The sequence below is a fragment of the Vidua chalybeata genome, chromosome 1 (genome assembly GCF_026979565.1).
Source record: "Vidua chalybeata isolate OUT-0048 chromosome 1, bVidCha1 merged haplotype, whole genome shotgun sequence".
Lineage (NCBI taxonomy): Eukaryota > Metazoa > Chordata > Aves > Passeriformes > Viduidae > Vidua > Vidua chalybeata.
The window spans coordinates 64,634,261-64,756,156 of NC_071530.1; the positions used below are offsets into that span (position 1 = coordinate 64,634,261).

The following is a 121,896-nucleotide window of genomic DNA, read 5'->3' on the forward strand; positions in this document are numbered from 1 at the left end:
AACACTTGACATGACCTGCATACCTGTCAACAAGTGATAATCACATTTCCTTGCCATACTAAAGTTGGGCAGAAGGCATTTATTTAAAAAAAAAAAAAACAATCCAACCTATCTGGTTTCCATATAATATTGAATTTCTGAGACACAATGAGAGTTTTTCTTTTATGCAAAGGAATCTAAAAAGAGCACAAGCAGTTAAAGGGATGTCTGCTGAAGCTGGGACAAGGGTACAAATCTTTGAAACAGCTTACATGCAGCATTACTGAAACTTAAAGAGCAGAGGTGGAATTGTTTCTCTGCTTTTTCTGTTTATTGATTATGTAAATACAGTTTCCCTTGTATAAATACTTAGCTTCTCCATTTCTCTCTGAAAATCAAACAGCAGCACGGCTAAAAAAGCAGGGAATTCAATTGTAAAACTGGCATTATGGTGTATTTGTGAAAGTTGAGAGCACAAATAGTAGTGCATTTTTAAGGAAAGTAAAACCCAAACTGACACTGTGCCTTACAATATTATTGGGAAAAAATGACATAGTGCCAAAAGGAAACTTCCTACAGAGAAGTTGGGGTTGTTTTTTGTTTGTTTGTTTGTTTTTGTTTGTTTTGTTTTGTTTTGTTTTGTTTTGTTTTATCTGGTGATAACATGGCAATGTTTACCAGAAAAAGACAAAGTTGTAAGGAAAGAGAAATTATTCCATCTCTTTTCTACATAAACTTCCTCTGGAAGTGTTTGCCAGAAACAAAAAGCACACCCCAGGAATACAAACAAATAGGCCTGTACATTACATGGTTAAAATGATCAATGTCTCACTAACTTGTGATCCAGACTAAGCAGGGCATTAAAAAATCCAAAAGAGCACAGCTTCTTCTATTCCTGAAGAGACTGAAAGGGTACGCTGACATAACAGTTTCCAACAGCTGTGATAACAGCCTGTGCAGGGTCATGCTGGAGCTGATGGACAACAGCCCCTTGCACGCAGAGCACTGGAGCCGTGCGTCGCGGGGCTGCCTGTTGCCAGGCTCAGCTCTGCTTACCTTGTACAGTATATCACAGATTAATCCTTCTGTACTTGTCTGAGTCCTCCTCTGAGGGTTCTCCCTCATCTCCTTTTCTGGTTTTGCCAAGGCAGAGGAATGCCTGTCCCTGCCTCCTTTACTGGATTTTGCCTGTTTCAGCTTCTGATGCAAAATGGCCCTTCCTTGCCCAGAGGTGTTGTGAGACGTGTAGAAGAGGGCTTTTCCTTTCCACACTAATTGTGTGGGTTTGGGATGTAGAAGTTCCAAACCTCTACTAAATACAGCATCAGAACAAAATCAGCTCTTTGTCATGACATCACTGCTCTAAGACAGGAACTTACTGGGTTAAAATCTAAGACACTTCTTATTTATTTGAACAATCTCCCACTAAGTTCAATGCAACTGTACTGAGAGGAAACTACAATGGGGACTGCTGAACAGAAAACCTCACAATTATCAACTAATTATCCCAGGAAACCTACTGCTGTGGGAGACACTGTTGACCTTGATCCCATGAGACAGGAGGACCAGGACTCAGCAAGCTTTGGCACTCTTTGCTAGACTTAACCCCAGCTCTGGGATGACTGCTGTTCCTCCCTGAAAAGCCACTCCATGGAAGAGGATCACAGTAACACATCCCAGAATACTTCAGCAGGGTAAAATGGAGGGCAAGCTGCCCACAAACACACATGGTATGTAAGGAAAGTAAGATACCAGGCCTCCTTAGCTGATGAATATTCCAAAATAAACGTCACAGGAAGAGACCTTTCTCCTGTCCAGCAGCACAGCTTCAAGAGGGACATTTGCAGATCAGGTGTTGCCATGGGATGCCTTCAGATACAGTCTCAGGATGTCTTGACTATTTCCTGTGGATTCACAGAGCAGGTGAAAGAGTGAATTCTGAAGATATTGTCCTCTCTTTATATGTAGTCTGAGGGACCTGGAGTCTGATTCTTCACAAGTCTAAAAGAATTGCAAATATAATGTCATTTCTGGCAGGAGGAAGTGTGACTGGCACCCCAGGGAGACTGAGGAGCATTAAAAACTAAAACCCAAACCTGACTTTTTTTGCAAAGATGCCACCTGGATTCTGACAAAAACAGATTTGCAATGCAAATTTGCATATTTTAGGAAAGTCTGAGAGCAGAAGGCTAGAAAAGTGTCAAATGTCTGATACAAACTATGTTCTGAAAATACGTGAAAGTAGAATGGATAAAGATGGTGTCAGAGGCATTAACCAGTTTTCTGATTATTTGTCTTTGCAGATGTCAATTTGTGTCAGTGTAATTTTTAAGCTGCTTCTGGAATTCTCCACTTCTGTTCCTCCAGGTTCAGCTGTCCCCTGCAATCTTTTTGCTCTGGACTACATTGTAATGACCTCTGTTGTGCCACATGGGGAGAGAACCAGTTTGGTTTTTATCCCCTTCTGTAAAGCATGCCATGCTTTACAGGAAGGGATAAAACCTATGAAAAGCAGCAGGAATTGTACATTTTTAACCTTTTCCTCTTTCTCACACAAACTGACCGTGATTGCACTTAAAAGGCAGAATTAACAAGTGAGAATACAGAGTCAAATGATGTGTAATTCATATTCTAAGCAAACAATGAAGAGTAGCTGCAAGACTTTTGGCACCTGAGCATGATGAAGCTTTCAAGAGTGTTTCCTCTTGAAGGGACCTGAACTATTGGAGATTACACATACTGCATAACCAACCTGCACACTTACAGAAAATTTCCCTTTTAGGCAATTGTAAAATGCACGTGTTTCAACCACTTCCCTGGCACTAATATAAACAAAAATAAAGAGAAGAGGGCTGCAGAGGACGAGTCACAGAGGCTGAGGATTAGTGGAAGGAACATGAAACCATGAAAGGTGTATATGCCCATATTTTTTCTAATGCTTGCAGCAACTACTGAGTAGGCAAATGGCCACTCCTAGTATGACTAATGGTGTAACTACTTAAGGACTAATTTCTACTGAAGTTTATGAAAGTTAAATCAAAACAAACCACACAGTTTGAAATAGAAATGTTCACTATTTGCTGCAGCAGACTATTCCAGCCCATGTGTGATTTTAAGCACATGCGTAGTTCTTTGGAAAGAGATGCGGTGCTTAAACCAATGTGCTCACTTTGACTGCGTTGTTTAAGTGGGGTCTCCATCTGACCATACTGAGCTGCACATCCAAAGTCTCTGCAACTTTATTTTGTAGCCATTAGTTTTGGCCCCACGGCAAGCTATTTATAAATATCTGAAATAATTAAATCAGATCTGTACAGCAGAAAAAGGAATCAATGAAATATGGTCACTATGGCAACAAATATTTTTTGGATGTAATTTTGCTTCTAATCAGCAATGGCGTCCCCATGTTCCTTACAATGGCAAAAGTTGTCAGGCTTTTCTTGTTTGCCTGTTTGTATTAAATGTGTTCTTACAGAGTAAAACAATAGTTGCAACATTCAAGTATTTTAGACAAAGGTCCTTTTCAGAAGTATTTTACACTAGTTAAAAAAAAAAAAAATAGGAACTTGAGAAAGGAATCTGTTGTTTTCCCATCTTCTTATTGCTCTCCTGCCTCCCTGGCACAGAGCGAGCCTCTGCGACACTAAGAAATTTCATAGGCTCCAACTCTGCATTCAGATATAAAAGTGATCTCTTCACCACCAACAACAGCTGAAAGCAAGGGCAGAAAAAAAGATACCACAAACCAAACTGCAGTTTTCAACAGGCAGTGCTGGCTGATTCTTTTGTCAATATTAAACAAAAACAGAAAATAAAAGGTGCTCACACTACACCAGATCCCATCTACAAAATATTCTTCTGGCCATGTCAATCACAAAAGTTAGTCCCCATGCACTACATGCTGGAAATGTCCAGGTCATGTCCTCGTCATATACATAGTCTCTGAACTCACTAACATGGCCACAGCCTCCTTGGAGTTTTGCAAATTTCATGCTTTGTGGATTGAGTCTTTGATAGGTTGTACATTTCTCAGAGGGCTTTGTGAATTCTGGGCTTGTTTCCTTAAGTATATAAAACAACATTTCAAAAATAGTTTCAAACACAAATCTTGTCCATTCCCAAATGAGAGGGCATTTCCAGGACAGGTCTGTATTTCCTCTCTGGTTTTACATTCCTGGTTTTTTTATAATCAGTGGCCTCAAAGGTATGCAGTCAATCCACCTACTTTTTCCTTCACTTAAAAGCTATCAATCCATTGGCAGTGTCAACCAAATGCAGCAAATGAGCTCAGTCCTCAGAGATTGTTAGGATTGTACGAGTTTCATGAAAACAGTTCTTTGGTAGAGAGATGTGATCTTTTCCATGCCATAACTGCCAGAAAAGTTTGTTCACTGTCTTGTCAGCTGTGCAAGAATCTGTGTTAGCACTGGGGCATGAGGCAAAAAAGTACCTATGCTTCTGATTGCCCCACTCAAGGGAAAAAGTTCAGTGGGAGCTGACATCTTTTTTAGACACCGATATAAATCATGGCTCTTCATGAAATTAGCCTTTGTAACTCCCAGTGTACCTGACCTTGCCAATCTTAGACAGACGATTACATTGTTAATATTGATCTTTAAGTGTCTCTTCACAGTTACCTGTGCCAACTCAGATGGGAGGTTTTAAATTGAGGTCACTCACCAGCATAGGTTTATTCATTTATTTATTTATTTATGACAATTATCATTCCTCTCTGTGTAGGACACCTTCTACACAACCAAAACACCAGCAAAGCCAAACAGAGATGCCAGAGTAAAGGATATGCTCAGCAAGCCTCTGACTTGCAAAATGTGGGGGTTGTTTTTCTTCTCTTTCATCAGTGCAGGAAATTCACACTAGCAAAGGAGCTATAGCTGAAATAAGGTATTTAGAAAATCAGCAACAAAATACTTGAAGATGACATGATCTCTAGCCTCCAAGCCCCTCCTGACACAACTCACCTTCTGGATACAGCAAAGAGAGAAAAGGAAACTGATGACCTCTCACCCACATCAGTACCCACGGCAGCAGTACGAGCGCATTAGGCCAGGTTGCTCTGGGAATATACAGCTGGATTTTTGGCATGATATTCATCTTCTTTACTCATACAGTGTCTTAAAGTAAATATTCCTAGTAAAATTAAATGCTACTAGACTTATCTTATATTAAAGAATGTTTTCATGTCCCTCTGTTCATGGGTGAGGAATTCATAAAATCTGAGGTCCTTTATGTTTGCATCGAGAGGGTACCCCCACCCTCAACGTGGCTCTTTGCCAGTGCGGTGACAACTGCAATGCAGGGTTATCTGACATTTGTTTTCTAATGCACATGCTGTTTCAAAAAGAATAATGTAAATAAATGTGAAGGAATCCTGAGGACAAAAAAATATTTACAAATAAAACACTTAATGACAAGCTCACACATTGCTCTGTATTGTTTCAGTGACCATATATGTGTGTGTGTGTGTGTGTGTGTGTGTGTGTGTTAATTCTTCTAAAGCCTCATTTGCCTAACAGCATGGAAACTGCCAGCATTTTAAGAGCTGCTATCAGATAACTTGAAATGACATTAGACAGACCATACAAACAGCACACAGACTCTAGTGACTGTTTCCTTGGATCTGATCTGAGGTACAGCATGGTTTTGCTACATGTAGACTTTAAGGTTGGTGGACACCACCTGAGTCCCTAAGCTTCTGTGGTAAGAGAAGTTACAAAATATATTGCAAGGCCAGGGCTCTGAGAAATGTCACGTGTTGGGGACTGATCTGAAATTTTTATTTATACCCTTGCCAGTCCAGGGAGTTTCTTTTTCCCTGCTTCTATCTTCTCACACTTTGCTGTCAATTCTTAATCAGTGAGATGAGAAAACTTTTACATAATTCCTGAATTTCACTTTTAGGACTGTTTTCATGATGCATCCAGGGTCACAGCAGTACAGAAAATCCCCAAGCCAGAACTCCCTGAGCTACACGCTTCTAATCTGGTTGCATTTAGGGTCTCTATTTTTTTCAAGCCAGCTGCCTTCCCTCCACCCCTCCATTTTAATAAAACCTGTTAACACACTTGAGAGTCAAATATGAACAAAAATCTCCCATTCCGTCCAAAGTGTGGCATTCATGAAGATGTCATGAATAAATAAACATTCTCTAGTGTTCTGTTTCTTTTGTCTAGCTTATTGGTGTTGAGAAACCCTGTTCTTCATTTATTTATGTTGGTATTTTATTTCCTTATTGAGTTTCAAAGATGAAAAGAGAAAAATAAGTACCAAGGAAATAGCTGATAGACTGAAATGACCAAGAATTTTCCCAGGGAGGTTAAAAAAAAAATGCTTTAATATGAAGATGTTGGTGTCTCATTATTTCATTTCATATACCTGCTTTTAATATGGAATGCATGACATTCTGTGTATGAGAGTAAACAGCAAGCTAGTATAATAAAAACAATGTGCAGGAATGCAGTTTCTTTTAATTCTGATTTAATGATGTTGCATTCTAGGCCCCTAAATGACTGTTGTGCTTTGAAGTTAGGCAATCCTGCCTAGTTCAGCCTTATTCAAATGGTAGAATATGTACAGATCAGACAGCAAGTCAGTTTTGCACAGATCCAGTGAGGTCCCACACCCTTGCCTGCAGCAGATGCAATATCCTTACCTTTTCCCAAATTCCCTAGGGACACAGTGAATGGTAACATACTTGCAGCTCCCAGTGAAAAGACAATGTGCAGGATCAAGTCAGCAAGTGGGCTGATCTCTTTATGACACCTCGTACTTCATAACAGATCTTGGTAAATTGAGCAAATCTCAGAAAAATTATTGCTCAGACTCTAATTTTAAAACTAATTGATAAACCTCAGTGAAAATTAACAGACTTACAAATGCTAATTGGGTGAGCAAGATGCTTATCTTACGTCTCAAAATACAGTCTACCTTTCGTGTCTTAAAAAATCCAAGCACTATAACTGATTCTTATATGCAATTAATATGAAATTTTAATTGTTTCATATTGCCTGGGTACATTGTTCAAAGCCACAATAATTCTTTGGTAGAATTAAATCCAATTTGATCTGTGTACATGGCTTACCAAAGGACCGTGTAGTATCTTTTCTATAGCACTGTTAACACACTCACAATTGTATTTTCTCAGCAAAAGTCCTTTCTAGAGGTGAAAATGGAGGCATTAGAGCACAGCATGCTTTCTGTGTCCCACTTCATAACCTCACACCTTATATGAACTGTGAAACTTAAGACTAAGGGACAAACATGACAAACCAGCCAAACAGTACTATTTTTATTCTCATGACAAAGCCTGAGTTTGGTTGGTTGGGTTTTTTTACTTCTTTTTAAAGCCAAAAGTCACGCCTTTTCCAACTGAGGACAATAAAGGCTGTAAGAATACTTAGAAACCTCACATTACCTTACTGGGTTGCAGCAATAAGTATGTAGATGCTACACTGACGAAACTCCCGCTACTCGAGCGGTAACATGCTCAAACTTCCACTATCCTGCAAAACAAAACAATAAAAAAACCAACCTGCTGCATAGTTTTGAAGCTGTAGCCCTTGGGGCTAGAATCTTACAGGTTAAACTTACAGGTAAATTTTTGACAGAATTTGACTTTCAAATTTGTGGGGTAAATATAGAAAGCAATGGTGAGTCAGTGCAGGCAGAGCTCCTCCCTTCTGAGTCATTTCTGCTTGGATATCACAGGAAGACGGGAGCAGTGCTGTATGCCTGCAGGTGTCACCTTACCAAGAGATCGTACTACAGAGATCCTGACCTTTTGGCAGGGTGTGAAGAAAGCCTCCAGGATCTTTTGCAGACAGAGGGTTATTCCACTTTAGTGTTTGGGCCAAATTCTAACTTACCTCGTTTCTACATAGCAAAAAAAGAAAACAGGAAAAAAAAAATCTCTGAACCAGCAAAGATAATGTGGTCTGACAGTCCTTGAAGAAGAGGAATGCTGTGTTTCAGAGGAGCGCTGGCTGTACCACAGCAGCAGGTGGTGAGACTCAGCACAGGGTAGTAAATCTCTCCAAGGTCCTTCTGGAATGAAGGCACTGAGCGACCATCACATGCTGCTATTTATTTTAAACAAATCACATCTAATCCAACAAGTGGAACCACCTAAAAGCTATTGTTATATTGCAGCTATTTTTAGTTGAAGAAACCAAGACTACAAAGTAAACTCGATAGTAAGAAGCTCAGACTAAAAATACTTGTCAGCAACATTATATCTTTGGATCAGAAAACATGGTTGAGGTAGTAAACAAGCTACGTTCTCCTACAACACAACTCATGAGCACAGCTTGGGTAAGACTGGCAATACACTGTCTATCCAGAGAGAGGACAGCACATAAATGGGATGACCTCCAGCTAAAATCCATCTTCCCTCCTAAATCCTCTCTTCAGCCCTCACAAAGAAAGTCTCAAGCTCTAGTCTGATTGTCCAAGTCACAACATGAAGAACTCCTCCACATCCCTAGCAAAAGATGCTGTGAGAAGAAGATGGAGCACAAATCTAATTTATCTGCATCTCTTCTACATGTCTTTGTGCTCCAGATACCTCCAAAGGAAAGGAGAGGACAGTTTTCTGGAGCAGTTCTCTCTCTTCTTCGCTCATGGTATGATTAGCAGACATGCCTGGGTGAGTGCTGAGGAACACTGAAACCTCTCTTTTCCTCTTAATGAAAAGGTAGTCAAGGGAACATTTTGGACTGTACTTTAATTGCTTCAGCAGTGAGGTGAAAGCAAATTTTCTTGCAAAATCAGTTTCCCCAGTACAAGCAATACAAGAAGAACTAAGTCCTTAAAAAAAAAAGGGTTGAGTTGAACTTGACAAATGAGGATGTGGTATTTTCTGGCCATAAATTAGAACCTTCCAGCTCTCTGATAGGAAAGCACAAGCCACTCCTCTGGAGGGCTGAGAGTGCACGAGGCCACCGACATGGCTATTCCTGAATCAGAGTTGTGGTACTACGGCATTCATGTCTTCAGTTTCTCACTAAGGACCAAGGGGCTGAAGCATGTTTGAATGAGCTCTTCTCTGCATTTCTATCCCTGTATCCACATTTCATTTCTACTAACCTACTTCTGCTAAGAGATGTGCAGTGTTCTATGAGGCTGATGTCTGGCATACAGCTTGTCGACTGCCAGTTTAATCCCTTGTAATAATAACTGGCGAGGGTTTAGTGGCTGTCTTTCACCAGCATCCCCATATTAGTTTCTTTTTTTTTTTCCTGCTTATTTGACAGCAGGTCAGATGCAACCTGATGAAATTTCGTTTAATTTCTTTGCTTTTAGCAGTGCTCCACCAGTTTAGACTGATTGAGAATTTTTTCTTGACAGTAGTCTTTGTACCAGACTTCTTGTTTTGCATACAAAATACAAGCAAGAAATGAGTTACGTGTTTTATATGTCCAGGCTACATGTATGTGGCTCTGCAGACAGTTCCAAGCACTGGTTTTCCCATTGGGTACTATGTTGGGGTGAGTGTACAACTTTTTAAAGATACACAGGAGTGTGCTTAGGAGGCAGTCATTCAGCTATCACACCACAGAGAACACGAATGGAATTTTGCAGATTTGTTAAATGTCTGTCTCTTAGTTGCCTGTGATAGGACAGGTAAGCATGAGACTCAGGTGTTTCACACTCCAATTTCTAAGTTTTAGCTAGTCTGCAAATCCCAGTTTATTGCTTCCCTGACACAACTGCCTTGCTTGTTGTCAACATTAAGAATCAGTGTTCTAACCCTGAGTGTGTCATATGATGAGTGTGAGAGCTTTGTGATTTTTCAGGTTCAGCCTCTGGCATCCGTGCTCCCTCCATTACAGCATCATAGGACAACTTCAGTTCATGCCAGGCACCAGCCTCATTCTACTTTCTGACCTATTCTAGCACTGGCCAGCACTGTTCAGTATAGCACTCATGACGTGGTATTCATAAACCCTTTCCCTTGGGTTTTTTTCCTAACATACTTTTTCCTCATGTTCCCCTACCGACATGACATGCATTGTAACTTTTATGGACACATTCAATCTCTGGCTTCACTCACCATTCAACCCTGCTTCCTCTAACATTTTCCTACAGATAGGCAATGTGTCTTTAATCTACAGTTTCACAAGCTTTGAATTTTGTTTGCTGGATCGCTGAAATTCTGTGTCACCTCTTCCACTGCCCTTTAAAGGGAAAAATATTCTCATCAGAAACTATACCTGGCAGTTGACATTTGGTGATTTAATTGGGAATAAGGACATTTTCATAGTTGAAGTTCATGTGGCTTAGAGCTCAGATACTGTAATAAAAGGGACTTTGGAATACGGCAATATTATTAATAGGTTTTGGGGAAAAAAAGAATCCTATGATGAAATCTGTTATAATGGGTACACTATCAGGAGAGAGGTGGTGGAAGCTTCCCCAGTTAGGAAACTTTTAGCAGAAATTCACAGTTCAAGAACTTATCCTAGATAAAGACTGTAGATCAGCAAGAAGAGTGAGAAGATGATGAGGCTTCCAAGTTTCTCTCACTGTGATCTGCTGGAACATGAGTGTACTACCTATTTTATGCTTCCCTAGACAAAGTCAAACTATCACCCATGTAGCACACACTGAGCAGACCAGAGGTTAGACATTCTGCTCTTCTCTGTAATGGCACGTGGTTGGTGGAAGTGCATAGATTAGCAGACAAAGCTGTGCCTAATGTTATTAGCTGAATGCTTTCACGGAGCTATGGCATTATGAAACTTCAGCAGAAATGTCTCACTGACCAAACTGATGGTCTTACTAGGTTAACAGAGAAAGGGTTGCTTTTATTTTCAGCCCTGCATAACAAATCATGGTGGTTTAGGCCCCAGGCATTCTAATAATAGTGTTAGCAAATAAACTGTGCATGTAAGTATATATATATATGTATATGATGTATATGTATATAGAGATTCCAGACGCATTTAATTGATGGTGCAGTGAATGTTCTGAAGACCACTATTATTTACTGAAATAAAGCACTAACAAGAATGACTGGTGTGCAATATAATCACGGGTCTTTGTTGTTTCCAGAAACCTAATGAATGAACACACAACATCCATTGGTTTCCAACATGACAGGCATATGGTGTTCATAAATAAATAAAAGGCATGATGTTACAGTTACGCTGATACCACTGAGTGGCAACATTTGGTAAACTGGAAAGCTGTCTATTCTATCCTACCGCGACAGCAAAATCACAAAATCTCTGACTAAAGCCAATTAATTGTGACTGATAGCTTTTGGGGTTTCCTCCCATTAAGCCATGTTACTAGGTTCCAAATGAAACCCTAGATCACTTTCTCATTTATAGCTTCAGATATATATTTTAAAACCATTAAAATTACATAGAAAGTAATTGGCAGCTACAATACCCTTCAGTAACAATACCTCCATACCTAGGAGAGATTTGCAGCAATATAAAAGACTGCAGCAGGACCTGGGTGCCTATGTTCTACTCTGATTTAAAACTGAGATCCTTAAAAGGCCAAAATAGCTGCCTACAGGAACAATCCTGCTCTTTTACAGTGATCTACTGTTTGTGGTACTTACCAAAACATGGGTAACCCTGGTTCAGTTTCCAAATTTCCATGAGTTTAGGAACCTTAGTTTCACATCTCTCCCAGGAATGCTCTACCTAGACAGTCCTCTTCCACATGTTCTCACTTCTTGCCCAAACTGCCACACTTCACCAGTGGCATCATTCCTGCAAAATTTGCAGCATACAGGAATACATTTCTTTCTGCTACACTTGCATTCTGAAGCCACAACCAGATCCCTAGCAATAAGTATCAGCTGATCCATCTCAAAACACCAAAATACACCAAAACACATATTATTTCAAGTGACTGGGAAAATTACACTGGTGAAGTTGTCCACAGTTGTCCTTCAGCACAATAAATGCTATACAGTCAATGCCTTTAAATCTTAAAATCCATTAGTCTGACTGCAAACTTAGCCAGACATCCAGCATGCCCAGGTAAACACTATCCCATCAACTCAAGCTAACTCAGGATAATCCTCATCTGAATTCATCCAGATTCATCAGTTTTTTGATGGTACCTACAGGTTCTGCAGATAAGCATTGCTCTTCAAGCTTTGCAGAAACCTAGCCCTAGCACATAGACACAAGCCCCAGTCAGTCCAGAACATTTTCACAATGGGTGAATCAGAAAGAACTCCCTTCCTAGGCTGTACATGGCAACCTCCTTTGGGTTAAGACTAGCCCAAAATGTGGGGTTAACATATGGTATAGGAGAGAAGCATACAATATATTCCTGATCACTAAAGTGTTCAAATGGTCTTTAATTAATTTCCATTTGATAGAGGTTACCTTTCTCTTTGGGTAAACCTTAAGTGATGATTAAGACTGAGATATGGTTGGAAAATAATATTTTTATTTCTGAGAGCTGCTGAAGGAGTAGATAGCCTGGTGCTAGTAGAATCATATCAGCCACAGTTAGGTCATAAGATCATGCATCCAGGAACTGGAGGCCTGTGTTTGTTTTTCACAGGTTATGCCATGCAAAAATAAAGGCTTGTGTTGACAGTGAATGGACTAGAGGAAGTTGCAAATTATGAGGTATCACTTCTTTGGGATTGAGGTAAGGATTTCTATGAATCCTAAGGCTAGAAAATCATACCCTAGATTCTGTCAGGACCACCAAAGCAGAAAAAAAGTCTGATGCTAGAAGGGATGTAAGGTAAAACTGAATTTTGAGGAATTATCCTTCAATAGTAGGGGTTGTTTTGCTGTGATGGTGTTAGTGATACAGTTCAGTTATAGGAATGAATGGGCTAGAGAACTGTATTTATTCCTGAATTTTACTGGGATTGCCATCTTAAATTGAGGGTGTTAGTACAGTAGTAGGACTGTTGTAGCATAGCTTACAGGATATATTTTGATCTGTTAATGGCCACCTTCACTTCTGGTTTTACAGAAGAGGATGTGTTAGCCTGTCAGAGTAGGCTGAAAATTGTACTGCAGATATTTTGAATTAGCAGTACGAACAAGGGCTGCATGATGAGCCCTATCTAATTGCAAGAAGTTTGTAGTTTGTTGAGACATAGGTGTGGAAAGTTAGGGGTTTTTTTGGGGAAAAAAAAAAAAAAAAAAAAAAAACAAAAACCCACAGGATTTTTTCTGAATCCTGGAAGACCTGCTGTTGCTGCTAGACCAAAAAGATAGATTTTGGGTTTGGGTCTGTCAATGTCACCAGTCTTGCACTTGAGCTGAAAAAGGTGAACTCCTAAATACATCTGCAAGTATTTCTGGGACAGCCAAATGTTGCTGTTCTGGCCTTAATACAGGAGTTTGTGTAATGACTGGAAAGCCAGGCTAATTCACCCTTCGTGCAGACACCACAAGAAATTCAGGAGTGCTGGGCACAGCAAGGGAAAGGAAACATGGTGGGGTATACTACATTGGATTCAGATGAACTTTTTGAAGTTCATCTTCCAGGTCCACAGGGGTCTGAGAAGTTAAATTCACTACTAAGTGGGCTGTGTGCTGCAGAGCTCCATTGAGCACTGACACCCTTAGCTGGGCTACTATTTAACTTCAGGTCACTGGGCTAGAGTTTAAAGTTACGATTAGCCCTTGGAGTGTCAGGTTTAACACAATGTTCCAGACCAACAGGAGAGTCAAGCTGGAAGACATTTGGGAACAGAGTTAGCTGACCTAACTGAATTCAGGTGAACGTTAAGGGCTTGTCATAATTTCATTTGAAAAGCAACATTTATGTCTCATCCTGTGGGTGCTGCTAGATTTCACTTGAGTTAGTCTTAACATGTTAAACCAAATTTAATCTGGAGAGTCTGAAGGGTCAAGCAGGGTTTAAGTGACAGCGTGGATTAGGATTGGTATAGGTATAGGCCATTAGAACTAGGGTAACTACTGATGAAAAAATCAAATGGAGCTAAGGTTAGATATCAGCAAACAGGGCCTGAGTTTAGGGCTAAGTACTCTCATTATAGTTAATGTTTGGTACCAGAAGAGCTGAAGAACTTTGTGAAGGTCTGTCCCGCAAGTGATGATGCAAGTGCTCTTTTTTCTAAGTGAGAGAGTCTTCATAGGGAAAAGCCTAGCAGACAGAAGGTGAAAGAGGAAAAAGAGACACACAGTACTTATCAAGACTTTGGGACTGCAAGAGAATGGTTTAGAAGTCTATACACATATGCACATCTGTTTTCCCCAATCTTTAACCTTCCTCCCATCCTTCCGGTCTCCCTGTGAGTCTCCCTTCCCCCCAACTCCCACAGTCCTCTGTCTCTTCATGTCACACAGACATTCCTTTCTTTATGTTTCTCTTCATCCTTCCCAGTCCCAACATTGGGCACAGGCAGCAAGAGAAGAGGAAAAACAAGGCTAACAGCTTTACCCTTTTTTTTCATCTTGTGACCAAACAAACAGCAAGAACCACAACCACCAGCACCACCACAATAAGAATTGATGTGTTGCAGCACCGTAGTTTTGCCAGCCTGGAGAGAGCAGTAAGTGAAGGTTGCAGAGTTTGACCACAAGCCTTCGGGGAGGGATCGAAGTATTTGAGGACCGCCAGCAGCCAGTGAGCCGGCTGTGCCCGCAGGCTCTCTGGCCGGTCGGGCACCGCTGACCCCACCGACCCTGTCTCCTGGCACTTGCTGTTTGCAGCAAACCTGCCTCGAAGGGCACCGGCCGTCCGCCGAGGGGCACCTTTGAGGCCGCCCCTTTGCCTGGCGGCCCCGAGGCCCGGCTGTCGCCGCACGGGGGGCATCCAGCTGTTGCCAGCAGCTGTGTGTCAGCCCCGGCCGCGCCGCGGCCGAGCATGGGGTCCGCCCCGCCGCCGTCCCCGCCCCTGCGAGGAGGAGGAGGAGGAGGAACCGAGAGTGACCGACCCGGTGGCTTTTAGGGGGGAGGCCACTCAGTTGTTAGAGCCCAGGCCCTGCACTCCTCTTCCAGCTGCTGTTTCTGCTCGTTTCCAGCACTACGGCCGCCAGGCTGGCTGCTGCCCGGCCTCCCCTCCTCCTTTTGCCGGTACCTACCTCAAAACCGCCCGAGGCTGCGAGGCTCCGCTCTTGAAGGAGGAGGAAGCTGGGTCTGAAAAGGCAGAAGGGAATTGCATTGTAGCTGGGTGGCGGGGGGAAAACGGGGGGCGGGGGAAGAGAGGAGAGAGAAAAAAAAAAAAAGGAAAAAAAAGAGCGGGGCTGAGTCTGGAAGCGGGTCTCGCCGCCCAGGACCCGAACGCCCCGGCGGCCACGCGTGGGTGCAGATCTCGGCGCGGCGCGCAGGGCCGGGCTGAAGATGCACACGACGCAGAAGGACACCACTTACACCAAGATCTTCGTCGGGGGCTTGCCCTACCACACCACCGACTCCAGCCTGCGCAAGTACTTCGAGGTCTTCGGGGACATCGAGGAGGCGGTGGTCATCACCGACCGGCAGACGGGCAAGTCCCGGGGATACGGCTTTGTAAGTGCCGGGCGCGGAGCAGGGCGGTGGGCGGCTGCGGGGAAACTTCCGCGGGGGCCGCTGTGAGAGCTCGGGGGCCGGGAGGGGCTGCCGAGCGTCCGGCTTTTTGCTTTTCTCCCTTCTTTTTTTTTTTTTTTTTTTTTTTTTTTTCCCTCTTTAATTTTCTCTCTCCCTGCTGGGGAGTTTGGATAGAGGCGGGGGGGGGGGGGGGGTGGGGGATTACTGAATAAGGAGATTGACGGGGGGAATTGCCCAATTCCTCGCACGCTGCCGGCGCGCCTGTTGCTCGCTGATACGGCCGCTGCGGGGTTTATCTGCCGGCGGCCGAGCCCGGCCCGCGCCCTCCGCCCTGCGCCCGCCGCGGCTCCCGGCGCTGCGCTCCGCTCGGCGGGCGGGCCCGGGCCGGGGTCCGGCCAGGGGCCCCTCGGCGCCGCCCGCGGGTACGGCCGGGTCGCTGCTATGGGCGGGAGGCTTCTCCTTCCCCGCGGAAAGGGATCTAATGCGCGGCATCGCCCGTTAAGGTCACCATGGCTGACAGAGCTGCTGCTGAAAGGGCTTGTAAGGACCCCAACCCCATCATCGATGGCAGGAAAGCCAACGTGAACCTGGCGTACCTGGGTGCCAAGCCGCGGATAATGCAGCCAGGTGAGGAAGCAGCCCCAAATGGCTTTTCTCTCCGTACCTCAGGTTTGTGAAGAGAGTAAAACTTCAAAAAAAGGTAGTGCTGCCTTCCACCTTCCTGAAGTACGCACACAGTTGGGCGTGCTTTGGTTTTCATTTTTAAATGCAGCATGTGGTAATTTTCTGGCTATTTTGCTCATGTGCCTTATTTAAAAACCAAAAGCAATCAGAGATAAAATATCTGGAGTTCCCCAGGAAGACTTCCACAGCTCAAACACTTCATTGGTTATTCCTGCTGCTGGGAATGTAGTGGCGCTGACCATTTACAGTATCATTGCAGGGTAAGATTGGCCTAGGAGTGAATCGCTTCCAATGTGTGCGGTCTTATTAACACAAACATCAAATATCTTAATACAAACTTCTCAAGCAGATGGGAGCTATTATGCAGATTTTAAAATGAAATGGCTTTTCTTAAGACCACTTCTGAGACAATCTGATGTCCTAGCCACTTCCCAGACTGTTGGGACTCTTTGCAGCAAGACTGAAAGGAGCGTGGAGTGTGTGCACATTTGTACTCTAAAAGAGGTCATTCTGAATTCTCTCATGTTTAGCCTGATGAACACTTGTGTGAGTAATTAAGTGTCCGCCAAGAAAAGACAGGGTTTATGCTAGGATGTCTGGAGAGCAGAAATAAAGTTGGGATTTGACCCCCATGCTGAGTCCTGATGAGTAGGGGTGACTTAAATTTTAAGTCTGTGGAAGTTGCACAAATACACTGATGAATGGAAAGTACCATCCAGTCATTCAGATGCTAAAGTTAGGGATCCAAATGGAGCACTAGATAAAATGTGAACGAAAACTCGGTACTTGTTTAGAAAAAGTCATTTTCCTAAACATCTCTAGGAAAGCGTGTGCTTTACTGGTTTGCGTTCTCTGTGCGTGTATGGACTGATACATTTTGCTTTCTAATTTTTGGTTCTACAGCCTTTCAGCTGTTGCTACTGCAGGCTGTTAGTAAAGGCTCTTACTCTGCATTTTTTGTGTGTGTGTATATATATATACAGCTTAAATAAGTGGCCAAAAAAACACTCATACAGAGAATGTGATGTGTTTTTGTTGGTAGGTTTTGCCTTTGGTGTCCAGCAGCTTCATCCAGCTCTCATACAGAGGCCTTTCGGGTAAGTCTCAATGGGACCTCAAACAGGGGAGGAAATAAATCTTTAAAAAAAAAAAAAAAAGGAAAGAAAAGTATGATCATTGAAGGCCTCTTGCAGTAGCATCCTTAAAGCTGGCCAGCAATCCTGAAGCTGTCAGATTTATAAATGTATACTCATAAATGCGCTCACCTTGTCGGTCATGTTCTAAATGCCGCAGCTGAGTCAAGTTGTGTGGGACGTGGCCCTTCCGACTAAGCAGTCCAGTCCCACATGACCCTATGATAAAACAAGGAGGTATGACTTGATGCAAGATTGCTGTGCCCCGTTTCTCTTTTTTCAGCTTGACTCAATGTTATTTATCTCTTTCTAATCTGACAGGGATCGTTTACAGTTAAGATAACTGATCAGAAGGATATGATGATAAGAGGTGGAATAGTTCTGTTTGGAATTAAACTCTGTAACCAGTAGACTCAAACACAAACAAGCTAAAATGGTGATTAACGATGCATGTATGTTTTTTCATATAGTCAATAGACCTCCGTGTGCTTTTTTTTTATTTATTACAGTAATGAAGTGGTGTTGATAGCTAAACTGTGTGCTTTTATTTAATTGAAAGAGCTGTAGTGAAAGTTTTTTGGGGGGGATCTTTTTTAATTTTGGTTTTGTTGTTGAGAAGTGACTTTGCCATGGGGAGCAAAGGGCCTTTTTTTTCCTTGCTTTCAAGCTGTAGCCTGTGACTTTTTTAACCATATTTTGTAGTGAGTGCTAAATTGTGTGATTTCTTGATTTTTAAGTAAATCAACATATTGCTTGCATGTTCATAATTTTTGGGAAGTTTGTTCTTGGGAAGGGTGTGGAGCTCCTTATTAACGATGTGCGTCCATTTGGGCTTTCTAATTTGAGGGGATTTTTCCTTCAATCTGTCTTTAATATGTAGTGCATTTCTCCTAAATTTGAGTATAAACTATTCCTCAGTGGATCTAACTCTTGCTTTTTATAGGCATATCATTAGGAGGTGAAGTCTGCTTTAAGCTTTCCATAGTGTCATTTCACTAATGCCCAGTGACTGAGAAACTCATTGCGAAATAGTGCATTTTGCTAATTAATGCATAAGCTAACAATAAAGTAGGGAAAATGTGTCACAAATGTATTTTGTTTATTTGCTTAGAACGCCTTTAGAATACCATATTTGTCTGTTATTAAGCAACAACAGCTTCTCAGTAATTTAATTTCTCAGAATGGAACGAAACAGTTCCTATGCTGAAAACGACAGGAAAAAGTTTTTCCTAGAAACTTCATGTAATTTTAAAAGAGTGTGTTGATTATTCTGAGAGTGGGGAGGCCGTAAAAACATTTTTTCTGGGTCTTTCTTTTCCTACCTTGTTATGATCATCCTCTACTGTATTTTGCTTGCTTCTTTGAAGTGTGAGATGACAATGTGTATGCAGTGATCAGTTTATGATACCTGCACTAAGGCAGGCAGGAGGCAGAACACTTCTTCTCCAGAGCTGTTAAAACACTTGTTGAAAAGGGAACTACTGAATTGTGCAGGGATCAGCTGTGGAGAGACTGAGTCTTTGCTGAGCACAACAGAAAAGGAGTAGCTGTGGCAGTCCTTTGCTTAAAGGACTCTGCAAATGTAGGAGTCTTTCTTGCTTTCCTTACCCAAAACCAACAACAGATGACATAAACCATGTTTAAGTCAGGGAAATCCTTCCAGCAAGCTGAATGAGGTTGGATTTCTAATGCATTGCACATAAATCTGAAAGAATGTTGGTCGCAGAGTCATGTATATATGAAATTGGTAATTTTTCATCCTTGGCTGTTGCATTTCTTTCACAATGTGTACACAACAGAGATTACCAACCCTTCTTCCTCCTCAAAATTTCCAGTTACCTGTGCCTTTATCTAAAGTATGTGACTCAGATTAAGGAGAACAACATTCACTAGGATGAATGAACATCTTCATTCACTTCATTGACAGTAAGAGAGGATGTTTCGGTGCTTATTTGAATCTCCTCCTGTTGAAGAGTTCACTTTTGCTGTGTGGTTTGCGCTGAAAAACATGGTCACCCTAAAGCCTTTGTTCTTCCTGTGCAGTTGCACTTTGGAAGTACACTTCTCTAATACGCTGTGTGAAACAGGCTGTAGTGGTGATTCACTGGCAATACTCAGCTAATCCATGCCCAAAAGCTTCAAATGTTTTGTGGTTGAGTTTTGGGTTTTTTTCCTAACAATGCTAATTAGTGAGGTGCTGCCATATTTTGGTACAGTCAGCTGTTCTAGAATCACAGAATCATAGAATGGCCTGGGTTGGAAGGGACCTTAAAGATCATGTTGTTCCAACCCTTGCCATGGACAACGACACCTTTCCCTAGGTCATGTCGCTCAGAGCTCCATTCAGCCTGGCCTTGAACACTTTCAGTGGTGGGGCATCCACAACATAATGTTTCACATCTATCAAATAATAAACTTAAAATAATTTGATTACATCACATTACATTTAATGAGAAGATGCAGAAGTTCAATATTCTGACTTAAGTACAACACTGTTGTGGTAGAGGGAGACAGAAACTAGATTAGCTTCAATGCATGATGCATTTAAAATGCAGGGAATTTCTTTTTATTCAGTGCTGCAGAATAACATTTCTTCCTGCTTTTTACATTCAGCATCTATCTTACTGTTAGTGTGCTTCATAGAAAGCTGTTTGATCACAGGACTGGTTATTTATACAGCTTTGTTTTCAGGATTGTTTATTAAAATACTATCTCTGAATTCAACAGGAATTTATGGAGGGGGAAGACGACTTTGCTTCCCAAGATAGCTTTCTTGTTTTGCTAATGTAATTTTTACTTTAATATTGGTGGGAAAATTCAGGGTTATTCAGAGGTATTGCTAAAGGATGTAACTGGTGTGGAGATTTTTTTATTTTCTGTGTAAAACCTGTACTTATATCAAAATTAAAACTTAACCACTGTTTTCAGTAAGAGCAGAGTTAAATCCAAAGTTATTAAGCCCATTATCAAATGGTTAGCTGATACGACATGCTTGATATCTTCCAAGAGTTAGGCAAATCTGCCTTTCTTAAGAGAGAAGGAAAAGCCCCCTCTTGAGTTTGTGATCAAAAGACCTGTATAATACTAGACTACAGATAGTCTGAAAAGAGGGAATGAAGCTGGAACAGTCAGAAGTTAGCCTGCTGTTATGTCCCCTTAGTGGCTATCAGATAAAAGGAAATGTAGTAAGGGTTGTATGTTTAATGTTTATGAAACCTATTTCTGTTAAAAGGAGAGCTGTTCATTGGTGGAAATCTACTCTTTAATTATGCTTACAAAAGCAAACAATGCCATGAAAGGGCCAAAGCAAAACATTTTGTTTAAAGTTAAATACCTAGTTTTGTGAGAATGTAATGCTGAGAGTTAAAGACGCACTACTCCTGCTGAATTTCTATATGCCACAGCTCTCTGCATTAGTCTCAAAAGTCTTCTTTCCTTTGAAATTATTGTTCACTTTATTGTTGCCTGTAGGATTATTTTTGAGGTCTTCAGTTAGACATAAATCTTCTGTTATAACAACAAAGAAAGTCTTAAGGCACATGGCAGGGATGTAGGTCATTTAATTTTGAGTATCTCAAAGCTACAGTTATTCCTAAAGTTAAATACGGCTTCTATTCTCCTTTATTGCAAAAGCATAAAAGAGTAAATACACATTCCAAAATAAAAACTACTGCCAGGAAAGAGAGCTTAAATCCTGTCAATTTCTCACACTATCACTCCGAAAAGTAAACCAGCAGCTTTTATTTAAAATTAAGGATACTAAGGATTTCTAGTGTAACTGGGAATTGCTTTTTCAGCTTTTGACCTGGCAGAGCATGAAAAGCAGTTGGGTTCTGAATGGCTGAGCTCTTCGTGTCCTGGCCTCTGCAGTAGGTAGAAATTTACTTTGGCCATATAAAGCCATTTTACTTGACTGAAAACAGTTGTAGCATGACAGATGATCAAAAATAGCCCCACTGCAGCTTATGCTGTCAATCATCATGTGTTAAATGGCATGGTGGAGAAGAGCCTGCACAGGGTTTATGTTTATTGTAGGGTAAGATGTGGCAAACAGATGATGTTTCATAACTTCACCACCTGTTACTTTCTTGGCTTAAATAAACCAAGTCACAAGAGCTTAAGTGGAAGCACATGTATCTTTTTGTCTTGTTCAAGGATATGGCTGAGTGTCCAAGTATCTTCAGAAAATCTTAGAAACATCAGTTCAAGGCAACACAAGCAGCCTGATAAGCTTGCTTACTGTCTCTTCTGTTAGAATTACTCTCTTTCACAAGTGCTGAATGTAAAGATTCCTTTGATGTGATGTTAAATGGACTCTTTGTGATGCAGAAGAGGCTCTCTGTGACTTCAGATTTGTTTTTATACTTTTTCCCCTAAATGCTTAGGAAATATGGTATTATGTTTACTGGAATTGTACTTGGTTGGTGACCAATAAAAAATGCTTGCTTATGCTCATCTATATGGAGAGCTCAGGTAATGATGTGTATTTGAATGCACAGAGCCAGCTTAAGTATGCTTCAAATGCACTTCTGGCTAATCACTTCATAAATTAGGTGAGTGTTAAAAACCCAACTTATGGTTTCGTTTTATGTTTTCTTTCCCTTCCCAATCCCTCCCTATTTGTTACTCTTTTTTTTTTTTTTCCTTCCCACAATAGGAAATGAATTTCATTTACATGTTGGGTTTTTACGATTGTGGTGTTCATGTCTTAAACATGGCAACTGAACATTTCTCTCTGCTAATACTCCTATTCAAGCAACTGAGCTCTTTTTTTCTGATAAAGAAAACTAAGCTGTTTTAAAGTCTATCACTTATTTTAAACTATGTTTTGCTATGATTCCAGTTGACAGTGTCCCCTCTGATTGCAAATGCTTCTTTGTTGACCACTTAAGTACGTCTTAAAGCTATTTTAAAAGTTAAATAAAAAATCCCCCAACAAACCCTTTCCATGAAATCTTGAATTTGGAGAATAGAGGACACTTTTTACTACTGCAGTTTTCATCTGTGCTTAAAAGTGTGTTCAAAGGTTGGTGCAGTCTTTAGAGGTGTCTGTAAAGGTAAAGAAATTTCAGTATGAAATAGCAGTGAATCTGTACAAGAAGTTTTTCATGCATTTGTAGAGATTCACTGGCTGGGAAGGAGTTGCATATATGAAGGACTTCTCTTTGGAAATCCAGATGCAAGACAGGGTTATGAATGTAAAATGAGAATTATACAGAGTATTTTTTAAAAATCATATTACATGATAAAATCCAGCCATGACATTAACATGTATGTATACTTGTGTGCTAAGACAAGGACATGACCAGTTTTTAAAACTAAAGGGCTAAGTAAACAAGCCAAGAAAGCAAATTATGTGACTTGGACAAGATGGGAAAGTGTTTACTCATCTATTCAGAATGGTTCTTTCTTAAACTGTAAATTTGTGGGTTTTTTTGCTTTTATTAAGCACCAGATCTATTTAGACTCAATCTTATGCCCACCTCCCAAAAAACTCTATGCTGTATGTCTTGCATAGAAATAAACAAGCTGGCACAAAACAGGACATCAGTGACCTGATAATCAAACAGGTTTGACTCTTGTGTCCTTACGAACTTTTATAAAAGTGTGATGCACATGTACTTAGGAGTCACTGTTATGGATTTTAATAGCATCTATGTAGCTTCCCCTCAATGGCCTCTTGTGACGGAGTGAGCTGCACTATCGTTCGTTTGGAAAGTGTGATTCTTGCTGTGTTTACCACACTTGTGAACTCTATTTAAACTCCTTTGTCGCCTGTGTTGGTTTTTTTCTTATTTTTAATAAGGGTGACTGAGGTTGCAGAGAAATTAATGTGTGCTGAGTCTGCATAGCAACTTAAGTAGGGTTGCCACAATACGCTCTTAACACGCCTCCCTGGGAAGACTTGACATAAAGTCAGAGTTCAACCATTTTTTTGCCTTATTGGCTGTTGTCAAACTCATTATAGTGATGCTGTCAAACTGCTCAGTTACTAATAATAAAAGTATTGCAGGAAGTAATTTTACTAAGAGTCGAATAGTTAAGAGAGAAGAGGGGTAATAAAAATGACTTACAGGTGATTTGAAAAACAAGTACTGCAATTTTCCAGATGCAGTAATCAAGCTTAGTCCTTCAGAGTTGTCTTACAACAGACATCAATAATGCTGGTCCTTCTAAAGATTAGAATGGCATTAAAGAAATTATCCTCAAGGAACACTGAACACCCTGACTTAGCTATAACACTGTGCTTTGGAGCGATGCATCGCTTCGGGCCGGTGAACTGATAGTTGGTCCAGTGAGTCAAGTTATTGTGGCAACCCTATGCACATAACAACAACTAAATTGAGTTTGTTTTAGTTCGGAGTACGGATATGACACTTAGGCGCTGACTCGCCTACCGACTCTAACTCCCTCTCCCATCTTTCAACAGGATACCCGCTCACTATGTCTATCCACAGGCTTTTGTGCAGCCCGGAGTGGTAATTCCCCACGTGCAGCCCGCAGCAGCCGCTGCTTCCACCACGCCCTACATCGACTACACCGGAGCGGCGTACGCGCAGTACTCGGCGGCGGCGGCTGCCTATGAGCAGTACCCGTACGCCGCCTCACCGGCTGCTGCCGCCGGCTACGTGGCAGCCGGGGGCTACGGCTATGCCGTGCAGCAGCCCCTCACCGCAGCAGCGCCCGGCACGGCTGCGGCAGCCGCGGCGGCTTTCAGCCAGTACCAGCCGCAACAACTGCAGACAGACCGCATGCAATAGCAGGTGGACTCCTGAAGGAAGCTTGCGCGCTCTCTTCCTCTTCTCGGCCTTCCAGCATAAGTAGTTAAAAGAGACAATTTGTAGTGACTAAAGAGCTTTAAGGAAAGCGATGCTGTTGCAAAAGTAAAGATTTTTATTCCACTGTCTTCAAACAGTATGCATCCAAATCTTGTTGTTAGAGGGGAAGGGTAGTGCGGCGTGTCTAGTTTCAAGTATCAAGCCAGAAGAAAATGGGGGGAAAAATACTGTACTGTCACGAAGGAGTGGCAGGAGTAACAATGGGACTTCATATTTTCAAACGAACAAAAAAGAACCAAAAAAAAGCAAATATGTACTTTCTACAGTATCAGGGAAGCAAAACTGCCTTTTATAAGTAAGAAAATGGTATCTGAAAAGTTTGAACCAGGGAAAAAACTTGAGTCAGCAATATGTAACCTTTATTCATTTAAGAGGAAATGAGCTTAAAGCACTGATTGTCCTTTCTAGCTTTCAGAAGTTGTCTTTGTGAGACAGGACCTTGTCACTGTCTCACTGATGGGCACCGAACAACCCAAGGAAGATGGCCGGCTAGTAAGATGGTGGACAGGCACCAAAGTTATTTTCTTCTCTGTCCTCTGGATGAGTGGAACTATGGAGCAAGTGATGTGGAAGTAAGCGGTGCAACAGCTGTAGAGACAATCAATAACACAGACAGTTCTGGACAGAACACATCACTCGTGCTCATGTGATGAGCTTGTCACATCCTAATCCCTCGCCCCATCCCGTTTCACTTTTGGGAAACTTTAACTGCTGGTGTCAGCTATTCTGATTCTAAAATAGGATCAGCCCTTTACTACAACAGCCTTCTCTTTCTATTTATTGCATCTATTCGTAACTTGTGAATAAAGGCAAGAAGAAGCCTAATGAATTAAAACCTTTTAAGAACTGTTTTAAGGGAATTTTCTTTTCTGAAACCATTTGTACAATTTTAATATCTATTTCAGGATTATATTTAAAGTATTTATTAGCAAACATACAGTACACAAGGCAACTTTTTGTTACCAAGACTGCAGTTCCTGAAGGGTTAATGGTATGTGATTTATACTGTGCCTTAATTGTTATGCTATTTAAAAAAGAAATATTTATTTTGAAAGTTTTACTATGCTGCGCTCTAAAGAAAGCGACTTTAGATGTGACACTGTAAAATTATGTATTCATCTCATGGTATAAATTATTTAGTAGGCTTAGATGTAGCATATTAAATATTAACCTAATTAACTAAGGATGTTGACTTGGATTTATTTAAATTCAGTATGTGCACTGTATGAGGGTACTCTTAAATTAACACTTTTTTAGGTTTTTACATAAAATATTGCTAGTTCATTCTTTTTCCCTCTACTAGTTATTCATATAGACCTCTCAAATACATTAGTGCAGTTTTCTCACTCATCTGTATGTAGACTGACTATTTTTCCCTTTGCTAGAAAATGCTGCTTTACATTGTCCTGTGAAACTACAATACTTGCAATTTTTATTCTTGACCGAAATGGAATTTAATATTTTACACTGTATTGGATTTTTTTTTATACTTGAATAATTTCATACAAGGGAAGACAGGATAGCATTTTTATGGACTTTATCCAATGTCACTGGATTTATTTGAAGTATTCTGAATACTAGCCAGTGTTACAATGTAGACATGACTCTCCTGTGCATATTATTTATTCAGTATGTATATTGCTTTACAACATTTCAGATCTCTTAATCTATTCACTCGTATTAAAACAATAAAAAATGTTGTCTTATCCTGTCTAGTGGTGTTCTTGCCAAATTGTCTTAGATCTTGTTTAGTTAAAACTAGAGGGGCAGTCTTTTAATATAAATGCTCTGGGTCTGTGGGGTGAATAGCAGCATGCACACTGACTTGAAATACACAGATTGATGAGAACTGTATTACATGGAGGAAATTCTGTTAAGGAGATGGAGAAGATCTATTCTGAGGCTTGTCATAAAATAATTCAGAATGGAAGGGACTTTGGAAGGTTGGAAGTCCCTTATGTCTGTCCAGTCAGGTCTTAAAAAATCCCCATGTGGAGACTGAACAACATTGAGTAATCTATTCCACTACCTGATTATTCCCGTTGTGTTATTTTTTTTCTCCCTTCTATCTAACCAGCACCTCCTTTGCTCATTACAGCCATAGTCTCTCTTAGTTTGGCAGAAAGCCCAGCCCTATCTTCTTGATAATCTTCTCTTAGGAACTGGAAAATTGCTGCTCTCTTCCATAGGCTGAACAAACCCCAGTGCTTCACCCTCTCCTCACAATTCTCATGCTTCAACCTCCAGCCATCCTGCTGACCCTTCAGTGGAGTCGTTCAAGTCTGCCAAGAGCTTGTACTGGGAGCCTCTAGACTGGACCCACTATGCCAGCTGTGGTCTAATGAGTGCTGACTAAAACAGAATAATCAATCTCCTTGACCTGCCATCTGTGCTCCTGTTGATACAGTCTGATGCACTTTCCCTGCTGCCAGAGTTTACCACTGACTCCTGTTCAGCCTGCCCCAAGCCTCCCACGTCCTTTTCAGCAAAGCAGCTAACCAAACCGTGGCGGCTAGTTCACCTGAGATAAAAGAGTGCTCTATTTGTCCTGACTGAACTCCATGATATTCCTGTTGGCCTAGTCCTCTGGCAAGTATAAATCCCCCTGAATGGCAGGCCTGATCTCTAGCATGTCAAGTACACCCTCCATTAAGTATAATCAGTCCACAGACCTCACGATACTGCATCCCATCTCTTCCTCCAAGTCATTCATAAAAGTATCAGACCAGCCAGATGCCGAAGAAACAGTGTGTAACCAGTGGAGACAGAGCATAAGCCCTTTTGATCAATGATTCAGTTAGGTTTTTGCCTAACTATCAATTTGAACTTGGATACAAGGATTCTGTGGGAGACTACATGGAAAGCCTTGCTAAACTCAAGGTAGACAACACTGTCTGCTTTCCCCTCTTTGACAGATGAAGTCACCTCATCACAAGAGACAATTAAGTTGGTCTGGTGTGATTTATCCTTGTAAATTCATGCTGGCTGTTCCAAATCACCACATTCTCCTTCACGCACCTGGAAACTTCTGCCAAGATGGCTTGTTCCATGATTGTTCAGTATTTCCCTAGATTGTCCTGCATGCCCTTTTTCTGAAGATGGGTGCATCATCTGCTTTTCTGCAGTCACAGACCTCCCCAGTCTCCATGACCTTTCAGTGACGACAGTAAGCAACCTCAGAATGGCAACACCCTTGGGTGCATCCTGTCAGGTCTAATGGGTTTATGTAGACTGAGCTTCCTCAAGAGGTCCCTGAATCAATCTCCTTCCACACCTGGCAGTTTTTTGGTTCTTGAGCCCTTCCTACAAGCAGAGTGATGTTACTAAAAACCTAAAGGGCAGGACACCTTTTTGCATATAGTAATTTAACTGGGAAGCAGTGAAGTAGCTGCTCAGATGCAGCGGACAATGAATTTGTAATTTTTCTTAACGTTTCAGTGTCAGTCCAAGCCACTAATGACCAAAAGGAGTTGCCACCTGATGTAGAAAGAAGGTTGTGTGAAATGCAGCGTTAGCCAGTTATTTGAGGAATGGGGGATGTTCATACAATATTCATACTGGAATTCATCACTACAGCTGTCACTCTTACTGTGACTTCAGCAGAAGCACAAGCTTGACTGCAGAATTTGAGCTGCTCTTTCATTCACAAAAAGGGTCTTTTTCATCTGCAAAAGAAGGGAACAGTGAAATTGAAGTGATATAAAAGATTTTTCCTGGTCTTGGGGTCAGACTTCATTTCACCATGGACGATTATGAAACTCCAGAACTGGAACATTCACTAACACCCTGGCCTGATGCTGTTATGGTTCTTAACAAGTGCTTCAAGCCTGGCTGCTGAGAAGCGTTGCTGAACTGCCCTTTGCAATCTGACCTTAAGATCTTCAACCTTGCAGGGCACACTGTAGTGCTCTTTCTGCTAAGAAGCATGTAAATACCCAGCAGGGAGGTGAGTAGGAAACAATAAATGCCATTTTCTACTCTGTTCTTCTATTTCCTTACCCTGGTCTTGCTCCAAGGGGCTTGTCTAGAAGACAAGTATCAAGTAAGAATCAAAATCAGAAGTCCCTCTGAGAGAAAGGCAGAGCACACCGATGGCACACTAACCTTCTCTTTGATACAGGATGAAGACACCATTCTTTCCCTACTGATGCATGTCCCTGATAATGTCCTTGGGTCTTCCCCTGCCTCTGCCTGGAGGTGACAGACACAGGGAGGGGTGTGTCTGTCCCCCCCAGGGAAGGGTGTGAAGGAGAATGCTTGCTGCCCTGGAGGGGTCTACCTTGTGGTAAGCCACAACAGAATAAAAGTTTATGACTCAGCTTATAAAGGTCAATAGCATGCTGGCTCTAACTTGACAGAATAAATAACGTCAGCAAAAATGTAAATGTGGGAGCTCCACTAGCGAACTTAGCTTTGGGCACACAGCATGAACACTAATGCTTGCTTTTGATAAATGAGTAGCTGAACAGACCTTTGTACATAAAATAAACCTCAGTAACACCTCACATATATGAAATGCCAACAGTTCACATTACCAGGATCAAAATAAAATAACTGAGAAATAGCAGCACATAATTATGAAATACGTATACACTCAGAAAAAATATTAGCATTTTACTTGAGAGATGGCATATATGCAAAAAATTGCTCACAATAAAATTTCCAGTTGAGTTTCCAAAACCTTTGAAAGAGTTTCTATACCGAAAAGTGACCAGTAATGAGTTTCTTGCAGAAGGATGAAGAAGCTGAACTAGGAAACATTGCTAAGGAATGTGTAGATTAAATAATGTGCAATACCTTGAAAGGTTACATGGATGACCTGGCTGCTAAAATTGCAGTTTTTCTTAGTATAGTTGTTTTCCTATTAACTAGTGAACATAACTTGGCATTGCTAGACTTCATTGATTCTACTTATTCCTGGGTTTTTCAAACACATAGAAGGACTATATTAGGATGAAAATAATGATGCAACTACTCAAAGCACCTCTTAGTCTTGTTCATCAGATGCTTACCCATTTTAAACTGAGCAATTCCATAGCTATGCTCAAACCCTTGTGAGAAAAATCATTCTATTTTGAACCTATGTTTCAGTTCTAAAGAGTCTGCATATATTTAAATATAACATGGTTGTGTGTGAATTTACAAAATGCTTACTATGACTGATGATTGGTCTTCGGGGGCTTATTTACAGATACATTTATCCCTCCAAAATGCAGTGTAAAATTATGAGGAAAAAAGTAAGATTGACATAGTGTCAAAGAATAAGGAGAAAACTACAACCATGACTGGATTCAGATGTGCATATAGAACAATTATCAGCTTTTCTCAACCTAAAGAAAATAAGCTCTGAAATGTTTCCCAGTTCCATGTGCCAATTTTGCTGAGATAAGCCATGAATTTGGGCTAACTTACACTATCATAATTTTTGACCTAAAGAGTCTGGGAATAGGGGAGAATCCACCAAAGTCTGTTTCATCACCAAGCATCTGAAAGTCAAAAGATGCTATCCAAATTAATTGGTGAGAGGTTTCTGACATACATATAATCCTTAGCTCAGTATCCTCATGTTAATCTTTGGACCAGACTTCACTGTGCCTCCTGCTTCTTCTCTGTTCTCTACATGTGGCTGTTGTGGGTGATTTGTTCCCCACTCCTTTATAGGGCAAGGGCTTTTGCAGCTGCCCAGTCACTTCCTTCTTAAGACTTAAACTAGGTAAAATAAGAAAACCCCATTGTCTTTCACCTCAAAATTTACAAAATCTGGAAAAGTCTTTACAAAATAGCTCTTTTTATCTGCAGCTCATCTTCTTCTGAATTTGACGACTCCTTTTGAACCTGAGGAAAAGATGCCAAAATACCAAAACCGACAGAGCTAGGTCATAAGCAAAGCTCAGTGAATCCATCACCTGTCATTAGGCTGCTAAAAGAGTTTTTTCATTGCACTTGCAAGGACATGAATCAATCTTTACAACACACTTGAAGAACAGAACACATTTTAATCCAGCATTGCAGGTAAGGGATTTTGCCACCCTGTGAAAAACTTGGACTTTTGTTGTTGTTCTTGTTCTTGTTGTTGACGATGCTTTTTGGATTTGTAGTGATGACAAAAATAATCTAAAGTTTAAAAGCCTTCAGTAAACAAAATTGTCTCCCAGAATAATAAAACTGGATAATTTTAAAAACATTTTATATTAAACTCCCTTTTTTTTTAAAAATAATAAATTGCTTAAAAGCAAAATATCCCTGCACTTAGAAGTAGAAATAAGAAAAGTAGATTGTTTTTGTTTTTTCCTGACAAGAACCAGTAGAATTGAAAGGCTTTCAACAAACACACCACTGCATATTCCAACTGCTACAAAGGGAAGGCTGATTATTTGCTCAAGGCTGTGGATACTATGATGTTGCCAAAAATTGGGATTCCCTGGCTACTTATTCAAACTGCTGGAATTCATCTCCTAATTTGATCACTAGTAATATTTCTCAATGAAGATAGAAATAATGGAAATCTAGAGGAAAAGCTTGTTTTCACTGAGGGTAGGTGGACAATTTAGGAATCACAGAATCATTTCGGTTAGGTAAAGAATTTTAATATAATCAAGTATAACCATACTGTTTTATGCAGACAAGTAAACACAGGGAACAACGACCCAAGCATAACAAAGCTGAAACACAAGCTTTTTTTCATATAATGGCCAAAGTTTTTTTAAGTGCTGGACTCAATTAAAATATAATTTCTTCATCACAATAGCAATGAAGGACCTTAAAAGTGGGCTGCTCTCTTTGTCCAGTATGCTCTCCTCCTAGCCTTGTAAGATGGTAAGTAGCACATTAGTGGAATAAGGAATGTTCACAATTTCTTTTTCAATATATGGTTATGGAGTAGTATGCATTCCTTTATATGAATTTATGTTATGAGCACTATTTAAGGAAAATCTGTTCTTCATTAACCAAGGCTTAGGCATCACAGTATGTAAGTTCATGCATCACTCTTTCTTGATTTTCATCAGTATTAGCTTTTTCTCCATTAGAGAACTGCTTTATTGACTAAAATCTTTTCTCCTTTTCTGTAAGGTGAATCCTTTCACTAACCTAAGTGCCATCATCATTTATATTGGTTTTCTTGTTAAGAGAGAGTGAAGAGATCTCCAGGCTTTATTCTTCTGTAAATGTCACCAGTTCCATGTACACTACTGTGTCTTGAAACTGGTTTTCCTCTGACCTTATCAAGAAGGACTGTCTACTCTAACAACACCTGGGATCTTGCCAAAAGAAATCAGAATCTGAAACAGAGTTCTAAGAGCAGCAGCTGAGTGTGAAAACAGAAGCATGCCCACCAGCCTTCAGAGGGCTGGTGTCAGCGGGGAGCTGCCCCTGATGTGGCTGCAGTAGGTCAGCTGAGCGAGCGCCTGAGAAGGGCACACCACAGCTGAAAGGCTTTCTTTGCGTGGATGCATCAGTTTAGCTTAGAAAAGGCCAGTCAAAGGGCAAAGAAAGCAGCACTGTAGTGTCTTTGTGGGGAAGAAGGTCTTGGTGTCCACTAGAACTTCAAGAATGAAGCTGACTTCAAAGACCTTGTGTCTTGTCTTCAATATAATGCAAAAAAAACCATACGGAGCGCCTTAGCCAGATCCCAACAACAGCAGTGGTGCTTGCCAGCAGTTCTCTAAGAATACAGGTTGGCAGAGATAGAAACACTGTGTGGAGGAGCCTCAAGGAATCTGGCTTTCCTAAATGCAGGGAATGGCAGTATTAGGCAGAAGCAGGCACTGTCTCTATTGTATTTAAAATACAGTTTATTTGAAATGTGGCTGCACTGTATTAATGACCCCTTGTTTCAGCAGGACAGCTGGGATGCTGACTGCCACAGCCATTGCTGCAGAGAAGATAGAATAGCAAGCTTTAGGCACAATCACATGAGCTTAATATCTAAGCCAGGGCCCAGACTGAAAACAGAATACATGAATATGCCCTGAGAGAACTGCAGGAGACCAGAACGTTTTGCTCAAAAGGGGTAAAAACTAGTCTGCTTGGTGGTGGTGAAAGTGCAAGTAATTGCAAACATTAAACTATTTTAATGGATTCTCAACATTTATTGTGGTGTTTAATGCGATTATCAAGATAGTATGTTTGTCTGGAGATCAAAAACTGGATGAGAACAAGGGCAGTTATTGCCCATTTCCTGACCTCTGAGGACAAAACCATAAATATGCCATGAAAATAAATTGTTTCTTGGTGGGATGTTCTTCAGTCTAAGCAGGCATACCTACAAAGTCTCAGGTTCTGCCAGGATCTCAGGTAAAAGATCTAATGACACTGACTTTTAATTCCTAATTCAGCAATTGTCTCAAGAAAAGAACTATTTAACTGCACTGCTCACTTATCCTGGTATTCAGAAGATTATTGGTGTTTGCAAGTCTGTCTGGCTACCCCAGAGAACAACTCATGAGGGACTTGTTGTGAGCAGAGCAAGGAGCATGCAAACCCTTCAAGCAGCTTTGTGTTCTACCGGGCAATGATCAGCTCTCAAATTTATAGAATGGGAACAACTCTTAACACCTGTGTGGGTTTAGTGGAAGAACAATTGTGCTGTTCAGCTTGATATGCTAGAAAGAAGAAAAGGGCAGGAACATGTTCATGTTTCTGATGAAGAGTCCTCTTCAGATAATGACTTGGTGTAGATGAGAGGAGGGGGAAAAGAAATATTTAAGCGATGCTCAGTTTATTTCCCAAAGTTTGAAGCAAATCATCAGTGGTAAAATTTCACATGTTGTTCTCATTTTTGAGGAACGGTAGAAAGCACCTCGTCCTGGGATTGGTTGAGAAATGATGCTTTGAGTAAGATCACTCACTCAAAGAGCACAATGTGTGGAAGCCATGTCAACTACGAAATGGATGTATCATGACCCGTTCAAATGGAGCTGCCTAAGCACATCTGTAGTTTGTAGATCTCACAGCAGCTTGTCTGGATATACAGGTTAATGTTCTTGCTGCAGGAGATCCAGCAAATTCAGTCTCTCCACCACTGCCCCATTTTAATTAAAAATATAACTGACCAAACAGTTTTTCCTTCTGCGACTGGAATCTTCCTTTCTCAAATTCTACAGCTACATGACCCTGGGCAGCTTTTTTGGGGGGAAATTGTCCTAAGTCAGAAGGTGGTGTAAGCTACTGACAAAGACCTTCTTAAGCTACAGGCTGGAAAACAGGATGTACAGGAGGGTGATTTCAACTACCAAAAGCAATGCATTGAAAAAGCTAGCTGGACAGTGCCTCCCCCATTATTTCTCAAATCCACTATCTCACTTCTTTTCAGATACCTGCATCTGCACTCATTTCTCAATTTACTTTTTTTTTTTTTTTTAAGCAGAAACCATGTATATTTACACCAGAATGTAGAATAATGAATTGCCTAGTCTGCTGCTAATCATGGAGAAAATAAAAAAGGGAAGATGAAATTTCTTATTCCAAGAGAATAATTTACATAAGAAAAAAACATGCAACCCTGTATCTTATATGCAGAATTTCTTGCAAGTTTATGCTTTTGTTTAATTGTTCCTGTTAGAGGTACATAATGTCAAAGGCTTCAGAAAAATAGATCTTATTTTAAAAGACACAATCAAAGGTTTTCAGGTGACTAAAAATTTAATTTAAATGCTTTCTTTGAAAACAATTAATTTGCACTGTGAACATGTTTTTTTACTAACTCCAAATATTTTTCTCTTTGCCAGACAAGCATAATTTTCCACTACTGGAAAAGGGAAAGTGCTTCCTGTGCTTTCTGTGTCATTTAATATTTTATCATATTGGATTGTAATCCTTTGGCCTGGCATTATTTTTTTCTTTAATTAAAATTTTTAGTATAAGCCGCATAATGAATTATATTTCAGCAATAATTCAGATGCCTTTAAAAAAGGCTCATTCTAGTATATTTTAATATGGAGTTTTATACTCTCTCCCCCTTTCAATTTGGTCTATTATTTTATTACTCCACAAGTCTATTTTCATGCCCTTCAAAACTGCTGTTGCTCTTCCTGGACACAACAGTGTGCTTCAGGCAGCATGAAAGATATCAAGAATTTGATGCCTGATTATGGTTTTGTTGTTGTAAAATAATTATTAACTATCTCCATCCTCTTTAACTTGCTTTGCATCCTTCTCGCAGTCTGCTATTTTTTCTTCTCTCAGGCTTCAAGCTGAGACTATGCTCTCTAACATTTTCTAGTTCATTGGAGGTCATTAGCAAACAGCTTCAGAGAAGCTAGACAGCATGTTTGCTCTTTTCATGTTGCTGTATTTCAGTTTTTGATGGGACAGAATCTATTAAGATCTTCTCCTGTATTCTTTTTCTCACATAAGCTCTTTGTTCCTTATGATTTATGGGGAAAAAGTACATGCATACTCTTGCTTGCTTTCACAGCTGAAAAACAGCAGACAAAGGTAAAGAACATACTACTGTATTAGATATTGGCATATGTCTTTCCATCATTGATGCACACACCTCAACTAGATTCAAATATGTGATCACATAAAAGTAAATTAAAATTCTATGTATGGTAAAACACATACAAAAATACACTTGCAAGTGTAAACCATAAAACCTTGAAAATCTGTGCAATTTTAAAGCTTGCTTTCCAAAGTCACCATGTTCTTGCTACAAACTTGGTTTAGACCCTGCCACATTCTAGAGGCAGCTCACCAGGCCTGCCAAGCCTGCCAACTCCTCCAGCTAGACCTCTGTAATACAAAGCCATCTAAATCTTACAGGTCCTTCCCAGAATGACACTTGGAGCTACTAAAATCTACGACTACCTGTGCATTTCCTTCAAAGAAAATGATGTTCCACCAAGAGGTTGTCATGTTCAGAATAACAGGCAGGGAAAGTCTTACAAGGAGGAGGAAACAGAAAAAGAAGCAGTTAAAATATTGGCCTAAGAGACTATAAACAAATGAACAGTATTGTTCAGAAATAATGATTTTCTGTGGAGGAAACAAAAGGTCAAGAGGAAGAAGAGGCAGCAGAAAAAGACACTTGCAGATTCTGGAGAAAGATCTGTGAAAACAAGAGGAACTTAGGAGAGCATAGAAGGGGGAAAAAAACCCAACAAGTAATTAATTTACTGATTCAATAGTCAGCAGAATTTGCATATCCATCCCTGTTTCAAAGGCTTTGAAATTTTGTTTTTCTCCAGCTGTTCTTCTTATCATTTTGGCATGTTTTTTCATCACATGCAGCCGTTGAGCTCTCAGATGCTCTTGCTAACACTGCTGGCACCTTTCAGCTGCTCCCAGGCCTTCTTTTTTAAATCTCCCAGCTGCCTCTCTTACCCCTCATAACATGACTGGCCTACCCAATTAAAAAAAAAAATTGTTTCCAGCTGCCACATTTGTTGCTCTAGATATTTTCCATTCTCTCCCCCAGAATATGGTATTTTGGAGTGTTTCTGTGGGCTGATGGGATGACAGCAGATTTCCAAAGCCTATTTCTACACTAATAGGAGTATCATTTGAGTAGTTTTTATATTTTCATGCACCAAACTGAAATTTTTTTTTTTTTTTGCTGTTAGTGAATGCTGGGAAGCTGAGAGGAGGAGGAGAGCATGATGCTAAATTACCAAATTGGTAAAAATACAATGATCTATGACTAGATAATCAAATCTCAACTCTTGCTGTTCCACAGATCTCATGTATCTTGGTTCTCTCTTCTCATAGAACCTGTCAAATCTCCCACACTGTATGCAACACCTCTGAAATTTAGAAGAAATTTCAGGTCATTTCAGCTTACAATTTGGAATCACTAGCCCAACAGCATCCCAAATCCTTACATTACTCCTGCAGACTGCAGCCTGGAACTGACATGGAAAAGGCTCTATGTATATTTAAGAAACATAGTTTGGTACATGTGAATCCTTTGACTTTCATGGTGAAGAAGAAAACTTTATACACAGGTTCCTCTTAAATGCATAAGAGACCATTTAGACACACCTGGTGGTGATTCTCATACATTCTTTTGCACTTTAGAAAGCAGGTAATGCTTTCATGTAGAATGGTTTGTGAAATTTTGCCCCAAACTTATATGGTTATAGGAAATTCTAATTGCCATCTAGTTAAATGTTCTCAAAATTAAATTTCAAAGCTATTTGTCTTCCTTTTTTCCACATTTGGGCAAAAGTAAAATGAAATCTGGTCATATGAGGCCTTTAGAAATTATGAAATCCTAACTGGATTTTAACAATGCTATTTGAATAAACATGGTTGAATGCTCAGAAAATAACCATAATTTTAAAAAACCCCAAAGATCTTATCTGCATATCATTTAAGTTTCTATGTGATTCCCTCAGGGCTGCTCCTTTTTATTCAAGACCTTTTCTTACCCAGACAGAAGCTCAGATTCAGCCATGGGAGAGGCCTGGGTGAAGAATCTTTGTGCAACAGGTGCCTGCTGTACCCAGATGAGCCAGGACAAAATCTGTTGGCTTCCGGCACTTGTTTTAAATAGGTCATGAACTCAGAAAATCCATTAATAAACATTGCACCAGGCTGTAGAACAAGGCACATGTTTGCTGGTGTCCAAGAAAGGAACCCTCCTCTACTTTCCTCTACTACTCCTCACGGTGGAGGAAGGATCCTCTGCTCATCTTCTTCCATTGTCCTCCCCTCATAGCACAGTTCTGCAGTTTAATGCTAACTGGAGATTAACTGGCCAAAACCAGGACACACAGGGAGAGGAAAAGGAATTCTGGATCTGTGTGCTCATTCGAAAACTCTTAGAGGGAGAAAGGAACCGTATTACGAGGCCTTAAAAAACACTAAGGGGGGCTTGCAGCTTGATCTTAAGAACCAGTTAGGTCACTACAATGGTCAGTAAAGAAGCAACCATAGAATTGGCAGGTTCAAGCAGAGGAGAGGTCAGAAGAGAGGTTTTTAACTGAATCACAGACATTTTTATACTGTCTGAAAACAGTTTCCCTCTGAAAGGGTCTAGTCGTGCTCTCCACAGCACATTGAAATTATGGAGAGCTCTCCAGATTCCTTCAGAGAACTTTGTGTTGTGTCTTGTGGTTTTGTCTTCAGATTAGATGGTTTTAATAAACTGCATTAACAGACGTTTTTAGAAACACCTCAAAAGTCATAAGAGCTGTGAGATCTTTGCAAGACAAGATTGTTACCAGACCTGAGAACAAAAATCCCACATTCCTTCCCAGTTTGGTTTTTAATGCTTGCAAAATGCTTCTCTACTAGAAAGGGAACAAATTTGCAAGTCAGCCCATGAAATAAAGGAGAACCAAATTCCACAATTAACTAGGCGACCTGGTTTAGTACCATCACCTAGCACACATAGTTTTCCACTCCTACCAAGTACTATCAATACTCTAAAAAGAACCCTATTAATAAGAAATGTTGTTATTTGGAATAGACAAAGTTGGGGTTGCCTAGTTCCAAAGAAACCAAATATGCTGACCATGACACAGCACTCTGAACTTTCCACATGAGATCACTAGATATCTTTGACAGTGAGAAATGAGAATGGGATTACATATTCAGTATACAAAACACAGAATAATTTCCTGTATCTAGGCTGCATCAAGTTAAATGGCAAGACTGGGTTTAAGTACTTTCCTTCTTTAAAAAAAAAAAAAATCAAATAGTATATACATCCTCCTGCTCCCGTAATTAATTAGACAAGCATTAGCAGATAATGCTAAATCCTATGATTCTCTAACTTACATTTTATCAGCACTGAATACTGTAGTCTGATGCAAAGCAGAAAAATAGAAACAAATTGAGAATCATCCCTGAAGGCTTAACTTTACTCGAGAAAAAATCCCCCTAGTCCTGCTCTGCAGTCAAGAGACAGACATAAATCCTCTGAATTACTGTCAGAAGGATCCTCTTTCTCCTGCTCGTGAATGGATGCAAAGGGGACTAGCTCACCTAATGTAAAGTTTACTTCTGTAGTGTTATTTTCTCAATGTAAAAGATTTTCTGCTGATTTTTTTGTTTTGTTTTTCAAATAGAAACAGAAGACAGTGATTGCCTAGCTTTGCCTCTCTGACTAATACTGAATTAAATCCTAAAGACAGTTCCTAGAGACAATCACAAAAGCAATATAAAAACAATAAATTATGAATGTATTGTATCAACAGCAACTCTACTGCTAACTCACTACCAGGTTGATAGATATGATATCAAAAAGTGGTGTCTCCAGTACACAGTTCTTAAAAAAAAAGTCAAAGAGAAATAAAAAATGGAAGGAACATATAGCACTACACTTTTCATCATTTGAAATTTTGTAAGTACATAATCCAATTAAATGTTCTTTTATGAGGGCAGATGGAAGTGCACAGTGATCTCCAAGTGCTTGGTGAAAACTGTATTTTCGATTTGGTTATTTTCAAATCTAGTAGTAAATCTAGTGTCAGCATCTAGTTAACAGAGCTGACACAGTGGAGATGCTGCACAGCATTTACATTACATGTGATATGTATTCCCACGTAGCTTCTGCAAATGAACACTTGCAATTCTCTACAGGCCACAGACTGTAAGTTAAGAACAGATGCCACAGACTTGAATCCCTATCATCAAATACTCAGGTATGAAAGAATTAACCAAATATAGTAAAAAAAAATCACATAATTGCATATTGAATGTATCTCACGTATGCTGTGCAATACCAGTATGTAACACATTCACTTTATGCATACAACATAATGTATGCATAAAGTGAATGTGTTTTTTAGATATTGGTTATTTTCTTTTGATCAACAAGTCGTTTTACTGCTGACACAAAGTTGCCTGTTTTCACTTACACACATACAGCCAAATATAGTTGGGTAAAAGTCAAAGGTCTTTTCTATGTAGCCTCTTCCTGAACATTTCTGCTTTGTTTTGTTGCTCAGTGTGTCAGCTGTGTTTAGTCACTTCTGCTCCCTGCGGTGTGAACACACACACATGCATGCATGTGTGTGGACTGAGAGCCAGACAACATGCGGAACACCTATGGTGTGCTTGCCAGGTAACTAGCACAGGTGGAATGGTACAAAACTGCAAACACAAAAGCCTCAGATGACTGTGTGCGTGAATTTCAAATAAACTCAGTGTCCATGGGCCAGGTTTTGTCCTTACATAGATTAACCAAGTTTATCTTGTGACATATTGTTGTGGCTGTTGTTCAAAAAAAAAAAATCAAACAAAAACCCTGCTAGAAAAACACAGCCTTTTTATTTTTTTAACATTAAAAAGAGAAGGGCGGATTATACAAGTTATTTCGAAATATTTGAGCTGGAATTATTGTGATCTTAATGGCCATTTACCTAGCCAAGATAGTCAATCAATAAGTGTATCTATTTGTTAAATGACTTCTCTTCAAACAAAAGAAAGTATCAGGCATTTAATGAATAACTAGTCATAGCAAACCCATAATTTTTAAAAGATGGGCTAAGAAGTTGTGAAAAAGTGTAAAAAGTTGTGGCATATAAGCAAAATTATGATAGAAAGTTTCATTTCTTCACAAAGCTGTGTCAGAATTTCAGAACTGATCAGGGACATGTAATAAAGTCCAACATTCCCTCAATTACTGAAACAGTGATTGTATTAATTTGCGCATTATCTTATACATTACTACTACTATCCCTCCTCTTTTTTGGACAGCATCACAAGTGTAGTGTCAGTAGTTAGAACTTGTAGAGCCAACCAAATATTTGCTGTTACAACACATTCATGGAGCTGGTAATGGCCAATCCCACCTTATCCTGTACAACACCAGCCAAAATAGTCAATGGTGCTGCCAGACTCAAACTATGTCACTATGTCTTCCTGATAATACAAAAGGACTGAGTCCCACAAATTCAGATCTGTCATCCTTCTGAAACAGATGGAACCTGATTGGAAAATTATTATAAAAGTTGATTTGAGTCAATTGAGCCCACTGAATCATAAGAAACCTAAACACCCAAGTGATGTATATTCCCTTGCCTTTTGCCATAGACAGGAACAATCTATCTTTATTCACTGCAAATACAGTTACTGCTATGCAGGTTTGATGACAAGCTATTCCTTAGGGCACCTAACAAATTCCAGGTGAGTGTGTTTGTGCTGAGCTGCAACACTGCAGAGCTATCTGAACCCAGACCCTGCAGCAGCAACAGGTATCACTGGAACTCCCAAGTGTAAGTTATTCTTATAAAGCAAAGTTTAGCCACTGAGCTTTTGATCCACAGGATCTGGCCTGTGACTCACACAGGAATTTGACATATTCATACTTTCCTATAAGTACCTAGATTGAGGCTTCTGAAGTTAATAAAAAATTAAGAGGTAACATATTTGACTGATATCAGTCCACAATTCACCAATTCCTGTCAACACCTCAAAATTCCCACTTCCCAGTGTCATATCTGTGTCCAGCATCTGAATTCTAGATCTATTAGGAAGTCTGTGTGGGCATGACTGGACAATGACCTAAAAATACTCAATATAGAAGCCACTTTTGATTGGCATGTAGCTTTGCCACACCAGTCACATAAATGAAGTTTTAAATCCTTAGCAGCATACACATTCCTGGTTTCAGATTATATTTCAGTGAAATAACTGTATGGATTGGGTCAGATGTGCAGTGGCTATAAACCAGCAGATCTCTGAGCTTCCTGTAAGGTCTGGAGACCTAGAAGATCTGAGCATCTAACCTAAAGTGTACTAGGTAGAAATAGAGTCCCCTTCTAAAATATTAATGGAAAAATTTACTAAATTTGTCTCCAAAGATATACTGGCTGATTAATACTACCTGAACACACAGTTCTTGCCTTAAACAGGTACCCTAATCTAAGATGCAAATGAACACAGATAAAGGAAAATAGGAAAAATATTATACTGGAGCGATTCAATACAGTAAAATCTTCAGCTTTCACAGCCTTTTCAGTATTAAGGCCCATTTCTCACCAAAACAGAAGTTTGAAGAAAGAGGGGAAAATATCACCTATTTGTCATGGTCCAAATTTAATCTTCATTCAAAATTAAAAAGCCCCACAACACTGTCAAAGCAAAACTGCCACCCCAAGTCACCTCCAACTGTCAAAATATTTCTATGACTCCATTTAAAATAACTGGCAATGGCCTCTCCAGATCTCGTATTCCTAAAATGATCCCCTAAAATAAAGGAATTAAACCCCTGTGTTTAAAAGGTCATTGGCATAGGAAACAATGAATTAACAATAATGAGGTATCAATAGCAGTAATGAGGTAATTTTTTGATCCCAAGCTATCCAAATAGTTGGAAGATAATTCCTTAATGTGCCAATTAAGTTCCATCCCTCTCAACTTTGAGAGGACAAAGCATAAAAATAGGACTGAGGTTTGTACAAAAACACATCCTATGAATGAGTCTAGGAAATCATTAAAACAGTAATAAATTGGAAATAACACATATGGAGCCACAGGATGGATTTTAAGCTCTTTCAACACAAAGTTTACTTCCATTTACTGAAATCGCTCTCTTCGTATGGGACTTCATTCGACACACATATTGTGCCTCAGACAACAAAAAGCAGTAGCTTGGCCAAGTTTCCTAACAGATCTGTGGATAAGACCACAAAGCTTTAGTCTACAGGGAAGACCAGTTGACTTGGCAAGTCTGCCTGTGGCTTGCTGACCTTTGTTTCACAAAAGGTCACTGCAGAGTCACGTTCCTGAACTTCCCAGGGATTCTGCAGCTCTAAAGCTAGGGATCTTTTAGACTACAGCATCATGATAGCCTAAAGAAACATGAATTAATAAACCCTTTTTTTGAATTCCCACAAAACCTTTTCAGAAATCCAGGAACAATCAGGCGTGATACCAGTCCAGTTCTCGGTCATCAGCAACCAAGACATTGCTGAAAAACGCTGTAAGAACACACAAAACCAGCTGCACATAGGTGAAAGGCTGAAGGTTTCTGTGTCTGTATGAGGAGCTCTGATTGTCTTTTGGCACAATTATGAGAGTTTAGCTTACAGTGCTATCAAGCTGGCTCTTCTTGTTACATTCAATGCAATTAAAAAAAAAAAAAAGGCAGCGAATTTTTTTTTCTCCAATTATTTTCAGTGGAAGAATAGAACCTTGTGCACTTTTGGCTGCAGGAATTAAGTTAAAAGCCATGGCAGATTATAATTGATTTGCTAAAGGAGCAAATAGAAACCCACAGCATTTTCAGCAAGAGAATGACAGACTATAACAGGTTTAACACTGATGCTAGGTTAAATCTTAAATCAGGCATGTGCAAAGCCTTTCAGTTTTTCAGGGTGTGGCTCAGACATGGAATGAACAAATCAGTTTTTAAAGAGGTGACACATCCACAATTAGAATGATTATTTTAAAGAATCATAGAATAACTCAGATATGGAATTATAGATGCTATTAAAAAATCATCCTGTTATTATTAGTTCCAAAGGAGCAGTAGCTGCTGACACTGCTGAACTTTGTGATCATTCTTCTACATTAAATTACTAATTTTCTAAAAAGTGAGTTTCTTTTCTCTACTTTATGTACTCTATATCCTTATCTTGAGTTTCCTTTCTAAAAGATGCATCAAACAAATTGTTTAAGTAAGACAGAAGAAGCTGTATGAAACCACTCTTGTTGAAATGAAAAAGTTGCTTTCTTTGGAAAAAAAATATAATTTAGGGGCCAGTGGATTAGATGACCTCAAGAGGTCCCTTCCAACATAAAAAATTCTGGGATTCTCTGATAGATATTTTTATGTATTATATTTTCTATACTTCATAAATTGAATAAACTTTCTATTTTATTCTGCTTATAAATATTAGTTAATATTAAATATATTTTCATTACATGTTATTCAATTTTATGCATTGTATTTTACATATTCTATCATGCAAATAAAACAAAATAAAATTAAACAAGAGCTAATGTGGCCATTTTTCTTTAAATAAAGTTACAAACTAAAGAAGTACTGGCAAAAAAAATAGAGAGAAAAACAGATATTTCTGTATTCTTGATGGAGTATTTTAACAGCACAGTCTCCAGTTCAGTGTGTATAGTGACAACAAAGGAGCAGTCACTATGACTATTAGTACTGCAATTCCTTATACAAACAGATGTTCTATGTGTCTACATATATACACACACACACACAACAAACCAGTCACAATAGAACACTGGTTCATCTCTATTTATAATTCTGCAAGCAGTCACACCTTTCCTTCCACCTATCCTGAAGGTCATTAATTTGCATTTTGTGGGGGGATGGATGTGTATTTCCAGCACCCAAAATTTTGAAAGAGGGAGAGTGCAACAGCTTTCCAGCCAAGTATTAATGCCAGGCTGCATCCACTGCTGCTGGATAGAAACTGAGTAGTCACGGCCTTTGCAGGTGGAGCGTGGGAGGTGAAATCCACTGTCAGTGAATGAGGTTGCCGGGCAAGACACACACTCACACTCCCACACAACAGCTGCTACTGCTGTTCCGGTCAATAGCCCCACCATCTGAAGGAGAGAGACTTTTTCAAAGGTGAGCTGATTCAACTGCACAAGGGTTTAAGGTCATTTTTACTAATTATTTCCTGAATTAGAACTATCTTCTATTAAATAATGGTAACTACTCAAGCAGACTTCGGCTGCAACAGGAGTGGACCCCTAAGAACTGCCACCCGCTCTCTCAAATCAATGACTAAACTTGTGATGACTTCAATCACCCTGGAACAAACAGACCTTTAAACCTGAGGCTCTCTCTCAAACAAAAATGGACTAAAGTCAGCAGGTGTTCTGCTCAGAAAGGCGCCAGTATGGACTTCCAATTACTAAAAACAGCCCCTGGATACATACAGATGCACTGCCCATCATCCATCAAGTCTCTCTACTGAAATGTATTTTTGTAGAAGACCTGAACACCTCTGAGGAGCTGAGCTTTTGCTCATCATTCTCCTCCTGGAGAGTATCAGGAAACATGAATTAATAAGTGCATTTTCACCTATACTAAGGGGGTCCAATGCTTGTTATTTGTTGTCACTGAGCCAAGAGTCAGAAATATGACACTGTAACTTTTGAGTTTTGGTTGTACTCTTGAAAATTAGTATTTGCATTTCAGAAAATGAAAATATTAAAATGGTTGAGATTGATGTTATATAACACATCCAAAATGCCAACAGGAAAGTGGAAAATGTAGTAACGAATATCAAAATAACTAGTAATACCAAAACAACAATTGTCCCTTCTATTCAGCTTTTATTCATTGACCAGTAAATTACCACAGAAGATATACATACAACCTTTAGGCTGGGGATCTGTATCACACAATAATCAGTATAATCAATCTCCAGGAACTCCCATATATGCAGCACATCAGGTTCTCTATCGAATTTGTTCAATAACACTAAAATTAATATTTTAAGGAAGTTATGTTATGAATACCACAGGGATTCCTGGAAAAGCCGCACTTCAGGAAAGATTTAAACTTCTTAAATTTTATAACATTAGTGCTGATTAATCATTATAAATACTGATGAATTACTCTGGAAAGGAATTATATTATATTATATTATATTATATTATATTATATTATAATTATATTATAGTGTTGTTCAGCACAGTTGATGATGTAGATGAGCCTGTGGTTCCAAGAATGTTAAGGGGACCATCTTATCTTTTGTTTTCCCACAAGATTTCACTCCAGTGTTCCTATGACACATTTTATTTTCTTTTTATTAAGTGCTTTGCAGAAGAGCTCTGCAATTCACTCCCTGCTGCTGCTGACCCCGAGGCCCGCAGTATAGCCCCTAACTTTGCTGACCTCTAAGGTACATGCACAAGAGGTGACAGAAAACACAGACAAACCACTGAACCACGCTGAGGCAGCCAAGCACAGGTAAGCAGAACAGGTTTAGTTGATTATTACAGGCTGAATGAAGCTGGTGGCTGGAAGAGGCTGACATTTCAGGATTGGTTTGCTCAGATACATGAACAACCTTTTGTAAGCCAAGGCACAGATGAGTGCCTACTGGTTTGACTTTGTAAATACATTCCTCATGGCAATACCCAAGTATTTACATTAAAACCATTTAACCTTTTATAAATACCACAACATACAGTTTTGATGCTTCAAACACACTTTACTCAATCTGCAGTGCCCGAGTCTATCTTACAGTGGGAAAATGAGTTGGAGATGTCCCAGTTCAGCAGCTGGGCAGTAGAGGTAGATGACCTCCTACAGATCAGAGGGACAAGATAGACCTGTACTTCACAGGGAAAGGTTGCTTGCTAATCTGATGTGCACATCAAATGAACAATAGTAATCTAATAACAAGCACCTGTAGACCACAGATTGTCTATGAAAGTGCTTCTAGATTTTTTCCTTTGCATCTAAACTATTTATATTTCAACCTAATGGGATATATAGGAACTTGGATTAAAAGTTCTTTTATCAACTATTTGTTTCACAAATATTATAAATTACATACTATTCACAGTTTCATTTATATTGTACTCCAAGTATTTTTTCCCTTCAAAACCTACATATATGGTTAGCCTTATCATCTCAAGGTTAAGTATCAAATCTTCATCATATTTATTGTTTATGCTTTTTTTCATACTCTATAAGTCAGTTAGAAGTCAGTTAGAATAGTGGAAATCTGTATATAATCAATAGTATTGTTCCAGAAGTACTGATACAACTGAATTAGAATCAAAACTGAAGTCCTTATATATACCAAGGTTTTATATATTTTTACTGTTCGTGGTCTAATTCATAAATCATCCTTAGAGTGTTGTTTGCCTTTCTTTTCCTTTATGAAGATACAAGAACAGCACATCTGATGAGGGATTAAAAGAGAACTCCAAGATAAATTATTCATGAGAGCAAACAATATTCTTTTCTAAAGAAAATGATAGCTTTTAGAAACACAGTGCAATATATGCAGAGCCTTTGTAAATACAGGGAAGTAAGAAAATAAGAATGAAATAAATGGCTGGTTTTGAAACAAAAATATTATTTCTGATGCCTACATGATTGGCCTACATTTATTCAAGGAAAACATTCATTCAGACATGTAGGGTGAAATGCTGACCCTGTCAGCCAGCAACAAAACACTTACTAACTTGAAGAGAAACAGGATTTCATCCTATCAGTGTGAAATATTTATAGTTCCTCAAATCCATTTTAGATATTAAAATTAAGTATATTGTTACTTTTCTTTCTGTTTTGTTACTTTACTTTGCTCCTCCTCCCTTACTGAGAAAAAAAAAAGAAAAAGGTAATGTGGCTATTTGGACTAGATGATCATTTGTAGGTCCTTTCCAACAGAAATATTCTATTCTATTCTATTATTCTATTCTATTCTATTCTATTCTATTCTATTCTATTCTATTCTATTCCATAGCTTGATTCATCCTAAAACCTTTTTTGGCTTTATATTTCCAAAGTAACACCTTCTTTATTTGACAGAGGAAATCCTTCTGCCATAGATGTATGGGGAAATAATGTATTGAGAAAGATTTCAGAAGAGGGGCCTAGTCTTAAAAAGCTTCCAAAATATTATAAAATAAAAATATGCCACTCCATTTGCTATGAAAAATATAAAAGCTGGAGTAAATGACTGTGCTAGGCTCTGTGCTGCTGTGCCTGATCAGCTCTGCATCCCTAATCTAGGTAGTCATAAATTGCAAAATAATAATTTAGGCTGACAAAACTGCATAATATTATAAGTAATGTACTGTACCTAGGGATCCTTGCCAGCAGTTTCATTTTGCAAGAAGATATAAAACTGAGATATCCTGACTCTTCAAGTTCTTGGTTGAGGGAGAGGTTCAAAGAGCAGAAGAAAACTCACATTGCTGGTGTGCCTGGCATTCTGCATGGGGAAAAGCATAAAGCACCTCAGATTCTTTCAAGAACTAGGTAAAATGTTTCAAAGACTCACATTCAAAACTCATGGGTTTGCCCCCTCTATATTAGGGTAGTAAGTGTATTTACAGAAGATACCTGTCAATACCTAAATGGTTTCTTACAGGAGAAGACCAAGCATAGTGACTATGTAGAGGTAAAGGTCTTTATTTACTGCCTGAGTGAACTGATCTAACAGGGACTGAGTGCTTTTCTTGCTTTCCCCTCACCCACACAATGCAAAGGAGCTTGGAGATGGACAAAACCAACTAGGTACACTGTTGGGAGAAGGGGGTAGCAAATGCCACCTGGCAGCTTATTAACTATTGAGGAAGAACAGAGGAATTCTGTCTCTAAGGGGCTTTTTCTTTTATTTACATGGCCTCTAATGACCACAACTGGGGTTACACTACTTAGGAACCACTGTTTAAATAAGGGCATAGTCTATTTAAATGCTTGGAACAACACTAAATTTATATCTTTCAAAATACACATTGGTTATCTGCCCACATTGCTATTTGATTATATCCTACGAAGTGTTCTCTCTGTAAAGAAATCTTATTAAATTATCAATTAATGTGATTTTATCACAAATATTTCACACTTAGGTGTTTTCTTTGAAGCACCATTCCCTAGAATCAGGTAATTCTGTATTTTGAACAAACAAAAAAAGTTTCAAGCCCAGTGGTTTGCACAGTAAACTTTGAATTCATTAACAAAAAGAATCTCAAATATCCCCAGCTCTTCAGGAAAAAAGTCTTATTTTCTGTGCATCTGGATTTTTCGGTACCTCTGCTGCACCAGCTGTCAGGGCTTTCCTATGCAACAAGAATATTGATCTCGGGTAATCATTTTTAAATTTTCCCAGAAAAAAGTTTAGACCTGACTCTATGCTTTCTACCTCTAACAGATGGAAAAATAAAACAAACTACAACCTGGATTTACTGGGAAAGAAAATGATGTCATGTCAGAACCTCCCCAGCAACAAGCAAAAATGACTTTGACTGATCACTAAATGAGGGATTTTAACTACCAGTAGAACATGGAGAAGACTGATGCATTTTACTGATGATGTAGATACAGCAAGTCTTGACAAGCTCTGATCACGACAGTGATGCCATCATACACATGGTGATAAAAGAAACACAGCAGCAAACAACAAGGAAAAAAATGTCACCTCCTAATAAAAAAATGCAGCTGCAAGAATACACAAATTAAAACACCAGACTTCCATGCCTGACCCATTTGCACATTCTGAAAGTGACTGGAGCTTCAGAGATAGTGGGACACATGAGTCAAAGAACCTGTGGCATGAAGATGACCATGAAACACTTTATTTGGTTTTGACTTCCAGCCGTGTTTGGGTACACTTGAATTTTCCTCTGTTGCAGATGGATTACATGCACTGGCAAAGACTAGGTTGAGAGCATGGACATTTAACTAGCTGCAATTATCCTACAAAGTGCTTCACAGCTCACATCTGGGTCTGGAACAGTGAGCCAGCATCATGGTAAAGTTGTCCTGAAATTCTACCAAAGCAGAACTGTGCATTCAAGTACTAAGCTGGAAGCAGTAGCTTGCTTTGTTTAGTTGTGTTGGGGCACTAGAGAATACTGCCAGTCTCTCTTAAAGAATCTTCTGCATCCCAAGATTGAAAGGAAGGTGAAAACAGAACCAGGAAGCTTAAACAGAAATGCTAAGATTCTAAAATGGGAAAACTAACACTGATCAATGAGTAAGACTTTGTTTTTCCTTTTGAATACTGCTTCCATAGGTTTGATACATAGCAACAGAGTTCAAGGCAGCACAATAACACTACACTCACATACTTAGATTTGCTCATCAAAGTTTGACTGAGCAAATTTGAAGTTCCTTGCAAATTTCTGCCTGTAATTAAATGAAAACCACAAAACATCACTTGAAACCCATATCAAAATGCAGCAGTGTATAAAACAGGTTGTTTAGCAAAACCACAACACGATCCTGTACCCCATGATCATCAACAGACAGGGCAATGTAAATACTTAGCAGAGCTGAGGCCCAAGCCTACCATATCCACTGAGGAACTTTTCCCAAAACCTCTACAGAACTGAATTAAACGACACAACTACCACTAGTAAAAGTAGTCACAAATACTAGTATTTTTGAGATCAGAACAGTTTCCCCTTGGAATCAGCAAAGCTCTTAAACATATACTGAATTATAAAGAAGTGAGTAATTCCATCCCTATGTGACAAGCTGCTTAAATACAATGGGAATGCTTAAGTGCTCTGCTACTAATGGGGATTCCATTACTCATACACTTTAATGATAAGCGCATGCTTATTACTTAACTTTTTATGTTGCCATGTCTAAAAAGAAGCATGCAACTAATTAATGTACAATTATGAGAGCCCACACTCCCAGAGCTTACTGCATAAAAAAGAATACAGAGAAGAGATAAAAAAGCAGTAGAGTGACAGCTATAAAATGAAATGTAATTTGAATCTGCCTGTATATTTTACAGGTGAACAGTTTGAATGATGACAGATTTCACCCCAGTTTGAAAGAGGAAAAGTCGTCCACTTCTTTGGCAGAATCTTCTCTTTATTTTTTCTCGTGTGTTTTGACACTTGATTTGTACAAGATAACCACAAGATAAAGGGCTCTTCAGGGATACATTTTGTTAATTAGCTATATGCTGTTTTTCAAATTCTGTAAACTAAAATGCAGATTTGGTAAGCAAAAGCCATCTTGACATGTCCTGAATGCACTCCAATATTATTTAAGCACATCTACCAAGATTTTCACATGATATTCCAATTTCTTTTCACAACAGTAAGTGCTTCTGCAATTTTAATCCATATTTTCTGCATTTCCCCAGGAAAGATAGACTGCATGAAATTAAGGCAATGAGCAACAATATTTGTGCTTTTCTCCAGACTTGTCTATGAATCATTTAGGTGCAACTTTCACCAATAGAGAAATTTTACAATCATATACATTTCAACACAGTCCATTTTCAACACAGACTAGGAAAGTAACAATTAACATTTTTAAGTCTTCTTCTGTGGAAAAACCATGTATGCAAATAAAAGATGCACCAGAGTATTTTCTTCTAAGTAGGTTGCAATGCTGTCATTCTACAGAGATTTTGATAGCCTGTATCTACGGCTTCTGATGTGTACTTTGGGATCCCTGCACAACTTTAGAAATACACTCTTCTATAAAAGGGAATAAAACATGTCAGCCTTGGCACAGATTGTCTGCAGCAGCAAAGTTAGTAAGTAAAATGAAAAAAGAATCATAAAGTTATATCAAATCCAATCTACTATACTCCATGAGCACCTACATTTTAACTGGGTAACTTCCTGCAAGAGGGTTATTACTGCCCCTCTTGCTTAGGAAGAGCTCCTCAAAATTTCAAGAGGACTATGGCCTAAGTTAGAATTTTAAGGCTTTTTTGGAATGTTTTGATCTGGAAGTTGGTGACTCTGTCCTCACTAAAAAAGTACATAGATAAAAATCTTTAACTGTCAATGTTTCAATTACAGGCATCAATGTATTTTCTGTACATCTGAATGTATTGTTAGACTGAAGGCAAAATGGCCAGCCCCAAGGCCTGATGTTCCAGTCATTCCTTGCTCAGTGTTTCACTTGATGCCAATTCCAATACCACTTTCAAAACTTATTCTTTAATGCTGTCAAAGCCCTTTTCCTGATGGGAGAGAATAAATGCATGTCATCTGGTCAATTTTTTTTGCACAAACAATATTTTGAAAAATCCAAAATTTGCACATCTCTCATTTTCTTCTCTTTAGGGGGATGTTGCTCAGCCTGAATTGAAAATTCTGAAGTTCTTTAGTAGAACTGCCCTTTCATATTATCTTTATTTATTACAGAAACCACAAGGCTTTCTTCTCTAGCATTTTCAGGCACTACATCGTATATTTTTGTTTGCCATGGGGTTTCCTGCCTTTTATGAGGTCACTTTACAGTTACTGAATCTCCTTTTTTTTCTTCTTACTAAATTTATTACTTCTTGTAGTTCCTTTTACTTCATACTAAGCCTTTTAGGTTTGCCACAATTCTCCTTGGGATAAGAAGAAATAACTTGACTGTTTTGTAAAGAAAGCACTAGAAGACAGGAGCGAAGATGGATTGCAGACATGTTTTAGACATGTAGGGCATATGGTCGTTTGGTAGCTTCATAAAACTTTCCATAGAAGAGAAATGCCTCATAGTTTCTCCTTCTTTTCTGTATGCCCATTGTTTAAAAGGATGATGTGAAGTGCTCAACTGAGCTCTTACAATAAGAGCTTATAAAAGTTTTCATCACTTAACTAGAACACATTTTCCCAAATTAAATTGACATTCTACAGAAACTCTATTGCATTTATTATCCTAAACTTTCAACTTATCATGCTGACACTACACAAGTCTTGAGATTTTTTTCCCCTCTGAGTTGTAAGAAATACAGACCTGGAGCTTTACTCTAAGTGTAGTAGTTTCACTGTTTCTTAATCCTTCTGGGTTTTCTTTCCAGAAGGAGATCTTCTGGGCTTGTATCTAATTTCTCTTGAGTAGTTTCTGTGTTCTGTGCATTTTTTCAATCAGGTTTTCAATTCCATACTACCTTTACCCTTTTGGAAGGTTTGGCAAGACCCTCTGGTTTAAAACATGTGCTGTTCTGTTGATTTCATCTGGCTGCTTGTATATGCCAAGGAGAACTAGTTCTTTTCACTTCATACGGAGAAACTGTGCCAGTGATTTTTTGCAATTTCCAATGCCAATTACATTGTCTGCATTACTGAGTTTGGATCCCAGACAGATCCTTGCAGTCTGCTTGCTTTTGATTAACACCGACTTTAGGCATGTGAGGTCTGTGAGCTGCTATTAACCATGGCATTCTTGTTAAAATATGACTTTCCTCAGCCCACATTTAACTGCTGCACAATTAAAACAAATCCTTATGTTCTATGTTTTATAGTACTGTTGTCAGACCATCAGAAATGAAACATAAATTCTTCTAAAATAAGCTGCATATATGACAGAAAAATGTGCTACCGTTTTTCGCATGACCACATGGTTGACTTGAAAAATATATTGACTTGAAAAAATATACGTGTTCCTTTTTATTATAACCATTTAATGATTTTTTTTTTTCCATTCAAGAGCAGACTGTTTCTCTAGAGGCTGTGGTCTTCTCCCAAGATTTCTGTGCAGAAAGCCAACTCATTTGCTACCAACACGTGAAGCAGATTTCAGGTGAATGTCCCTTGGGACCACGTGGCGACAAGCACCGCACAACTGCAGAACACTCACGCTTCCATTCGGCACGGGGTATGGACTGGTGCAAAGCCTGGCGAGCCTGACAAATGAGGCCTAAGCACGAGGGTTTGCCCACTGGAAGTCCTGATTTCATGGCCACACTGAATGAAGGCAGCAGCCCTACCATGGGCCCAGCTACAGCTGTGGTCAGGCTGACACAGTTTAGTCCAGCCCAGAGCAGGCAATGAAGTACCAAGGTGTACATGAGGCTGCCCTCGACCTTCCCTGCCATGTGAGGTGAGGCATCTGATGCTTTCCACGTGGACCTCACTCTTCTTTCCCACTGTGGACCAGACCAGTGTCTTGTGGGGTGCTCACTTCCAACCCTCTCAAGCTGTGCCTGACGGGCAAAAGCAGGGCCACCATATATCAGTGGCCATGGGTGCCCTCCACCCTGGGTTGCCTGCAGTCACCCCTGCTCCTCCGTGATGCTCCACCACTGCCATTTCCCCGCAGATTCCCAACCGCTGCCGTGAGACACCTCTCCCTCTCCCTCTCTCTCCATTTTCACACTCCACCCACTTTTTGCTTTCTTTCTCCATCTCTGCCACCGTCTCTCTCCCTTTCTGGACTTGTCTTTATTTGGCACTCCCGGAAGCTGCTGGGCATTGCTCTCCCTGCCTGCCCGGGCAGCTGATGTGACTGACTGACACCGGCTCCCGCTGAGGAGGAGGAGGAGAAGGAGGAGGAAGAGGAGGAGGAGGAAGGAGAGCAGCGGCGAGGCGAGGGAGGGGGGGGGAGCGAGTGACCGACCGCGGATTTTCATTGCAGAGAGGAGGGGGGGAAAAAAAGGCTACGCGACTCATCAAAACAGGTAACTCAAGAGCAGGCGGCGGCAGGAGGGGCGGGATGCCGGGAGCGGGCCGACCCCTTTGGCCCCGGGCAGCGCGGCCGGGGCCGCGGGTGCGCTCCCGCCGGTGGCGGCGGCAGGAGCAGCCGCAGCGGACATCTTGGGGATGAGGGAAAGTGATGTGGGGACGACTCCGGGCTCGGCCGGGGGCGGCAGGGCGGCAGAGTTAGTCCTTGGGCGGGTAGTGCGGCGGAGGTATCTGGGTCAGGGACCCGCGCTGCCCCGGACTTCCCTCCTGTCACCTGCGCCGGGCTGCGCACGGAAAACCTCCCCCTCTCTGCCTTCCTCCCTTCCCCCGGGTGCTAAGTGGGAAGGGAGTGATCTGGGCTGGGAGAGGGGAGACCCGAACGAAATACCGCGGCACGGGAGGGATTCTCTTTGGGGTCGAAGCCGGATCTCCTCCGCCAAGCCCCCCGTCAGCGACTCCGGGGGTGCTTTCGGCTGTGCCCCAGCCCCCGCTCCGGGTCCCGGCAGCCGACGGGTTATTAAAATGCCCTCGGCTTGTTTGTGCAGACCTGGCTGTCAAATGGTGCCGGTCTTGAACTCTCTTAATCAGCGTAAGATGATCTAATTCTGAGGCAGGCGGCTCTAGTGCCCGTGGGTGTTGGGGCGCCGAGCCCTTGGATCCCCCCGCCCTTGGAGCCGGAGGTGTGCTTGTGGTAGAGGTGGCAGAAGAGCCTACAGGTTTAGCGCAGAAGAAAGGGTTAAATAGCATCTATGGGTGAGCGACCTAAAGGCATAACACATACCTTTACATAACATGTAAAGGATACTTCAAATACAAGGTGGCTTTCAGAGGGGGCAAGAGAAAGGCAGAAATGAAGACACGTGAAGCCGAGGTCCTGCATTTTTCAGTAACTTGACATCAGGAGCGCTCCCCCAGAGACGCAGCCAGCACAAAGCCGAGAACTTCTTGTGACCGCACCTGAAAATGTGCAATCTGTCCTTTGCTTTGAGGATTGCTGTAGTATCTTGGCATTACAGCATTAACAGTGAGGATTTTTATTAAGTAGAATTTAGATTTTGTAATGTGTAGGGGCAGTCTTAAAAAACAAAGACCATTTGGGGAAGAAAGCTTTCTTTATATACCTTACCTAATGTGTTTGTTTCTGAGCAATGGAAAATAACCCCCTTCACAGAGGCCAGTCCATTAGGAAACAGTTGGAAGGGATCTGTTTATCAGGGGATCTGAGTGGGATAAACCTGCAGATTTTATAAATTTATTTCTAAGCCAGGCAAAAGTGGCAGTGGTTTATGGACTACCATGTTTCATTGTTTTGTGAAATTGTAATCAGCAAACTTATCCTACTTCAGAAATGAACTTGAAAAATTATTTAGAATAGTAAAGTGGTAGATGGAATGAGTTGGAACTCAATACAGTACTCTCAAATCTAGCCTTTTAAGACATTACTGTGAGTCAGATACTCTAATTTTTGTGCAACTTTTATCCTAGCATTTCCTTTTAATTACTTATGCAGATGATAGTCAACTTTTTTCTGCTTTGATGCATTTTCAGTACCAGGATTTCATAACTATTTTGAGCAAGGTTGCACAAGAACAAAGGCAATCTACCTTCTGTAACAAAGCCAGGCAAACAACATGGTCTTTTTGGTCTTGGGCTTAAGAAAAATGCAAGTCTTCTGACTATGCCTATGATTCCTTTGTGTCTTTCCCCTTGAATGCTGCTCAGATGTGGAAGGTGGACAGGCACAACTCCAAACTTAATGAATAAAATATGTTTTCTCAATTAAATAAAAATGAAGAGGATGTGCATTATTTACTACTACGGTAGAACCAACCTCTGACATATTTTCATTATTCTTTGTCAGCTGTGGCTCTCACTTAAGTGGAGAAAAGTGCTTCTTAGTATACCATAAGGAGCAAGAGTACAAAGATTACATATATTAAATTCTCTCCCATGATTAGATATTCTGATCCCACTGTATAATTTTTATTAACCATGCAAAATACAATGGGCACCCTAAGCTTAAAAAAAAAAAAAAAAAGAATAATTAAAATTCACTCAGGTCCAAAATTCATGGTAATCTGAATTAGCAGGTACTGGGAGAATAGAGTGAATAGGGAGGGCTGGAAACCAAACAACTTATATTCAACTCAGCCTCGATGTTGATTTGCAACATCGCCTGATCAAAAATCACATAATCTAGGCTTTAACCTGTGGCCTGTCAGTGGCAGTAAAGTTGCAATTGGTTTGAGCTCTAGGGAGAGAAATTATGAACTGCCAAATACCTTAAAGAATATTCTTAGTGGTTCTGCACGAGTTCTAACGTCACGTGCAACAGCAGCAAAATCAATAGCTGCAGTTGCTGCCTACTGGAACATCTGACTACATGAAAGAGAACATTCTGTGCTTATTGGGGCAAAAACAAAGAAACACCTATGATAGATAAGGCATACATTTTTGTAGTTATTCTTCTGCTTTATTATGAACTGGTTAAAGGATTTTGCCTGATGAAGTACCCCTGATATACATAAATAATTTTAATTCCTTTTTCTAAAATTTCAAGTGCATCTTTTGCAGTAGAGGGGACAAATGGGAACTTGTCATTTTCATGTGGTACAGAGTCCACTCCAGTTGCTTACATAATACAAAATATTTCAAACTCTAAAGATTCGGCTCTTCTTCAGAATGTCACTGCTAACGACTATACCAGAATAGCAACACCTTTACTAAGCACTGTATGCTGAAGTGACAAAAGCATGAATGAGCACAGCTGCATCTGTGGCAATGATTATGCTGATTCAGATGCTTCATCAAGAGTAGGGAGTTTGGGGCTTCTTAAATTTGTGTGACCTCTGTCACCGTTTAGCAAGACTTTGTGGCATGGACACCACTACAGTCTACACACACACTGCCTACTGCTGTCTTAATTTCACCTGTGTTCTTAAGGTATTCTGACTGTCAGTTTCAGGGACTTTTTGTTATTTAAAAGGTCCCATTGAGACTACTTTCCTGAATATACGCTAATGGGAATTGCTTTGTCTGACCCACAATTTTTCAGGGAACAGCAAGCCAAAGAGGTCGCTTGTAGAATTCCAGATACCAGTAGTAGTATGCTGGGAATTAAAGCCTTAATGCTTTTGTGGGCTATATAAGAAAATGAAACAGGGAAATGCTCAATTACATAATTAAATAGTGGCACATTTTTCCAAGAAGATCTGCTCAGATCCAAGCTTTAGGCTATGTTTTGTATTCGTTTAAATATTTTATTCATTGCTCTTTGGAAGGAATGCAAAGAATCATTTACATTTCTGTGTGTAAACTGTCATTGTCTAGAAACAGCAGACTAATTCACCTAGCTGCTCTGGATCCTCTAAAGCAACAGCCATTCTCAGAAGGGCTGACTTTTACAAGCCTCTAGGGTAGGTCCAGTTTGATTTCTCTGGGTTTTGCAAGACCTTGCACTGAAATAGAGGAGGGATAAATCGTTAAATGTCTTGAGATCTTGTATGTGAGCAGGTTGCATGGATTATCATTAAAGCTTAGGACCTCTTAAGTAGTACCTTAAATAGAAAGGTCTTTTTTAGTAGCAGCTGGCCCATTTCATCCTGAATCAGAAGCAAAGGCACAAATTGCAATGCCAGCAGTATTGCAGAATCAGTGGGATGAGTTTTAGAATGGGAGATACATGAAGACCTTAAGTTTTTGTGACCAATAAAGATCCCAGTTGAGCTGCAGAGCAGAGGAAGGACTCATATGGCAAAAAGTTTGCTTAAGCCCTGCTGGCTGCTGCTGTGCTGGAGGAAGAGCCACTGGCTACAGGCTGAGTGGAGCAGCCATGATGAGCCTGAGACCATCAGACACAGATTGCAACAGGATGTTCTGGTAAAAACAGGAACACTTGCAAACTTGACTGAAATCAAGCCCAACTATTCAGGCTTCAACATAATATGGATATGCATGAGAAGTGGGGTATGGAAGCTTTGTAAAAGGCCACCAGCACAGCAATCGAAACTGTTACAAACCTTGGTACTGAATAAATCTAGTCTTGTCTTTTCTTCAGAAGTAATTTCACAGTTTCTGTTTTTAGAGCTTGCAATACCTTTCACTTAGTTTTAACTTCTTCCTTTGTTTTTTTTCACTTCACATCCCAGAAGTATTGAAATATTTGTACTTTGTGGAATTTACCCTTTCAGAGAGTTCAAATTCAATTTGTTTGGAGCCATGGCATAAAGGATCTTACTGTTCAGTTATTCTGAGCTGAACTGAAGCACTTGAATAAAATCAATGCCTACATACAGTATTTTCTCGGTTCAGCAAGGCAGTCTGCTTATATACAGTAATTGGACTTGTGACAGGTAATTAAATGGCTTGTAAGGCCTTTAGGATGCTTGATTACATGAAGAGCCTGACACTAATATATAGTAAATGAGGTGGCTAAGACCACTGCATTTCTGATGATTGGACAGATACTAAAAATCATACACTTCATTGGAGGGAGAGAAGAAAATAAAACCAAGACAAAAGACTATGAGCAGTGGTGACATGAAAAGTGAGCATAAAAGGAATAGGAGAATGTACTTAGAAACTGGGTTGCCTTGGTTATTTTAAGTCAATCATGCTTACACAAACTGTCAGGCAGTCTTGACTGCTTCAGTGTATCATTAAATAATGAACTCGCTCTTTGTGATCACAAAATTCATGACAGTCAGAATTATTCAGCAAGGGATAGAAGCTCTTCACAGAACTTCCCAATAATTAGAAAGTGAACTGATACTCGAGGAGATATTAAGCACATACATGAACACATGCCATACTTTAAAGAATTCATATTAAATTATCAGAGGCCTAACTGCAGTCCATGTTATTATTACATTGACTTGTAGACATACAGCTCGATGTGTGCAGTTACTCACCTATATTATAGGACTAAACTGGGGTGTGATAAGAAATCTAAAATGCATCAACAGTCTTAGAGGTATTTGTCAAAACAGTGATTGTTTTACAATGCAAGTTTTACAATTTTTCTGAACAATGGGATGAAAAAAGGGGTCTGTTCTTTTTCAACATGTTTTTGTAGACAGCAGCCAAACAGAAAATTATGCTTTGTGGTACCAACAGCATAAGGCCAAAGGAAAACACTTGGGTTAAATGGGAAAGGTTCAACATGAACCTGCTTTTACTTCTTCTATGCAAATGTTTTTTTGCTTATAAAAAGCAGTCCTTTAAAAACACATAGGTTATGCCAAAGAAAGAAGTCCACACACAAGATAATTGATGTATCACACTCTTATGCACAGCCATAAGGGACTCATTCATAGCATAGCAGTGGGTTTAACACACACAGTGAGATACAGAGAGAAATTTTTTATGATGAGTATACTAGAGTCAGCCAAGACTTCAGATCAACTTAATACTCAAAATGGTACATCCATCCACAAAAAGCAGAAGTCATGCAGACATTTTTGTCTTTTTGCTATTTCAGGTACAACTGTCCATCTTAACAAAAAAAGAAAAAGTCACAATTCTAATACTGTTTGATATACAAAACTAACTATTTTAACCAGGTTTAAAAATTAAATAATTCTCTATACTTAAGAATGAATTGCTCCCAGATGAGCTTGTAGTAGATCTAGGGGCAAAACATTAAAAATGGCTCTGATTTGAAACTCAAATCATTCTTCTCACACAGGGCCTTACTGAGAGGTCTTCTGGTTTAATCCAAATTGACATCAGTTTGAGAAGACTCTGTTTACATTCCTCCCCTACAGCTAATGGAAAACAAAACACAAACCATACAAGGTAATGTTCCTATTGGTCTACCAACACATACTTTCTTCTCACCACTGTTCCCTCTGCATTCTCTGTGCAGAATCTTTTTACGATAGCAACCCAAAAAACTGCAAGTGCTCCTCCTTACCACTCAGCCAGTACTGAGTTGCTTCCAAGCTCTGTCTGGGAATGAGCAACTCCTGAGACCCCAATCCAGTGGGTTATTATTGTCTGAACAAGAATGGGGTGCAGCAGGAATTTGGGTCCCTTGCCAAAGGTGGCAAAGAGACTGCCTGCTCCAAACAGCTTGGATTTGTAGGTGTATGAATGATGATATAGGTAAAAGAGCCATTTCAGACCCAGGCTGTCTGTTTTTGTCAGAAATGAAGTGCTGTAAGATGCTTTTGTAGTTTGAGGGGATATTCAGGAATGCATTTCTCCTCCCTTGATGTTTGTTGACATAAATTGTACAGAGGAACTCTCAGAGGACACAGTGCTTTGGATCTATAAAATGTTCCTGACTGGCTCTCTGATGGTACCAGCTGGCAATCTGGAGGGTTGTGTATTTTATTTCATATCTTAGTAGCAATTTATTAAAAGATTAAGAGAGAAAGGACACGTGCAAGGTGCTGTACTTGCAAAGACAGTGTGATTTTCCACTTCCAAGGCAGTGCAACAATGGTAAATACAATTAAAATGCCACTTTACTGCCTATATTCTGGTTTAAGCATCTGCCCTTTTTTGGCATAGTGGGGAAATCCAAATCTGACATGTAGGATATCAGATGATGTGCATGAGTGAGACCTGGCATCAATTTTCAGATGCTAGATGAATTTGGAAGAACTGGTACTGAGTGGGGGCAGGGAAGGAAAGCAAATAAATTAACAGGTAATTTCTTTTATAGAGTGCTAGGAAGTAAAACAAACTGTGGAACTTTGTACTCTATTTCTTGCTGGTGTTTGTGAGAATCATTTCATACTTTACAAGGTAGCACCATTTTTTTGTTCAAAACCCCATTTTTACATGCTAGATATGTCATCATATGTTTTTTCCCCCTTATGCTACTGTACTGCTTTTCCCTGTGCATTCATTACAACTTGTTTCTTCTTGAGGATGGAGCAATATTGTCCTCTGTTGTAAGTCACGTACAATAGTAACTGGAATATACGTGTGTGTTTTGACTTAGAGTTTGCTGTTTGGGATCAGTATATCAGGAAATTCTAGTCTACAGCCAAGTTTTTTCCCCTTGATAATAGATAAATGGTGCTTTGAGACAGTTGGGGAGGAAAGCAGTGATCTCCCAAGGCCTGCCTATAAGAAGAAATCCACTCTTTGAGTTTCAGCATACTTTGTTCTACCTAGTTTTGGCTTTACTTCTTTTGTGGAAGAAATGACAGATGGTAGTACTACTACATGCCAAAAAAGATACCACTAACAGTAAACAGGGCAGAGCTGTGGATCATCTGTCTTGATTTTGTGCCCAAGAGATGGTTACCAATGTTAGTGTTTAAATGATTTGTCAGTAGATGTGTGTTTACACCTTTCCTGACTCCTAGGTGACCTTATTTTCAGTGAAGGACAGTGTTCTTCTTCACCAGGAGAGCAGCTGGATAAGGATTACATGAGAGTTGAAGCATTGTTATTTTTAACTCTTTATAGGTGGTCAGCATCAACTCTGGGAAAAGATACATGGTTAACCCTGATAATCACTTCAAGATCAAATCTTTAATTAAAATCTTGACAAGTGAGATAGTCTGTCTTGATGTAAAAACATGCTTTATGAGAGTGGAAGCATGCCATAGACATATTTACATCCTCTTTTCTTTAATGTGCAGAGATTTAATTTGACACTGTAAGTAGACCAGTCTTATTTATTTATAATATAAGCTCTGGTGCTATGTCATGGAAGAAAGTACCTTCACAGAGTCAAGCTGTGTCATTTGTGTTCTGATTCCTTTTGAGCTGTGGCTTTGTGGTATCTCTTTGACCATGCAGAGTGCAGTGTGGAATAAAGTAATCAGACAAACAGCTGAATATAGGCCAAGAAAATGCTGAAGTGTCATAACATGAGACAAATGTGTAAATCCCAATATATAGGCAAAGATGTCAGTGTTTAGATTGAGAATGGATGAAGAGAGTTTTCATGCTATTGTTCAGTGGATGTTTAGAACAGTAACTTCTAATTCCTGTGTTGTTTGTAAGGTAGATAACACTGTGTCTTTTAATGATAAAGCAAGGTGTAAGATTAGTATATGTACAACTGATTGCTCTTTTAGTGTTATGGACAGTGATCACAAAAGTATTTTTGCACTTTATTCATACATGACAGGCATAACTGTGTGTATTCTTATGTGCATGATGTGCATGTACATATATGTATATAAATAGATGCAAATATGGTGTACTCAGGGTTATATAAATGTGCAGATAAAGAGTAGATAGACATAGTGTAAACATGATGATTATCAAGTGTAATAGTCTATATAAAAAGAATAGAAACCTGACATCCCTAATATTAGGGTAAAAGTGGTTTCTACTTCTGTTTAAAGACTCTAACAATATAGTATTCTATGATTGCTGGTGATGCCTGCTTTTGGAAGAACAACATTGTAGTTCTCCAGTTAATGGGACTAGAATAAAACAGTGTAGAATACAGTGAGTAAAAGACTATGTTGTAGTAGGAAAGTATTGCATAAAAAGACCCTTCAGGTATTTGAGCTGTGTTCCCCTGAACTTCTGACACTGTAATGTGTATTCTTAGTGTTTTAGAGAAGGTCATTTATTGGGTAGTACATTATAAGTCTGCTCATTTGTGAGACTCCTCAGACCTCCTGGTGTGTGCACTCAAATTACTGAGTTTGTAGTCAAACAATTGGATTCTTTCATACACAAAATCAGGCAGAAGAGGCCAAAAAGTAACAGGTCTTCCATAGAAGTTTGTGCACAATTTTTGTGACATTTGATGACATCATCAAGGAAAATTTTAAGGCAAATGGAAAAAACCCCAACCAACCAGATTGTATCTTCACATAAAGAAAAATAGATACTATACTAAAAATATATTTTAAAATACTGATGAAATTAGTTGACTGTATGCTGTGTTATGTATTAGTATGGTTTGTTACACCATCCAGACTTAAGAGTGGTTGAAAACAGAACTTCTAAAATAGACACCATTTTAGGCTTTTATGTAAAATGTGAAAAGAATGTACTCGTAATATTTTTTAGGATTAACAGTGCTTTATTTTAAGAAAAGTTTTAATATTCTCATAAAAGTTTGAATTTTTCAGAAGCTGCCCTGATACATTAATCTCATTCCTGCCAAGATATTTGTAACCTTACAAAAAATTTAAGGTGTGGTTTTTTTAAGTGAATTGATTTTTCAAACAGAATAATGTGCATTTTGCAGTATAAAGAAAGTACATTGCCAGTGGGTCAAGAGAGGTGATCCCACCCCTCTGCTCAGCCCTGGTAAGGTCACACCTGGAGTGCCATGTCCAGTTTTGGGTTCCTCAGCAAAGGGAGACATGGAGCACCTGGAGCAGGTCCAGTGGAGGAATGCAAAGCTGACCAAGCAACTGAAGCATCTCTTTCATGAGGAAAGGCTGAGGGAGCTGGGCCTGTTCGGTCTCAAGAAGAGGCAACTGAGGGGGGACCTCATCAATATCTATCAGCATCTGAAGGGAGGGTGCCAAGAGGACAGATCCAGGCTCTTCTCAGTGGCGCCCAGCAAGAGCCCAAGAGGCAATAGGCAGCAGCCGATGCCCAGAAGTTCCACCTGAATATGAGGAAGAACTTCTTTACTGGGCAGGTGACCGAGCACTGGAACTGGGTGCCCAAAGGGGTTGTGGAATCTCTTTCACTGGTGATATTCAGGAACCATCTGGATGCAATCCTGTGCCATGTGCTCTGGGATGACTGCTTGAGCAGGAAGGTTGGACCAGATGACCCCTGTGAGGTCCCTTCCAACCTGACCCATTCTGTGATAAGACAAGAGAGCCCCTCTGAATTTTTACACTGTTCATATGCATAATGTCATCCTCTGCTGGGGGTTTGATTTTTTATTTAATATCAATAGGAAAACCCCATAAATTCCAGACAAAACTTTCTCACAAGAATGGTTCTCTCAAGGGTTTCATGCTGTAAAATCTCCTGCTTCACTTTTAGGTCAAACACAAACGTCATTACAATTATAAAATCTGAAGGTCCCACCCTGTTTGAAAGGCAGCATGACTCAGAGCATAAGAGCTTTGCATGTGTTTCCACAGTCCTAGTAGCTAATTTCCTCTCGTGCTTAAATTTTTAGAAGAAAAATATTATTATATTTTATTAATAAGGATTAGTAGTACTTGTTTGTAAATGAAAACATTTATTTCCATGGTACTTTACTTATTAATTATAATATTTAGGCTTTCTACACTGGCTTTGGAGACACTGAAGCAGCAATGTTTGATTTGGTTGCTGAGTGTTGCATAGTGGTGCAGTTTATTGGAATCTGCTATTACTCTTTAATATCTCTGCAGTACTAGTAATAATACAGGAATCATCCTGTGGAAGAACACCACAGGATGATGGCCCTAGAGAGCTTCTGAATCGCTGCTTGCCCCAGCTGTGGATGTGCATTCCCCTGTTGCTCCTGCTTTTGCACATCCTGGTGCTGGGCAGGGGATGCAGCCTAGTGTGGGGGCTGGGCTGGGACTGGCCACAGGGATCATGTTAATCAAGAGCCATCATCATCACATACACCCCTTGCTGAATGTCACTTATCAGGATCAAACACTCACAACCTTAAGTGGGGAACATGTACATTAAACTGGCTCTGTTAAATGATAGGGGATTTAAACATAGCTTTGCCTTTGCTTATATAACTCTTTCTCACTCTGCATGGTATATAGCACTTTTTTCCCAAGAGATTGGCCAATATTCAAAAATGTCAATGCCTACACTGCCTCACATGTAAGAGAGCAGATAATCACATTGTGAGGAAAGAAGGCAATGTGTGAGTTGTTAAAAATGTAACCTAATTTCTATTTAATCTTAAATCAAAAGTACTGCAGCAGTAGTGCACAGGCAGGCCTCTGGATTTTTTTTTTCCTATCCAAATGTTAATTAGCATTTGATTTTAAAAACTTGGGAAACACTGGTTCATGTTGGGTACTTCTGTAAGAAAAAAAGTGATGGTGAATCATATAAGAAAAATAATCAGAAGACCTTCTTCAATTTTTGTGTAATCTTCAGTCAAATGACTGGGTCCTACTACAAAGTATAAAAGACACAGGCAAATTTCAGAATGAACCTTTTCAAAAATCAGAGAGTATTAATTGTGTCTGTATTTAGTTTCTTTAAATGCTGACTCAAATAATTGTAGGCATAAGATTTTACCAATTACTTCTATGACTATTCCAGTCATCTCAGTATCTGGTTGGGAGCATACAGACGCATTTTGTCATGAGTTGTTCATGTGCAGGCTGTTAAAAGCTACACTAGCAGTGGTTGGAACCTGGTACTTAGAAGGAAGAATCAGAGATGAGTACTGATCTGATTCCCTGCTGGCAAAGAAGCAAGCTACCCTTTGTCAGCTGCTTCACTGCAACTGATTATATGCCAGAAAGACAGAGCTTAAAAAATGAGAGTTTAACCAAAGAAGAAAAAGCCACAAGATGAACAGAACTGCAACATGAAGCAAGGACTTTACTGAGAGGGGTACTGTTTCTATCCATAATGATTTTTTTCAGAATGGCAGAGACTCATGGCTTGATGGAGAGATTGGAGAAAGCGGTGACTCGACTTGAATCATTGTTTTCAGATTCACACAGATCTGGTGGAATGGAGTGTGATGGCATCAATGGAGTCAATGGAAGTAAGTATGTTATTTTGAAGTACCATCTCTCTGTTATTAAAAAATTGCAAATATTGTATATGTTTGTCTTCTAAGAGGGAATGTGATCCCACCTCATACAAATTCTGTATCAAAATAAAGTAATATTTTAAAAAATTTATTTAGAAGTGCCGTGTGACAAGCTTAGTAGCATGTACAATTCTAAACTAATATGACCTAGAAAATTCACGATTTTACTGTTTCTTAACTATACTGTCCATGTCTCAAGCTTTATTACTCTTTCCATTTTAGCAATTATATGTACAACTTATATAAACTTATATCATTGTAAATAACTCCCCAGGTGAAAATGTCTGCTTGAGCCCAGTTAGCAGAAGAAATGAGACATCCCCGAAATGCACAGCATAAATATTCCTATAGAAGTCACCAATATAAACACTGTTGATTTGCCAGCTCTCTCTAAATTTCATAGTGCAGACCCATTTAATTTGTTTAACATCCTTAATCAAACATGAGTTTGTTTGGAAGCATTTGCTTACTAAAGACTGCTATACATCCACGGCCTTACATTGTTATCTCTGTTCTCAAGCGGCTCTCCAAAGCACTACAGTGGAGAATATACTAAAAAAAGCCTATTCTTTATCTATTCATATCATGTCATCAAATCACATTTTTTCGTGCATTAATTTTTGTGGTACCTGAAAGTTATAGGCTAAATAACTTTACATATGTGGTACTTCTAAATATGATGGAATACAAGTACTCTTTCCTTTCTTCAAAACTTGTTTTTCATACAGAACCCCAGCATACATCTCTTTTTTAGATTAATGTTCTTTGCTTTCTGTATTCCTTGCCCTTTCTTGCATTCTCCAGAGAAGAGCACATCCCAGCATGGACTCCACGCTGTACAGAAGCTACAGGACACATGGAAAGTTGCAGGCAGCTTCCTTTACTGACACAGCAACAAGTGGAGTGTGTGAGCTGCTGTCAGCTTTGCCAGCCGACACATGCAAGGAACATTCCCTGCACTCTTGTGTGCCCTGGGCCTGCACACTGGCAGCTGCTGTGGAGCAGCTGACTGAGAGCAGTGTGTTTCTGTGGCAGGAAAGGAGCATCTTCCAGCAGGCTTCCATGGCAGATGAGTTCCAGTCACAGAAAGCTTCAGTAAAAAAGTGCTTGCAGTCCAGAGAAAACCTAGGCAGCTAGCAAACTGTAGCAAAGTCAGGGAGAAATACGATCCATGTACAAACTGACAAATCAATCACCACTATGAATTGTGCAATTCTCAAAGAATTCAGTTATGTAATGAGTCCATTTAGGTGAATCTGTATTTATCCAGAGCACAGTAGTGCAGAACCAGGGCTGCTTTCAGAACAGGAGATAACTCACCATGCCAGGTACTTCCATGAAAACTGTTTATATTCTTGACCTGACCTTAGAGCTCAGTCAGGTGAAAAGATTCACTCCCCAGGGAACCAGAGCCTGAACGCCCCGACAGACCCCTAGAAGAAACCAACTGAGAAGCCTTGTTGAAGTGTGATTATAAAACACACCCACTGGGAGACAGCAGTAAGAAGCTGACGTGAGCAGCACCATGGAGTGCTTGCCAGGCTGCATGGCGTCTCCAGGCAGAGCTGTCTCACAGAAGGACTCAGGAATTAGCTTTTGCTGGTGCAGTTGGGAAAGTCTTCAGTTTGTGTGACTGGTAGGCCTGCAGTGCCCCGAACACTACTCCGTGTGCCTGTGTCACTGTGCCTCTGCAGAAGTTCAGTACCCGCCACAGCCACTGCACAGGAAACAGTCTTACAGGTCTCTTCTTTTTCTCCTTCAAAAGTGACACTCAAGCCAGAGTGTGACCTTTTTTAAATCTCCAATTGAAATGGAGATATATTTCTTTCTTCAACCATGACCTCCATCCCCTAAAAGACCATTCCATAATTAGATTAAAAAAAAACCAAAAAACCTTGGCTTTTCAATTAATACATTTTCAGAAACAGGATGGGAGATCTGTACCTTTACTGTTTTCCTAAATGGCATTACAATAGCAGAATTGCAAATAAATCATTCCGTTGCTGTGCACAGCCCACAGCAAATTCTAGTAAATGCTCCTGGGAGTGAGCTGCATTGAATAGAAAAAAATAGCATAGTTGCTTTCTAGCTCTGCATAGGAGAATTTGGTGAACTGTTATGTAAAACTCTGCTCTAAAAGGAAAACGTTACAATGATTCTTTTGGAAACATACACAGATTTTGAAAAAGAACATAAATGGGCTTTGGAAAACGTCTCCACAGCTAAAACCTTTTGTGGATTAGGTCATTTTTTTACACACAAGGGTTTACACACAAACACTTAATATGGAAGAAAGCCCAGAAATTCCTCAGAATTATAGGTGAATGGCATCGAGAAAAGAAAAGGAGCCTTGAAATCCCACCTAGCTGACTAACTACATTTTCTTTTCCACACAGGCCACTGCAAACTCCAGTTGCCAGAGCCTGTCTTTTATTCTGTCACAAAGCCAAATGACCCTTGTGGAATAAAGAGGGCTTTCATAGCTATTAATTTGGACACAATTGTTATATAGTGCCAAAAGGTTAAAGCAAATTCTCTGGGGAAAGTCTGGTGCCTCTTCAGAGCAATCCTCAGGCTTTATTAATGAGGGAGAGAGGCAGGGAAGAATTTTTGCCTTGCTCTCTCAGATCCTACATATGTCATAGATTCATATGTGTGTAATTCATGCTGGATCTGGCAAAGGTTCTGGGGCATAGACAAGACATGAGGGAGTAAAGGGAGGGTTGGAAAGCATCCAAGGCAAGATTATTTTTGCTATCTTAACAGGTACTGCATAGTGCCATGTAGAAGCCAGGTGTTTAAGAAACTGAGGCCGATCTGCATTTTCTGATTGTTCACTTAATCAGGAAACTGCTCTGTGTACCATATAGAAAATAGCAGCTTTATTCCTCTTTTATAATGTATAACATATATATAGTCAATGGGATATGTTGTCTGGAAGACTTGTTTGTGCTTTATCCAGTGACAATTTTGCAAGGTGAGACAACAAAATGAGGAGATTACAAAGCCATATCTCACTGCATAAATCTACTGTCAACCCATTCCAAAGCCTCTCTTACTGGAAATTGAATTGGTTGCTATTAAAAGCGACCAAACATCACAGAGATCTTCAGGAATGGAGTAGTATAAAAATAGTTGTTAAGTACAGTACAGGTTATTTTTCGGGGATAATATTTGGTTAAAGTAAAATAGGAGAAATTTGTTATGAGAATTAGATTTCTCAGGTCACTCCTTTGAAGGGCTGATTGTTTTAGCACATGTTATTTTAAGACAGAAGAGGCTTCCCATTATGTTATATACAGGAAATTCTCTTAGAGGTTCCTATTCAAGTTCTAGCAAGAGCAGGATTTTTTTTCTCTTCTTTCTATCTAGGACAAAAATAATTTTACATCCTTTTTCACTGATTTCGTAAATCAGAAGTGAAGTTACAATAATCTCCTCATTTTCTATGAAACACTTCCTCCATCTGCTACACTTCTTGTGCATTATATACTTTATGAACCCATTATAATCGAATGTTCCTTGTCTACAGGCATAGCACCATATGTGGAAGCCTTTGATAGGCTGCTGAATGGAAGTGTTGCTGAGTTTCTCAGGTACAGCAAGATTCTTGAAGGTGATGTGAAGACACATGTGAGTATTTACTCAGATTTTCCCATGATGGTGGAAGTGTACAGGTCTTAGAATCTGTGTGATCAGCCTTGATTTCTGAGTAGAGGAGTGTAGTAGCAGAACAAACTCTTAAGTTATTAATTCTTGTAGTAGAGATAGCACACTGAGTACAGTTGGTTCAGGAATGGCACAAGGTTGTATGGATTCATACAGCACCAAAGCTGAGCACCACAGAATGCAAAATATATAAATATCCTCAGTCACAAGCAATTTGAATAGTTTTGTTGGCTGCTGAGCTCTTTGCAGGACAGGAACACAATTATGAACATGTGCTAACAATTTAGTAGCAAACAACAGGTGGGCCCAAGCAATGATATCTTCTTGTGGTTGTTTTCTAGGTATGTGTCTCATCATTCCAATTAATATATTGTTCTGGTTGTTTGTTTTTGTTACTCACATCTCCTTCATTTGTAACAATATAGCAAACTAAAAATGATTCAGCCATTTCAGTGACCTTTTGTTAAAAACATAAGCTGTAGCAAGGAAGTACTATGGTATCATTTTCATGGTGACAATACTTTCTAACCTTATAATCTTAACCTTGTGATCAGAACTTGTTTGTGTCATTTTGTTTTTCTAAGGTGGTCTTCCCTAAAATGGGTGGTGATAGAATTGACAAGGGATGGACTCATCTTACCAACAGCTTACCAATATAGATTTTGGAAAAAACAAAAAAACATCCCACACACACAAGAGAGCTGGGGTCAGTGCAAGCTGGATCTGAAGGAGTGTGAAGCTTTTGACTTTTCTAGTAGATCCATGCCATCAGGCCTTCCTCTGTGTGTATGGTTCCCAGTTGATTGCTGCTGCTGCTCTACATAACAAACACTGTAGCCAGAAAAACACGCAGTCCTACAAGCTAGAGATTCATGTTGCAAGGCCAACATAAATATTCTTCAGGACAACTAAAGCAACCAGTCTACTTACAGAGAAAGATGACGATTATTCTGCGATCTGTGTTTTTTTCTGTGGTGTTACATATTCTGGTTTGTAGGACAGAGTTTCTGACCTAGTTAGGCCTAGAAAATAGGAGGGAGTAAGGAGACCAGGCAATCCTAGACAATCTTTGTTTTTCTAAGGAAATGCTGCACTCCCTTTTTATTTGAAAAAGCCTAGAGAATTATACTGTAAGCTACAATATATGTACTTTGTTCTTCAGAGAGACTAGGGGAAAATAAATAAATGAGGGTTGGAGCATTGGAGGAAGAATTATGAACATAACTGAACAGAGAATTGCTCCCTGGAAAGGTTTGATTCTAGCTTGGTTTTTACATTCATTAGATGTCATTATTTTGAAGTTGATTTCTCAACAGTTTAGATCTGAGTGATACAAAAATAGTCTTATTACCAATACTAAGTAGGGAAAGGGATTGCATTTAGCATTCTAAATTGCTAAACCCTTTTAAATAGTGTTTTTAATATACACTATCTAAATGTTTAAATCATTAAATCAGTAAGTGTGCATTTAGGCATTTGTCATTATTTCATACTCATAATTGAGTCCATATAAAATATTATTAATAATTTGTCAGCCAAGTCTTTGGACAGTCCCTAGCATATTGTTGTTGATAGTGTAATGCAAGCTGTGATACGGAGTATTTGTTAGTGCTATGAGCTTAGACATTGCATTAGCTTTCTTTACATAAAGAAACTGGTGATTCTGATTGCAGCCTACTAAATATTCTGAAATCTTAGATTCTACATTTACAATGTGGAGCAGACTATGGTTGCCTTATGCTCATGCTTATCACTAAAGCAACATCTGTGCTTTACCTTAACAAGTGGAACAAAGAGTATTTTTCTTCTGGGTGTCCTATAGACCATGTGTCCTCAGCATTATACTTGCAGCTGCTGTCTCTTTCACATAATGAGCTGAAGGGAGGGTTGTATTTTATTTCAAAAAACACCTGTTGCCTTGAAAAACCTCACATACCTGACAGACCAGAATGGTAATATGAGAGAAAGAGAGACTTCATATTATGCTAAAGAAATGAGGGATTTAACATGATGTGTTTCATGCTGATGGCTGTAGCGATTGTGTGGTTTGTGTGCCTGTCAAAAGGAAGAATTCAGACACAACTGGTATATGTTGGGGAGCCTTGTTCCTATTTTTTCAGCATGCTGTACTCTAAAAAGTCTGTTAGAACAAAACAAACAAACCACAAAAAAGAACTAATAGCTAGCTTCTGGCTCTCTTTAACACAGCAGCACAGTGGGTTTTACAAAGATTAGTTTATCAGATTTCTGCTTAGGCTCAATCTTGAGAGCAACATATTTCTCCTTCAAATTACAGTACATATACGGGTGAATCTCTGAGGTCAACTGCAGTGAAAAAATGAACCACTTTTTAAAAGTCAGGGAGAATGGTTAGGCTTTTACATACTCTATTTAAAACAAATTACCCTAAACAGCTAAGAAAAGATCTTTTCCCTGTTTTATCACTGTGGAATAAAGATCTGGTGATTGTATGGATACTTTTGTGAAATGCAAAGTCCCCTACAGGCACAGATTTTATGAAACCACTTTCTGCTGTCCATGTCATAACTGTAGAGCATGTGAAGTCAGTGAAAGAGTGAATGTGGCCAAGACTGCTACCAAGCAGCTGTCTTTGGCCTGACATACCAGTGTCTCAGAGGCTGTCACCAACCATTACATGCTGTAACAGCCCTGAAGCTGACTCACCATATGTGCCAACACCAAAAACTGTCCTTCTGTCAGAATGAGGGAAATTCAAAATCAGTATAAAACAGATTGTGACTCTACAGCATAGGCCATGAATCCAGCACTGCAGAAAATGTGTTAAGGATGACAAAGAGTTGCTTGTGGAAGACATAAGTCTACCTTTAGATTGTGTCCTATGAGGAAACTGGGTTCAAGCAGGTTTGATGGGCTCTTTGCCTTGGCAAAGCAAAGAAAGCAAGACTTTAGAAGGTCGAGAAGCAGGTTTTTGTAATGTGTTTATTATGAATTTCTTCACATTATTTTTGTTTATGTGCTATCTCAAGTGGTGGAATACTTTGGCTTGAATTTGAGTAATGTACCAGATGAGACATCAAGATAGGAAGAGAATGTACTGGTTCCACAAGAGAAGGATAGATAACCTCACATTTCCATATTTTAGTATTTTATGTGGTACAGAGCAGTGCATAATTGCAGCCTTCTGTCAAACACATAAGCTAATACTTGTCTTTTTAAAAAATGTTTATTTGTAAAAATCTTTTAACCTCCCAACCCCTCCAGTTGAAAGAACAGATTGTCTCTGTGATTCATTTATGTTCCCTCTTCTCTCATCCAAGCTATTTATCTTGGAGTGGAAAACTATAAAAATATGGATGCCTTTTCCCTCCTTTCTTCCATCAACTTCCAGCTGCTGAAATGTGGAGCTCAAAACAAAAGCTCAAAGAGCTTGGAGCGTTCAGAAATGCAGTTGCTCCTTATTCTGCAGCAAGCAGAAATTCAGTTGCTCCTTATTGGAAGAGAATTTTGATGCAATCCATTACATGTATGACTGCATGAACAAGGTAGCACCGAGAAGTAATTCATAGCACATTATCCAATCTGCAGGAGTTCTTTGTGTGCATGCACTTGTTTCTTGTCATGGTGAGCAGAGAAAGCAATGTGCACCCCATAAATGTCATATGCACATACCCAGAGAATTTATTTTCTTTATCCATTACATGAAAGCAGTGACATTTTTCTCTTCTTCCCAGTAAAGTCCACGTAAATATAGAGAGCTGAAAGCAGGAGATATGATTTATGAGATATATATGCATTTTGCAAAGTGCCACTCTGGTTTGGACTATCAGTGAAGTTAAAAAGTTAAAAAATCCTACCTTCCTCTTTTTTTTTTTTTTTTTTTTTCCGAAAGAGTAGTTATGACATGTGAAATAGCTGCATGTTGTCTTTTTATGTGAGAGATGCTGAAGAACGAGTCAATGACGTTCATAGCCCTGAACTTTGAGCAGGGTGTGCTGCTGTCTGTGCTACACCAAAAAAACCACACTTTTGCACTTTATCTTAGCTAATCTAAATGCAGACTATCAAACCCATTATTTGACTGATTCCTCATTCACAAGGCAATTTGCTTACAGGGCAACAGAATGCACAAGTGTACTCTCGTGTTCATCTTTTGTGCTCAGAGGCTGTGTGGTTTTAGGTATTGTGTTGAAAGTTGAATTAGAGCTCAGAGAGGAGGATGATGTCAACATGCCCAAGAGAAGCTTGCTGTCAGGCTGCCTTTGCATTTCTGTGAGAGGTATTTTCTGCTACATGGAATAAACACCAAACCAAGGTGCTACTGCAGGACTGGGAAAAATAGAATACATAAAAAAGAATAAAAAGACAGATATTTTTGACAGCATACGAAGTGTACTGAAGTGAGAGAAGGAGTCTTAGAGTGCAGAAAATGGTAGCACTGTTCACCAAAAGGGAAAATAAAATAATCAGCCTTGGAAATCTGTCAGTGTTAAAGTTGATTTTGTAATGCTAATTCAGCTGTGTTTTTCACCCTATATATGTACCACAAGATACTTCATAACATGAGCAATAAAGAATGTTCACTTTAATAGGAGAAGAAAGATGGAAATGCAATATATACAATTTAGCCAGAGAGGCTAATTTAGAGGCTAGTTTAGAAAAATCTGACTTTTCTAGGAGTTTTACAACTTTTGATTGCTCTGTTCTAAAGGACAACTTCCCATATGGCCTAGGGATTGAATCTGGCTTTCAAAACAAGCAGGATTTATTGAAGCAGGAGCATGTGGTGTGCAGACATGCTTGCACCTGTTGGACTGTAAGACACCTGTTTGGGAATAAAGATGGCTCCTGAGCATGAAGGACCTGTCCATTCCAAGTCTAGAACACCACCCTCTGAAAGAGTGGGAGTTTTTCCAATAATTTTGATGGGACTTGGATCCCATCCAAGTTAATCCATTAATTTCTTGACACTAACATTGCAGTAAATAACACTTGTTTTTCTTATTATTTAAAAAGGCAAGGAAGAGATAAAAGTCAAACAAGTATTGAAAAATAAATGCCATAGTGGCTAATACTGGGCTTTTAGTTGTGTATTGCTGGCACGAGAAACATGCACCTGTAAATTTAGGGGGGATGGTGGTGGGAATATGGAATGAGAACATTCCATACGGCATTTAGTCAGAAACATAAGAAATCAGAAACACAAACATTCAAGGCTGTCAGGAGTTATTCACAACCTGTTTTCATGGGGTTTCTTTGCATATGGAGTAGTTCGTGACTTAATCCATAAGGAGTTGCTTTCAAAGTAGTGCAGTTGATCAGGGACCATTACAGGCCATTTTAGACCAAGGTCTAAAAAGGATTTTATGTGCATATGGTTACTCAGTACAATGGGATTTTCTGATCTCCCAAGGATGCTAGAAAAAGGTATCATAATGATTTGAGTGGGAAACTTTATATGCAGTGTGAAAAAAAAAAGAAAAATCCATCATTTTTGCCCAAGAAAATGTTAGATAAGTTGTTCTTATGAAAAAAGTCTGATTGTAAAGGGTTCTTTGATTGACCAGATGAATTCAGAATAATATTCAGTGTTCAGACTAGATATAAGGTCCATGTTTTACCAATCAATTTACTTAATGAATGGAGCAATTAATCAAGGCATACATTGCATTTTTGGCCATTTGAAGTCAAAGTCAGAACTGATCACATGCTTTAGCTCATGCTAATTTTGCTATCCCTATAAAGTTTTTTCATTGAAGTCCATTAAGAGAATATTTGAGTCAACTGGCAGGAAACCAGTTTTTCTTGGTCATTTTCCAGAATAAGCAGTGTACAGACTAGAGGCATAAGAGTTCTACAAGTTGAAAACCACTGCGTCAGCTTAACCAAAAATCATAAGGTGATAAAATTACATGGCTAAAAGAGCGAGCTAAATCACAGATGGCTTTAGAGTGTGAACCACCTACACTCACAGCCACAAACACAGTGTGAGAGTGTCTCCACGAGCCTGTTGCAAAGCCATTGCCTAGGACACTTGCTGTTGTAAAGTCAGGAGAAAACTTACTAGTGAGGTTTGGCTATATGGAGTTGGCACAGAGCCAGGGTCCATGAGGAAGCCTTGGTAAGGTGATCAGGCTTTTACTTTTCTCTCTGTTTCAAAGCAGTCCAGTATCTAGAGAGCATAGGTGACAGTCATCTCAGGCACTCAGGGTCGCAACAGTGAAGTGTATGGTTCTCACAGCAGTAATTTCTAGTGAACTGCCAAGTTACACTTTCTTGATCCATCAGAAAAACGACAGCATCCTTGCTATTCTCATCAGCATGAACCTCTTGTGACTGAAAATTCTTTTTACTGATGCTCATAGTTCTTATTTCTCTGGTGAAAATATGAGTTGGAGTAGTAACATAATTTAAACCCTTTTGTTTCAATCTGAGAAATACGAATTTTTTTTCCCCCTCTTTTTTTTCTGTTTTGGGACAAATGCTTGAATGATGTCATTTCTTGCTACAGGCTATGAGTAAGTATTTTATTAATTTTCAGTCTCATTCTTTCTGAAGAGCACATGTGCACTCTTTTCACTCATCTGCCTCCCTATCCCTGACCTGCTTTTATTTTGCTAGTTGGTTGCAACTGTTTTGAGTGTATAGAAATGCTGGGCTTGGAAACTGAGAAGGCTGTTCATTGTCATCAGCAAAAAACCAAACAATGAGCTCAGAATCTGGCTCTTCAGTCAGTTTCTAGTAAAAAGGAGTTCAGTGAATAATGAGAATTAAGCCACAAGGGAAACCAGTGTGCGGTTTGAATGTTGTTTTAAATAAGCTGGGAGTGCTGTCAGGAGTGATGAGGGTATAATGTGGCCACAAACGTGCATTGCCTCTTTTTATCCAGTATGAATTGCATGATCAATATGGTCACATTTCTGAATGTTGAAGAGTTCATTAGGATAGATTAAACCATGTCATTGTCACTGCTAGCTTCTTTTAGTCTACTGACACCCATAAATGGAACTATGTATTTCCACAATTAATCTGCACTGCAAAGCAGTTTAAATACTGGTGCAGAGTTTCATAAGTTTAATTATGTGTTTTATCCCAGAGATACTGTAAAAAGATTCATTAAGCATCTTTATATGTAGAACTTTGAGACTGAAATATTTCTTTCTTGTTGCTTTAATGCATGTTCTGTTTTAAAAAACATCTTAGTTCTGATCTGCTTTTTAATCACATTTTTGCCTTTCAGAGAGGCTGAGGTTCCCTCTCCAAGTACATGTAGGCTTTTTTATTTAGCACCTCTGAAAAGGAAAATAGGGTTCAGTTGGGAAGAAATACTAAAATATTACTATAGATGTCTGAGCTTTAAGTTTTGAACTGACTTACAGGTTACCAAATTTTGGTTGGGCACCTGGTATTCTTTCAAGGTGATGAAAGTGGAAGTGAGTTTACAGGGAGACAAATTCTGGCACTTTTAGCCTTTGAGTTGCTTTCAGAGAGCTCAACAGGACTACTTGCAGAGTGAGGTGGCAATGTCACCAGTTGTCTTGAAGTGCATGAGAGGCAGAACATACAAAAAAGTCTTTTCCATATAAGAGCCTATTTGTCCAAGCTTTCTCTCTAAAGGTAGCAGAATTTCTTAGAAATCAATGGGTCTCCAGTCTTTATCAGGCAACTTATCAGACAGAGAAAGTCAAGACATCAGTTTTTCAGAAGGCTGCTCAGCAATAACTACTAGAAGAATATTTATGAAGTAAAACCTCAAGAAGTGCTATAACCTTTTTAATTTACAGAGAGAAGCATTTGAACTTCCTAGAACTTGTATTTATTAAATCAGGAACACATCTAAGGCCTGTGAAATTTTAAAGTCTTTTCTGAAATATCCTTTGTATGGATTTGGACCTTTACTGAGAAGGGTTTCTGACAGAATAGCTGGTAATAGAGAGTGGGAGTGCTTAGCAGCAGCCTCAGGGGCAAAGCAGCCCATCAGAGAAATAACCAGAGTGTCTGCAACCACAAGCAAAAGCATGTTTGTGCAGATCACAATGAGACCTGCAGGCCCCGAGGTCTCTGTGGTTCTCTGATGTGCTGGCTTAAAATACGTGTATCATGGAGGAAATATAGGTTTGCTTTTCCTAAGGGAAATGAGGTCTTTCCACAAATAGTTCCTCAACACTGGCAACCAGGTCCTCCAAAGAACTCTGAGCTCAGATGTTCATGGGAAAGAAAAAAGGCAACTGAATTTAAAAAACTGTTGATCTTGGCAATAACAAAGTTTAGACTTCATTACTTCAGTGCACTGTATGCAGTTTCTGTTTACTTAAAGAAGTAATACACTTTTTCAGAGATGCATAATGTAGCTCCAGGTAACAGGAGAAACTAGCTTCAATGGGCTGTGAAATTTTAATGTACCCCACTTTCTGTTCTTCGGTGAAATCCTGAACTGAGCTGGTTTCCTTTTGCCATCACTCTTGGAGAAACCTGCTTGGTTTTTTGTAGGCTAGTCAGGATGAAGAGCTGTAAGAGCTCTCAGGAAGACTGTGACCAACTTCCTTTGCAGGTTGGGGTACTTCTTGTCTACTCTCCCTAATACAGATTAACAAAAAAAAATACCATTTTGTCATGGCATAATCTTTGACATGTGATACAAAGAATATTCATGTAATGTTTAAATGTATTCCGCCTGGAAAAGCCTTTTACCTCAGGAGTCCTGCGTTATTTAACAAAATGGAGACAGATCAAATCTCGCTTATCACTGATTGCTGTTACTCATACCCTAATGCTCATAAAATACAGTATTGACAGTCTTTGATTATTAGAAACTCCAGCCAACAATGGTGGCCTGGTATTTTAGTGATGAAGAGAAGCCATTTGTTCTTAGGTGGTTTTATGCTTGCTTTTAAAATGTTTAGCTCTTTTTATCTGTTGTTTCTATGGTAATCACTAATGACATATTACAGAGACAGAAAATGACAGCACAAATCCCGCAGAGCTGACAGACAATTTTGTGGCTGTGTCTGGTCTATAGAGGAGCACCAGGTGCTTGTATCTAGATCAGGTTCTGCAATGTGACAATAGCACCCTTTACTTCTACTGATGTGGAGGCCTTTAAACGTAGATCCATGGCTGTATGCTGTGCAGTGAGATGGCTTAGAAATCTCCATCAGGTGACTTGGTCCTTTGCAGAAGTCTGCAATGGAAATGACAAACTTGAATTCTTGAACATTTTTAAACCTGCTCAGAAAAGAAAGGTGTTGTAAAACCACCAACACTTTAGTCTGTAAATAGACCACATCTTGATAATTAGTGGACTTTTTATTTTTGCACACAATTCTCAGTATTTTTCTATGCTGAATCTTCTGGAATCCCTAACTATCAGTACATTACATCTGTTTTTGGAACTTCTCTGTAAAAGTTTAAATGAACAGAGGTCAAGAGAGTCGTAGATTTTTGGCTGTTGTCAAAGAGATGAATGAAGAATTTGTGAATCTCGAACATAAGAAAGCAGCCTGAGCTTTAGGACAGCATCAGCTAGTCAATAGCTTTGGTCTGGTCTTGTTCTTCCTCTCTTACGGGTGGTGAAGGTTATTTGAGACGTTTTTGGAGAATATGATCTCCTGTTGCTTCACTTAGCAGTAATAAGTAGCTTGCAATGGCCCTAAAGCAAAATATTTATATCTGTTTGAAGCAGTGACAGATGAACAAAATAATTGACTGTTTCTGCTACTAATATTAATAATTAATTACTTAACAAAGCTGACATTTAAATAGTATTCATTATCTTTTAAAATTAATAGTCCCTTGAAATCAATCAGAAAAACACGTCATTCAAAACTGGGACTCTGTGGCAAACTTTATTGGTGCAAATGGTGCAGAACATGTATATTCTTTACCCAAGGCAATAATACTGAAATTATGCAAAAGCAGCTGTTGTGGCTTTAAATATTGCTTTACTCCAGTTCATCTATAAACTTCATGTTTCAAATGGAAAAATAAAATGGCAGCAACAATCTACCCCAAATGATTCTATCCATCTTACATCATTAATTAGCACTGAGAGATCTTAAAGAACAGTATGGTTTGAACTCCACCAGAAGTAAGAGCTCTGACTAGCTTAAGTCACAGTGAAGTTTACAAAAAATTAAAGTTAATGAACTGAGATATGGATGCTACTCTGAAAAAAGTAATACTGTGCACAGTTACATGATGCAGTGTTTAATACGCTGGCAGATATAAGCATCCAGAGAGACCAGCACCAATACAATTGATAGCACTGACTGGTACTGTACAGGCAGTAGCAATGCTGAGAAATTTTAACAAACATTCTTTAATACAGGCGTAGCCATAAAGACTGAAAAACACCAAAAAACCTCAGTTTAGGGGACAGCTAATTGGTGGTAGTCAATGTATCTGTCTGAAAGTAGAAGAGAAAATATCTCAGGTAGTGTCTGGTTCTGTGAAAACCAATGGCAAATCTCCCACTGACTTTAATTTTGACTTGAATTTCAACCCTGTTTTCTGTATGGACCAGTGAGAGAAAGGTCTCAGTTTTTTTTCTTTTTTACTTTTCATTTTCCAGAGTAAAAAGTTCTCTGTTTGGAGAACTGCCCGTGACTTTTTAAGGCTTGGTCCAGTTTTTAAAAATCTCTATCAGCCAATTAGCTGTTCAAAATAAATACCGTCTCTTTCGCTAGCCTGGGTGGTTTCTATGGCAGCCCCATCTTAACTTAAACTTTGTTCTTTTTCCATTTCTTTCCTCTCCCTTCAAGCCAGCAGCCATTTTACCACTTCACTTTGAAGAGGCTTTTGAAAGCAAAATGTAAAAGACAAACTGAGTCTCTTCCTCTGATAGTGATGTCCCTCTTAGAGAAAGGCTGGGGTCAGTGAAGCTCCAGCTGTAGTTTTCATTTGCTGAAATGAAAACTACAGTCAGTCATTGTGTCTTTTGCTAGATACATATATTTCTGCATAGATACAATTATTTCTGCAGAAAATGCATTTTGAACTCAGGACTACTAAATCCCATTTTCCCCTTGTGTCCTCTTTACTATATAGAACTGTATTTTAATTTGCTAATTATCTCTGTTAATGTTAGCATGTATATATAAGCAGATGTGTAATATTCTCCAACAACAGAAGTCCAGTAGATTCTGATGTTTATTCTGTGCTTTTAAATGCTATGATTTTGAGGAAATACGGTATTAAATACAATAACATTTGACAAATTCAATATCATAAGGTCAGTAGGGTAATTTTCTTGACTAAAATTTCATTAGGAAATGTTATATTTTTTTCTCTTATTTCTATTTAGTTTTATTTTTTTTCAACTAGTGAATTTACATGTAACTTGACATCTGAGTGCATGTGCCTGTTTGTTCTTGTAGCTTGCTTGGCACATAAATAATATTTATCTTTATTGGTACTTGCAGAGTGAAGGTCAACAGATTAGATTGAACAGAACATTTAAAATGGGAAAGAGGCAGATCCATGTGCTCTGGAGAACTGAACCTCAGCAAAGCAAACTGGAAATTTTAGCTTCAGGTCCATTGCATCTACATCTGCTCAGTTTGAAACAGTGCAAGTTTGAGTGGAATTTGCACTCATGCTCCTTCAAATGGGTCAGTGGCATTGTCTTCATTAGACATCTCTCACAGAGCCTCTGGCAATTTTTCAAGCAGTGGCTTCTGACAAATATCAGAAGTTGGCATTATGTTATGACAGAGAAGGTTAAACCAGTTGCTATTTAAAAGATTCTTTCTAAATATATATGATTCCTCCATTAACCTCTGCAGGCTTAACTGAGAAGAGGCCAGTCCATGCTGTTACTGCAGTGGCGACAGAGGTCACTCACTGTAGTCAGCCATAGGTTTTCACAGCATGGAACTGGGCTGTCATGGCACACATGTCAAACTTCAGCTCTTCCAGCCATATCAGTCACCTGAGTCAGCTGTCAAACAGACCTGAGGTGAAGGATTAAGATGCATTATTCCAAACTTTACCAGTGGGGAGATTGGGGTGGTGCATGGAACGCCACATGATCCTGGAATTCAGGTCCAAAGTCACAGCTGTCTCCTCCAACCTCTAGAACAAATTGCTAAAAGCAAAGTTGGAAATGCTTTGAGGAATTTGCTTCCTTCAAAATATTCACCTCATCTGAGGAATCTGTCTGATGATTGATATGTCTGTGTGTAATCCCAAGAATGCCAAAAGGATTACCCAGAGTTTTCAGATGTCAATTTTCTGTTGCTCCAAAACATGTCCATTTTTGTCTGCAGATAGATGTGTGCAAGTTGGTGGTGTACTCTACTCTGATAATTTACTCACGATTCCTATACTATTTTTGATACTCAAGCTTCATTACTGTAATTGAATATAACTGAAAGAGTTTCAGCTGGTTTGTTTCTGTAGCAGTCTTGTCGAAGCCACATAAACTGTTGTGTTTTCACTCATTAGTCTTCACTGGTTTTGGTGGGGGGGCATCTCATGAAAGAGTCACCTCCCTCAAAAATTGTAGTTACACTGCTGTTACACAGCCTGACTGCTAAGCACAAGGAGGTAGCAATAAAGTGTCACGTTTGAAAGGCTACACAAAAGAAGTGGAATGGTGATAGACTGAACTAATGCATTCTTAATGAGAAGAAGCTCTTCTGTTGCTTTGAAGGGATGCAGGGAAAGAAGTATGGCATGCTCAGAAGCAGTAAAACCCTGAAAGCTGTTTTTAATGCTGTTGCAGAAAGAAGGAAGTCACTGTGGCAGAATTCTTATAAAATTTTCTTGTAAAATGCAAATACTGTGTTAGCATGATCGTTTTGTTAAGATTTACATTGAAAGGTGAGAGATCTGGCCACTCAGATCCCTACACAGTTAAAAGCTTTTGGGAGTGGATAAATTTTGGACACTAGCACAAGCCTTGCAATCAAGATATAGTCTACTGACAACTGAATGTTTCAAACATCTTGTAATAAATTTTGGATAATAGAAAAATGCAAGAAGCCACCATTTAAATGTAGCACAGGTAACTCAAAAGATGAGTGCTTGTGTGCACTCAATAGCACAAGATTTCCTAAAGACAGTTCCCAGACATTTTGAGAAAGTGGCCTTGGCCACACTCTGCACTAGAGAAGGAGAAGTAATACAGTTCTGGAGGAGAAGTGAATCCTGATTCCACATCCAACAATAGTTTTCACATACATATGAGGCATAGTCAAGGAATGTCAGTGTTTCAGGAACATCAGTGTGTATAATCCAATGGTCCGTCTCCAGCTCTGACCAAATTTCAGTGCTTCATCAAAAAGAAATGAACAATGAGACAAAAAAACAGTTGTTACTTTGTACTCAGAGTGGAGAAAAAAAATCCTCTTCAGACTCCATAGTGACCACTGGGATCTCAAAAGTGTGTATTTAATGCAGTGTAGACCCAGTGCAAATAGACACATTTTTCAAACCTCATTGATGTTACAGCTCAGTATGTGTTCAAGAATTCAATAAACAATCTTAACTTTCTGTATCTAAGGATTCTTTTCTCATGTTTATGATCTGTTTGATGAGCATTTAAAGCTCTGTCTTAAAATAATGCTGCCTCTTCGGAGGAGTTTGAAAGATCCCTTCTGAACTTCACTTTTTGCATTGCTGTAAATCTTACAAATTTGAGACCACATTTACGCATGGCCCAATTTTCAGACCTGTGATTATGTGCTGACACTACAATTTTCTTCATTTTCTATTATTTGCATTGTGTATTAGAAAGAATTGTCATATTCCTCAGGCACTTTATTGCTAAGAAAAATAAGTGAAACTCACATTTTATCTTTATGTGACAGATACTCATTGCTTTAAAAATCCAAGTAGCTTGTCTCAGCATCAACTCTGATTTAAGCTCATCTTTTTTTTAACACAGGTGACTGTGTTAATTCTGTACACACAATTCCAGGGGAGGGTCTCTCTAATGGTACTAACACTTCTGTAGATCTACTAAAAATACTTTGCCATATCCTCTGTAGAACTGCATACATTCTTTTCACAAAGACATCTTCCTGGCTTTTATACTTGTATTTTCCAGTCTTCAGCATTTCCATTTAATCAGTTCCATATTTACACCCAGAACTATGCACAGTTTTAAAAAGGCACCAGGAGGATTGCTAAATTTTATCCAGTTCATATTATATGTGCGAACAAAATTGTCTTACTCGTCTTAATTGATGAGTGAGTCCTTCTTGACTGTGTTAACACCTCCTAACCTTGGGTTGCCCAAGAATGTTATGAATGTACACCTAATTCTTGCTTTTATGACACTAAGGAACATATTGATTGCTCCTAAAATTAATCCCTGAGAAACAAAACTAGCAACTTTCCTCCTCTCAAGTAACACCACCTGCAATATACCTTATTATTGCCTCTGCTTATCCAGCTTCTTATCCAACTGAAGAATTTTAAATCTAATTTGTGCCATTTCCACTCAAACTATGAGTTTCCCGTGAGGACCCACAATAAGCATTTTATATGATACCCAGATAGACTAGATCTGACACATTATCCTTGTCTAAGAAATAAAGTAATGATTTCAACCAGAGGTAATCCCATTGTAATTTCTCCTGCTTTGTTGCCCTGATTTTTAAAGTGTTAAGTTTTCTTTTATAGTTCTTTTGAAAGTTTTAAAGTTCTCATAAAAGTTCTTTAGCCTTCTGATAATGTTTACATATTTCTACTGGAGTTACCACACACTGTTCATGTAAATAATGATTGTTTTGCATTCTTCTTTGTGGGAGGAGAGAATTGATGGACTGTTGGTTTGACCAGTATGGTTGGAGAGGTGGCAATTCCATCCTCCAATCCACGGTCACCTTTGAAATTCTATAAATACCAGATGTTCAAATAAAACTCTCTCTTTTTCCTCTTTTGAACTTACCAAGCTCTGTGTACTCATTTCATTCCAATAGTGAAACTGCTTTTCCTTTTCATGTGTTTTAATCACTTGTTTCAAATCTGGTTTAAATGTTCATGGTGCTAAAGTCAAGCTAGCAGTCATGATATCACTTGACATAACTTCCCTCCCTATTCTTGGAAATATTTTCCCAATCCATTATTGTGTATTTCTGTCATCTAGTACTATCTCCACATAATATATATTTAAAATCTATTCTACTTGTGCCTCCATCTGCCAGTGTCCTCAGTAGTCTGGAAAAATGATATGGATCCAATGATTCTGTCACTGATCTGCAGATATTTGACTCCCCTTTCAAATAATGTAATTCCCATTGATTTGCCATCATTCTCCTTAGCTACCCTTTCAATATCTTTATGTACATTGACTTTCTTGAAATTAGGGAAGAGCATGTAATTCAGCAACAGATAATCTATATATCAAAAATAATGTAGACATACCAAACTTGCCCTTCAGAGCAGTGTCAGGGCTTCACTTCATTCCTTTGTTTCTTTATTGTTCCAATAGCTAAAAAAATATGTCTTTATTTTACTTTCCCATGCAAGGTACAGTTCAAAAAAGCCTTTATCCATCATTCCTTCACTGTATGTGTTACAGTGCCTGAAAAGTTCTGCTTGATAATACAGGCCTCCTCTCACTCTGTGAGGGTTTTGTACTTATTCTTAGTATATTGCTTTCATTATTTGTTCATTTAGAGACTCTAACCCTTTCCTACAATTTCTCTCTCCTGCCCAGTGCACACAGATTATTTCCATTCTCAATGTAAATCCATCCTTTCCTCATTCAAATCATGCAGTTCCTCAGACCAACCATTTTCTTCGATTAATTTTTCTAAAAGTTTGCCATATACCAAGGCTTAGTTACAGATTTATTTTTATCCATCTTGCAATCTAAGAAGCACTGAATTCATTCATAATCGCTTCCTCCTCAGGAATATCAGTTTTTTCTCAGCTGTTTTACAAGGTTCTCCTCACACACACAAACCCCCCCAAGCTTAAAATAACCCACATGTTGTTTTATGAATTTCTGTACCAAAAAAAAAGTAATCTGAAATGTCTAAGAATATCTAAACCTTGCTATTATTGATGGTATTTATGTCTCTGGCTGGAAAATTTAGGTTTCCCTTATTATTTATTTCTTTATCTATTTATAGAGATGATTATACCCTTCCAAATCTCAGGCTGTCAGACCATATTATCCCTTTCTCCCCAAATACTGTCCAAGCTGGGTCTCTTTTGCCATCTTCCTTGCAGTGACTTTCATCCTAACAGATTATGTTTTATTCATGCCATCACATTTTAAGATGAATAAACACAATTTAGCTGTTTTACTTTGCTACAACATCAAATTTCCTGACTTTTAAGTATTTTAAGTTACATCCACATGGGTCTGTATGTATAATTACCTTGTTTTCTTTTTAGATTGAAAAAACCCCAAGGAAAAACAGCATGCACTTCCCCACCCTTTCACAAAGTGATTATAAATGTACCTATTCATATTAGGTTAACTTAACAGCATTTGGTTTGGCTTGGTTTGTATTTAGCAATATATACTAGTTATGAATAATTCTTTTCTATACCAGTAATGCTTTTTCCTAGTCACTACTCCTCCACCTGTATGAGGTAGAGGTGATACTGGAATACTCATTCAAATCAGTGTATATCAATAGGAATGTACAGAAAATGTATAGGGTTCAAATAAATGAAAAAGACCAGAAATTTGAACATTAGTAAACACCCATGAGTGTAGAGATTTACCACCCATCCAAACTGGTGACATGAAAGCATACTGTCAGGAGCAGCTTTAACCCAAATGCTAGAATTCTGTGAGTAGAAAACTGCCCAAAAACCTTCAGCCACCGTCTCCTATGGCCATCAAGTGTTCCCACAGATCCCGGGCAAGGAATGAATTACAGCATAGTCCCTCAGCAAATGTGCCAAGCTCAACTCATCCTGAACATCACCACAGCCTAAGCTGCAGTTCAACACAAAGCTTGCAGATTGCTGTTCCCAGTGGTAATAAGTTCATGCCATGCACTTGGGTATAAGCATCACCATTAAAATGCCTAGACGTACTCTGAGGTGTTAAAATTAAGTCCTCCTGTGACTAAACATAGGAATTATAACTAAAAGCCTGCTTATTAACTCATTTTATTTCCTGTCTGAAGAAGATAGGGCATTTAACCATAGGTGTAAAAAAAAAAAATTATAGCTAAGCTAGTGCTTTAATACATTTCTTCCAGTCAGTGTTGCTGTGATTTAGATGAGAAGCAGCAAGGAAGATTTGAGCTGTCACACTTGACTTTCAGCTGCCACGAAGAGGCATTGGAGGTTACAGGCTAAGGTTTAATTTATATTCCTCCTTTTGTTACAGGCAGAGATGGTACGTGCTGCTTTCCAAGCGCAGAGATCTTTCTTGCTGTTAGCATCTCAATGTCAAGAGCCTCAAGAGGTAAGGAAAGTGACCTGGAGCATCAAGAGGTAGTGTATGAAAAAGTCTGTGTTGCTGTATGTTATCGATCCTGCATTTGCTTTGTTTGTTCCTTTATTTATACAGTGCACTTGGAGGCTTGCTTTCACTTTTATAAGCATGGTGCTGTAATAATCAGAAAGCCATGGTCTGGGGTTAAGAACCTTTTCTGTACTAATGCATATAAGATCATTGAAGAAAGCAAAGGAGTTGTCCACTTTACGTTTGTAAGTGGGATCTGTCTTTCTCTGGAATCTGGAAGTGCCATGGAATAGAATGGCTATTTGCCAGCCCCCCAGGGATGCTACGTGGTAGACATTGAAGTCAGGGTATAAGCTAGTGAGAGAAAAACCAGTATTAGCCCATGCACTCAGTATTCCCCAAACTGAGGTCCAGGTTAGGCCAATTCTGGAAGGAATGCAAAGCATTTTGTTAAGAAAATGAAAAATAAACTTTTATCAAGTTGATTTATATACTTGTTTCAGTGGCAACTATTTAAATCCTCCCCTCACTAGAAAGCACAGGGAAGCTGTGGAGTTGTTATGAATCTCATTTGTAGTTTCTAGAAGGCTCAGGGCCAATAGCACTTTATCATTCCTGGGAATAGCAATCAGTTAGCTCTTCTGTGGGACCACCCTTGAACCTTTCTCCTTGGAATATGCAGAGAATGAAGTCTTCCCTTGCACAGTCTCATCATGGCCTTCAGTCCTACCTTTTTCCACTAGTTCCCTGCTCCAAAGTGCATTAAAATCTGTTTTTGCAAGTCAGAACTCTCTGCACATGGTATAATTTATTGAAGTTTTGCTGTCACTATTGTTCTTAGAGACACAAATTAGAAGTTTTTCTAATCAGAATGTTTTAATGGCAAGGGGACTCAAGGAAAAGAAAAAAAAAAAAAACCAAACTGAATAGATATTCAGTGGTAGACTTCAGAGTTCCAAGCAAGAAGGGATCAGTTGTTTTTCCAGCTGTCCCTGATCTCAGGGAGTAAAAGTGGGTCATGGCTCACACAGAACAGGCAAAATTCCCATTGGTACAGGCCTCGAGCAGTCATTTATATTGGCTGTGAATACAATTGCACCCAGTGGCCCACAAAATTCTACATGTTCATAGGTAAAATATTCCCCAGTGACCAGTTTCTGATGGCCCATGATGTAATGCAATGTTCTGAAGTGTTGGGATTGTCCCAGCTCTGGTACAAGAATAAGCTTTGGGTCCTGGTTTGGCCTTCTGTGTTGACGTGCTACCAGTAGGATTTTCTCTGCTTTTCCAGTGAGAATGGCAATGGCTTCTCCCTTCTCCTACCCTTACAACTTTCTGACCTCAAGTCAGAGGTCAAGTTTGAGATTTTTCAACTGTAAAGTTTAGAAATCTTTATTGAAAAATGTCAAAAAACATTGTAAAAAACAAACAACAGAGTAGAGGAAAAAGAGATTTTCCAGCAATCTAGAATGATGGTTACAGAAGCATTAAGAAAAGCAGCAAATAATAAAAACCTTGTCATAAACATCACCAGAGCTGGCCATCCATATCCATATGTCTTAGTTGCTTACATTATCAGGCTTGCATAGATTTCTGCAGCTTGTTGAATTACACTTTTATCATTTAACTATCCTTTAGCACAGAGGAAGTGCCACATGATATGTGTGTACACATCATTCCAAATTTAAAATACCAGGAATATTCCAGACTAAAGTTTCTTTTTATCAGTGAGAGCAAACCCAATCCAGTTACTTAAGTTTTTTTTTAAAGACTGTTAGCTACACATTTTTATAGACATGAAAACACATATTGTTGTCCATTCTTTTTCTCTTCTTTGCATACTTTTTTTTTTTGCACAGATACACTCAATTATACTATGGACAGATGTGAAAATAACTGAAGGCTGCCTATTCTGTACAAATTGAATATTTTTTTTCCCACTGTAGAGAGTGATGGTTCCAGGCATTAGGGTTTTTTTATCTCCATCACAATGAGGAAAAAAATTTATTATAAAGTCACACTCATTAAGCATTTTGAAAAAGCTGGTAATCACCAGCTAACCCAGGAGAAGGAAAGAAATAGGCATCCTGGGCCTGCTCCCCCAGGACCTTATTGCTGTGATGTCATCTCGGCTCTGGTTGTATTTATAGCCTAGAGCCATGGAGTCAGTGTGGAATCCAAACAGGAAAGCTGATCATTAGTGTATCAGAATGCACAGAGTAGAGAAAAGCAAGTGAAGATGACAGCATATCTATAAATGCAAGAGAAAAGAGAGTAATTCTGTCATTCAGCTGTCTAGACTGTTTGCTTTATAATGTAAAGCTGTGAATGAGCCAGCGAGTTGCGATTATGGCATAGGAGCTTTGTAGACATTCAGAGACAGTGGTGTGGAGACTGAGGGGATTTACTGAGTTCCTGTCAGTTTGGGATGTCATACATGGTGTCTTTAAAAAAAAAAAAAAAGAGAGGGAGGGGAAAATGAGCTGGAAAAATAAATTAGCTCAGCTCTTGCTGCTTACAAACTAATGAATAAGGAATTCAAACAAAAAGAAAGCTCCTATATCTATGATAATCCTTGAATAGTTTTGTGCTCAGCAAAGAGAGAAACTTATATCATTAAAAGTGGTATTTTTTTCCTCTGAAAATGGTGAAGTCCTAGAATTAATTTCACTCTTTAATTCATGCTAGTCACTAGCAAACATTTTCAAACAGTCAAGATTGCTAAAAGTTGCTTTTGTAGAGTTTTGCTTCTTGTCAATAATGTTCTTTTTTTTTCATTTGGAATCTGTCCCAGTGCACAGCCTTTATTGTCTGAATATGTGAAAATAGTAGGAGCCAGGAAGGTAATTCCAGCTGGCATACCAATCTAGCATCAACTGCAATAAATTACTTTGCAGAGAGCATGTTCTGTTACTTTTTATGGTCATGTTCTATATTTGTATGTGCAGTGGAAGAGATCACATGACAAAACCACCAGTTGATATTCCTGTTTGTGTATGTCCCAGCTAATGGCTGCTAGATACAGGCTCATTCAGCAAGATGGGATTTTTCAGTCCATCTACTTATTAGAAAAAAATAAGATTATTAGATGCAAAACTTCAAACATTAAAACAAAAAATGTCTGTTATAAATTGTTTACTACTATAAATAGTATAAGAGAATATATGAGTTTATAAGAGAGTGCAGAGAAGATGGGAAAATAAATTAGAATATTGCTGTAATCTGTGAGAAGTTGTTTAAAAAGATATTTTGAGACCATATGTTTGCATGTTGCTTGGGCTATTCAGAAGACAGGTTTTAGCATAAACCTTCACAAAACATTCTGAAACAGTTTGGATCTGATTTTCTATTTCCCACAGTCTAAGCCAAATACAATTCTGACTGAAATGTGGTTTTTATTTCATTGCATAATAATTTAAAAAGTTATTAGTGTTCCTGAGCAAATTTATCTGTTTAACAACTTTTTTTAATTTGCAATCATGAATACTGATCACTGCTCAAAGTCACTACATTAAATTCTTTGTGAATGGTGACTCATATACTGCCTTCCCTTTATGAGTTGTTACATTTCACTTTAAAAGTTCAAACACTTTTAAGAGTTGTTTGAGGGCTTGAGGAATCCATTGTTCCTGTGCTGAGAACAAATTAATGAGACTATTATTTTTGTGAATCAATATAAGCATATGCAGGATGAGTGTGTTCGTGGTAAGAAGTACTACAAACAGATTTAAATGACAGATGCAGTTCAGACTATAAATGATTACGTAATTTCTCATTAGAGAAGAATGCTGAGTTCATATGACTGCCAAAGCTCATGGATTTATTCCTAACATTGTGCAGACAAACATTCCAATTAAATACCTAGTTTAAATATCCAGATCCTGCACACAGGTGGGAGGAGAGGGGTGGAAAATAGTGAGAGGTAAAGGAGAGCTTTCCCTTTTTTTCCTAGAAAAGGGAGACCTCACCTCACAGAAACCCAAGAAACTGTATTTGAATTTGGACTTAGAGCCGTGAGAACAAGTCCTTCTGTTTTTATTTTTTATAGCCAATCAAAAAGAAAAAAAAATCTATTGTAGGATTAGAATAGTTGTGGCAAAATCTTTGAATAAAGGACTCATTCTCAGGATTTTTGTGTAGAAATCAAAAGATGAAGATTCACAGTTCCTTACACTCTGTCAGTGTGGGATTGCTCATTTTCTTCTCTTTCTATTCTAAAGTACTTCAATAACGGGACTCCTGGGACTTACTATTCTGCATTCTAGCAGGATTTGTTTTCTAATTACCTTGACTTGCTTATATAATTCCATTTCCCCCTACTTTTCCTCATGCTTAGTGGGATAACCCTTACTGTTTTCCAAAAATACAAACGGTAGGATACTTCTCACCTTGTTAATTTATTACATTCTTATGCAAAAGAGTTTTGGTTGAGTTTTGATGCCATTCTCTCAGCTTGTTCACTCCTGCTAACTTGCTCCTCTGTGTCTAGAAATAGCTTAAGGAAGAATTTAGTTCAATCCTTTTAAGGTACTCAGGCCTCAAACTCAGAGAAGGTGCCAAGAGTGACATGGACAGGAGCCTGAGAGTCCTGAGCTTGAAAGGGAACCCCTTCCCCCGGTCCTGTTCTCTGAAATCTTGCCAAACTGTTGGCATACTTCTGTTATCTGCAAGCCTACAACTGCATGTGACACGTGGTCACAGCCATAGGGATGGACCAACAGTTTCCAGTCACAAACCCACTGCAGTGCAGAGGTCACAGCCTCATTTTTGGATATTGTTGCAAGCTCTTACTCTGTTTCACATCCAGATCACCCCGACAACTGTTACCTCATAATTCTGTCTCAAAATCACTCATCTGCATTTTATTAGCCTCAAATTCATTATCTTTTCAGTTCATAGAATCGTTTAGGTTGGAAAATATCTTTAAGGTCATCAATCATAAACCCAGCACTGCAAACTCCACCACTAAACTATGTCTCTAAGCACCACGTTTACACATCTTTTAAATACCTTCAAGGATGGTGGTTCAACCACTTACCTGGGCAGGTTGTTCCAGTACTTGACAACCCTTTCAGTGAAGAAATTTTTCCTAAACTCCAATCTAAACCTCCTCTGTTGCACCTTGAGGCCATATTCTTTTGTCCTGTCAGTTGTTACCTGGATGTAGAAACTGACCCCCACCTCACCACAACTTCCTTTCAGGTAGTGGTAGAGAGCAGTAAGGTGTCTCTAAGCCTCCTCTTCTCTAGGCTAAACACCCTCAGGTCCTTAATTGGCCCCTCATAGTACTTACTCTCTAGATCCTTCAACAGCTTCATTGCCCTTCTCTGGACACACTCCAGCCCCCCAATGTTTCTTTTAGTTAACTTCTCTAGGAATCCTTGTCCCATTTCACTTTCTTCACTTGTGTTTGCCAAAACACCCAGGTCAATAAAAGGTGGATGCATTTGAGATTCACTTCTGCCCCAGCGGCAGTGCACTCAGCAGTAGGAGGGCCTAGGGACAACTAGGAACCATGGGAATGTAGAAGGGCCATGATAAGTGCAGCTTCACCCAGCTTATATGGAATAGAGGCAGAGATTCACATCAGTGGCAGCTCTAGACTGGCTCACACCAACATCCCCCGGCACAGACTTGCCAACAATTCACATTCTGTGCAAGAATCAGGCTCCAGTAACCAAAGGTTCCTTGCACTTGTGACCTCCAGTGTACCTGTATACTCTGAATCTTCATTTGACATGCTAATCAGTTCTAGGGATCTGCAAACCTTTACTGGAATTCTGGTGTTTGTAACATAATGTCCAAAAATCACCAGGATTTTTCAGTTCCTGTAGCAATGTTCATATTCAAACTGTGCCATGTGAGACCCTACTGAGCTAAGCTGATAGGACACTCCCTCTCCCATTAAGTACCATGTTCTTTATTTCTGCTAGGCACAAATCCAAACTAGTACTCTCCTTTCTCTGTGTTACACAATTCTTTCCTGGGATTTATGCACATATCCTTCTAAAAAGGAAATCACTAGGGGTACAGATGACTGAAAAGCAGGGCTTTTTGATTCACAGGTTAGTTAACTATTTTCTTTTTTTCTAATTTTACTTTGGTCTAAATCAGACCACATCTACATTTGTGAATTCCAAAAGTTATATCAGTTCCAGGACTGCTCAATGAACTGGGCAGTCTTACAGTTTGGCCAACGATGGAAACCTGCAACATCTAACATCTCTTTCCTGGGACATGCCCCATGAAAGGTGATTGCTCTTAGCAAAGATTCATAGGATCTCAGATGTTGTGAACAAAGCAACTGTGGCTTAGCAGAATCTCCTTGCTACCTGGAATGCCCTGGACCCCACTGACATGAACTATAATCACAGCAGCAGGATTGAGGAGTAGTACATCAAAAAGTTGAAAGCAGTTTATTAGTGTAATTATTCTTGTTGATTAATTGTGGGGTGTTGACTGTGTTCCTAAAGCAGAAGGATCCTTTCCTGTTGAAAATACTGCCCACAGAAAGCTGCAGTGGACAAGAATACAACACACAGAACATTTGAGTCAATTTAAAAACCAGCCAGTCCCAGCCGAAGGCAGTGGGTGTGATTCTGCACTGCTGTAAACTGATGCATGCAGGTTGTATCAGGCCCTGGATTTCTCTACTGGTTAGAAGTAATTTGTCTTTCACATTACTCTCCACTTGCCTTGCCTCAGAGTTTACATTTAAAAATAAACCCACAAATGACTAAAGTAGTAATCTGTCATGTGGGGTTACAGTTTGGTATTGCCTGGTTTTTCCCCACAAAGGACAAAACTGCTACAGCTGATATTGGCTGTTAGATGGAGAATTTTTGTGCTCTCCAAGAGGAATAAAAGCCAAATACCAATTAAGTCACTTTGGAAGCACACAAATGTGTCTAAGCTTCTGTGCTGATGAAGCTGACCAGACAGTTATACAGATTTGTCTCTCTGTTTCATAGTCCTGCTGCTGCACAGTAGAGAGTTGAAGAGCAAAATCTGTACTGTTGACCAATGCATCAAATACTTGTTATACCATTATGTTGAAGATTTACATTCTAAGAAAACTAGGCCATAATAAATTAACATAGTTAGGTAGGAGGAGAGGTTTGACCCTGAAAATACCAGAATACTAGAGGGACATAAATGTAGTGATCTCAGAGAAAAATCTCACTTATGGTCTCTACAACCAGTCAGAAAATAGTTGCAGAGAAAACATTGGATTAAGGTGCAGTAAGGTAAAAAATTTATATTTTATATGTACTTAAATAAATAGGTTATTTCTCAGCCTAATCTGAACACTGATTCCATCCAGGTTATGAATAGAGTTAAAGAAAAAGCATAGGCCTTTCTTAAACTGCATAACTACAAAAAAAAGTAGAAACTTAAAGTCTTCTTTACAGATTTTGAAAATACAAAAAAAAAAAAAAAAGGGGGAAATTACAGTTAATCAAAAACTATTTCAGTTCTAGAATCACAGCCATTCATAGCAGAAATGCATCTCACTGGTGATCTTATTCCTGTAGACACAGGATGGGCTTCTGCAAATAATTCCTCAGGGATATTTCTTTCTTCATTTACAGTAAAGGGAATCAAGTCTCAGCTGAGAGCAGATGCTTGCCTGTTAAATTGTTAGAACTGAGTGTGGTAGTTGCTATCCATGACATCTTTTATCCCTTGAAAGGATGAAATGTGGGATGGGATTGTACTAGGCTGTTTGCAGAGATAATGGCTGTGTCTACGTTAGTGTTTTAGCTCACTGTGGGACTGTATTTCTCCTTCAAATCAGCCCCATTTACTACATTGTGTTTCACATTATAGAGCGGCTTAAAGTGTACAAAGTGTGTAGAGCAGCTTAAGGTGTACAAACTTTCTGATGAAATTAAGTGGAAGATACACTCCCAGGCAGCATCTAAACCACAATTTACAGCTAGTCCCAAATTGCCCCCCTTACATGTATACTGTATATGTTGGAGCCTCAGCACCAACTGTTTTGCTCTGCAGAACCATTCCTATTAGGCTGCACTGCTTGCCAACACATACAAAGACACTTCATTCAGATCAGCTCCATGTTTCAAACTTGCCCCTTAAAAATACAAAGTATGATGGAGATTTTTTGTAAGTATGAAGGAGAAACTAACAGAACTGTACACCATGGAATAAAGGTTGTACTCACGCTATTCAGGTTGCAGCTGACTAAAAGGAAGTTGATTCCAAATTCTCTGAGTTTTCTTTTGCTACTCATTTGCCATGCCCTCATTTTGCATGACTTAAAAGGGTATTTGTTCTCTTGACATGTTTTTTTCATAATAAGTCAGGTTGATTTAAACACTGTAATAGTGAGTTGAATTGTGAATTGTGTTGCCACTCACCAACATAAAAATCCTTCAGTAAACAATCTCACCCCTCAAAACCATGTAAGATTAGCTTAAAAGTACAGAAGATCTTTGAAATTATATTTTTTATTTATCTGCTGTGTTTTGTGCCTTTGTGATTGATGCTGGCAGGTTTCCGGACAACAGTGGTCCTGAGAAAATACCCATTTTCCCAAATTAAAGCTGAGATTTTCAAGTAATCACTGGCTCAAGCAGCCAAAATTTAAGCAAGCTGTTCAGTTTACAGGCAGATTTCAAACAACACAAAACCCAAAACTTTGGCCATTCTCCTGAACTGAGTGTCCCTGCGTGCCAGTCCTATTAAGCCTGTCACCTGGGGAATTTCTTGTGTGGGTAATCCAAATATGTGAAGGAGAAGAAAGTCTGTGTAGTGTGGTCTGTTGGAATACTGCTATTCCAGGCCATTTTATGAGAGTGGGCTGAGACTGTTAATCTCTGAAGCCAAAGCCTAAGGCAGTTCTTATTGCATGCTGGAAGTTTTTTGGAACATTTTGGCTAATCATGGCAATAGCCTTACTACTCTTGATTTTCTAATAAGAATTATAAAATATTATAAGATGGCTGGTTTTCTAGTTATTTGTGTTTAAAGTGACAAGTTTTAATCATTATTTTAAAAGGAAAAAAGGATATTGGGAATTACTTCTGATATTTGTCAGTTGTGCCCATGTTGCATTTTTAAGCATTTCAGCAAAACTGATATTATAATAGGAATGCTGTTTATAAAGAGACTCTTAAATTTCTGTTAAACAACTGGGCTGGGTCTTAAATGACAAGAAATTTTATCTAGCACATGCCAAAGGCATGCTGAAGATTTTTCCAACAGTTCTGATTCATCTCCTGGAATTCAGTTTTCTTAGAGATACAATATAGACAATAATTTTATTAAGTCAGCTGTTTTAATATTCATTGCAATAAAGAGATTATTCTTCTAGAACCCTCAGCACAACTGTTTCTGCATTGTAAAGCCAAACAAGACTGATTATTGCCAGAATTAATGAGCCTTTCTATACCCATATGCCATATACACTGTAATTCATCTGCAGTTTAATCACTAAATAAAAATTTAGAACTGAGACAGAACTCAGTTCAGTGCTCCCTTGCAGGCTGTGTTCCTGTGTCAAACCCTTACACAGAAACCTGGAATACAAGAAGCTTCCACAAACACACACATTTTATGCAGCCATTGCAGAACAGGATGAATGCAGAGTGTTCTGCTCTGCCAAGACCTCTCATGTGGGACAGAGCTGAGCAAAGCCTCAAGCCCACTCTGGTGTCACTGCAGTGCTGAGGGAATGATTACTTTGAGAAACTTTCCTTAGCAAGACGTATTTCATCTTCAAAACGTGCACAGGTTCTGTGAAATTAAATAAATCCACTACATTTTTATAAACATTTCTTATAAATATACAGTCATTGGATAGATTAAGTCCTGTGTTCTGAGGGACAGAAATAATCTCTGTGCCACTGACAGAAGATCCTCAGAAAAGTGGCTGCGAGCTTTTCTAGAAGGAATAGGAGGAGGTGTGGGTCACTGTGTGTCATTCAGAAAAATGTTTGACCTTAATTTTGCCTTCTTATTTATAGAAATCAAAGTATTCTACAAAATACAACAGCCATGGTAACACCATTTAATATCTAGGAAATCAAAGCACAGAAAGCTAGCCCAGCTCTCCTGAAACCTGATGACAATTTGGTGGGAGAGCTGCAAAGAGAACCCCCATTTAAGGACTCCCACTTCTGTGCACTATCCACAGAAATGTGCTGCCTCCCAGTGCTGTCTAGATATACCAGGCATCTGTGGAGCTGTATTTTTAGGACTGATATTATCTTTGCCTGGAACTGGGCCATGAAGATTCACAGTAAGCTCAGGACTGTAAATATCCCTCAGACTTTATGGGAGGAAAACTGGCATAATATCAAAGCAGAACAAGCACTTTCTTAAATTTCAGTTTTGTTAACTGCTGTCATACTTGAAAGATTTCCCTGAAAAATAAGAAAATAACCAAGAAAATACCAGCTGCAGCATGTTGTAAACAAGCAAAAATTAGAAAGGAGAATTTCTGCAGACTTTATCATGTTATGGCAGCAAGGTCATGTTTTAAGAACTACAAATCATTGGGGTTTCAGGGCTTTTTCAGACTTAATGACTTGTGCCGGTCATTAAGTCATCAACAAAAAATATTTTCATTTCACAGTAATACTGTAAATATTTGTTTTCTCCCAACCCATTTTGTTGTAGGGGAAGATCACATATCCCCATGTATTTCCAATGCATAGGCCTTTCTCAGAATTACTCTACCACTAAAATGTTCACACTCTGTAGGTGGATCAAAGTACTTTTCAAAATGCACAGCTTCTTTTTGACATGTTTTTGAAGTGCCTTTGACCTTTGTTGATCCATAGCAAACGTGCTTATTCTAAGGTGACATAGAATTCTCTAATGCTGAAGTCTTCTGGAAAGGTGAAAAGAAAAACCTTAAGATGACAGAGATCAAGCAAGACATATGTGCCCATCATTTTGTGTGTGCCATGGCAGTCCTCAAGATCATGAGGATTAGTTGTCTCCAACAAGCACATCACAAATAGTCCTGGAAAAGGTGAGAAAAATTGCAGAGTTCTGCTACATCCTGAGCGATTTCCAAGTGACCTGCCAGGGAGAATCAGGATAGTGCACTGTCTTTGGTGGGACACTGTATAGGTTTGGTGAGCATACTTTTGCAATATTATAGGGTTGCAAGGTACAGCAGTTGTTTTGCCTGTAAACTGATGACTCCGTGTCCCTCAATCTGCTATTTTCTGAGTGGAAGAATTCTTCCCAGTGAATTAGTGCTCTAAATTAGTTTTTCTGAGACACTGGACCAGTGTGATTAGCATTCACTTTGCACAGGAAAGAGCTTGGATAGCTTCTGCATTCATTTTGCCTTCCTCTTCACTCCAGACACTATTCCTTCCACTCAGAAGTCATTCCCATAGACACCATTCGTTTCTGATTAACCCAGGAGAACTTCCCCAAACCATGGCTTGCAGGCAGCATATTTCCCATGAAATCCTCCCTCATTACTTGCAGCCAAAACATTAAATGTACCAAGAAGGAAAGGTAAAATTGATCTTGCCTACAGTATGTTACTTTCTCAGTCTTGTTGCCACATGATAACAGGCAACTAACAAGTAGTTTGTGTTTCTTGGGAGAAACAACTTGGTTAATAACATGAAAAACTCAAGCATCTGAAGAAGTTCCAGTGATATCAGATGAAAATCACAATCATTCTGCTAACTCTGAGCTATGGGGTTGATATAGGTCTTAATCTGGGCAGCATGTTAAAATGTTGCCAGTGCTGAGAGCAATTTTTGCTACAACGCATTATTAATACTTAATGTCTGTGCATTTTATCACTGCGACTATAGGAGGGTAATTAAACTGTTGCTGTAATGTAGAAATTTATGGTGACCTTTCTTTATGGATGTTAAATCAGTAGGCAAGGAGGACAGTATTAAACCACATGGTGCTTTTGGGCCACCCACTGTTAATAGCAGTCTCCTTTTCTTTTTTTCTTTTTTCTTTTTTTCTCCTCTCCTCTCCTCTCCTCTCCTCTCCTCTCCTCTCCTCTCCTCTCCTCTCCTCTCCTCTCCTCTCCTCTCCTCTCCTCTCCTCTCCTCTCCTCTCCTCTCCTCTCCTCTCCTCTCCTCTCCTCTCCTCTCCTCTCCTCTCCTCTCCTCTCCTCTCCTCTCCTCTCCTCTCCTCTCCTCTCCTCTCCTCTCCTCTCCTCTCCTCTCCTCTCCTCTCCTCTCCTCTCCTCTCCTCTCCTCTCCTCTCCTCTCCTCTCCTCTCCTCTCCTCTCCTCTCCTCGTTTTTTTTCAGAATGAGGTGGCAATGCTTCTCAAGCCAATATCAGAGAAGATTCAGGAAATCCAGAACTTCAGAGAAAGGAACAGAGGAAGTAAAATGTTCAACCACCTCTCAGCTGTCAGTGAGAGCATCCCTGCCCTTGGGTGGATAGCAGTGGTGAGTGACACACGGTATGGTTGGGAGGGCTGTTAATAAGCTTCTGGATGGTGCAGCCCAGGATAGTTCCAAACCTTGCAGAGCTCTGCAGTCTCATCTATATAGTTCTTCAGTCTACTACACCCAAGAAGGTAATAAACCTAGTATGTCAGGGGAGGTGTCTGACTAATGTTTTACTTCCTTTCTCCTTCTGTTGTTTCCTGCTACCATGGGGTGATGGTCCTAGTCTCCTAAACCAGGCCCTTATGTCAAGGAGATGAATGATGCTGCTACCTTTTATACTAACAGGGTATTAAAGGACTACAAGAACAGGTATGTTGCCAAGCTCCAGTATCAACTAGCCAGAGAACAGAGCATTAACCATACCAGTAGGGTTCACAGTGCTATCACAGGAAGTATTTAGTAAACTAAAAAGCATTTGATGAAACTTTCTTGCAGTAGTATAATTTCCCCTCCTCACCTCTGACCTGCAGCATGCTGCAGTGAGAATGGCAGCAGCATTAGCAGTGCTGCTTTTCACTCTCTGCACATTTTAAGATTATTTTTAATTTTTCTGGCATTCCAGCATCATGGAGCTTATATGCAAATGCCTATTTACATAGCAACGTGTGGCTAGCTGGCTGCTGTGCATCCTCCTCTCATATGTGCTCCCATAGTGTTGCTGTTCTTGCTCTTGGCTTGAAAATATGTATTTACGTGGTAGATTATATATACAGATTCAAATTCCATAGCTCCTAATTTGTTTTTTCTCTGTACCACTTCACTATTCTTAAAGAGCACAAGGAATACACAAAAAAGTTCCATGAATGATATCTGTGAACTGATGGAGAAAGAGAAAAAAATTTGGGTCCTTCTTATGCCCTCTTTGAAGGATGTATACATCCTGTTGACTTGATGCTTTTGAAGGCCAGATTTTGGCTCTTGATTTTTATATCCCAATGAAGAATGATATTTGCTATTGAATTTTTCCTCTTTAGTGAGGAAAAGGTTTTAAATATTAAAACCTTTCACATGTATTTATGTTTCTTGTATATGTATAAATATAAATTATATGCTACATATAGTATGTTGTTTTATATATATTATATATTATATCTTATTCCTAAAGCCTGAGTTTACCTTCTGAAGGTAGTAACTGATGCAAGGGTAACTGATGAATTTTACAACGTAGCACCAGTATTTACACTGTAGAAAAAAAATGTCTCATGTAATGGTATAAATAGAGTACATTATTTAGGTATTCTTCCTTTAATGAGGAATTCTTTTCCTGTTTTTCACTTTATCAGACCACAATGTCTTCCAAAGTATGGGAGGCTGTCCCTTGACTTCAGTAGGCTTTGGATTAAACCTGTTGACCCAGGTCCTCCACATTATTAAGGATAAAATTCCAAAGGAAATAAATAGAAGGTAGACACACAAATCCTTGTAAGCCATCACTATTCACTAATAATTTGTTATAAGTATGGACTTCTATCTTACAAGCAGTTTCTCTCTCCATATTTCCTGGTTTCATTTATGAGTCTCATTGAAGGAATAATGATAAAGATTGTAAAGCCAACTTGTGACTTGTACTTTAAAAATTCTTCATGTATAAATATTTTAGTCTGATGACTTTAACATGACCCAGTATTGCTCTGGCCACATTGGAATGTGGCAGCCAGAATATCTTACAGAATCCATGGATATTTAATTTTCTAAAGTTCAGCACCCTGAAACAGTGTCTGGGTACCTGCTGCACAGCTCAATGTGCCTTTAGTGCTTTTTCAGTTGACTTTGAGCCTGAGAAGAATGGTGACACACACTTCTAGCAGGAAGCACTCTCTGCTAGAGGCATCCTTTGCTCTTGTTTGTCCTCTAGAAGGATCTAGATCTTCCCAATGTAGTAGCTTCGGTCTTTGCAGCACTGGGCTGTTTGGCTACCTGCTAACTGATTTGTCCATGGCTTTAAGGCAGTCATTGGGTTTTACCTGCTTTAAGCAAGAGCAGCACTTCTCTCTGTTTTTAAGTACATTGACACATAAATATTGCCTCTGTTTTTACAGTGACACACGCCATGTTGATTGGGTGAAGTCATATCTGAACATATGGTCTGAGCTTCAAGCTTATATCAAAGAGCATCACACCACAGGTCTCACCTGGAGTAAAACTGTAAGTACTTTTTCTTTCTTCAAGAAGAACCATAAAAGCCAGTAACCTGTTTGTCTTTTAATGTGGGTCATTAGCTCAGGAAAAGTAAATATCTATGCCAGGAACAGAAGTCATGGTCCATGGATTTCCCAACCAAGCCAGTAAACATTTGAAATATAGGTGGAGATGTTCAGGCCATTGTGGTACAGGTTTGGAGGAAAAGAATTAATTGGGATTATTATAGCCATAACCCTCAGCTGCAGATGGTAAAGAGAGGCAGACACAGTTCTCGGTGCCTGTAGAAGGTAGGAACAAGACAAAATGTAAAAAATTGAAGGACATGTCAGACTAAAGGAAAACTGAGGGAGCATGTCATGGAAAGAAGAAGGATGGTGGGAAGAATCTGAACAAAGAGAGAGATTTAATAACAGGGAAGACAAAGACAAGGGATACATAACTTCATAGATGAATAGCTTTATAAAATTATTATTTTAGACATACAGAAATAGCTTCTGGAAACAGAGTAAATATAACTGCATACCTAATTATTTATGTTACAGCCATGTAAGAGAATGTAGGTTACTTGTGCTCAGCAACAGACTGCAGCTTTCTCTTCATACCCTTCATGAGGCATTTACAAGGCCTTTCAGTTCTGAAGTATTTGAGTGCAAGTTCAAACACGGGAGAGAGCCGTGATCTGCATGTACATCTTAGTCTGAAGCAATGCAAAAATGTTCAAACGTGATAGATTAGAAGACTCTAATTATTAGCTACATTGTAGGTTTCTATAGTAAAATTTAAATATTAAACATGATTCCTTTATTTAGTACAAAATTTCACACTTGGTACATCCTGTCCTGTTATGATCAGTGAACGTGAGAAGACCTAATGATTTTTAAATTATTATTACATAAGGAAAAGGAATTGTAGTACCCTCTTAGCTGAATTAGCCTGAGAATCTGGGACAAAATTCCTTCTGTTAATACAGAAAAAGAATAATCTTGACCTTTAATAGAACTTCACAAATATGGAAATAGTGTTATAAGGTAAAGGTTTGTTACAGCCATTTGATCAAACAGGAGGAGCTCTCAGTGCTGGTGAGTACTGGTAGCCTTACTCAGAAGGGTAGCTGTTGCAGATTATGTTTGACTGATCCTAAAACCAGTACCTCAGCCGTCATGCCTTTATATTTCTCTGTCTTCAGCTGTCCAAGAAATAGCTGAAATCTAGGTGTGACTTGTTTATTTATATTAAGCATAGTTTCCTGCTGACAGTGTTCATTCCATCATGAGTGATGAGCCCATCACTGCATGTGAAGTACTGATTTCACTTCACTTTGGATATCACTCATATCTGGAAATTGTCTTGGAAGTATGCTTCATTTAAATGATCCTTTATGTGATACGAGTCTGAAAGATTAAATTGCAGACTCATTTTTATGGATGTATAGTTTTTTAAGTTTTACTAAATGTGCATATAAGAAAATTAGAATCCAGTAAGTTAGCAGGTTGTTTAAATAGCTTAAATTTTATTTAAATATTTCTGTGAAGCTTGGTAACAAATACATTCTGGAAAGTAATGAGTTGCTCAAGTGATAATTTCATTTTTGTTATACATATATATATGTATAACAATGAGAATGGAAGTCACAGATTCACATTGTGTGAAGTTAAGCATAAAGGTCTGCAGAATCAGGGTCTAGACAAAAAATGTGATATATATAAAGGCTATAGATATATTCCAGACAGAGTTGTTAATCATTGCACACAGCAGCTTCCACTTACATGCATCAAAGGAAAACAGTAGTTTGGCAAGGCGTTAACAAAGTGGAACATTTATGAAAGGTAGACATTGGTGTAAGAAAGGTATTTTATTATAGAGGGAGAGAGAAAGAGAGAAATGTCTTGGAGCATATAAGTACAGATTTCAAAGTGTATTATACCAATAATTTACCCTTCATATCTGCAGAAGTCAACAAAGCAATGCATGAAGTTTCTATAAAAAGCTCTTAAGTAGCACATTTGGATATTTCTAATGAGAGTGAAGAGTCAGGAAGAATATTAACTACTTCTTGTCTCCCAGGTGTATTGTCAGTGCTTGAACTCCAGTACAACCCCAGGAGCATAAGCCTAGATCAGAGGATTTCCTATGCTTGGGTTTCCAAAAAGGGGACAGGATATTTGAGTTGGCGCTTGGCCCCCTAAGCTATGGGTGCTGTATAGTGTGGTGTGCACATTTGTGTCCATGCAATATCCCAAAGCTGTGCCAATTCCAGCCCCCCATACCCTTCCATCAAACTGCACAGGGCAGCTGCAGCCAGCCTTGGAACAGATCACTAGTACATATAGGAGAATGTTCCTGGCTCTGGCAGCAGGCACACAGGCACACACTTCAGAGGAAAGAGAAAAAAATGTCTGAATAAATTAGAAGGCAGACACAAAAACAGGTGCAAAGGGTTGAAATAATGTCCAAGCAGTCACATCTGACAACAACAGTTATCTCCATCTGCTTTATAAAAAGTTTGTGATAAAAACAGATGTTTATGGATTTTTGGACCTAACACAGTTCTATCTTACTTTGGTTCTGCCAAGATGCGAGACAGTATTTTACTTATTAAGGGCACCCTGTTGAATTGTGTGTGACTGTGTGAGGAGAAAGCCAAGGAAATAGTGAAGAATATAGTGTATTTAAGAACACCCTTAGAAGGAAATAGTGTGGTTAAGGACCTTTAGACTTTTGTGCATCTGAACCTTTTTTGCTCCTCATGTGGAATGGTGGTACAGAACCAGACTGGACTGTGTAAATTGGCATTTCAAGGCACGATGGATACGGTTAGGATATTTGATGGTACTGTGCTCACAGAACAAAAGTACATATCTAATGTATGTTTTTGAGCAGGATTGTCCCAGAGAGTAAAAAGTTCCATGTATTTTCAACAAAATCTAAAATAGTCATTTTCATTCATTGATTGTGCCTATGGCAGAGAAAATATGCTTGTCAGTGCAAATCAGATGGATCTACAGTATTTCCTTAAAAGTGTAATTTTGTAGCTCATTATCTGGATGTAAAGTGTCCTCCTACCTCCTACACCCTGTACTGAGTGGCCATTCACTGTACTCACTACATCTCAATTTAGCCATCTTGACAATGGGAACAATAAGCAATTACCAGCCTAATGGAGATTTGTTTTAATTTGCTACCAGATATGACATTCTTAGATGTCAGTGAATCTTTGGAAAAAGCCGTTGTTACAATGAAGTATTTTAAGTGCCCAGGGTAGCATTTTACCTATGAAGTAATTGTCATTTTTGCTTGCTACATTTTGCTTTGCTTTCTGTCTTTAACAAGCAATCCACAGCTGTAATAGTGACCTGTCCTTTTTCAGTTCTTTCTGATAAAGAGCAAGTGCCTTTTTTTCCTTTTTATTTTCTTAAGAAGGGATTCTCTTAAAGCATAGCATTCTGTTCTTTCTACCCTCCACTTCTTTTTGGTGATGCAAATAAATGAACAGCTGTAATATAAGCTCAAAGAATGCCTAATGAAAAGTTTGTTTGCTACAAGGCCTGCATGAGTAATCTGGGGGAAGTGAATCTTCTGCTCCTATTTCTGCAAGTTAACCTTGCAGCAAGAAAACAACCAGTAATAATAAGAGACTGCTGTAGTTTTCCTTATCTCAAGTAAGTGTTAATACACAAATCTTGCTTAAAGATAATTGTCTTGAATGTTTCAGTTGCAGGTGGATCTGTACTTAATATTTTGTGCTTTGTATACAATAGTAATTTAGGATAGATTTTACCAGCAGAATACAGAATTTCACTCAAGTAATGAGTGAAATCCTCTCCTCCTTTACAAATCAAAACAACTTAGGATGAAGTCTGCACATCTTTAAAAGCAGTTGAGATATATTTAAGTCCTGTTTCCATTGAAGCCAGTATCTTCAAGTCTTTTTTTTCCTGAAACAGCATTTTAAAAAACATTTATTACTCCTTAGATAGTACTCTAAAAACATTCCTTAAAAGCTGAAATTCTCCACAAGCTCCACACCAAGAAGTACCGTCATAATTCCTACATTAGCCTTATTGAGTGCAATTATCCTAGTCACAGTGCAGACTTGGGCATTTTATTCTAGTCTAAAATAATTACCTCCAGACATTTTCTTATAAATTGGCCCTGCCTCTCTCCTGTTCTATCAAAACATTTTCCTTTAATACATCATCTCTGTACATATTGATGTGAGCAAGCTGCAAAAGACCAACTTCTGCAGGCAAAAGCCTCCTATTATCTGTCCAGCATCTCTTCTGTGCTGTGTTTAGTTTGACCTACTTATCAAGCAGCCATCGTCTGAGCCACTTCACTAAAGCTAAAGGTCAAAAATGTAGTGCCAAATTCCAGCCACAGCCATGACTGCAATCCCAGAGGCCTTATTCAAATAGAAGTAAGGGCAGCATAGATATACCAATTTAGATGCCTGTATCTTGGATAAGACATAGACATTTCCACAGTGCTCAGTTTTTCTCAGTGATAGCCTTTTCTGTATACCTTCCATTCCTTTCTCTATCCTTCCCTATACCTATTCCCTATTCTCTTGTATTTTTTGTTGAAAAAATTGCATCCTTTAGTTGCAAGTATTTTTTCTCAGACAATAGGCAATGTTCTGGTTTTTGGTACAGGATGAATTTAAAAACTGGCTATCCTGGCACCTCTACAATAGTAGAGTAGTCGCCTCTTTGGTGGAGACTGCGTCAATCACATCCCTGTCTCTTTTAAAGAAAGTATTTTTACTCTCTTATTCCAACAGTGGCTGAAAATATTTGTCTTTACTGTATATCAATTGTATTCTCTTAACCTTGACCTAGCACCATTCAGACATTCAGACATGTTAAGGGAAAACCTGGGTGAGGCATGCAGCCTATTCCAGTGGAAAAGGGAGAGGAAATACAAAATTGAAAGTATGAAAAATAGAGAGAAAAGGAAAGGTACATCTATAAAAACTTTACTATCTTACTAAAGGGATTGGTCTTCTTTTTAACCACATTTTTCCATAAGTAAACAATGGTTGAATCTGCCTGTTGGAGCACATTACTTGTTGGCAATTACATTATCATACAATCCTCAAATGATTTAGAAGACCATGGCTGTATAAACCATTTCTGGTTGGGTAAATCTGAATATGTAAGCATCGTCTTAAATCCTGAACAGGTGATGAATGGCAAAAGTATATTACAGGGGGCTGCAAAGCTTGAAAACTCTGCAGATAAATAATTCTGCTGAGACTCAGTAACAAGAAAAGAACCTAGCTTGGTTTTTGTTGTTTTGTGTTTTAATTGACAAAGATTACAGGCCCTGTAAGTCAGCTGTTTCATCCAGTAAATTGCAGCTCTCTGGGCAGCATAACTCCTTGCAGACAGGTGGCTTAAATAGAGTAGGTAATGGAACTGTTGTGCTAAGCTACTTTTACACGAAAACACCTTAACAAGAGCTCTGTGCCTCTGTGTCACAGTCCACCTGTTCCCAGAGGTTGATACGTGATATTTTAAGCTTCACAATTCTTGACTTTGGCTGTGCATATGTATGGAAAGAACAGTACAGAATTCTATAATAATTCTAGGTATGAAACTAGGATTACTATAAAGGGGGAGAAAACAGGGATATCCTTCCTTTTTCTTTGGGGGGGTGGGGAACAATGTATTCCCCATTAAGATTCCTGTTTGTCTGCTGCCATGAAAAGAAGGCTTTTCAATAAATTAAGGGAGGGATTTCATTATGTCTCTCTAAGCCACCTGTTGCTTCAGCTCCAAATAGATACTTACCTCTTAATAGGAATGACTGACAAAATAGGTACTGTATATCATACACACGCACATATAACTTATTTAAATGCATTACATAGATGCTTATAATCTTCTGGCTCAGAGTAAAATCAACCATTGCACTACTAGAAACGCATTGTTCAGATTCTCCACAGCAGGTTCCCAGCACAAGAACTTTGTTCCCCTCAGTGTCCGTGCTACACTGTGTCAGCCGAAAGCTGGATAAACACAGAGGAACATTGCGGGTGTTTGTACAGGGTCTGGCACATAAGCCCCTCATATCCCCAGAGATAGGAGCCTCTGACTGGGGCTCCTTGCTGCTGCAGTTCTACAAATATAGTAACAGTGACATGGAAGGCTAACCCAGGGAGCTGTTCAGCAAGAATAGCTCAGGAAATAGTAACATCTGCGATAAGACATAAAAAGAAATTCTTACTGTCTTCAGTAGCTGGGTTCAGACCTGAAGACATGTCAAGCTGCATATGGCCACTGAAAATTAGTGACAGTATGGCATCCAGAGCACTTGTGTTATATATGAACAGCATTTTATTTCTCTAACAAGACTGGCTTTGCCCTGTGCTCCAGGGGAAGGAAGCCTTTAGGAGAAATGTGCTCAACAAGGTCCAGCTTCTCAAAAGCAAAGGGCTTCACTCAGCTCTATTGTAACTTCAAGGGAATTAAATGAGAATTTCAACCAGGCAGCTATCTCAACATAAACAATCATTTCTTTCTTCCAGCGAGCCAGTTAGGTGAGAAAAAGAAGTGTATGTCACCCTTCTGTGAGTTGTACAAGATGAAGGTAGAAATATAATATACTTTGAAGCTGTACCACAATCCTGCAAACCCTTGCACAAGTGACATTTATCAGACCCAGCGCTGTGAGCAGCATCAGACACTGTCACTAAAGGAAGCTTCTCTGCCACAGTCAATGGGAGGCGCTTAGGCCTCTTTGCAGATAGCTTGGGGCTATCCAGCAAGGAGCTAACCCTGACCCATTCCTGTCACCCCATTTAGAGCATGGCTGGAAGCTGAAGACAGCCCTGAGGGGAAATTTCTGGAATGTTTTATCCCCTACAGAGCTCTTAGTACATGGTCACAGGGCCTGCATCTCCTGTTCCTGATAGGATGTTACTCAGAGAATTAAATTTTCCTCCATTTCAAAAAGCTCCAGGAGCACCAAAGCACATCAGGTTCACTATGATGCAAAACTAACAGGTTAAAAGTTATAGCTTACTTTTGTGTTACATTTTCAGAAATTAAGGACGACTCTATCTGTTCCCCTGATAATTCTCACTAGGGGCATATTTGTAAATGACAGAAAAATGACCACATGAACATGTTAATGGGAGCAGTCAGCTATCAGTATCACTTGATGTGGTGTCTGCAGACACCACAGCACTGAGAACAGCAGCTGTTGCTGAGGCAAACAGCTGAAATAAAAGAGGAAGAAAGGCAGCTTGCAAACAACCGCCTTCACTGGTACAAATGGCTCCTAATACTTTTTATTAAAGACACACTGTTGTTAACATCTGTGTGAAGTTAATCTGAAGAGTTGTTTGCAAATAGCAAAGCTGCTAAGCACCTGCTGCTTTAGGATAGATGAACTTTTGTGGGCATGTAACATGCTATTTTATTCCCAGCAGCTCTCACAAACACCACCCTATACAGAACAAAAATGAATGGACTTTGTGAAGGGAACTTTTGTTGAAATTGGATAGGACTATACACAAGTATTACCAGATACCAGAACAGTTTAAGAGTCTGGTTCAGAAATATTCTAGAGCCTGAGGGTGTAAGTTGTCTTAGAAGAGGAACTGAGGACAGAAAACTAATTGCCGGTGACTGAGGGGTAACTGGGAAGTTAATTTATTAATAGATGTCAAAATGAACTTTAAAAGAAAACATCCTAGAAGTACTTCACTTGGCTGATTTTAAGTTGTCCTTTACATCAGTTTGTCTGAGTGCAGCACAGGTCCCATCTTCCTGTCATGCAGGGAATGCAAGAAGTGAAATGTGTATTCTGCATTTCCAGTTCACTTTTGCACTTTCTGCCCCCTTTTGAGAGTTTCCCTGAGCCACTCTCCCATAAAGAATTTCACCTCATTTCAGTTTTTGTTTGATTTCAGTTGGGTACATTAAAATGGCAAAGAAAAGAAGACTGTAGCCAGAGTTAGACTGTACCCTTCTTCCCAGCAGGTCTGTGCACCCTCTCATTAGTGAGACTTTTCTGTCTTTTCCATGCCATTTTATTTCAATGGGAGATGGTCCTACTGGAGGGGGCTACAGAGCAGTAGGTGCAGATGGGAGCAGTTAAACCAGGTACTTTAGAGACCTTTTTTTCCTGTGATTTGTCTTTCAATTTTGCCTGGCCTAATTTATGATTAAAATTGTTCACAGTTTCCAGAATGGCCCTAGATGTTGAAAATAGCATGCTACAATACCAGTTAGCTTGTAACTCAGGTCTTAAACTATGGAAGATTTTCCATGCAGGAGAAAAGCTCCAGGGCTCAGTCTGTCTTTTATTTCTGTGACGCACAAAATTAAGAGGAAAAGTGGGAAGGGTGACAGAACCTCAAGTGTCTTTACCTTGTGATAGCTTCTATGTTCTTAATTAGATCTAACTCAAAATCTTTTGTGCTCAGTGGAGATAACCACTGACTTTGGTGGAGGAAGAAGGCTTGTAAAGAAAAGAAGAGACAGATGGTCAGCATGAGTGCAATGAACACATTTTTTTCTTACTTTTGAAACACACTTAAAAGGACTAGAATGTCTTAGCTGCTCAGGTCAAGAATTGAGATTTTTGAGTAGACTTGTTTTTTCATCAGTACTGCTCTAAAAGGAAAAGAGCTCCTAGTTTCCCAGATCCTTTCCTACATCTTCTCTTTCTTGAAAATAAATATGACAACAATCTCCAGTCATACAAAACCATGTCCAGACTTAACTGATGTGTTTAAAATCCTTCCTTTTATCTGTACATTGACAAGGAAGTTCTTTCAGAGTTCTGGGAGAAAGATGACCCCCTTCCACAGATAAACCCTTCTGAGTTTTACTTCCATCTCATACTTTATTCCCATACTTTAGTTGCCATTTGGGACACTCCCTTTGCTACACAACTCAGCAGAATTATTTTAGCCCAGAGTGTCCTGCATTGGTCTGTGATGGCCTTGAGTTTGACACTTCAAGCAAAGAGACTGCCAGAGTGACCTACCACTCTGTGTTATATGCAGAATACCCAGATAGCTTCCAGAAATTTTTTATCTAATGCAGCTTTGCAGCCTTTGCACAGTTTAGATGGTGTTAATTCCAAGTGGATGTGTGAGTCTTACACAAGTTTCTGGAAAATCACAGCACTGTATTGATAGGCAGGTGGAAGCGGGAGGTATTTTTGAGGAATCAGATGTCAGTCTGGAATTTGGCAAGCAGATTTTCATCTCAGACTAAAAGTTATTAGCCACTACCACTGCTGCTATTAATTGCCTTTCATAAAGCATACATAATTCATAACTGCATGTTCACACTGTGAATGGTGAGTGCCATTTTTGAGTATCTGAGTGTTTTAAAAAGCCCTGCAAAATGCAATGTTCATAATTCTGGATAACCAGGGCATAGTGGATTCAGTTGCTATGGTTGCAGGCAACAGAAGGGGAAGATCTGTATTGCACCTCAGGCAGCAGTAACTGATTGTACCACTAAATCCACTTACATTCTTTTTTTTTTTAAATTACAATAATTCACAGTTCTGCTGACTCTGCTGCAAGTAACTTCACTGGCATTAACAGAGGCAGGGAACAGGCACTATAAATTGAGGGCCCAGTGAAGAAGTTGTTCCCAGCCTAAAACACTGACCTATAATAAGGAAGTATGTAAGCAGAAGCTCTGAGTTAAATGTATCCATGCAACAATGGAATATTTCTAAAAGCAGTTGACTTTAGTCCCAGTATATCTTGACAATAAATTATAATTGGTTACAAAAAGAGAATAATCTCATTTGTTTACATTTGATCAAAAAGATTTAATAACAAGAAGAGAGCTTATTCCCTTAGGAGATCTTGGACTTCTATTTTGTTTTTAAAGTATGTCTGAAGACTAAGTAAAAAAGGAGCATGTGGATCTCAGCCCTTTTCCTGTTATCAGTTTGGGATTACAGGCCAGAACAAGTTTACTTTTTAAAAAACAGCTGTAGTTTCCACTCCTGTGAGATGCATGAACCAGATCAATGTTTCAGTTTAGTGGAAGGCAGAAAGAGTAGTACCATAAATGGTTAAAAATATCCTCAGAGGCCAGCTAAGCAATATCTATTTCCAGGATGGATTAGCAGGAGCGCACTAACAACCTGTATCTCTTAACAAAGGTAGCCAGTTAGAGGAGCTGTGATTCTGTAAGTCGCTGTAATTTTCCCACTGTATCGGCCCACGTGTTAATATTTGCTGCTGCAATGCACAGTGTCTCTGTAGCTAGCTGAGCTCATCAAAACCAATCTATTTTTCTCAATAGTTCTGTTAAAAGAGCCTTCTGTGCTGCAGAGAGGTAGGATAAGAGTGACACTCAGTGGCAGGATAGTAAAAGTGATTCTCAGATTGTCTCTAACATCTATTATTAGGATGTAAGGGCATTCTTATAAAATTTTAGTCAGATAATTATTAGTATTTTCTGTCTTTTTGATAATATTTTATGTAAGAATTGTAACTCAGACCAAAATATGTACTTTTGATTATGCAAACTGAAAGAAAGATTGTGTTACTTACTTTGCCAAGGCCCCCTTCACTCCTAACTTGTGTGCTGTGATCACCTGTAACTGAAAGAAAAAGGAAAAAATAATTTAAGAAATTGAACTAAAAACTCAGAAATTGAATTTCAGAATCAAAATACTTGAATCACCATAGTTTTATATTCTGTGGTATTTGAATCTTTTACAGATTACTTGAACAGTTCAAAGGATAGCATTTTACATCTTGCATACTATTTATTATGTATGTATAACTGACAGTTCATGAACCTCTCAGTTATTTATGTTGTACCAAAACATCTTCTTTATCTGGGAAAAAAAGGACACATTTTCCTTTTTACATAAGTAAACACTGGAATAAATTATGGGAAAATACTGTTACTGTTAAAGATTTTTAACATCAACCCTTGGAAATGTTTAAGACAAAAATTTTAGGTGGAGTCATTCTACAGTAAGGGTAGAGTGTGGGCTGTCAGTCTTTCTAGCTGTGCTTGCTCAGGTGCAGGGAAGGATTCATAGCATTATATTCGATTATGAAGCCAGAAATTCTCTCCTGAGCCTGTGGCTTTCTAGAGTCACCCGAACTCGCAGCATTCAAGGATGTTAATAAATAAGACCTATTGTGATACAATGTTCCTTAATCACAGTATGTAAAATATTTCCCTCTGTCTCAAACAGGGTCCTGTTGCATCCCCCATGTCCATGCGATCTGTTCTAACCAGCGGCTCCTGCCTTTCCCCGCCACCGCCACCGCCACCGCCCCCGGGACCGCCCCCCATCTTCGATACGGAAACGGCAAAGGACGAAGGAACTGCGTCTCGCTCAGCCCTCTTTGCACAGCTCAACCAGGGAGAGGCAATTACCAAAGGTCAGGAGAAAAGAAATCGAATTGTGATCCAGGAGTCAAACTACATCAAGAGCTGTTACATTTTTCACAGCATTTCACAGCTTTCACAGCATTTTAAAGTTACATTCTAACAGCTCAGATCCTTCTGAAGCTTGCAATGGTCCGATGGAGAAGGCTGCATACAAAAACCTCCTTTAGAAGCCACAGCACCCAATTAAGTTCAGTATACCTGACATTCACACCATTTAGGGGTATCATTTTAATTTTAAGGCAGCCAAGCTGGATATCTTCAGCACCCAGTAGCTGGTCAGCCTCTTAAGTTGCAATTGCAATAAAGTTTTATCCCTCTTTCTGACTCACATTGAGTGTGCAAACCTGTGTCAAAATGTCTTACATGTCAGGTGAAATAAAGCTTTTTGTATTAATATTGGAAAGTTGTAATTTAAGTATATATCTGTAATTTAAGTATATATCTGAATTTAAATACATATGATTGATATATATGCATTTAATGCTGCAGGGATATGTCAAATGTTGTCATAAGTTAGAAAAATAAACTCTGTTTTACGGATGGAAAAACATTATACAACAAGCTCTCAGAACTTGCTACAGACAGAGAAGAAGATGTCTAGAAGACATTGTGGTATTTTCTGATGAGCATACTGAGAGCCAATCCACAGTAGAAGAGTTTTTATAGTATGTTTTTAAAAGTATGTCAGCAGTTGCACTTCAGGTTGTTACCCAGGCAAACCTTGAGGAAATTAAAAAAAAAAAAAAGTAATTTCAGAAAATAACACAACTACAAAAAAACTTCTCATGCTTCAATATGAGCACTTTTAGGATTGAAAAATATACTCTCTTTCACAAGTACCCTTTCTTTTTGGTTTCTTAGGGCTTCGACATGTCTCTGATGACCAGAAGACTCACAAGAACCCCAGCCTACGTGCCCAAGGTCCACCTGTTCGTTCTCCAACAAAAAGCCATACTCCAAGTCCTACCTCTCCCAAGAATTCCCCACAGCAGAACCATGCCCCTGTCTTGGAGCTGGAGGGAAAGAAATGGAGAGTGGTGAGTTCCAGTCACACCTCTGAATTGCACCTTGCACATTGCAAACCAGGAGGAACAGTGAAATATCTTGTCCGTCATTAACATGCAACAAAATAAAGTTGCAACTAAAATGGGCTGAGTCCTCCATTTCTCTGCATTGCTACAGTTCAACTTTTACTATTCTGTAGGATCTTAATTTATTTGTCTCTGTGAATCACTTATTAATTCATTTCACTGGAGAATGTCAGAACCAGCATATAAATTCCTTGCAAAATCAGACAATGTCCCAGAAACAAGTCCATTAGAGAACACCAATTAAAATCCCTTTTTGCAGGCCATTCCTGTGAATGAGAGAGAACAGTCATCACAGACCACACTCTCCAGTTTCCCTAGCCAGTGGAATTATACATTTATATTTCATTGCCCACTCCATGCAAACATGTCTTCCGTGCTTAAAAGTAGAGGAGTGTTTTCCTTTTGCCCAATCTACAGATGGAAAAAGGAGAATTTTTTTAAGTTTTGGTGTTAATTTATGTAGACATATACCAAAGAATCTATGAATGAAAATTGTGTTGTGACTGTTTTGGTTAAAGAGAGAACAGAAAGAACATGCATTTTAGTCATGCAGAAGGTTATATACACAGTCAGTGTATATTACAGTGGAGTCCAGTTTGCATAAGGTGCAGTCACCATTTGCCTGTGTTATGTTGTTACGGGTCTACTACTTGAAACTTTCCTTATGGATCCCTAGGCTTTCCTGGACATCTGTGGAGTGTAATTGTTCTTTTAAGCCTAGTGAAAGAAGTTTCTTTGCCTATTACTCCATTATTGTATATGGTAATGCCTGTATGTGTTCACAATATTATATAACAATTGGGGAATGAAAACTTGTTCTGTTCTTCAGTCTGAATCAGATGGGAGCCAAACAGCAGTTTTGTGCGCGCTTTTTAAAATTGTTGTGAGCATAACATCTTCGCTGCAAACTTAATGGATTTTGTCGCTGTCTGTGCTAACTTCTTCAGTTCTGCAGCTCTAAAAGATACAGTGTCATCTAAGGGTCAGTTAGGTGAGCTAGCTGGTCACCAAGCAGATTAGGATTTTAAGCCACAGGAAGGATATTGCTCTGTTGTAACTGAAGATGCAATGACTCGAGGATAAATTGTACTAAACTCTGTCTGACTGTTAGCTAAAGACTGTTAGTTAAAGACAACCAATTAAATAAACTTTCTTTTGAAATAGGAATATCAAGAGGATAAGAATGACCTGGTCATTAACAACACTGAACTCAAGCAAGTGGCCTATATTTTTAAATGTAACAAATCTACACTTCAGATAAAAGGAAAAATCAACTCAATTACTATTGGTGAGTGGGTAGCTCAGCTGGACTTCAAGTGACAATCTTGAAAAAACTGACTTATGTGATTAATAATGCATCTGAATCATTCCATTCACTTTAATGATTGATTACGAGAGTAAAGTCACTCAGCTATGCAGTGCAGGACTGGGAATTTTCATAGTTATTGTAGCAGGTGTGCATGTATTTGCTTTTGTCTTGCCTTTCTTATTTATGACTGCTTTTATTTTAGACAACTGTAAGAAGTTTGGCCTTGTGTTTGACAATGTTGTGGGAATCGTGGAAGTGATCAACTCCAGGGATATTCAGATTCAGGTAAATATCCAAGAGAAATGAAGACAGACCTAGAACAAGTGGGGAGGAAAAAGCCCAACATGTAGTTATAAGAGATTTTAAAAACTCACAGAGCACAACAAAAGTAAGAAGTATCTAAATGGATCTTTATATGCTCTAAATTCTGCTGAAGTTTTTAAAATATGCTTGTGAAAACTATTTACTATCACTGAACAAACCTCCTGTAGCCCAGTGTCTTCTGGTTCTGGTGAAGCTGCGGGATCTGTACACTGGCAGAACTGTTAATTCTCTCCCTGATCAGCTTGCTTTCATGGTAAGCAACTTCTAGCACTTGAAAGTTCAGTGGTGCTTACAGAAGAAATTCTAACAGTTAGCTAATTGATTTCTTGGTGCACAAGATTTTTTTCTTTTCTTATCTTCTCAATGGAAATGTTCAAATAGACTGTCAAAGGACAACTAAATGCTATAACGTACAAGTAGGTGCTGGGATTTCAAAAGATCTCCCTGGCCAGTGATGTGACACTTTATATAACTAAGTACTGTAGTTATTTGCCTTCAAAAAGCTTAATCAGAGATCATCTTCCTTGTGATTCTCATGAAAAGAAAATACATACGTTAAATCTATAATTGCCCTCTCTACTGGGGACACTTGTACTGCTCAAAATATACAGTCTACCTGATATTTACAGCACTTCAGTCATCCTGTTCCAAAGAGCTCTAACTACCTGCTGTAATACTAGGTTGTGTCTGACACACACAGTGTAATCTCAAGAAGGGACTCCAGGACATACTATTTTAAGTGAAAAAGAAATGTTAATTATTACATTAAACTGCCACTCTTTGAAGTGAGGTCTTTTGCTTAAGAGGCTGTGCCTGCTGTATGACATTAAATATAGGCAGTCCTGCTCCATGCTTCAGAAATAATGGTCACAGCCACCACAGGGAATAGGAGAAAGATGGGGTTGTTATATTTTGTACCTTATGCAAGTGACTGACATTGTTACCAACTGTGCATTATTTTCTGAATTGTAACAATCAGTTTTATTCATGATCACTACATGTCTTTTTACAGCAGAGGAGGCAGTTAATTAAGGATCCCAGGCACTTATTGGAGCAGTTTTAAAATTATTGTATTATTTTTAATCATTACCTCTTAAACTATTCATGAAAGCTGAAAAATTCGTATGTAATAAATAGCAAAGCCTCAGCTTGCTAATACTCAAATGAAGTGGAAATACTTTTTTATAAGAATCAGAATTCTTAGAATCAAAATTAAGCATGTTCTATGAATATTGCATAAGGCTTCTGTGCATGTCATGGAGCAGAGTGGGGATCCACTTAAGAAGGCAGGATCTGGTTATATGCTGTATGCTGCCTGAGTCAGGCAGCTCCCACAGGGCTCACGTGTGCCAAATGCTAAGCACCTCAGTTTTCTCAATAATTTGAAGACCTGAGTTCATAGTGTCCAAATATATGATATGTTAATGCAACAGATTTCAGTAAATTAATCCTACAGATTTTGCTATAGTGACTTCAGTGCCATATTGCTTGTCACTCCTTTATTTCAGTGGTATCTCTTTTCTTGCCAGATGTTTGCAAAAATTTTTAAACACCCCTTCCTTCTGTTCTCCATTGCATAAGAACCCATTTAAGAAGAGGAGCTTTAAGATGCATTGATCCACTGTGTAGCTCAGACTTCAGGATAAGGGTGGGATGCAAGAGGACAGACCACATGGTTTACTGCCACATTTAAGGAACTGAAGTTGAAAGATATTCTTTAATTAAGTGATGGGAGACACTCTCATTAACAAGTACATCTCTGTCATGTGCTGTCACTGTTCTATAGCTTAGGATAATCTCTGGTGTTTTGATGTCCAGAGTATATTGCCATCCTTGCTAGAGAGGGCAGGAGCAGGAATTTTTACTGACAAAAAGTGAGTCAGACTGTTAGCCATGAAGAAATCTTTCAATCTGTAAAATTGTAAACAAGAGAAGATTTCCCTTCCTCGCCTCAAGTAAATCTTGTGCTTGCTCTTAAAGAGACATACGAAAGTTTTAAAGACTTAATTAAATTGATCTTAGTACGTATTTAGAACTGTGGCTTGCCTGAAGAGGATAAAAACCCTTTCCTGTTGGATGCTGCAAGAGCTATGAAGTCTTCAGAGTGTATTACAAATCCCTTGTTGAGTACTACTACTACTACTTGAGTACTACTGGGATCTTTCCTTTGCCCTTACTGGGTTGAAGTAGACATATTTGACTTCTTAGCCAATACTCAATGCTGAACAAGGTGAACACTGCCTAAATATCAGCACAAAAGTATCATTGAAATTAGAGAGAATCAAAGAAGTACTATCATCAAACTGTATATTAAAAGCTTGCTGTATATTACAGGTTTGCTGTTGTATATAGGTCTTTGTTACCACCACCAAGAATTTTCAGTGTCCAACAAATCAAATCAAAGCATCACACAGGCAGGTGACACATAGGTCAGGTGCTGGTGGCCAAAATTAGACCTAGAAGGCAGTGAGGATTTTATTAATAGTATCTCTGTTTGCATTTTAAGATTTTATTTTAAGTAGATACTATTTTGCAGGTGATGGGGAAAGTGCCAACCATTTCTATTAATAAAACAGAAGGCTGCCACATCTACCTCAGTGAGGAGTCATTGGATTGTGAGATTGTGAGTGCCAAGTCATCCGAGATGAACATTCTCATCCCCCAGGATGGTGATTATGTGAGTGAGATATTTTTTTTAATTTCCTTTCTGTTTCCTACTAGTCTCGTCAGTTAAGAGCACTTAAGCTGCTAGGAAAGAAACTGATGTAACACATATAATTATGTTACCAAAAAATGATCCAATACAATTTAATTTCTATGTGCCTGTATCTCAGGAGGAAGAATTCCTTATTTTCTGGGGCACAAAGTAATTTCAGAGATCAGAAATTATGTCCTCTCTTTCCATTCTGATGGATAATGGCTTCATATCCTATCCATCTGATCTTCTCTTTTTAGTATCTAAACATAATCTCCCAAAGAAATTACCTTCACAGAAGAGCACTTAAATCTGAAGATGAGGCTAAAACTAAGATAAATGTAATGCTACTACAGGTGAAATAATACAGTATATTTGTTTTTTCTAAAGCTATTGATACATGGGTAGCAGCTGTAGCACTTTGTACTATTTTCAACATATGTCCTTAAAAGCCACTTTAACTGGTGCATTTTTCCAGTTCCTTTCCCGTTCTAGTAAAATTTTCATACTGTGCACAGTGGCATTTCTAGTAGAGTCATGCTCTGTCACTTCACACACAAGCAGGCAAAGTGTGCTCCTAATAGTTCCCTGGTGTCTTCAGCAAAGTACAGTTGAAATTGCTGTGCATGGCCATAGATAGAACTTAAATTTCTTGTTAGTCTTTTGGGCTGGAATTTAGTACAGGGGTTTAGGCTTTATAAAATAAAATGTATAATGAGAACTTTTGTGCTTCACATTTCCAAAAGTGACTGCTGGATGCCTTTACTTTACTTTAGACTTTTACTTTTAGACTGGATGCCTTTACTTTAGACAAGTAAAAAGGGAACAATTTTTAGTGGGCTCATAATCACTTATATCTTTTTTAAAAAGAGTCCTTTTGTTCAGTATTGCCTCAAAATCACCATAATATCAGAATTTACTGGCTACCAAAACACCTCTTTGAGGTCTAAACAAAAAACCCTTCTCTTCACATAATTTTTTGTTTACTGGGTACAGAGAAATACTCAACAACATCCCCCATCATTTCACTGAATTTGTAGAATTGAAGGGCACTTTATTTGATGTTATGCTTTATTGTGTGCACCCCACAAAGGATGCTGACTATTTTGAAGTGTATCACACTTAAAATGACTGGGGGGTTTTATTTTATTTTATTTTATTTTATTTTATTTTATTTTATTTTATGTTATTCTTCCATATTACAGTACTGCTTTTGTCCTTAAAATTAGAATCCTGGCTTAATCTCGACATCTAAATCCTCTCTACTGTCGTCCAACCCAGACATCAATGGAATCCGAAGTCATTTCTGACATGAGGCTTATTTACTTAGTTGATGCAGATAATGGTGTGAGAGAAATTACTGCAAAGTCGTACCATACCAAGGCTATTTGAAACTGGGTAGCAATCAGGCTTTTTCCTGTGTGGCATTGTAAAATAACTTCCTAGGGTAATGAAGAAGGCTTCTCTCTAATCCCGGCATGTCTGAGCTATCAATGCTTTCACAGTCATGTAGAACTAATAGTATTCCACCAGTTTTCATGAGATATCCCCTGTTTGTTTAACCATCATTGTTGCTTTTGTTTCCTACCAGAAAGAATTTCCGGTTCCTGAACAGTTCAAGACAGCATGGGATGGATCTAAGTTGGTCACTGAACCTGCAGAGATTGTGGGTTGACTTCCTCACGCCATAGAGCACTTGCTGACTGTGGCCAGACTGCGGCCAGCACACACAAAGCAGTAATGTAAAGAACTAGAGGTAGCAGGAGTTCATGCTGCTGTCATAGGCCTTCAAGCATTAGCTCTGCATGCTAGGAACAATAACACATCTGGCACCCTTTTGTTAGGCAGCCCGGTCCTGGTCATGTCTCCACACAGTTTGCCTTCACATACAATTTTAATTCTGAATGGGAATGCAATAGGTTAAACGCCCCCACCCTCCAGTCACATCATTGGTTTGAAATTTTGTATACATTAAGCCAACATACTGCATGATAACACTTTTTTTATCATCTTGCTTCAGTGCATTCCTTTTTGTATTTCTGCTAATCAAAAACAGCATTAAGACTTTAAGGTGTTTATTTTTGCCTATTAAGCAATTCCTGTATGATGCAGTAAAAATGTACCTGTAGAAGGTATGCAGTTTCTTGCAGTTCTGTGGCAATCATAATGTGTTTCATTTCAAACAAGGAAAAAGAGGACAACTTTCACCACAGCAATATATTTTGCTAACTGAAAATAAAAAAAAAATCTGGTAGTTTAATAAAAAACATTTTTAATATGCATATTTAGAAGATCCCACAGTTCTCTGTGAAGTAAGATTTTACTATGGTTCACAGACTTGCTGTTGCTCTCTCATTTCTTAAAAATTAGTAATTCTTTCTAAGCTAGGGCCTCATCAATGCTAAAACCTTGCAGAAAATTACTTCAAGGTTTTTTGCTCCTTGGATTTTTTTCCTTTTTTTTTTTTTTTTTTTGGGTGACACAAACTCTCCCTTTTTAAAATTTCACATCTTATACAGAAAACCAAGGAAGACGGACACATCTGATACCAGCTAGTTTCCCTTACTAATAAAGTTTCTTTAAAATATTTGTATTTTAACACATCATGTTCATTAAAAGTATCATCCTCAGTTTTTTTCCCCACATTTGTAAGAGTTACTCAATTTCAAATACGTTCACAAAGCAAAGCCATAGATTTATGCCATACTAATTCTGAGCCCAAATAAAGGGGTAATTTCTGGTTTAGCCCTTTGACTCTACTTTACAATCCCTACACTTTTTTTTAACAAAGGTGGAGTATTGTATACATTTGTACTATTTCAGCACATAGTACAAATAAAAAATTTTAGAAGTAAGTTTATGTTTTTGATCACTTGTAATACTTTGTATCAGTGAAATCACAGTGAGATGCTTGCAGAGCTAGTTACAAGCTAAACTTTGTGCCTAACTTACCTTGAAAGTACATTAACTCTTAAGGGTTTTTAAGTATACCTTTGATTGTAAACCCTATACAATACAACCAGTAGTGCTCATTCCTTATGGTTTTGCTATCTGATGTTTAACCCATGTGTATAATTGTGTTTGCTTTAATATATATCATTTTTTCAACAAGTAAACTTCTTATGAAATAAAAAGGAAAATGTACTTGTTTAAAAACAAAGTTGTTCAGAGCTTAACCTATTACACTGTTTGTCCTATAGACTTTCTCTTCCTTAAACCAAGTGTCATGCACATAACTTTGGTGACAGCCAGCAAATTGAGCTTTTCATGATTCTCACTTGTACGTACACCTGCATCTTCCAGGGATTGTGTCTAGGGAGATGATCATGATGTAATGCAAGTTGGTATGATTTGCTTTATATCTTCAGCTTTTCTTGTTGTTTCTCTATATGGCTCCAATCACAAGTGTTCCACTCCATATATCACTTGGATGTGCCTCATCTCTGAAGAATGGGTATCACATACTTGTCACGATAAAAGGATTGTTGAAGGGTTGTTTATTCCTTAAATCATAATCGTAATGTGTTCCGCAAAATAATCTCCTTCTGGAGCATTCTGGCCTGAGATACTGACTCTTTCTTTCACACAGCATCAAAGAGGGGACAAGACATTATGCAGCAGCAGGATGCCACTTACTGCTTTGGAGGTAAGACACAAACCAAGTATCAAATCCTGATGATAAAGAGAGAGCAGCAAGACAGCCCTGAATCACAACACAGGCAAGTTCTTCTAGTTCCTCTGAAGGATTTAACTCCCCATCAAATACAAAATCTGTGAAGGCTGATTTGATTCTTTAAACATTTGAAGGCAAACTCCTTCATGGTGAGACCTTCACCTTAACATTCACATTAAGTACATTGCTTTGACTGGTTTCTTAGCAGAAATAGGTCCTGTGAAGTAACAACGCGTGCCTGACAGTCTGAGGAGCACACCTCAGACCTTTGTCAGAAGGCAGAAGTTTAAAAAAACGGAAGGTGGCCTGCATGGACAGACCCAAGGCAATTGCTTCAACTGAAGAAAAGGATACCAAGTCAATGCATGACTGGACAGCAGAAAAGTAGGAGAGAGACTTCTAAAATAGATTACATCCAGCACTCTTAGTCAACCACATAACAACAACAAATCTATAACCACCTTTTGTCAGTTCAGTTTGGTCATCATAAAAAATACTTGTCATACATTTCCAGTAGGTTGAACTGTTCTTTCCCTGCAACCTGTCATTAAATTCAAAATTACAAAGGAGTGCTAAATCAACAAAGTTCTGCTTCTGCTTTACGTGAATTTGTGTACAAATTAAAAACACATTTTGTGAAAAATCAAGTTTATCTTAAGAATAGAAATAACCAACAAACTGTAGAAAGATGATTTGATGAGTCATCTCAACCATGAGAGTTGCAGCCACCAAGTTTTCAACAGCAAGATTGATCTGTCTTTGATGGTTGATTCCAGCAAGAAATGAACTGCTAAATGCTGAGCATCCCTAAGGTCCAGTTGATCTTTTTTTTTACTGTGTGTTGTCACACAAGATATACCCCTTGATTTCTGCATTACACGGCACTAATATTGTGGTCATGCCCTAAAATCAGTGCCACTGCCAAAACAGAAAACAGTGAATTTGGTTCATATATTGATATGGAAAAAATGTATATGGTATAATTAGCCAGTTCATTTCTATAAACCTGCATGGGTC

General features: G+C 38.9%; 2 protein-coding genes across 4 annotated transcripts; both read left to right on the forward strand.

Annotated features, from left to right (window-relative positions):
• Window positions 1-15,161: 15,161 nt before the first annotated feature.
• On the forward strand, window positions 15,162-25,847 carry RBM24 (RNA binding motif protein 24). The gene is made up of 4 exons (XM_053937762.1): window positions 15,162-15,467; window positions 15,989-16,112; window positions 17,212-17,266; window positions 23,733-25,847. The coding sequence occupies exons 1-4, from the start codon at window positions 15,300-15,302 to the stop codon at window positions 24,061-24,063; spliced, it is 678 nt and encodes a 225-aa protein (XP_053793737.1). The 5' UTR covers window positions 15,162-15,299; the 3' UTR covers window positions 24,064-25,847.
• A 27,206-nt stretch (window positions 25,848-53,053) lies between these two features.
• On the forward strand, window positions 53,054-120,238 carry CAP2 (cyclase associated actin cytoskeleton regulatory protein 2). Of its 3 annotated transcripts, none has more exons than XM_053961829.1 (13): window positions 53,054-53,129; window positions 64,706-64,759; window positions 68,340-68,440; window positions 85,761-85,838; window positions 98,103-98,246; window positions 98,473-98,558; window positions 100,289-100,394; window positions 111,588-111,777; window positions 112,649-112,824; window positions 114,043-114,166; window positions 114,390-114,472; window positions 117,048-117,188; window positions 118,798-120,238. In XM_053961829.1, the coding sequence occupies exons 2-13, from the start codon at window positions 64,726-64,728 to the stop codon at window positions 118,879-118,881; spliced, it is 1,347 nt and encodes a 448-aa protein (XP_053817804.1). In that variant the 5' UTR covers window positions 53,054-53,129; window positions 64,706-64,725; the 3' UTR covers window positions 118,882-120,238. The 3 variants fall into 3 exon arrangements, with proteins under 3 accessions (XP_053817804.1, XP_053817784.1, XP_053817795.1); XM_053961809.1 differs by having other exon boundaries at window positions 53,060-53,129; window positions 64,635-64,759; XM_053961820.1 differs by lacking the exon at window positions 53,054-53,129 and adding an exon at window positions 58,873-58,929 and having other exon boundaries at window positions 64,635-64,759.
• The last annotated feature ends 1,658 nt before the right edge of the window (window positions 120,239-121,896 follow it).

Coding starts and splice junctions, on each gene's coding strand:
- RBM24 (XM_053937762.1), top strand. CDS start 15,300: ATGCACACGACGCAGAAGGACACCACTTACACCAAGATCTTCGTCGGG. Junction 15,468..15,988: donor AGTCCCGGGGATACGGCTTT/GTAAGTGCCGGG, acceptor TCGCCCGTTAAG/GTCACCATGGCTGACAGAGC. Junction 16,113..17,211: donor GCCGCGGATAATGCAGCCAG/GTGAGGAAGCAG, acceptor TTTTGTTGGTAG/GTTTTGCCTTTGGTGTCCAG.
- CAP2 (XM_053961809.1), top strand. CDS start 64,636: ATGGCAGAGACTCATGGCTTGATGGAGAGATTGGAGAAAGCGGTGACT. Junction 111,778..112,648: donor GGGAGAGGCAATTACCAAAG/GTCAGGAGAAAA, acceptor TTGGTTTCTTAG/GGCTTCGACATGTCTCTGAT. Junction 114,167..114,389: donor AATCAACTCAATTACTATTG/GTGAGTGGGTAG, acceptor CTTTTATTTTAG/ACAACTGTAAGAAGTTTGGC.